General features: G+C 46.8%; 2 protein-coding genes across 4 annotated transcripts; one reads left to right on the top strand and one right to left on the bottom strand.

Annotated features, from left to right (window-relative positions):
• Nucleotides 1-30,326: 30,326 nt before the first annotated feature.
• Nucleotides 30,327-70,572, bottom strand: WIPI2 (WD repeat domain, phosphoinositide interacting 2). Of its 3 annotated transcripts, none has more exons than XM_005289079.5 (12): nucleotides 70,262-70,572; nucleotides 58,178-58,260; nucleotides 52,343-52,512; nucleotides 51,092-51,188; nucleotides 50,276-50,373; nucleotides 48,824-48,916; nucleotides 47,916-47,986; nucleotides 41,690-41,797; nucleotides 39,892-40,056; nucleotides 38,605-38,712; nucleotides 37,288-37,418; nucleotides 30,327-35,835 (listed from the first exon to the last, which is right to left on the bottom strand). In XM_005289079.5, the coding sequence occupies exons 1-12, from the start codon at nucleotides 70,333-70,335 to the stop codon at nucleotides 35,723-35,725; spliced, it is 1,311 nt and encodes a 436-aa protein (XP_005289136.1). In that variant the 5' UTR covers nucleotides 70,336-70,572; the 3' UTR covers nucleotides 30,327-35,722. The 3 variants fall into 3 exon arrangements, 2 of the variants coding, with proteins under 2 accessions (XP_005289136.1, XP_065416223.1); XM_065560151.1 differs by lacking the exon at nucleotides 70,262-70,572 and adding an exon at nucleotides 60,234-60,355; XR_006175133.2 differs by lacking the exon at nucleotides 30,327-35,835 and adding an exon at nucleotides 38,226-38,403 and having other exon boundaries at nucleotides 70,262-70,483.
• Nucleotides 70,573-79,832: 9,260 nt separating this feature from the next.
• Nucleotides 79,833-129,295, top strand: MMD2 (monocyte to macrophage differentiation associated 2). The gene is made up of 7 exons (XM_005289082.5): nucleotides 79,833-80,501; nucleotides 107,549-107,630; nucleotides 112,818-112,978; nucleotides 114,456-114,530; nucleotides 115,748-115,849; nucleotides 118,680-118,749; nucleotides 119,850-129,295. Exons 1-7 carry the CDS (start codon nucleotides 80,455-80,457, stop codon nucleotides 120,051-120,053), a joined length of 741 nt encoding a protein of 246 aa, XP_005289139.1. The 5' UTR covers nucleotides 79,833-80,454; the 3' UTR covers nucleotides 120,054-129,295.
• Nucleotides 129,296-130,323: the final 1,028 nt, after the last annotated feature.

Genomic DNA, 130,323 nt, shown 5'->3' with positions numbered 1-130,323 from the left:
CCCCCCCCCAACCATTCTGTAACAACAGGCCAAGGTAACTTGCGGCCAGCCCCAACAATGGTCCCCCATCCAGGGGCGGCGCTATGTTTTTTGCCGCCCCAAGCATGGCAGTCAGGCGGCCTTTGGCGGCACGCCTGCGGGCGGTCCGCTGGTCACGCGGATTCGGCGGCGTTTCTGCGGGCGATCTGCCAGTCCTGCGCCTTTGGCGTACCTGCCGCCGAATTGCTGCCGAAGCCATGGGACTGGCGGACCTCCCGTAGGCATGCCGCCGAAGGCTGCCTGACTGCCACCCTCACGGCAACCGGCACGCTGCCCAGGGCCAGCGCAACCCATTAGGTGACCTAGGCGGTCGCCTAGGGCACTGCGATTTGGGGTGCACCGACCGCGGCAGTATTTCGGTAGCAGGACCTTCCACCGCCTCTGTGGGGGGGGCGGCATTTCGGGGCGGGACCTTCCGCCGCCTTAGCTGGCGGCGCTCCTGATGCCACCTCCCATGGCTTGCCGCCCCAGGCACGTGCTTGCTGCGCTGGTACCTGGAGCTGCCCCTGCCCCCATCAAACCAGGAGAGAAGGGCCTGGGGATGGACCCTTGTCTGAAGTGCAAGCAGCGTTCTGTACAAAGACTCCAGCAGTCGCTGTGACACCTGAAGCAGCTCAAGTCACCTGTGCGTCATTCCCACTCAGCCCCTCTGTGCCTGACATTGCTCAGCCCTCCCACAGTCTCCCTTGCGGCTTTGTCTGGAGGGCAAAAAAAAAATGGACACTTTGGCTTGTCCAGATGGCACTTTGCCTTGCCCCAGACTTTCCAGGCAATTTGTTTGTCCGCAGCCTGCTCTCCATCAGGCTCCCAGCATTGCCGGGTCCTCTCCCTCAGCCGGGATTAAAGAAGTGCTGCTTACAAGGGATACGGAGAGCAGAGATCGCTTTTGAAAGAGACAATATCTCCCTCATGCTCACATCAGAACGCACCGTGCATGCCCAGGGGGATGAGAGAGAGGATAGTCTCCAAGGAGCCCATTGAGGGGGTCCACATAAGCCCTACTGCCACATATTCTGGGGTCACATCTCTCTGGCAGTCTTGAATGGTTGCCATGAATTCCTCACCCATCAGGAGGTGCGTCAGGGCAAGGGGGTTCGGGTAAGACTCTGAGTGTGTGGGCGTCGCTCTTCCTAAGGAAAGGAGATGCCCCCAACGAATTACCCCTGGTTTAGGTCCAGCCTGGTGCAACCTAGCCTCCACACAGCACCGATTTGGAGAGAACAGCAGCTTTATCAGCACTGATTGTGGGTGACCCCACGCTCCTTTCTCCTCGCTCCACTGCTTTCACACGGAGCTGCCAAAGGATGGGACAGGGCTCGTCAGGAGGGGACACTAGTGATTCGAACAATGGACTCATTGTTTCGGAACCAGTGGTCTGTGGAGCTGCGTCCGCTGCAAATGGTAAAGCTCCTGTCAGTCCTTCAGAGAGCGGGGATCCAGGTCTCTGTTAGCACACTCAAAACCACAGAGCCCCTCTCTGGGCCCTGTGGAGCTCTTCACATCTTTCTATCTTGGGCACTTCTTTGGTAAATTCAGCTGTGATCCAATTCTTGGGCAGCACCAGAAGCGGACGAGTGGCAAACACACAGAAGGACAGGGCCAAACTACACCAGAACCTAGAGAAGTTAGAGCAGTGAGGCCTGGAGCCTACAAGAGGAGCTCAGGGGTTCCAATACAGGTGAAGTCCTGAACCTAGAGAGAGGAACTGAATGGCCCAGAAACAGAAAGTGGGGATGTAAGCAAGAAGCAGCACCCAATGCTGCAGTAGAGTGGAATTACTTTCATCTTGCCCCTTTAATAATGTCCTTCTAACATGTCATGTTACTGAGCATAAGCAAGGTCCCCACGCACTCTGGGGTGAGAGGAGCCAAAATTCTCCAGCTAGGACCTTGGATTCTGCAGAAGCTTTGGGTCATTTTTTAAATTGAGGATTTTATTGAGTTAAAGACAAAAATGAATAATACAGTCAGCACTGCAGTCCCCGTGCTATTTCTGTTACTGTTACATTCAATTTGTTTGATGTCCCTACAGTTTTAGTTTTCAATATTCCCCAGAGTGTAATCATTAGGTTTCAGAATTAACGAGCACTTGATATCAATGGGTTGATTCACACCTCTCAGAGCCACCGTTTCAGGCTGTCTGTAGACTTAGATGGACATTGCTGCCTCAGTTACACTCTGTTCATGTTTATCTTTGCAACCAGGACGGCTGGAAACCATTTCTTTCAAAATGAGAGCTGAGACGTTCTGAGCTGCGGAATCTAGAACGCATTGAGCCCTGGCTCTAATGGCCACAGGGAAGGTGCAGGATCAGGGTGGGAAGGAAGACTGACCTGAAGTAATGGTGCATGTTAAAAAAATGTTGGAAAAATCACTGCAATCATCAGAAAACAAAAGGAACTGCAGAGGATGCTGGGTAACATTATGCAAATTACCATGGCAGTTGCCAGGCTGATTTCTTAAAAATCCCCAGCTCCATTAGCTCCATTAATGGGAAAATCTGCTTTTCTGCCTCTCTGACAATTTGCAAAGCAGTCCCCAGCCTACCCTGCGATTCCAGTTTTCCTTATTAACGTATTCAGGCATCTTTCAGGGAGGGGCAGTGAGTCCCCACAACTAATGTGTCAGTCAGCTCTGTCACCAAGGAGTGCACCTGGAGGACAGGATTTTTACCCTCTGATTTCTCCATTGGGCTCTTGACAGATCGCAAACAAGCTAGTGCAGGATTTTTTTGTTCTCCTTGCTGCCACTGCACATAGTCTGTCTGTCTGCCCCTTTTGCTCATGCTCTCTCTTGGACGAGAAATCCTCCCATACATTTTAATGCTGACGAGCATTAATGCATCTAACTGCCCCCTTGAGCTCCTCCAAGAGCTGAGTGACACGCCAGGAAATAGACCCAGACAGGACTGGCCTCAGTTCCCTATTCAAATTCCTTCATATATCAGTAAGATTACAGTGCAAAGAGAAGCAGCATTTTCATCAAAAGAAATACAGCAACAAGACAGGGGGAGATTTAATCAGCAGCTCCACCGGCGAAGCCAACTCAAAGGAAGCGGCGAGTGCTGAATGGAAGCCTTCCCTTTCCAAGATCTGGCCCCGTTCCCCAATCTTAATCAGCCAGGGCGTGCATGAAGTACGAGGCTTTATTGGAGATGTCAGCGCTATTGACACGCGCAGCGCATTAAACGCCTTACTGAGGATTTGCATAAATCGGGGAGGAAGGGAGAGCATTGAGAAAAGGATCAACAATGACAAACTGAATGTGCTAAAGTGCTTAAAAAAAAACTGATAAGGGAATAAACCAGTTAAGAGAATACATTACTCGCACACCAGTTTATTCAAATCCTGTTTTACTGGAAATCCTCTTAAATGATCACCTGATCATGTGTTAAATTCCTAATTGAATAATCTGTTCATTACATATTCCTACAGACGCAGCCACCTGGCAAGTGGAGGAGGCAGATAAAGTAAAGATCTGGGGAGCTCCGCTCTGATGGGACAATTATACGAATTGCTTTGGTGAAATTATCACTAAACTGACCAAATGTCCTGGCTGGTGGGCGGCCCTCTGAAAAGCTTAGCCACGCGGAAAAGAAAAGGGACACGATAATATCATGCAGAGATGGGCCAAACTTGCTGAGTTTGGATCTGGATCCCGATTCTACTCTAATCCGCCCAGTGTTTGGGAGTGTTTGGATTTGAGCCATGCTATTAGAGAGACAGGCTCAGCCTAGGACATTCAGGATGCAACGCTGCTGTTGAGTTTGGAGCCATCCCCAAGACAGTGCTCCCGTCCCATCTTTAAGCCTATGAATTTTGTGGCACTGCCTTGCTACTCAGCAGCCTGTCCTCACGTAAGAATCCCACAGAGGCTTTGGAAGGGAACATGCCCGGCTCTAGTGAGAGCTTCAGGGCCCCCCTTGGGAGAACCTGCTCTGCTTTCATGGGAAGAAGCAAGGTCACACTCCGGCTACAAATGGCCTTTAAGAAAAAACATGTCTGCCCACCCACCCCTCCATCCCAGCAGGCTTGTGTGTTCCAGCCGACATCCGTCCCCAGGAAGCCCTATCAAAGGCTTTTGTAGAAATTAAACCCATTACGCACCAACTTCCGCTACCGAAACACCGGCACCTGCACATAGAAACTCAGTGGAAAGACAACAGCACTTAGCAAAAGAGAAAAACTATTCTTGAGCAAAAAGCCGCAACACGGTTTTTACAGCCATTAGGTAGCAATCGCTCCAACTCTGCCAGCTGCTCAATCTAAATAAACCCCACTGTCAGGCAGCCAAACCAACACAAAGCAGGCTGCCAGTAGCAAGATGAAACACTGACCACAGACGGCAGCTGGAGACAGCATGTAACATGAGCACCTTGGGTTACAGCAGAGGAAGTATATGCAGAGATCCATACTCTCTGTACGAAGGGAGAGTCTCTCACATTCAGGAGGCCTCTGCAGGCACCAACACTCATGTTTTTGCACCAGATCCTATGAGATGCTGAGTTCCTCCCACATGGTGGAGCGCCCCTCCCCCCCCAAACTCCATTGAGGGGCCTATGTCCTCCTCGTATAAACCCCTTCAACGTGTCCTTGAGCAAAGTCTCTTTTTCCTTTTGAAAGCCTTGTTTAGAGAAGAGAAAATCAGCATTTGCTGACTGAAATGCAAATCCTCCTCCACCCTGGCATAGCATGAAAAGCGTTTCCCAGACACGCATCCAGATTTCGTTCCCCCTTGTCGTTACCCTCTGCTGCTCTACTCTGTATCTGATACTTGCACATGGCAACGCTGATAAATTCGATGAAGCCGTTCTGGAAAGTGACTGAAAACGCCCAGGCTCGTCAGCAAACTCTTGAATACCAGGCAGGAATTGATGACCCAAAAGCAGACGGGTGACACCGCTGGATCTTGTTCAAGAACTTGGAATCCCACTGCCATGCGCCATCGTGCTGAGGTTTTCTGCTTCAAGGAAGGACTGGCTGGGACACAGGCCAAGATGCTAATCTGTTGTCCCAGTGGACGGGCAACAGCATCATTCGACTAATGGGATCTCCAACTTTCCAATGGCACATGATGTTTGTCTGCAGCCCTGGCGTTTGGCAATGGCATAAGAGGAAGGACCGTCTTCTGTTTAAGGTACTTACATTGGACTCAGGGGAGTGGGGTTCTATTCCTGGCCATATTTGGGCTTCCTGTGGGACCTTAACCTCTTGGTGGTTCAGTTTCCCTAGCTCACAGGGCAGTCATGAGACTTAGTTCACATTTGCAAGGTGCTTAGGCAGCGTGCTGAGGAGAGCCATATAAAAGCTTATCCGTGAAATGGTTCCTTGGGTCAGGTAAAAATACAGGCCATTTACCAGGCAGATCAGGCTGCTTCCAGCATTCTGGGCCAGTCAGCCCCGAGCAGCTCGGCAAACAGGGCCGGCTCCAGGCACCAGCAAAGGAAGCAGGTGCTTGGGGTGGCCAATGGAAAGGGGCGGCACGTCCGGGTCTTCGGCGGCGGGTCCCTCAGTCCCTGTCGGAGGGAAAGACCCACCGCCGAATTGCCGCCGAAGAACGAAGCGGCGCGGTAGAGCTGCCGCCGAAGTGCCGCCGATCGCGGCTTTATCTTTTTTTATTTCCGCTTCGCCGCTTGGGGCGGCAAAAAAGCTGGAACGGCCCTGTCAGCAAAGCAAGCTGACACCCCCACCTCTGCTCTCTAACACAGTGGTTCTCAGACTAGGGCCGCCGCTGGTTCAGGGAAAGCCCCTGGCGGGCCGGGCCGGTTTGTTTACCTCCCGCGTCCGCAGGTTCGGCCGATCGCGGCTCCCACTGCAGGTAAACAAACCGGCCCAGCCCGCCAGGGGCTTTCCCTGAACCAGCGGCGGCCCTAGTTTGAGAACCACTGCCTAGCACACACCACCACTTACCCTGGCTGCAATAATAATTGCCATGCACCCACTCACGGGCATCGCCCTGCCAGAGATGGCTGGTTCTTACTTCTGAAGAACTGGAATAAGACCCAGTGCCATTGAATCAACATAATATTCTGCACCAGTGACGAAGACCTTCCTGATCTTAGAAACAAACCCCAGATGAAAGCTTCCCTGGGCTTGATATCCATTCCCAGAGTGCCTCCTGGACACGGTGTTACTTTCATTTCATAGTGTGTCTAGCATACATACTGTCTCCCCAGGAGCTTTACTGAGTTACATGATACAGTTACAGAGAAGCAGGGGGAAGAGAGGAATCCAGAGGTACAGACCTGGGAGAAGAACTGCACGTATTTCTTTGACTAGTGGGGCTGACCAGCACCCCTGGAAGAATCAGGGCTGCTCAGCTATGAGCCATTGCCTTGTAGTACTAACATCTAACTGAGAGCGGGGAGGTAGGGCAGGGGCTTGGGCTGCCTGGAGCAGCAGGATCTGCGTTCTAGCCCCGCGGCTCAGCATGGCTGAAGTGTGCAGTGTAATAACCAGTGTGATGTTCCAAGGTGGACACAGGTTTGTTACCCGGTGAGATTTGTAAATAATAGAGATGGCCGAAGCAGTCAGCGCAAAGGCCTCTGGGAGAGGAGAGAGGGAAGGAAATGAAAAGGTATTTCAGATCAGGGCAGATTAACATGGGATCCCTAGGATCTGGCCCCACATTCAGAGGGGGCGTCTGGGAGGCGCAGTAGCAGACAGCAGCAGAACCAGTGGCTGAGGGCCTGCCGGAGTGGTCTGGGCTGCCCCTCTTGGGAGAAAGATCAAAGACTGGACTGGAAGGAAGGGTCGGGGGGAGCGTCTTGGATGGGGGCAAAACAGAGAGACATCAGCTCCTTCTAGTCCGGATTATGGTAGGGTGCAGAAAAGAGTTTCAGCATCCCTTGAGTTTGCATAAAATGCACGTCTGTGCTTCAGTGCTCCCACCCCAGTCTTCAACATCCATCAGCCCTGCCCTGGACGGACTGGGACCCGGGAAAAGGGAAGGAGGGGAAGTGCAGTACATTTAAAGGCCAGTCTGTTAAACAATTCCTTTTCCCAGCTCCTTCTTTATCCCCACAGCTGCCAGGTACAGACGTCACCCGGGCCAGCTACCAATACGACAATGGATTGGGGAGGAGAACTTGCTGTAGCGTTATATTAGTGAGCTGCAACACCAGCTATTTTTCGCCCAAGTGAGAAGGCGCTCTCCGGAGATTCATGACTCTGCTCCTGGGAGGCCTTTCTCAAAGCATGTGTTTAAGTGAATAATAAATGATATAAAGGGTTTTTATTGATCCTGCCATACTGCCTCAGAGGCAGCAGCGCAGAGGGACAGCTGCTGTATGGGGACCGCCTCCTCCTTCCACAAATCAGGTAGCACAGAGCTGGGAGCAGTCCCACCCATTTTGTCTGGTCTCCAGGAGCCATTCTATGTTAGTTATTTATCATGAGGATTACAGCAGTGTCTCAGGGCCAACCGAGAATGAGGCCCCGCAGCTGACGCGCAGCAAAGATTAGGGGAAAGGAACCCATCCTACAAGCAGATGAGTGCTCCCTAGTCCCTTTGATTAGGACAATAGCAAGTACAAAACCTTTTTATTGCTCAGGATTTCCAGTATCTACTTAGTCTTGTTGCGGGCACCTTCCCTTTCTCTTCCTTCCCATTTTAGGTCTTTCCAAAACCTGCCACAACCCAGGAGCGGGGGAAAGGTCACCCTCACCTTCCATCCCTCGCTCCTTCCACCAGCAATTTCTCAATGCTCAGAGGGAATCTTAACTCTTGAGTCCCCTTGGGGAAAGGCTTCGATCGACCGAGCACTGGGACCTCCCTTCCATCAGTAGTGGCACCTCCACAGGTGCTGCGGATCAGAGCGTGGCTAAAGGCACCCCGTATTCACGCCCTGCACACTACGGTCATCATCCTTGTACAAGATATGCCTTGTGTGGCATCATTTGAAAAATAATAACTTACTGGTCAATCCTATCATGATGAAATGTGTGTAGCAACATTATATATGACGTTATTAATTCCCTCTAACTGATGTTGATAGCTCATGTTCAAACCCACGTAGCCCTGATTAAGCAGGACTGGTCAAGCGGGTCTTAAACAAAGGAGCCTCAGTTTATATATAAGTTGTAAACTGGGTCCTCAGACAGCGAGAGGGGGAAAACAGGAGACAAGGACAATCTGTATTTCAGCAAACAGAGGTGAGAAGAAACAGCAGGCATCCTTTTTCACTGCCAGATGCCATATTGCCTTCTTCGCTGTTTGAATAAACTTTGTTTTGTAACCTTCAGGAAAAGGCATCTCAAAGGGGAACTGGACTATACAAGTGAGGGGCAAAACCACCCCAAGTTCTCGCTCCCTCTCCATCACTTTCTTTTTGCCTAACAAGACAAAAGAATCAGCTGTTGGACTTTGGGAGCAGATCTTAACCTGAGAGTTTGGTCAGCGATGATACTGGAAACGTGGTAAGGGACTTCACCAGGAACCAAAGTCCAGTTTGTTACGTTTAAGAAGCGTTTTCTCTTTATTTCTTTTGTAACAATTTCTGACTTTCATGCCCTCACTTCAAATCTATCTCCTTGTAGTTAAATAAACGTGTTTATTCCATAATTGAAACTAATCCACTGTTGTGAATTGTTTGGGTAACTTCATTTGTTGATCCCCTTAGAGGGGCAAAGGACCAAATATATCTGCACTGTCCAGGAGAGGGTTGGACTGGGCAGATCACACATTGGGGGGGGGGGGGGGGGGAGAAATCTGGGACTGGAAGTGTGCTGGGGTCACCCTGCAAGTAGTAAGCCTGGCTGATTGAAGCCAGAGAGTGTGGCTGGTAGGCTGCAGCTAAGTTCCCTGCAAGCTGCGCGGCTGTGTAGCAGCCTTCTTAGCACTGCGCAGGTGCTCAGGGAACCCACCCAGGGACCTGCCGTGGGAGAGGTGCCTCTCCCCCCCAGCCCAGGTGCTTCTGCGGGGAGCGAGAGCTGGGGGGCGGGGGGGAGTCCTCTCTCCCTGCCGTAGCCCTAGAGCACCCTACTGCACCCCACACCCCAAGCCCCACCCCAGAGCCCACACCCCCAGCCAGAATCCTCAGACCCCTGCACCCGAGCCCTCTGCCCCTGCTCTGAGCCCCCTCCTACACTCCGAACCCCTCGCCCCCCCCTCCACATGACTTTTGTTATGTGCACCAATATGGAGGTGATGTGTCACATTGGTGCATGGAACAGAATTCATTCCGCACCTGGGTGGGAAAAATTAGAGGGAACCCCGATACACAGACACGCTGGGTTTTACCTGCATGCTGTGTGTGAGCAGCCCAGGTGGGAGCGACAGCAGCAAAGCATGGTGAGAAAAACAAGGTTGCAGGGCAGGTGATGACACAGCCCCTCACTGGAGTGGATTGCACCCCAGACTGTCATACTGAGATGGATTGTGATGCTGCTGAATGGATTAGGCCAGAGGAGGGGAGCCCCTTAGGAAAAAGACAGATCTCTTTAGCTACAGTCTCTCATCAGATGCAGGGAGTGGAAAACAAAGTGGGAACGCAGGATTTTGGTGCAAGTGTCTCTTACAGAATTGCCTGAGTGCAACAGAAGGCTCCTTAAAGAGCAACAGGGCCCGAGTCTGCTCTCAGGCTGGTGTAAAGCAGGAGTAGCACCTCTGCAGTGACTAGCTATGTTGAGGAGGGGAGGGGCAGGCCTGCAGCGTGTTGCCAAATTGAGTTACATCATTTCCAGCCTAGTCCTCACTCCATGGACTTGTTCAAGGCCTCTTTTCCCTTTCCTTATCTCTTGTCTTTTTTCTGCCTGTCTTCCTGCCCCTGCTGCCCTGTTCCCAGTGAGGGCTGGCTCTGTTACATGCCTATGTCCTCCTTCCTTCCCTCCCTGACCCCCTTGCTATAAATAAAAGCATCACTTGGAAGGCAGAAGGTGAGTGGGGGGAGAAAGGCTGGCACTTGCCAAAACAGTCAAACCACTGCTGTATTTTAAAGAAACAAGAAGAGCTAAAATTAGCCACAGGCTTTTTCCCGGAGATCAATTTTCTACCAGGCAGTCTGGTTTCATAAACAGGATTTTCTCTCTCTCTTTTTTTTTTTTTTTTTTGCACAGCGTCACAGAAAGCTGATGATCTGCCCCTCACCGCCGCCATGCATGTGTTTTAAAGCAACTAAACCAGCTTCATCCCTCTAGAAACACTTTGCATTTCTATGGTGCTTTGCGTGTCAAATATCCCAGAGTGCATCTGCTAATGTGACCTCTGATATCCCTCCTAGCCAGTGGTGAGCATGAGAAGGGTACGTGTCTGCAGCCGGCTTCGCTCTCCAGTGCAATCACCAATCCTTCTCCAGCCAGAAGAGGTAAGCTGGCAGAAGAGGAAACAAACCCTGGCAATGAAAGGTTTGTGTCTCCCTCCTTCGGAGCAGAGGTGCTGCTGCGGGCTCTTTATCAGACACAATTCGATTGTTAGGGCCAGAAAGGCATCTCTCTCCTCACTCAATGAGGCAGCTAGGGATGATCAGAGGGGAAAGTTCTCTGATGATTAGTCAAAGTCCTTTTCTCTGCAACACCCTTTCCTTCCCCAGACAGCAGGTTTTGGCTCGCGAAACGTTCCAGCCAGGGTGGAGGAACAGGCTGTGTAGCTGAGGTTATTCCTAAGCAGAGGCAGGACGGGCTCGCTACCGTCAGGCCCAGAGAGGTCTTACGCCATATCTTCTTCCCTCCTTGTGGGAGCCATGATGTTTGGCTACCCCCACTGACTAGTTATACACAAGCTAGAGGGCAGGCGCTGGTTTCTGAACATGCTTTACCATTAGGTGCCATTTCTGCAGAGAGCAGTTTAGGTTTGACACCTACCTGACACTTGATGTCATATGCTGGTGAAGTGCCTACGGATAAATTCATTTCCCTCTTAGGAAAGCAGGTTCCCCAACGGCCTAAGGCCAAAGTATGCCTGCTGAGGTTTCCTCTTTATCGTTTGCTGGAGTACTGGCAGTCTCCTCAAACTTCTTGGAATGGCCAGGGAATCAGAGAGAGGGAGACAGGAGCTGTTTAAAAAAAAAAAGCCACAGAATGAAATTAATATATATAGAAGTTAGTAACATTTAAAATGGGGACAAAATGAAAGAAGTAGTTACACTCTGACCTCTTGAAATGCAAATTGCCTTTCACCCTGGGACACATGAAAGGCTGTTTCAAATATGAAAATGTACAAAGTCTTGCTATTCCCTCGCCCCTTTATTTTTAAATTGTTTTCAGTAGAAAAGGGAACAGAAGCTCAGTGTGATGTTCCTTTATTTGCTGTCTGCGCAGAGGAACCGTTTGCTTTGTTCCCCCGCCGCACAGAACTCTTCAAAGGCAGACCTGTAGCTGACAGCAAGGGCTCGGTGCACAAGGCTGAACCGTTCCTAGGGGCTCCAGTTTCGTTGCATAACGCTGCCAAGCCACGGCAGCACTCAGCCGAGCGAGCTCAGCAAACTGGCAGGTGCCGTAGGATTTGGTCCTGAAGAGGCAACGAAGGCCAGCAGCAGCACAGATGGAAAGATGAACTGGGGTAGGATCCTCTTAATCCCACACAGGGACGCTTTGCAGCAGGATGGTGAAACCTGGAGGACACAAAGACACTGGTGTTGCTGAGGAAGAAGTGTCACGTGGACAACATGGGAATACATTAATTTATACAATGGCTCTTCCCCACAGTATCCGAGCACCTTCCATCCATGACATGAAGCGTGCAATAAATTAATAAATGCCGGCAGAGCAGGCGTTATCTCCATTTTACAGATGGGTGAAACAGGGCAGAGAGGCAATGCCACTGGCTCGCTCTCATACAGCTAGTCAGAGGCGACCGGGGGACAGAACAAGGATTATTAGTAAATACTTTCATTGCCATCGCACCCAGAGGCCCCAATCCACTTGGGGCCCCATGGTATTGTATGCTGTAAACACACAAGAGGACACAATCTGAGGCCTGTGCTTTTGCCATGAGAACATGCTCCTCCCTGCCTCCACTCCTTGGGAAAAAGACCCTAGTTGTATAGGGCAGATCAGATGAGTTATCCCTCATTCTTTAAAAAAGGCACAGAATCTTTATCTCCGGCCAGAGGTGCTAAATTAACACCCCGTCTCAGCAGCTGCTGGTATGAAGTTTTATCCTCTATATGGAGCAGTAATGTTTAATCGCTACTATGGAAGGGCGAGGATATGTAGTGACAGCAAGTGTGAAAAATCGGGACGGGGTGGGGGGTAATAGGAGTCTATATAAGAAAGAGACCCAAAAATGGGGACTGTCCCTATAAAATCGGAACATCTGGTCACCCTAAGCAGCACCCTCCACTGGCAGACACCATAAACTCAGTGTCCTTGTCAATCATGAATACTTCCAGCTCTGACAAAGGAGGCCCTCTCCAGGGCAGTCCTGGCACTACATATCCTCGCCCTTCCATAGCAGCGATTAAACATTACTGCTCCATATAGAGGATAACGCTTCATACCAATATTCAACCTATAACATACATATCACAGTGAGAGACTATACGCCTATATTCATCCTTTTCAGAAATCCATGATACATTTTGTACAAAGTATGCCTTCTGAGGTTTCCTCTGAAAACTTAATCTGCTGAACATTATTATTCCTGATAAAATATGTGTATCATCATGGTATGTAAAGTTATAAGATTCTACGGTATAACATGCTCCAAGTTTAGAAAAATAGGCAAACACCAGTACCTCAGAAACAAAAGACAAACCAACACCTTAGCCAGGTGTCAACAAAATCAATTGGACCATCAGCTAGGTAAGTGGCCATTCAAGAAGGGTGTGAGCAAGAATTTTACAGATTGACAATAGAACATGGGGGTTTCCATGTCAACAGACTGGCTGTCACCTGACCCCCAGCTGGAAATAATCCTCAAAGAGGGGAGAATAGTATAAGAAAAGAGAAATTACCACACACAAGACAAATTACCACTCTCCTCCACACCTCTCTGCTCCACTCCTTTCTGCTCATGGCAGCAACACCACCTGAAGAAACACTGACCTGGGGGAGGAGTCCTGGTCTGGAGGCTTCCAGCCAGTAGATAGTTTGCATTTTATCTTTTCTTTGTAACTAATTCTGACATCTCTGGCCCTATACTTATAATCACTTAAAATCTATCTTTCTGTAGTTAATAAACTTGTTTTATTGTTTTATCTAAAGCAGTGTGTTTGGACTGAAGTGTTGGGAACGCCACTTGAGACAACAGGATTGATGCATATCATTTTCCATCGATGATATGATGGACTTTCTATGACCTAGTATTGTCCAGGAGGGTGCTGGGCAGTATGAGACACACATTCTGGGAGAAGGTCTGGGGCTGGGAAGTTGCTGGTGTCTCCCTGTATGTAATTCATGAGGCCATAGCAATCATGTAATTCAGGTGGGAGAGATTTTACATGTGAGAGGCTGTGCACAAGCAGGACCAAGAGTGATTGCTCTTACAGTGAAGCAGTATAAAGGACCCCCCCAGGTTGGAGATTTGAGGGGACCCAGCTGTCCATCTGTCCAGATTGTACTATGGGGAATGTCACACATTAAGTCATACTACATCGCTGGTATTTCCTGTAGCTCATCAGAGTGAGGCTACAAGTGACTTCATTCACACCTAGGGGCAAGGGCACTAGTCTGCAATGCATGAGACTTGGGTTTTATTCCTGGCTCTGGCCTGCTGGTTGACCCTGGGCAAGTCACGCCCCCTCTCTGTGCCTCAGTTTCCCCATTTGTAAACTGGGGGTTACCAAACTGACCTCCTTGGTGAAGCACTTTGAGATCTATGAATGAAGAGTGCTAGGCAGGTATTATCTACGCTGCCTCAGGCAGGAAGCCAGCATTCAACTGCTTGTCTACACTGGCATTTTACAGCGCTACAACTTTCTCGCTCAGGGATGTGAACCCCCCCCCCCCCCGGGCGCGGCAGGTTTCAGTGCTGTAAAGCACCAGCGCTGGTAGCTGCACCCCTCGTGGAGGTGGGTTTTTTAGAGCACTGGGAGAGCTCTCTCCCAGCGCTCTGCCGCGACTACACAAGCCATGTTAAAATGCTGCTGCGGGAGCGCTTTAACGTTGCCAGTGAAGATGTGCCGTAATACTCAAAGGTTGGGATAGAAGCTGTAAGCGTGGAGGGATATGGCTGTATCCCTCAAACAGCAAAGGAAACTGCACCTAATGCTACCTGGCCTGCAGAAACAAACAGGAAATGCTGCCTTGCATTGACAGGATAAAATCCTGGCCTTGCTGAAGCCAATGGCACAGCCAGGGGTGAAAGTAACTTAAGGGACTTACTGGTAGGCAGGGCTGGGGTCCTGAGCAGGTTGGGGAGGGGGTCCCTTGGGTAGAAGGGGCAGGGCCTCAGGTGGAAGGGGCAGGGCCTTTAAATCCCCAGGCCCTTAAAATTGCTGCTGCTACCCCAGGGCTCCAGCAGCAATTTAAAGGGCCCACCTGAGGAAGCTGCCCCCTGCTGGTATGGTTGGCTGTATACTGGCTCTTGCCAGTACACTGGGCCAGATCAGCTTACTTTCACCTCTGGGCACAGCTCCTGTGACAAAGTTCCTCCCCTATCTTGGTGGGTCTTGCGCTTATTGGCGGATTTTTTTGCCTCAGAGATTCACCATGTGGGTTGGGGAACAGCCCAGAGACCTTCCCTTCTGGTTTCAGAGTAGCAGCCGTGTTAGTCTGTATCCGCAAAAAGAAGAACAGGAGTACTTGTGGCACCTTAGAGACTAACAAATTTATTAGAGCATAAGCTTTCGTGGACTACAGCCCACTTCTTCGATATGCATCCGAAGAAGTGGGCTGTAGTCCACGAAAGCTTATGCTCTAATAAATTTGTTAGTCTCTAAGGTGCCACAAGTACTCCTGTTCTTCTTCTTCCCCTCTGGGAGGGCCCACAGTCCAGGTCAATTGGGAGGTTTGGGGGGAACCCAGGCCCACCCTCTACTCTGGGTTCCAGCCCAGGGCCCTGTGGACTGCAGCTGTCTATAGTGCCTCCTGTAACAGCTGCATGACAGCTACAACTCCCTGGGCTACTTCCCCATGGCCTCCTCCAAACACCTTCCTTATTCTCACCACAGGGCCTTCCTCCTGGCGTCTGATAACGCTTGTGCTCCTCAGTCCTCCTCCAGCAGCACACCCACACCCACACCCACACCCTCTCAGCTCCTTGCGCCTCTTGCTCTCAGCTCCTCACACTCACACCACAAACTGAAGTGAGCTCCTTTTAAAACCCAGGTGCCTTGATTAGCCTGCCTTAATTGATTCTAGCAGCTTCTTCTTAATTGGCTCCAGGTGTCCTAATTAGCCTGTCTGCCTTAACTGGTTCTAGCAGGTTCCTGATTACTCTAGTGCAGCCCCTGCTCTGGTCACTCAGGGAACAGAAAACTACTCATCCAGTGACCAGTATATTTGCCCTCTACCAGACTCCTGTACCCCACTGGTCTGGGTCTGTCACATTCCCTTTTACTACAATATGGACAGGATTTCACCCCACACTCCCTTTATGCATATCAGAGCACCCTGTTGCAGGGGGTATTATTTCAGTTTTGGAAACAGGCACAGTGAGATGAGCAGGTAACGTAGGTTAGCAAGAAAGAGGGTCAAAATCTTTGCTGGCAGGGCTCCATGGAGGGCTGTGGAGTTATGCCAGCAGAAAGCAGGGTCCTCAGTGCTTGCCCTAATGCACTCTTCCATATCTTCTAACACAGACAGCAGCAGGTTTCAGGGTGAGGTTCCTTGCTGACAAGAGAAAGTGAGACATTTTCCTCCTGCGGTGCTAGGAATAGCACTTATATTCCTTATAGCTGAGTTCTCTCTCAGCATTACCCTTGGCTTGGGCAAAGCTTGTCTTTGCTCTGATGGAGCGGCCACTCCCTTCCCTCGCCTTCTCTCACAGGCCTCAGTGGGAGAGCCCTTCCCAGTGAAGGCCCTTTTGCCAGGCTGCAGTCGTTTTTGATCAGGAGTGTTGTACCACCTACTGGCTGGACAGCGAATTGCTAGCCAGAAGTCAGAAGATCCAATTAATAGCTCATTAACAAGTTGTCATGAAGGCCTCTAAGGCCTGGTCTACACTACGACTTTAATTCAGTTTTATCAGCGTTAATTCGAATTTACCCTGCAACCGTCCACACAACGACGCCATTTATTTCGAAATAAAGGGCCCTTTAAATCGATTTCTGTACTCCACCCCGACGAGCGGAGTAGCGCCAAAATTGATTTTAACATTTCGAATTAGGGATAGTGTGGCCGCAATTCGATGGTATTGGCCTCCGGGAGCTATCCCACAGTGCATCATTGTGACCGCTCTGGACAGCAATCTAAACTCGGATGCACTGGCCAGGTAGACAGGAAAAGCCCCGCGAACATTTGAATTTCATTTCCTGTTTGCCCAGCGTGGAGAGCACAGGTGACCACAGATAGCTCATCAGCACAGGTAACCATGCAGGCCGATAATCGAAAAAGAGCACCAGCATGGACCGTGAGGGAGGTACTGGATCTGATCGCTATATGGGGAGAGGATTCAGTGCTAGCAGAACTTCGTTCTAAAAGACGAAATGCCAAAACTTTTGAAAAAATCTCCAAGGGCATGATGGAGAGAGGCCACAATAGGGACTCAGATCAGTGCCGCGTGAAAGTCAAGGAGCTCAGACAAGCCTATCAAAAAACAAAGGAGGCAAACGGTCGCTCTGGGTCAGAGCCGCGGACATGCCGCTTCTACGCCGAGCTGCATGCAATTCTAGGGGGGGGCCACCACCACTACCCCACCTGTGATCGTGGATTCCGGGTCGGGGATAGTCTCATCAGCTACACCTGAGGATTCTGCCGATGGGGGAGAGGAGGAGGAGGAGGAGGATGAGCTTGCAGAGAGCACACAGCACTCCGTTCTCCCCAACAGCCAGGATCTTTTTCTCAGCCTGACTGAAGTACCCTCCCAACCCTCCCAAGCCAGTATCCAAGACCCTGACCCCATGGAAGGGACCTCAGGTGAGTTTACCTTTTAAAATATAAAACTTGTTTTAAAAGCAAACGGTTTTTAATTATTACTTTTCCCTGAGGACTTGGGATGCATTCGCGGTCAGTTCAGCTACTGGAAAAGTCTGTTAACGTGTCTGGGGATGGAGCGGAAATCCTCCAGGGACATCTCCATGAAGCTCTCCTGGAGGTACTCCAAAAGCCTTGCCACAAGGTTTCTGGGCAGCGCATCCTTATTCCGTCCTCCATGGTAGGACACTTGACCACGCCATGCTTGCAGCAAATAATCTGGTATCATTGCCTGACAAAGCCTGGCAGCGTATGGTCCCGGTATTTGCTGGCATTCAAGCAACATCCGTTCTTTATCTTGTTGTGTAATCCTCAGGAGAGTGATATCATTCATGGTAACCTGGTTGAAATACGGGAACTTAATTAAGGGGACAGAGGTGGCCGTTCCTACTGGGCTGTTTGCCTGTGGCTGAAAATAAATCCTTCCCTGCAGTTAGCCAAGCGCAGATGGGAAATTGGCCCTGAGCTTTTCACGTTTGGCTAGCAGGGATCTTCCCTGTTACCAGCCACACGGTGGGGGGAGGGGTACTGTGATCATCCCAGAGAATTTATGGCGGAAGGGGGGCGGCGGGGGGGGGGGGGGGTTAGTTTGGTTCCTTCAGGGATCTTCCCTGATACCAGCCACACGGTGGGGGGAGGGGTACAGCGATCATCCCAGAGAATTCATGGCGGGGGGGGGGTTAGTTTGTTTTCTGCTGCTGCTGAATGTTAACAGAAAAACCGCAGCACTCTACGGGCTTTGCTTGGTATGTGGGAAAGGAGGGCGGAGAAGTCATAAGACAATGGCTTACCATGGCCGCATGCAAGCCGAATTCTGTTGCCCGGACCTGTGATCTCTAGCAGCAAAGCCACAGGCACTCAGTATTAAGAGGCAAAATGCGACCTTGCACAGAAATCACATGTGCTATGTAATGTGAATAGTGTTGGTCACCGTGAAAGAGTATAAGCATTGTTCTGCAAAATGTATCTTTTTAAACAATTCTCTCTTTTTTCCCCTCCCTACAGCAGCTGCAAATTCCTCAAGCCTCCCTCCTCCATCCCGAAGGCTATCACAGATAAGGCGTCGTAAGAAGAAGACGCGAGACGAGATGTTTGCAGAAATTATGGAATCCAGCCGCAGTGACAGAGCTCATCTGAATGAGTGGAAGGAAATGGTTTCAAAGTATAGGAAAGAAGCCAGTGAACGTGAGGACAGGAGGGACCAACGTGAGGACATGAGGGACCAACGTGAGGACAGGAGAGACGCTCAAGATGAGAGGTGGCGGCAGGAAGATCAGAGGAGGCAGGATGCAACGCTGGGGCTGCTGCGTGAGCAAACAGACATGCTCCGGCGTCTGGTGGAGCTTCAGGAATGGCCGCAGGAAAACAGACTGCCGCTACAGCCCCTGTACCCCCCTCCCTCCTCCCCATGTTCCATATCCTCCTCACCCAGACGTGTAAGAACGCGGGGGGGGGAGGCTCCGTACACCTTCCCATTCCACCCCAGTGGACAGCCCAAGCCAAAGGCTGTCATTTTTTTAACCTTTTTTTAGTGGCCTTTTCCTTCCCACCGATCCTCCTCCCAAATCCCACCCGGGTTCCCTCCCTCTTTTTCTAATCTATTAATAAAGAATAAATGATTTTTAAATGATAGTGACTTTATTTGGTTTGAAAGCAAGCTGGGGGAAGGGGGAGGGTGGGTTCCTTACAGAAAATGAGTCAATAAAGGGGGCAGGTTTTCATGAAGGAGAAACAAACAGATATTTCACACTGTAGCCTGGCCAGTCATGAAACTGGTTTTCAAAGCTTCTCTGATGCACAGCGCTTCCTGGTGTGCTCTTCTACTCGCCCTGGTGTCTGGCTGCGCGTAATCAGCAGCCAGGCGATTTGCCTCAGCCTCCCACCCCGCCATAAAGGTCTCCCCCTTACTTTCACAGAGATTGTGGAGCACGCAGCAAGCAGAAATAACAATGGGGAGATTTCTTTGGCTGAGGTCAGAGCGAGTCAATAATGAACGCCAGCGACCTTTTAAACGGCCAAATGCACATTCTACCACCATTCTGCACTTGCTCAGCCTGTAGTTGAACAGCTCCTGACTCCTGTCCAGGCTGCCTGTGTATGGCTTCATGAGCCATGGCATTAAGGGGTAGGCTGGGTCCCCAAGAATAACTATTGGCATTTCAACATCCCCAACGGTTATTTTCTGGTCCGGAAAGTAAGTCCCTTGCTGCAGCCCTTTAAACAGAGTAGTGTTCCTGAAGACGCGAGCATCATGAACCCTTCCCGCCCAGCCCGCGTTGATGTTGGTGAAACGTCCCTTGTGATCCACAAGTGCTTGCAGCACCATTGAAAAGTACCCCTTGCGGTTTATGTACTCGGTGGCTTGGTGCTCCGGTGCCAAGATAGGGATATGGGTTCCATCTATCGCCCCACCACAGTTAGGGAATCCCATTGCAGCAAAGCCATCCACTATGGCCTGCACATTTCCCAGAGTCACTAACTTTCGTAGCAGCACCTGAGTGATTGCTTTGGCTACTTGCATCACAGCAGCCCCCACCGTAGATTTGCCCACTCCAAATTGATTCCCGACTGACCGGTAGCTGTCTGGCGTTGCAAGCTTCCACAGGGCTATCGCCACACGCTTCTCAAGTGTGAGGGCTGCTCTCATCTTGGTATTCTGGCGTTTCAGGGCAAGGGACAGCAAGTCACAAAGTTCCATGAAAGTGCCCTTACGCATGCGAAAGTTCCGCAGCCACTGGGAATCGTCCCAGACCTGCAACACTATGCGGTCCCACCAGTCTGTGCTTGTTTCCCTTGCCCAGAATCGGCGTTCCATGGATAGAACCTGCCCCATTAACAACATGATCTCCAAAGCACCGGGGCCTGTGGTTTCACAGAATTCTGTATCCGTGTCCATGTCCTCATCATGCTTGTCGCTGCGCTGCCGCCGCCGCTGCCTCCTCGCCTCGTTTTTCTGGTCCTGGCTCAGCATAAACTCTACGAGAACGCGCGAGGTGTTTACAATGTTCATGACTGCTGTCTTGAGCTGAGCGGGCTCCATGCTTGCCGTGGTATGGAGTCTGCAGTGTTCACCCAGGAAAAAAGGCGCGAAATGGTTGTCTGCCGTCCATTGCTTTCATGCAGGGAGGGAGGGAGGGAGGGAGGGAGGAGGTGAGGTTGTACCCAGAACCACCTGCGACGATGTTTTTTGTCCCATCAGGCACTGGGATCTCAACCCAGAATTCCAATGGGCGCGGGAGACTGCGGGAACTATGGGATAGCTATGGGATAGCTACCCAGAGTGCAACGCTGCAGAAATCGACGCTAGCCCCGGTACTTGGACGCACACCGCCGAATTAATGTGCTTAGTGTGGCCGCATACATTTCGACTTTATACAATCTGTTTCCCAAATTCGAATTATATAAATTCGGATTAATCCCGTAGTGTAGACATACCCTAACTATCAGCACTATCTTATTCAGGATCTAGATGTGCACAGGGGCTTCTCTTCTGTGGCTAAATTATATGAGGTTGTTGAAGGCAGTGTTGTAGCCATATCAGTCCCAGGATATTAGAGATAAGATGGGTGAGGTCATATCTTTTACTGGACCAACTGCTGTTGGTGAGAGAGACACGCTTTTGCGCTTACACAGACCTGAAGAAGAGCTTTGTGCAGGCTCAGAAGTGTGTCTCTCTCACTAACAGAAGTTGGTCCAATAAAAGATGTTGCCTCACCCACCTTGTCTCTCAAGTCATATTAGGCTCATTTATTTTTCCTATTCGGTGCAGGTTAGTAACTAAATAATGAAATGAAAGGCGGGTTTTTGCACCCTCCTACCCCAACCCCTGGTCAGTAGAGAGCTCCTCCTAACCCCAAACCAAGGTAAATCTAACTAACTCTCTGATTGGTAAACTCAGCCTGGTTGGCCTTATTTAAGCCCTACAAATTCTTCCAGATCAGGTTAAGGCAGGGCCGGCTCTAACGTTTTTGCCGCCCCAAGCACCGCCCCGCTGTAACACCCCCCCGAGTGCCATGCCACCGAAACACACCCCCCCCAGCGCCGCGCCATCGAAACACGCCCCCAGCGCCGCGCCGCTCTGCCGAAATGCCCCACCCCGAGTGCCACGCCAAAACATCCCCCCCGAGGGCCGCGCCGCACCGCCCCGCCGATACACACCACCCGAGCGCCGCCTCGCCGAAACACCCCCCCCCCCAGCGCTGCCCAGCTGAAACAAAAACAACAACAAAAAAAACCCTCGAGCGCTGTCCCGCCGAACCAAAAACAAAAACAAAAAAACAACCCCCTGAGCGCCCCCCGCCACCTTAAGATTGGCCGCCCCTTACAAGGTGCCGCCCCAAGCACGTGCTTGGTCGGCTGGTGCCTGGAGCCGGCCCTGGGTTAAGGGGAGAGCCTCCATGGTCTAAGGTCCCAGTCTATGAAACTCCCTTTTTATCTACGTCCACCCTTCTTCCCCTCTTCAAGACCCCATTAAAGTATTTTGAATCATGTTATATTGTCTTTCATCATCATTTTTTTTAATGCATCACCACCATGGCTCTGGGCACATAATATGCGCAACGATTATTAAAGACAACTACTGCCTGGTAGCTGTCTTCACACAATTGAGATAGCCAGCCCTACAAGAACAGATAGCTTGTCCTCCATTTAGGGGCTACTGGGTTTTTTTTTAGTCTTTCTTTAATCAAAGTGGCTACTTCTCTATTATACTCATAGCAATCGCATCTATGTAGAGCGTCAAGTGTCTTAATCACTCAATATCTGGGGGAAGGGCAGCGTGCAAGTCCCTGAGGCAACCAGGCAGGCCTTGCCGATGGGTGCAGCCTGCAAGTATGTGGCCTACATCAACCGGGTCACAGCATCAAAGAGGGAAGTCACGAAGGCCCCTCTTAAAATCATTAGCAGCGCATCTGATCACTCCACAGCTGAAGCAATTGAGTTTTACCCAAAGATGGTGTGGAAGGTGAAAACCAGGGGGCTGGACTGCTGGATCTGTCATGAGATAGCCAATGCTGATGTTTGTAGCTTGTTCTTGTCACCTAGTACACCGCCTGGAAGTCATATTTGGGAGGTTTCTCAGGGGAATGGTCCAAATAGGGTGCTTTGAGCTGATGCGGCAGCTCACTGGATCAAACACATCTTTAAACTAGAGTCGATGTTGCATATGTCCTGTACCTTTAGGAGCAGATTCTGCAAGGTGTTTTGTCGCCCGATGTCAGGAGGGGTGACGTTGGACAGGACTTGTGGCCAGACCAGGTCGGTTGGTCTCATGGTATCTGTTATAACACACATGGTTTCATTCAGCTGACTATCTACTAGTCTTGTGTGAAAAGAGCTGAACCACACTAATCTGTTGCAGAATAGCACAAGGCAAGCCCAGAGCTTCTTAGTGTCTGCGCATTGGCTCCCCAGGTAAAACCAGGTAGTTTGCTGATAAGGTGGTTTATTCTCTTTGTTTTCAGCAAGGTCTTGGCAAGGAGTTCTTTGAAAATCAAGGTGCAGTCCAGCGTAACAGCTAGCTACACAAGCTTTGGGTCATGGTCCAGCCTGCGTCCATTCAGGAAGATGTTGAGCTAGTTGTTGGCCTTTGTACGATATAGATGGAAGCAGCTGGAAACTGTCTTTTTGGTACTAGGGTGCAAATCTCCATCTTTTGCAATAGTGGGCCATCTCTTCCACGTCAGCTTCCAAGACTTCTAGGTGACTGAAATCCTGGCCCTGTATTGCCAGGCAGATGATGTCTGCAGAGATAAGATGCCTGGCAGTGGTGTTGGGAAAGTCATTTGTCAAGAGGTTGAAAATTGTTGGTGCTCAAAATGGGAGTGTGACACTACGCCCCATATTCTTCATGGTCATATTGTTATGATATGATTATAGCATATCTAAGATGTATTTTATGCCAGATGGGTCACGTGAGATATCATTGGAGAGGTTGTGAGTTGCTGAATAGGATTGTCATATTTGTATGTGTGTATCATTTTTGTATCTGAAGTTGGGAATATTGTCTATGCACCTATTACAAATGTGTTTACACCTGGGGAATGCCCACTAGCCAGAAGGCAATCAGTCTAGATTGCTGGCTGGAAAGGGCCATTAGGAAAAACGATAGGTCTTTGAAGATATTAATCTCTCACCTTCCTGTGGATGCTGCAAACAGACTTTGAGTTGTGGCTGCAGGGTCATGTGATCAAGTCACCTGCTCCTGGACTCCATGATAAAATTAATACTTTTTCACTGACCGGGGTGGGAATCACACTGGAAGACAAAGGATTCTCGCCATATGTAAAACCTTTTTAAGGCAGGGGAGTGACATAATCAGGGGTTGTTCTTCACTGAATCCCTGCCCAGGAGGACTGCTAAAAAGATCTAATAAAGAAAGACAAGCGGGTGGGGAGAAGGAGTGAGCCCAGGCTAGAAGGGTGTCTAGCCTGTGAATGAAATATCTGAAGTTTTAAGCTGCAGGCCAGTGCAGCTGGCCTTCAAGTAGCTCTGCAATCTGCCTCAAACAACATTTAGGGTGAGAATGTCCTACTTGTAACCAGTTTCTTTAGTATCTTAAGCTTAGATTCCAGTTTGTTTTATTTGCTACGTAATCTGCTTTGATCAGTTGGCTCTCCCTTATAATCACTTAAAGTCTATCTTTTGTATTCAATCAACTTGTTTTTGTTTTCTCTAAAACCAGTTTGTGGAATTGATAACGGGGGGAGGAGTAAAAAACTGTGTATATCTTTCTCCACATAGCAGGAGGAGGCACATTTCAATGGGCTTACACTGTCTAGTTCTCTGTGCAGCGCAAGAGGATACAATTTGGGGTTCACACTCCAGAGGGAGGGTGTGCACTTGAGTGCTGGGCTATTCCTTGGCTGAGCGTTCCCATGCAGAGCTGATCTCAGCAGCTGTATGACACTGCAGCTGGGCGTGCGTACGTGTGTGTGTGTGTTGGTAAACTGCAGTCTGAAGCCTGAGGGAGGGCTTGTCTCAGCAGTACAGTGTCAAGGGAACCCAGGCTGGTGGGACAGGCGGGCTCAGTGGTACCCCACTTTCAAGTGGCACCCTGAGGGAAATCAGTCACAGGGATCCTTGGGGTAGATCCTTTGGGACCTCCAGGAGCTGTTTTTTCGGTCCAAGTGAAACTTGGAATAGGCAGCCTGTCAGCAACAGCTCCATAACCATGACAACCCCACTTCTGTGGACCAATGACAGTTTTTACAGTAGACCTGTATACCACATTGTATCATATGCAACAGTAAGATCTAGAAATATTGAGCCTGGCTTCTGCCTGGGCTGGAAGCCATGCTGAGGTAGGCGGTGACTGCCAGCACTTGACTGCAGGCACTGCGGCGGTTTGGTCTGAAACCTGCTTGATCTACACCCAAGTTATCAACTATAGGGACAATTCTTTGAAGGATAAGCCTTTGAAGTCATTTGTAAATGCAGCCTATCAACGAGATGGGGAGTTGTTGCAAGTCAGCAGTCTCTCAGGTTTTGTCAAGGCTTTACTTTTGCTCTGTGCCAGCTCTTAGGTATTTTATTCTCTTGTATGACTCTAGCTAGAAAGACAAGGTGGCTGAGTCATTTACTGGACTCACCTTGGCTGTCTAATACCTGGGCCCAACACGGCTACAACACTGCAAACAAGAAATCTAGATCGAAGATGGCTAGCCCTTGTCTGCTAGTTTTTCCCAGGTTCTTCAGAAATCCAGAGGACATAAGTCCACAAACTGTTTTCAAGGTTTTGATTTCCCTTTCTGTTTCATCTGCAGTGAAAGGCTGTTCCTAGGTTTCAGGTATGGACTGTTTGCTTTGCTGCCATTTCTTCGTCATATCTCTTTCAAACTTTTTGTCCTAATGCAGCGATGTTCCCAGCATATGCCCCATAAAGCACCCTGCTCCGCTAGGGAAAACCAAAGCTGCACGTAGCAGGCTAAATCTTTCAGATCCTGGCCAGCACAGACTCAAGCGATCTCCAGCGCATTCGGCCCAGCTTTGTTTTAATAATTTGTAGGACTGTCAAGTGATTAAAAAATTAATCACAATTACTCGCACTGTTAAACAAGAATAGAATACCGTTTATTTAAATATTTTTGGATTTTTCTACATTTTCAAATATGTTGATTTCAATTGCAGCACAGAATAAAAAAGTGTACAGTGCTCCCTTTCTATTTTTGATTACAACTATTTGCACTGTAAAAAACAAAAGAAATAGTATTTTCAATCCACCTAATACAAGTACTGTAGTGCAATCTCTTTATCATGGAAGTTGAACTTACAAATGTCAAATTATGTATAAAAAATAACTGCATTCAAAAATAAAACAATGTAAAACTTTGGAACCTACAAGTCCACTCAGTCCTATTTCAGCCAATTGCTCAGACAAACAAGTTTGGTTACATTTGCGGGAGATAATGCTGCCCACTTCTTGTTTACAATGTCACCTGAAAGTGAGAACAGGCATTCGCATGGCACTGTTGTAACCGGTGTTGAGAGCTATTTACATACCAGATGCGCTAAAGATTCATATGTCCCTTCATGCTTCAACCACCATTCCAGAGGACATGCGTCCATACTGATGACGGGTTCTGCTCGATAACAATCCAAAGCAGTGCAGACTGACGCATGTTCATTTTCATCATCTGAGTCAGATGCTGCCAGCAGAAGGTTGATTTTCTTTTCTGGTGGTTCGGGTTCTGTAGTTTCTGCATCGGAGTATTGCTCTTTTAAGACTTCTGAAAGCATGCTCCGCACCTCGTCCCTCTCAGATTTTAGACAGCACTTCAGATTCTTAAACCTTGGGTTGAGTGGTGTAGCTATTTTTAGAAATCTCACATTGGTACCTTCTTTGCATTTTGTCAAATCTGCAGCGACGGTGTTTGTAAATCAAACGACATGTGCTGGGTCATCATCCGAGACTGCTATAACATGAAATATATGGCAGAATGCAAGTAAAACAGAGCAGGGGACATACAATTGTCTCCCAAGCAGTTCAGTCACACATTAAATTAATGTACTATTTTTTTTAAATGAACATCATCAGCATGGAAGCATGTCCTCCAAAGTGGTGGCTGAAGCATGAAGGGGCATATGAATGTTTAGCATGTCTCCGGCACATAAATACTTTGCAACACCGGCTACAAAAGTGCCATGTGAATGCCTGTTCTCGCTTTCAGGTGACATTGTAAATAAGAAGCAGGAAGCATTATCTCCTGTAAATGTAAAGAAACTTGTTTGTCTTAGCGATTGGCTGAACAAGAAGTAGGACTGAGTGGACTCGTAGACTCTAAAGTTTTACGTTGTTTTGTTTTTGACTGCAGTTATGTAACAAACAAACAAAAAATCTACATTTGTAAGTTACACTTTCATGATAGAGATTGCACTACTGTACTTGTATGAGGAACTGAAAAATACTATTTCTTTTATAATTTTTACAGTGCAAATATTTGTAATAAAAATAATAAGTGAGTACTATACCCTTTGTATTCAGTGTTGTAATAGAAATCAATATATTTGAAAATGTAGAAAAACATCCACAAATATTTAATAAATTTCAATTGGTATTCTATTGTTTAACAGTGCGATTAATCACGATTAATTTTTTTTAAATCACAATTAATTTGAGCTAATTGCATGAGTTAACTGCAATTAATTGACAGCACTAATTATTTTTAACATTTAGACAACAGTCAACTCCACAGTGTTAAACTACGTGAAGAAACCCTATGCTGGTTTGTATCGCGCTGATGGAAGGGTTAGCCATTGATAGGACAGAGAGAAGGAACCAGAAACTACAGCGTAGCAGCCCAACCGTGCAACTTTTACTTATGTGATACCATTGACATCAGGGGAATTCTTCACATGAGGAAGGATTACAGAATCAGGACCCAAGTTTACAATCTCACTGCTGATCTCACTCTAGGCCTTAGTAGATGGTATCCTATCCGTAACACAATCACTGGTGAAATTCTATGGCCTGCGTTATGCGGGAGGTCAGACTAGATGACCTCCTGGTCTTAAAAAATCTATTAATATAACCCTTCTAGGCAACTTGATATTCTTAAAAACTTGCCAGTAAAACATAAAAAGATGCTAAAACAGCCAGTGAGATATATCTGTGTGTGTGTGTGGTGTGTGTATTTAAATAAACTAAGGAATGGTGAGCCTAGAATCCCATTTAACTCATATTGCTCCAAGCTGAAGGAAGTTGTGCCTCATGCCTGGCAGAACTCTGCCCAAAATCTGGCCATGGAACTGTCTGTGCAGAGGGTCCCAGCCCTAAGAGATGCCAGGGGTTGCTAGTTTGGCACATGGTATGGAGATGACAAGCACTACACCAGAGGTCGTCAATTATTTTTTGTCAAGGTCCAAATTTCTTGGTCAAGGTATAGTTACGGTCCAGATTCCAGAAAAAATACAAAAACAACAGTGATAAGTAAATAAAAGATTTCAGTCTGTTCAGAAGTATCTGGGGTTGCTGGATTTGGCCCATGGCCTTATTGGCTACCCCTGAGCTACACTATACTAGTGCTCAGAACAACATTCAGCAAAAGTTATCTATATAGATTAGGGGAGGGCAAACTACGGCTTGGAGCTGGCCTGTGAGCCATTTTAATCTGGCCCTCGAGCTCCTGCTAGGGAGTGGGGTCTGGGGCTTGTCCTGCTCTGGTGCTCCAGCCAGGGAGCAGGGTCAGGGACTGCTCCACGCAGCTCCCAGAAGCAGCAGCATGGCCCCCCTCTGGATCCGACATGTAGAGGCAGCCAGGGGGCTCTGCTCTGCATGCTGCCCCCACCCAAAGCGCCGCCCCTACAGCTCCCGTTGGCCGGGAACAGCAGCCAATGGGAGCTGCAGGGGTGGTGCCTGTGGACAGGGCAGCATGCAGAGCCGCCTGGCCATGCCTCCGTGTAGAAGGTGGAGAAAGGACATGCCGCTGCTTCTGGAAGCCACTTGAAGTAAGCACCGCCTGAAGCCTGCACCTCTGAGCCTTCCCCCCCCGTGCCCCAATCCCCTGCCTGAGCCCTCACCCCCTCCTGCTCCCCAATCCCAATTTTGTGAGCATCCATGGTCCACCATACAATTTCTATTCCCAGATGTGGCCCTCAGGCCAAAAACTTTGCCCACCCCTGATTAGATAGATGGGAGAAAGCCCAATACCAATGTGTGCTTTGAACCTCAGCACCATCATCTGAAGAGAAGAGGAGGCACAATTCTTGCCTGTGCCTAAAGTTCATACAACACCCGCCCTTTTTATTACCACCGGATCGCTGTGAAACAGTTATGCTGCATTAGAAGAGGTTTCCTAAGTCAGAGCATTTGCAAGAATAAGACAGCTACTGTCTTCCAGGACTTTTCCCAATCTATATTCTACCTTTGTTTAATACGCACCTCACTGTTACTGCACATTCCCTAATTCCCCAAGAACAGCCCTTTCCCAGTATGTACAATTGGACTAATTTACAGCCTCAGCAGTTGCATTGCCCTGAACAGATTTCATCCTGGCCTCAAGAGTCCTAGGGCTCAGGCAAGTGCAAAAGCAGGCATTAAGGAACAGAATCAGAAGCTCAGAACTACAATGGGCGGCAAAACCCTCCAAGTTTTACTTCTCTCCTGAAAGTCACAAGTCTGCCTAGAGACCGTTCAAGGTGAGAGAGAATTAAAGACTGATTGGCAGCATGCAGCAAATAAAATGTACTTACAAAGACGACGGGTTGGAAGTTTGCGCACTGTGATAAAGTAAACCTGAGACAGAAATATTCTCATCTTCTTCCCTGGGAATTCAGATTTAATAGGTCGGAGTCCGTAATGTCGTAAACAGGTACAAAGCCAAGGACTTCAATGGAATTGCTTAATTCAAGGGCTGCATTTATTTAAAGTAATCCTCCCCTGACTGCCGAATATGCTGCTGCACAAGAATAGAGCTAATATTGTGTGTGTGTGTGTGTGTGTGCACGCACGCACACACACGTTGTTTTGCTTTCTTGTGATTTTGTTTTTTCTTTGGGGGGGGGGGGGAGCAGGAGGGAAGAAAGTGGTGGTAGAGGTTGCATGAGAAAGCGGAAAAGCGGCTTGTAAAAACAATGCACTTTAAGAGCCCTGGTTAGGCTGTAGTTAAAAATGGATAGCTTTGTGCTGTTAAGGCTTCTGCAGACTTCCCACAAGCCTCCTGGATGCATTTGTAGTGTGAAAACATTTTTACACACTGCCCTGGAGTTTGATCCTTGAAAGACAACATCCTGTGTTTCTCTTAGCGCATCGCGCCCCTGGCGAAAGCACAGAGTTTGCTCCATTGAACCCAAGAAATACTGCAGACAAGAAAAACAAAGTAGCATACCCCAGTCCACCCAGACAGAATGCCTTAGAGAAGCCACCCTTTTAATGCTATTGTAGCCAGTGTTCTTATTTCTAGCTTCCCCGCAGGATAGGACGAGGCAGAGAATTTTGGTGGGGGTGGAAGAGGATTACACCTAATTAGGACTCTAAAAAGGAACAGCGTATGTGTAGTGAAATGCACAGTTCCTTACTGCAGATTGTTAAAACAAAGTAACAGAAAGCTCCTGTTTCCTGGTTTCTCTGGCTTTGTGCTTTGGACAGTGCTCGCTATATAGTCCGTTTCCCTCCCTAGTCTCATGTAGCAACATAGCATCAGCATTGGAACAGATTCCTCTAGAAGCCCCAGCGCCTGCTTTTCTCCAGGCTCAGTCTGTTTAGTGTTTAACTGTCCAACGGTGGCACTGCAGCTGTTGCCGTTTGGCTGGAGGCCACCATGTAACCGTTTCTCCTTCAGCAAATGAAGCCAGTTATGAATTTCTCAATATAAATTGAAATGTGTAGGGTCCAAGGTTGGAGTGGAAGAGCAGCCAGAACTGCCTCTTCCCCTTACACACAAAGGTCCCTGTGTGAAACCAGCAAGGGGAGCAGAAAATTGGTTCCGAGGATGTTTCACCATCACAAACCCTTGCACTAAGCTGGCAGTGACTGTCAGGCAGGTTCTGTTTCCCTTCCCCTCCATCCGTGCCAGATTCTTCTTGCTGAGGGCAGCTAGGGGAGAAGAAAAGTGTTTAGAAAACTGCCAGGAGATCAAAGTTGCCATGTGTCCTTGCATTGTTTCACAATGATCTTTGCAATGTTTTGTAAGATTGACGGTGTCCCCTGACAGCAAATGCATGGCAGTGTTGGCTGTAGCTGATAAAGCTATCCGAACTAGCGCTCTTCTCTTTTGTACAAAGTCATCTACAGCTAACAGACCCCATTTTCATGTAGCAAATGAATCAAGACAACACAAAATACGTATCACAACACAGGTTTAATTTCTTATGCAATTATAAAAGTTGAACAGCAATGGGCTAGCAGTAAGAGCTGGACACTTGGTAGTGTGGAATGTTATTTGTGAACAGATGTTGCCATTTTTTTATACAGACATTGAGCAGAAGCGTATTAGCACTGCAGGATACACCTTCTTCCAGATAAGGAAGTAAATCTGAAAGGGAAAGATTTGACTGGGTTGAGAGGGTTGAGAAAGACGCTGACTCAATTAAATTCAGGAGCTGGGGATTGGACTCCTCACACTAGTTACTACCCAAATCCCCACCCACTTACAAATTAATCAAATTATGTACAAAGGAAGTAAGGACTAATGTGCAATTTCTGCAGCCATATGAACAGTATAGAGCCAAGACACCCACAATGCACATGGAAAAGTAGCTACTTGCAAGACAGAGTGAAGACCTGTTGTCCGCTATTTTACAGAGATGGATTGTGCCCGTTAAGTATTAAAGATGCATAAATGAAAATTTGCTAAGTGCCTTCAATTGTGAAATTGCTATTTGAAGTGAGTTATTCACACACCAGGAGCCAGACTCTCTTGCTTGTGAGCACTTTCCTGAGCCGCATTAGCATTTTAAGGGTCTAATCTCCTTTCAGCATATGGCGTAACTCCCAGAAACATGAAGAATTATGCTTGCACAGAGAAGACACTTAAGCCTTGACCTCAAGTGCTAATAGGTTAAATCAAAACTTTACTGTGCTCCTTGCAGTTGGGCTTTAACTATCAGGGGTAAAACTTTCAAAGCAGGGCAGGAGTTTTGAGCTGTGCAAGTACAGTGAGTAGGACCACAGACAATGCTTTGGGGGGTGGGAGGACATGATTATTCCCCCCAACAGCCGCAACTGGTCTGCATATAAGAGAAAAATATGCTGAGTAGCTGGGGTGACCCACTAGGAAAGAAATTCTAAAACCTTATTACACGTTATCTTTTGTGCAGATGCCATTATTAGAACCAAGGAAGCAGTGTGAGATTCCCAGTAGAAAAAAGTTCTGCTGATCAGATTCACAACCCTAGGTCTCTGGCTGAATTATTAAGTGCTGGTAGTTCTCCCATTGGTCTCCCTTTTTTAAAAATTATTAGCTGTAAACAACTTCCTTTCAGTTTGAAACTCCTGTTACTATACTTAAGGAAACAGCTTCAGGTTCGTACTCCAACTGATGTTTATTTGCAATCTGAGACAGTTAAAAAAAAAAAAAAAAACTCGATAGCTTTTCCCTACTCCTTTAGGGAAATTTAGTCCTAGGGTATTAGTCCTAAGAAATTCCTCAGCTGAGCCCCAATTCAGCAAGGTGCTTAACTTTGAGCCTAACTGATTTCACTGGGACCACTCACGTGCTTCAGTGCCTGGCTGAATTGGGACTTTAGGAAAAAAGCAGCAGCCTTTAGGAACCTCCTGCCACTTCCTCACATGATTCTACAATGCTCTGTTCTCCTCTCTGCCATGCCCAGTTACTTTTTAACTGCTAGATTTACCTACGGTTATATTGCGGGAACAATCTCTAGGGAGAGTCCAAAGCAGGCAACATCTCCTGGTTCATAACTCAAGAAAAAAAAATAAGAGAAAAATTACAAGAACTGACCGATCTCAAAGCAGCCACAGAACAAGCACACTTGCTAGCTATGTACACATTAACAGAAAGTATCTGAAGCGCAGCCCCTCCTCTATCTATGGTACTCAATGGGAACTAGTAACCCTAGAACCTAGCAACACCTGAGTTTAGAATTCCAAGACTACACACATTTCCCCCCCGCAGCATGCCATCTTTGGTTATACATTTCACCACATACTGACACTTTTCCCAAAAAGCTTTATTGTTAAAAATAAGCCTTTGATAAGTGCAGTATTTAAAGAAAATGTAGGTGGAGTTATGGCTGAGAATATATTGCCCGCTAGAGCGTTAATAGAATATGAACCCTACACACACACACACTAGAAACTCAGGAAATTCACAGTTAAAGGTTTTAACACCACCTGCAGTGTGGAGCACAGGACTTCCAATAGTACGCTCCTTAGTCATATGAGGATACATGACGGAAGAGTGGGTTGTCACCATAAGGCAGCCCCTTGTATATCTGGGATTAAGCCCTATGCTAAAGAGAACTCCTATATTTGTCAGCAGCCAGTTCCCACTTCTGCTGAGGCAATGTTTAAGATCCAGGCTGAACGGGGAAGGGATGAGGAGATGCAGTGAGTTTCTCTCAACCCCTGAATTGTTTACATCACAACTGGTGACAGACCTAAGAGATAGGGCCAGGTGGGAGATATGGCAGCCACATTTTACCTGACAGAAAGGCGGTTGCCAAGCAGGGCCTACATGCAAGCCAGCTCCTTCCCCTGGGGACAGAAGCCGACGAAAGATCACCCCCATAGTCAGGGATACATATTCTAGGATCTGTGACCAGCTGGTGTGTTGAGTGGTTTGGATAAAGACAGATCTCTTGAAAGTGGCTTCTTTGACCTCCATTGGACAGGTAGGTACAGCAATGCTGGCGAGTGAGGTAGGTTGGGCTCTCTGGCCCATAGGGGTATGCTGGCCGAGCAAGGATAATCTCTGGACCGCACAGGAAGGTCAAGATACTAGAAATTATCGCCTTCAGCCTGGAGCAGAAGGGTGACTTGGATGAGTATTGAGTCTCTAGTAAACTATTCATCTGTCCGTATGTAGAATATGGGTGGAGATGGTAGTCTATGGCATTTATGGGAAATATAGCTAGCGTGTGAGGGGTCTCAAGCTTACAGGTAGACAATGAGCAGAGAGGCAGAGCTAAGGTTGGTGCTGGAACCTTAAACTATGAATATCCTGACAGGTGTGTAGTATTTTGTGAGCGTTGCACACTAGCACTAGCTTTTTATTTATTTATTTATTTATTTATTAAAGGGCAACACTGTCAGGAAATTCCCTTAGTTTACATTGAAATGAAGGAAAGTATTTTTTGGTGCCATTATAACTCAGAAGTTGTAAAGCTTGTACCTTTACCAGACCTATGTTACATCAGGGGTGCTCATGACTGTTTATTACAAGCCCTTCTGATGGAGTTTAGAATTTATGCCAAGCCTTCGAATGGGTTATCAAAACGGACGTGACCAGAACCACATCTGAAGTCTCTTGGTAGTTATTCGGCTACCAACAAAACCTGCTGAGCTTGTATTTGCTGTAAGACTTGCATTTCAGGCCTCACTAAAGTTACAAGTTCCACAGCAAAGCCCACAGTGGTTCACAAATGGTCCCAAATTCTATTTATGGGGCTTAGTTTTCTGACAGAGCTTGAAGTTCAGAGACTTAATGAGATTTCAACATGTTTCAGAACATAATACACTCAGAGGAGACCACTGAAGAGGCCCAAACTAGTTGCTCCATTCAACGTATCCAGAACAGTGGAGAGCTCAGAAAGTGGGTAAAGGCAAATCTGACACCTCCCCACCCCATGAGAAGGATCTGGGAGAGAACGGTGAAGATTCTCTTTCAGGAAACTGATTTGACTAACAGTGGTTCATTTTATAATGACAGCATGACTACAGGTAAGTTTGTACATAAGACAAGACTCTTTGGCAGGGCCTACCACCATCCTCTGCTCCCTTAAAGGAAACAGAAGCTCAGCTACCTGCGCTGAGCTCTGGGGACAAATTGCCACTGCCGGCCCCTATTCAACAACATGCATAGTAACAAATCCTAAATCTAAGCAGCACCATCGTTGTGTGCGATTGGTAGGAAAGTTAAATTTGTGAAAGCACTCAAGGAAATCCTGGTTCTGTTCTCTCTCAAGATTTATGACTTTCCCTTTTGTTCCAATCTGTTTGGGGTTGTTTGTTTGTTTGAAAGATGTGCCAGAGTGAGAGATGGGTAATCAGTTTCACTATCTGAAAGGTAAAGGAGGCTTACAGTCCAAGGAAAGCAACACTCACACCCAAAGGCTGTGGTAATCATTTTGCTCACCTAATATATCCAAAAGGCACATTATAAATAGATGGCAGCATTGCCCAACTTTGTTCACTCCTAGCCAGGGTCACAGCAGTTCAAGAACTGTCATTCCAGAGCTGCCTAATGGACAACCATCCCTTTCAAGTGCATCAGAAGTGCTCCTCAAGCCGGTGGAAATGGAGGCAACGCACAATGTAGTTTAGTTTTCCAAGGAACCCTTGAGAGAAGATTAATAACTCTCAGAAGCTGGAACTCAAATGGATAGTCATTTATATTTACATCAGCATTCCATAATTCCTCAACCTTCATTACTGAGGCAGCATGCTCAGATCCAAATTGGACAGAGACAAGGAAAGGAGAGGGGAGCGTTGTATCTTCCCAATGCAAAACCTTAAGGCCATTTAAGAAGTAGGGCTGACAGACTCTGAAGCGATCTCCATCCAGTCCTTGGCAGGAAGGATGCTGGCCTTGCTCTGAGGGATTAAAGCAGGTATAAAATGAGAGATTATTGCTGCTCTGACAGGGACATAACTGATCTAACAGAGGGAGGGAGGAAGAAAGTGCTTTCCAAGTTATTAACCTGAAACACTTCTTCTAAGTCAGCATATTGGCTAACTTGGCTTGAAGACAGACAGCTCCAAATAGCAAGGATAGATGAACACACATCTAAAAACAGTAAATGTCTACCCCTTCCTAGTTTTCCTGTACAGGCACTTTCTAGATTACGTATTCTTGGGGACAGAAGAAATTCCAGTCAGGAAACAGGCCTTCCATCCCAACAAATAGAACACTCCCACAAATAAGCAACATTCAGAAGGAATTTTAATTAACCAAATGGTTCAGGGAAGGGGAGGGGGAACCCAAGAAACAGGATATTGCATCTGAAAGGTTGCATGTCAGTCATGAGGCATGCCTGCAAGCCAATGAAAGGGAACCATTTGGACCTTTGTCAGTGCAGAACCAGCCTCAGCATCCAGAACCACTTTTCCACTCCTTCCTTATATATGCTAAGTATTATATACATATATAAAAAAATACAAACTTTAGTTTGTTATCAAGTGGCTTCTCTCTCCCATGCTTGCTTGGCACATGAATGCATGCAAAGCTAGTAGGTTCTGAGGACTGCACAAACAGCAGGTTTTGGCAACAACAGCAAACAAAACAACCCCCCCCCCCCCCAAAAAAAAAAAAAAAAAAAAAGCAAAACCACACACAGCTAAAATAGATAAGCAAGATTAAAAGCCACTGAATTGAAACCATATATTTTCCCAATGGTATAGAATTAGGACTACAGCTACAACGTTTAAAACTGTTTTTGGAGTCTGTCATCCTCTCTCCCAATTCATGCCAAAGTTCATAGCAGCATAACACGAGATTCCTCAAGAAACATCAGGCCAGTGTTCTCTGCTTTAGGAGTGAGTTCACAGGTCAAAGTTCAGTCAGTCCGAAGAATCATGGGAGGATGCTCACTGTCTTCATCCAATCGCAGTGCATTGGTTTCATCTTCCAGGCAAGCTCCACCCACTGCACCCAGATCCTCTGGATAGGCTGCAGAAACAATGACAGTGTTTGGAGTTCAGCAGCAAAAATTGGAGCTTGGATGCAAGAAAACTCCTGATTCAAGTTTATAAGCTGAAGTATAAGACACTACGCCAGCGGTGGGCAAACTTTTTGGCCGGAGGGCCACATCGGGGTTGCAAAACTGTATGGAGGTCCGGGTAGGGAAGGCTGTGCCTCCCCAAACAGCCTGGCCCCCCACCCCTTATCTGCCCCTCCCACTTCACACCTCCTGACTGCCCCCCTCAGAACTCCTGACCCATCCAACCCCCCGTCCCTCCCCCGGCTCCTTGTCCCCTGACCGCCCCCAACTGTTCCCCCGGGACCCCACCCCCTATCAAATCCCCCCGCTCCCTGTCCCCTGACTGCCCCCTGGGATCCCCTGCCCCTTATCTGATCCCGGACTCCTTACCATGTCGCTCAGAGCAACATGTCTGGCAGCTGCACCGTTCGGCCGCACCCAGATATGCTGCCCTTCAGGAGCTCCCAGCCTCGCCACCCGGCGTGGCTGCGGGGAGGGGCCGGAGGCTAGCCTCCCCAGCCGGAGCTCAAGGGCCAGGCAGGATGGTCCCGCAGGCTGGATGTGGCCCACGGGTTGTAGTTTGCCCACCTCTCCGCTACGCGCAATAGCACCATTGCCATTCTATATCTGCTTCATCACAAGTTGGTGTTTTTTAAAACCAAGATTTGCTGATGAGGTCATCATCAGGCTTCCAAATTTAAGCAGAGCTCACTCCCTTGTTCTGAGCAGGTGGGCTGACAATTTTGACCCCCTCCCCGACACTGCTGTTGTCATCACAGCATTCACCCTGGGACGGTGAAATGTGTGATCTCCATGGCCAAATCTTCTGCCAGTGTGCCACCCACAAAGGAGTTGAGGGTACTCATACTGGTTATATTAACTATATACCTGGTCTCCACTTACTTAGGGAACGCTAACATACTCAAATTCTGGTCTCCACCAAGCCAGTACAGATTTAATCTGTGTGTCAGAGACTGGTGGGACAGTGGCAAACCTCACCATGACAGCAACAGAAATATTGGGGTACCCTGTGCAACTCTTACAAAACAAGGACTGCCATCCAGATGCTGTGCAGAAGCCAGTACCAAGAGTCTGTCCCAACACTACGTAAAGGTTAATAAAACCTCATAATCTAAGGCACATGTTACTATGGTATCCAAGTACAGTTTAATATTCAGTTCTGTCCAGACTGCCCAGAAAGTAGCAAAGACAAACGATCTGTCCAGTGAAGCTTCCAAAGTGGCTCTCACAGTCACTAACAGCTAACCTCTTTTCCCACTATGACTAACAGAACAAATGCTTCATAACAGGTTTACAGAGTCATAAAGATAAAGGCCAAAACTTGGAAGAGCACAAGAAGCCATCTGGGATAGAGTCATCTTTAGAATAATTTTCTCCCGATTTTCCAGCATTATCCTTACCATGTCTTGTGGGTGATGAAGGCACATAAGTACCTTTTGTCACAGCAGCACTATATGTTTGTGCTACTAGTGGCCGGTCATGTGATGCAGACTCTAAAATTTCATTGGCTGGCTCCATACTGCCATCTAGCCTAGTGGGTAGAGAAAGAGATTAGATGTGCAGAAGTGGTTCAAGTAACAATCACCAATACAACTGCTGTCAATTCTCCTACAGGCCAATTATGCAAAACCTCCACATTAGGCATGCAAAAGATCATACATGTGTAATATTGAAGATTTTATTAATGCCTTTGGTCACTGTAATCAGTTTCTCAATCTTCAATGCCACACATTACTTGCATTGTGACCAAGAGGTGTCAGCCTTCCAGAGAATTGTAGGGAAAGCATTTGGTGCACTGCACTTCTCATCACAAACACTGAAGACAAATCATCTAAATGATGCCAAAGGCATACAAAGATCTAAGTGGCTGGAAGCTGAGGCTAGATACATTCAGACTAGAAATAGGGTGCAAATTTTTATTAATTTTTTAAACAATGAGGATTACCCAGTAGAACAATTCACCACAGTAATGTGGATTACCCATGACTTGAAATCTTTAAATCAAGATTAGATTTTTTTGTAGAAGATATGCTCTTGCCCAAAAAGACGTTATAGCCCTGATGCAGGAATTACTGGGTGAAATTCTATGACCTGCATTATACAGGTGGTCAGATTAGGTGATCATAATGGTGCCCTTCTAGCCTTACAAATCTATGAATCCTTGCCATACTATCAGCCCTGATCTCTCCTACACCATTCTACAGACCTGCTACTAAATAGACCATGTGGCTAGCCTACAGACAAGGTAGCTTACAAGTAAGCCTGTCCCATGACATTAGATATTAGTGCAGGAGCCAGTTTCTATATTTGTAAAATGGGGATAATGATGCTTCCCCACCTTTGGAAAGTTCTCTCATCCATGGATGAAGTCACATGTTTCATATTCTTGTTAAAGTAACTGAATTACCAGCTGCGTGGCAAGAGACAGAAGTATAGACTGACAGCAGATTGATTCTTGACTCCAATCAGACAGCATTAAGTTTCTGATACGAAAGTGATGCTTACTGTAACAGTTACTAAGAAGGAAGAAGCAAGGAGATTCTAAAGGTTACTCACCTCCTGCCACTGCTCTTAAAAGTATCAATACAAAAATGAGCTTTAAGAGTTGAGTTCAGCAGGAGGAAATGAGTTTTGGAACAACAGAGATTTTTGTCAGTCCAGTTGTATTAGAAAATCAAATGTGACAAGTATACAGGTAGGACCAAGTCTGGACTTACTTGTGCTGTTTCATTAGCGTGCACTCTCCTCCTTCCTGGGGGTCCAGGTTGTACATATAGAGGTATCCATCAGAAGCTCCCACCAGTAAACGGGGAATCTTCTGGATTCTAGAAGAGATTAGGAGAGGACACAGAAAACCAAGTTTTAGGAATATGATAGAAACCACAATGTTCTGCTGGCATAAAACTAAGTGATCACTTTCCACTCACTTGCTCCCTCTCTACAGCTCGTAAGAAATCTGGTTCTATGGCTACATATGCAGGGCTCCCATGACAAAAAGGAACATGCAGGGGAATCCGGCACAAAACTACCATTGGCATTAAAAGGAGCCATTTGTGTAGGTCTTGTGCATGCCAATTAACTCACATGTGGAGGTAGTGTTGTCGAATGGCTAAAGGAGACAAGGAGTCAGAAGACTCTGGTTCGCACACTAGCTCTGCTACTCACTTGCTGTGGCATTGTATGGCACTCAGTTTCACCATCTAACACGGCGATATACTTCCCTACCACACAGGCATGAGGTGAGGCTTATTTAATGTCTGCAGACAGCTCTGAGACCAGATGAAATGTTATTAATTGTAACATGAAACCTGTAAGTCTAAGTAGATCAGCACACATTTATTAATTCCCCACAAAACACATTTAATACTGCACCGTTTATTGCTTTGATAGCTATGCCAAATGCTCCACTTTTGGTTCAGACAGAATGCAGACTAAAATAGGTCTAGTCGGTTAAAAAAGACTCACGAATGCGATACTTTTACCCAAATTTAAGAGCTTGTCTTAGGAAGGTGCCAAATCTGGGGCCCGCAATTACCTTTAAAGTCTTCTATATTGGATAGTCACGACTGTCTAACGCAACAACTTAATACCAAATGCACTAACATTTCATTCAGCACTAATGGGGAATGAATATTCTAGGTCTGAGTCTGTTTTTAAAACACTCTTCCTTCCCCATGAAGGATTTCTGGAAGCTCACAAAATCCTCTTTAAAAAGCAATTAATTCCACAATCATCCTTGAAGAAACATTATGCCTTCTGTTTCAGTCGGGCTATGAGCAATTAGTTTTCACACACTGTTCCTGGGCATGAGGAAGCTTTGAAATGGTTACCAAATGACAATTCAACCCCGGATATGTTCTATACATTAGCCATTTAGCTACAGATGAGATGTGGGACCTGACAAGCCAGAAAACCTTGGAACATTATCTGCTCTGTCAATGCTTCCTTTACTTGATACTGGCAGTCCACCGGGTGGTGGGAAAAAACTTCATCTCCTTACTCACGTGGCAAGAGCACAGATGTTTTTGTGTCCACAGAATGGCAGACGGACTGTAGCAAAGGCTCTACCCTGGTTAAACATTTCTGTGACTTGAGAGGGCAGATAGCTTGTGGAGGATAACAGCATTTTTCCGAAGTAACCTGTCCAGGTAGTGGGCTCTTCCTGAGGTCTAAAGTTCAGGAGGAAGAAAAAGGAAAGTTGAATTCTATTGCATACTTTGACATTAAAAACAACCTGCAATGGGAGAAGGATGGCTGGTGGTCTTTTTACTTTATGATGTATAAAGGTTCTTTTCCTTGTTTGCCCCCTCCCCCTTCAAAATAACACTACTGATAAGTCTGGTACCCCCTATTTTTGTTGGGCTTCTCACGGTAAGTCTCAGGTACTACGAGCACTCTTAGCCCTTTAGTGAATGGATAGGATATTAAATTGCTAACTTTTTTCCTACTTATAAAATTGCATTACAAAGTGTTAAAAACAAAATTTTAAGCAACCTGACTATAAAAAAGAATCACTTCCATTCTCAATCAAGTTTCACTCTCGTTTATCTAGTGTCATAATCCAACCATTATCCAGAATCTCTCAGAGAGAACAGTAAACAACATCTGAATTTCTAATACAACGATCATGCAGGAAAATTGAAAAACTTTCTAGAACTCCTTTATGCATCGTGAAGCAGCAGAAAGGGCACAAATCCAAATTCCCTTTGCAGGTCACCTTTGAAATGATAATGTAGAGAGTCAATATGCTCCATGCTCTCACTCGCACAAATGTAAGTGTTTTTAGTTGCAGCCTTATGGCACTCCATGCATGTCAGTGCTATGATATATGCAGGTGGGGAAGAGGACTGACTTTGGACAGTAAAATACCTTTCCTATTTACAGAGACATGTGCATCTCAGCTGCTGAATTCAGCCAACTGATCCACAATTGTCTTGCTATGCTCTTAACAGTAAGGGGTTTTCAAAAGAAGGAAGTATCCAAGTCAGGGGTGGGCAAACTTTTTGGCCCAGGGGCCACATCTGGGTGGGGAAATTGCATGCAGGGTCATGGATGTAGGGCTGGGGCAGGGGGCTGAGGTGCGGGAGGGAGTTTGGGGTGCAGGAAGGTGCTCAGGGCAAGGGGTTGGGGTGCAGGAGGGGTTTGGAGTGTGGGCTCCAGCCCGGTGCCGCTTACCTTGAGTAGCTCCGGGGTGGCAGTGGCGCGCAGCAGGGCTAAGGCAGGCTCCCTGCCTGTCCTAGCCCTACGCCGCTCCCGTAAGCGGCCGGCACCATGTCCCTGCGGCCCCTGGAGGGGGCAGGGGGCGCCACACGCTGCCCTCGCCTGCGGGTACCTCCCCCGAAGCTCCCATTGGCCACAGTTCCCCGTTCCCGGCCAATGGGAGCTGCGGAGAGCAATGCCCTCTTCCCCCTGGGGCCGCAGGGACACCCAAAACATATTGCTGGGGCGAGTCGCAAGACTGCTCTTGTGGCTTCCCTGTCAGAAAGTCATTTTTCAGTGGGGAAGCAAAGAAATCTGCGGGGAACATACATTCTGTGCAATCGCACTGGCACAGAATTTCCCCAGGAGTAGAAGATGAGTCATGCAAGTGGCCACTTCTGGGAGAGGTGCGGGGCCAGGGCAGGCAGGGAGCCTGCCTTAGCCCGGTGGCGCCACAGGGGTGGCAATCCCGCGGACTGGATCCAAAGCCCTGATGGGCCGGATCTGGCCCACGGGCCGTAATTTGCCCACCCCGGTCCAAACTCCTGAGAATTCATTCAGATTGTCAAACAAGTCTGTTTCTTGAGCATTTCTGAAACTTACTTTTCTTTCACAGTCTCGAGTTTGAAGATGTGCACTGTCTCTGTGTTACTGGATGCAGAGAGGAACATGCCATCCATGCTGAAGGCCAATGAGCAGATGCTTACACACCTAGAAGAGAGAGTAACCGCATAAATGTCTACATACTAGCGCTATGCCAAACAGGAAATGGAGAAAAGGTATTAATTCATATTGAGCTCACGAGTCTTAGTTAAAATGGGAATATTAGTTCCACACACTAGCATATAGGAGTCTTTGTCACTGAATATTTCCAGCCTCTTCAGTTATTAATCCAGCTGCATAGTGCAGGCCAGGAAAAATTCTGGAAACGTTGCAGAAAGGTGGAAAAAGACAGCTTTCCTTGTTCAGTCTCATATCAGAGATTTACAGACCACTCAGTTAAACCAAGATCTCCAAAGGACTTAGAGCCTGTGTCCACTGCCCTCTGTGAATCAGAAAAGGGAAAACATTTCTAGAGAGAACATTCTGAACTCTTTTAATTGACATTTCCTGATTTGCTTACAGAGACAGAATCTCAGGCTTCTGAGTTGGACTGAGCTGAGACCCCAGCTAGGGAACCAGTGGGCATCAAAGTCCAAATTCAGTCTACCCTTCTCTATATAAAGCCCAACGCAACTACATGGCGAAGTATCACAGAAACTGGAGTATTATACCAGTGACTTATTGGAATCAAAATGGTTAAAGAGATTTGAAGAAGTGTGAAAACAAGCTATCCACTATTTACACGTTATTTTTCTGTCATGAAATCTGAGCATGCCCCAAATGTGAACTTGAAGACCTTCGTGAAATGAGTTTGTTAGTCTCGAGAGAGGCCAAGGACTGAATGAATCAGAGACCAAACGCTTGAATCCGTTCTTTTCAATACCTATTCTAGTGTTTTATACTGTAGATTAGTGCAGCCACACATAGTACCATAATCATACCAGATACTTTACAGTAGTGACCTGTGTCAAACAAGTACCTGCACCAATAAATTTCTAATCTAAAAGCAAGAGCAAGTACAATACTGCATGGCAAACTTTGGAAGGGAAGGAGGTTAGCATTCATTCATTTGGAAGTTGTTCCAGGAACACGGATAGTGGGAAAGCAAGAGTGGGTGAAGGCTACTGTGATGCTGGCAGACCAGATGCCAGCTCATGCCAAGGTCCCCATGTCTCAACTGAGCAATGATAAATACATAGCTGGAATCACTCTGGCTCACCTGTGTGTTAGTCCTGTTAAAATAGGTATTATAAGAATGTGGTCAGCATTTGTTGCTTCTCTCTCCCACCCCGCCCCAGCGAGGAGTCTTACTCCCGAGGGCATTCTGCGCCAAAACATTAAAAAATTCTGCAAATTTTATCTGTCAAATAAATGTGGAGGCTCCAGCATGGCATTGGGGAGCACAGGCCACAGGCTGCACAGAGGTGGGAGATCACTGTGCAGCTCTCCCCGGGACACGGACTCAACAGTGAAGCTGCACCCAACCCTGACACAGCATAAAGGACCTGGCCTGTCCCAGAAGCACCCCAAGGCCCTGCCCCGCTGTGTGGGCAAGCCGTCTCAGCAAGCCAGGATCCAAGTGTGGAGGGGGTTAATGTGGAGGGATCCAGATGTGGGTTGAGAGAGTTCTATGTGGGGAAATCTGGTTGTGGGCAAATCCGGGTGCGAGGGGGGAAAAAAAATCATGATGCACAGGGGCTTGTTGGGGGGTTCTGGGTGCAATGGTAATGGAAGCCTGCAGGGGGGTGAATGTGGTTGGGGCTCAGTGAGGGGGGCTGGGTGTGGGGGGATAGAGCTCAGCAGTGGGGTCTGGGTGTGGGGAGGCTCAGTGGTGGGGTTCAGATGCTGGGGGACTGGGGCTCAGTGGGGTGGGGATCCAGGTGCAGTTGGCTGGGGTGGGGATCTGAGGGCATGTGGTCCAGGTGTCGGGGGAGTAAGGCTCATCGAGGGGGTTCTGAGTGCGGGGGGTGACGCTTGGCAGGAAGGTCTGGGTATGAGGGGGTCTGGATGCACGAGGGTTGGGCGGATGGGGGAGCAGCTCCCTGTACAGGAATCCCTTCCCCTGCAGCTGAGCAGCAATGGGTGCAGGAAGGGTGGGGGTATGTGGGGGGTGTTTGCAGAGCTTCCTGCATCTGGGAGAGAAATCTGGGGGTGGGTCTGACCCGGCCCCGGATACCATGCAGGGGAAGAAGTAGTTCCATCCTCCCCAGCCAAGCCAGGACTAGCAGCTGAGCCCAGCGCAGGGTAGGAGCCACCAGCCGGGTCTTCTCCAATCCCGCCTCCTGCCCCACAGTGATTTATCTTTCTGCCGGCTGCCCTGGGCACCCAAAACATATTGCTGGGGCGAGTCGCATGACTGCTCTTGTGGCTTCCCTGTCAGAAAGTCATTTTTCGGCGGGGAAGCAAAGAAATCTGCGGGGAACATACATTCTGTGCAATCGCACTGGCACAGAATTTCCCCAGGAGTAGAAGATGAGTCATGCAAGTGGATTCCGCCGATAAAAATGAGTTTGTACATAGCAGAAGAGGGATAGAAGCCCCCAAATAAAAGGAACTAGGTATCCCTATGCAGCTTGGACTCTGGGAGGCAAGGTTTTTCTTGGCATAGGCAAGAGATCTTCAGCTGCTTAGCCTGGGTTAGCCCTAAAGGACATACAGAGCTTGCTGATTATAGAAGCTTCTATTAGCTTTTGAAACTTATTTGTGTGTATATTTACCTGCTTTAACCTTGTAAAATAACTCTGGTTTCTTTTTTCTATTTAATAAGTCTTCATATAGTTTATTATAGGATTGGCTACAAGTGTTGTCTTTGGTGTGAGATCTAAAGTGCAACTGACCTTGGGTAAGTGAGTGGTCCTTTGGGACTAGAAGTAACCTGAATATTGAAGTGATTCTACCATCTATCACAAAGGTACGCTCACCTGTGTGACAAGATAGGTTGGAGTAAGGAAGGAGACTATATGTGACTCCATGTTAAAGCTGTTTTAGTGCCTGAAGAGTTCACACTTGATAACTGGTTGGTGAAATCTAAATATAGAACTCGCAACTAATTTGGGATTTGTGCCCTGCTTCCTAGCAGTCTGCCCTGAGATTGGTACTCATGCTCTCGAGTCACTGTAGGCAGTGTTACACATAATGATGCAGAATTCAGGAGACACGCTTGAGTAGTCTCTAGGGAGGTGCTTTTGGAGCAGATGAGTAAAGAGATGTAGGCAGAAGTGGATTAGTTAGTTCTTTGCAGAGATGCTTGGACTTAAATGTGGAAGGGAGATGTCTGTTCAGAGATCTGGGGTTGGAAAGAGATAGTAAGATCAGAAAGAAAGAAAACAATCTTCCCATTTGAATATACAGAGACAGAGAAAGAGCAGAGTATAGGAAGGTGAAGGCTAGAGGAGAAGATTGCAATTGTCAAGAAGGAAAGTTACCAGAGTATGGACAAGTATCTTAATACTGACAAAGGGACAAATTTTGGAAATGTTGATCTGAAAGGCAGAGTGTGTGAAAGGGAAGGAAAGAAGAGTTGAAGAGGTCACCAAGATTGAGCCTGGGTGATTGAAAGAGTGGTGTCATCTTAACTGGGTTTTTATCGGTTTACACTGCCACACAGAATTCAGTTGCCATCTATCCCTATGGATATTCTCAGTTTAGAAAGACAAGAAAGCAAAAACATAAGTTTATGAAAAATGCAAAAATGCCCATTAAAACTATTAGAATCTAAGGGACCCTCTGACACATCCATAGTGAACGTTTTTAATGTTTACACTCAGTTTCACAAAAAAAGTGTACTTCTAACGTTGAGAGGTAAGAGTAATCAAAATGTATTCTGAAGGTTTTGGAAGTATATTAGAACCTTCAATGAATGCCAATATGGCCAAAGGTTAAGTACAAGACCTTGCTTGTCATTGCTGGAAAAGACAGACTATATATACATACATAACTGATAAGCTCTCTTTAGTTAGAAGCTTCTGGTGACACTGGCAAACAAATAAACTGCTTGAATAACTTTGAGCTAGTGACATATGAATACATTATTATAATGTACATTTGTTACGTAGGTGGGAAAGTCTGAGAAAGGGATTGTTCCTTAATGCTGCCTGCTTCTGATCTCCTGATGAAACTGCACAAAGCAGACTATCACCTGTTCATAATTAACGGTAACTGGAAATTGAGATTTAAGTACAATGTAAAAATGTCATTCCATCACAAGTATCACCAATCAAAGCTATAAAATTAAGATTCTGCAGTTTATGAAAACATGTATAAATCTCAAAATTTAGACTTTCATAAGTGATCCATTCCCTGTCTCCCATTCCCAGCTTCTGGCAAAGAGAGGTTAGGGACACCATCCCTGCCCATCCTGTTTAATAGCCATTGATGGACCTATCCTCCATGAATTTATCTAGTTCTTTTTTGAACCCTGTTATAGTTTTGGACTTTACAACATTCTCTGGCAAAGAGTGCCACAGGTTGACTATGTGTTGTATGAAGAAATACTTTTTTGTTTGTTTTAAACCTGCTGCCTATTAATTTCATTTGGTGACCCTTAGTTCTTGTGTTATGAGGAGTAAATAACACTTCCTTATTTACTTTCTCCACACCAGTCATGATTTTATAGACCTATCATAACCCCCCCTTAGTCGTCTCTTTTTCAATTCAAGCCAGATTCCAGTATGACTTCCATCATTGTTCACTTATGTTAACCCCAGAATGGCTAGCAAGTAGATCTGAAAAGAGTTCATCTCAACCCTTAAAATATTCTAATAATCATAAAAGGTACATTGCATAAAAACCACCACCCTCATTCTTCAAAATAAAAAATTCCCACGTGGTTAATTTACACTTCCTCTGAAAGAATGTTCAGATGACAGCAAATATGTAGTAGAAGTGAGGTATACTTAAAGTTTAGTGTGGTTACTCTCCACACTCTAAGATTTAGCTCACTTTGTTATTTGTTAGTATTAACATTCAGCAAGATCTCTTCATAATACGGAGTAGTTGCATAAACAATTCTAGTAACAAATTATTGTGAGGTGAAAGAGTACTGTTTTTCATAAAGGCAGTAATGCACCACCACACTGAAAGGAGGTCACCGGGTGCATTGTATTGAGCATCCACAAATGTTTAACTTTTTAAAAACTAGATTTTAAAAGGAAAAACTTAAATCAGCTCTTCATCAGCTATGTATTGCATGTGTACATTGCAGAAAAGAGTTAGGTGAAAAGCCAGTAAGTTTTCCCTAAATGGCAAAACAGTTTTGGATGCTTGATAATGAAGTAAATAGAACAGTATGTATGGCATTTTTTCAAAAGTACTTCAAGATTTGTGTTTTGCTCCCTTGCGCTTTCTCTATTGCAAGTCTGTCTCATATGTTCTCTTCTGCCTCAAGCTTTTAAAATAAGCGTTTCTACTTTAGAAGTCAGGCCTTCACTTCCTTTTCTTGTTGCAAGGCTTTTGGAGGACTTGATATATCATGGAAAACTGTAAGAACAAGCATTTTTTGTTCCCCATTTCCATCATTCAATAGGAAAACACCTGGCCTAATTTGAGCTTCCTGTATGCTCTATTCTGATTGAGACAGTGGGGAGCCAGGGAAAGGGGTTGGTTAGAAATCATCCTAAAAATCAGGACAGCATTCTTCCTCCTTACAACTACAATTTTTAGGCTAACTCTAGCATTTCTTGACATACTAGTCAATAATCAGCAAAACTGTCAGTGTTTAATACTGATATAGCTTTCTAAATAATGTGGTTCAGCAGTCCAATGAACAAACCCAGTTTTGGACACAAACATCAGTGTTAAATCTCTAAAGCCCTTCAGTAGTTCAGACATCAGAAATAAACCTCACAAATCTTGAGCAGGAAAGATATCTTTCCTAACACCAGCATCTTTACCACACCACAAGCAGCAGTGCTCTAGCTGGCATGGCTTGATGTGTATTGATACAGTCTGTCAGTGTGCTGGAGCGTCTTATGGTGGAAATATATCAGAGGTCTGCAAAGTGGGCAGGCTGTTGGTCAAGTCAAAAAGAGCTGTAGAGGGCCATGTTCTCTCTTGCTCTCTCACAAACCTGGTCTGTAACTTTAAGGGATCCAGGATCAATTGTAGTGAAGTATAAACTTTACTTCAGTTACTATGACTCATGGCTATACAAAAGGTCAGCTACAGAATATATTGGAAATCTACCGCAAGGAACAGGCTTCAGAGAATGAGCTTTTTTGAACTTCACCTCTTCACTCCCCTTCGGAATTCAAAGAGTTTCTGTCCCTCTGGAATGGAAAATACTCGGATCACTGTCCCCTATGAAGAAAAAAACCAAGCCTCATTCCTCAATTTAAATACCTGCTTTGTGGTTCTCACTCTAGTCAGCGTGCACAAAGATCAGAGTACCATCATAACCAGTTCATACTGTGCAATTCTTGTCACAGTTGCTGCACACCAGATAAAGAGTCACTCAACATAAGCCAGTCACATATCCCCTTCCGGTTTATTTTTAGAGGGTGGGAAAAGCAGAAAGAGGATGGGCTTAATAGCTGACCTACAAAGTTAAAGAGAAGGAGTTATGCATCAAGGAGGAGCCTTTTCCCTTTCTGAGCATACTTATAACAGTATTTCTTTTCCTTGTGGAAAGGAAATGCGACTAGCGCTACTTCCTAGGCATGGTACCATGTGATAAAAGTAAAGAAAATAGTATGCACTTCAGTTCGGTTCTGAGAGAGAGTGTAATATTCCAGTCTAATACAGAATGAGATGAGCCTGTGCTGATTTGCGCAATTCAGACAGAAGTTGTCAGTCTGTGCCAGGTATAGGCTAGTCATTTCTCTCTATTCCACTTCGACTTTTACTGTCTTGTTTCTGTTTTATGATTCTACCTTCCTAATAATACACAAGATAGCTAACTTTCAATAAATATACTTAATCACTGACGGGGGGGATGTCCTGACTACAGACAATCAGATGTAATGTAGTTATTTAAAAGCCTTGTTACCACTAATATCAGTAGCTCGTAATACAGAGAATTTTAATTATATCAGCCAACCACTCTTTTTAGTACTTATGAAACATTTAGGATACTTTGAAACACTACAAAGTAAGCTTCACTCTGATCCATACAGTCACCACCAAATCAAAACCTACCTTTTCTGATGCTGTGGCAAGTTTAGTGCCATTTGCATCAAAGGCCAATGCAGCCAAGGGACTATCATGAGCTGGGATCATATTAGCAGCTCTCTGCAAGAATAAACCAATAAAATATAGAACTTAGTATAGTGCAGATAAAAAAAAGTAAAATCAGAACAAAAAATGCAAGGCTGGATGTTTAAGAGAACCCAAACAAATGTACATTATCTTGTTTTAGACCTGGTAATATACTGGAATGTACAACTTCACTAAAACATTAACATCACCATTCAGAAAAATGATTGACAGCACAAAAGATATCTTAAGGAAAAAACTAGGGTTGTCATATTATTAAAAAAAAAATCACAATCACGAGATTAATAAAATAGTCATGATGAATCAGTTTTAATCGCACTGTTAAACAATAATAGAATTCCAATTATAAATATTTTTGGATGTTTTTCTACATTTTCAAACACATTGATTTCAATTATAACACAGAATACAAAGTGTACGGTGCTTACTTTATATTTTGATTACAAATATTTGCACTGTAGAAAAAGATAAGCAAAATAAATAGCATTTTTCAATTCACCTCATACAAGTACTGTAGTGCAATCCCTATCATGAAAGTGCAACTTACAAATGCAGATTTTTTTTTTTTTTTTTTTTTTTTAAAACATAACTGCACTTAAAAACAAAACAATGTAAAACTTTAGAGCCTACAAATCAAAGCTTGAAGGAGCATACGAATGATTAGCACATCTGGCATGTAAATACCTTGCAATGCCAGCTACAACAGTGCCATGCAAACGCCTATTCTCACTTTCAGGTGACATTATAAATAATGTTTTTTCATTTATGGGAAATAATGCTACCTGCTTCTTGTTTGTCTTAGTGATTGGCTGAACAAAAGTAGGACTGAGTGGACTTCTAAGAGGTGAATAGAAAAAACACTTTCTTTTGCTTCTCTTTTTTACAGTGCAAATATTTAATAAAAAAATATAAAGTGAGCACTGTACACTTTGTATTGTGTGTTGTAATTAAAATCAACATATTTGAAAATTTAGAAAAGCATCCAAAAATATTTATAAATAAATGTAAATTGGTATTCTATTTTTGTTTAACAGTGTGATTAATCATAACTATTTTTTTTATCTAGTTAATGCATGTGCTTAACGCAAAACAAATTGTGATTGACAGCCCTAGGAAAAACTATTTCAATCCTGTTTATTTTGTATCTATAATGCTCAACACTACCCATTAATCAAATGTAGTATTGCCCCTTTACTGTGTTCCACTGTCTTCTGCCCAGTTTCAGTAACAGACCAACTACAGTAGAGACCTCCTTCCACAATAATGATCTCAAGTTATTTGATTTCCATTAACTCCTCTTTGAGCTTATTAAGCCAAGTCTCAAAAAAAAAAGTACATCTTTAAAGTGCCAGTAGTACTGACAAGGACTCTCACCAGATTGATGGTGTCAAAGACTTGCACCTCTCCGATGGCCGCACTTCCTGGGTAGGCCAGATAGCAATTGTCATTGTTTATTGACAAGGCGCACAAGCCTATGAAGGATAAGCAAAAAAGGATTAGAGAGGCAGAGGCCAAAACTTACCCATCAGAGGTTTAGTTCTATATTCAGATCAAGTTACAAAATATCAAAATTTAACTCAAAGCTGGTGTTCTCAGAAGGAACTTAAATGGGATGGGGGCTGGACAATCTTGAGGCCAACAGCCACCAATTTAAAAAACTGATCTATCATTTTAAGACTGAAATAGTAATTCGAAAGGGATAGAAACTGATGAAGAGCCAATAATTTCCTGGGTTCACAGTTAGCAATACCTAAAACATTATCCCTACAGATGCATTTTGCAGTGTTGCAATGCAAATTCCGGTGACATCCTGCTCATTATGGTTTTTTCACTGTTCAATTATGATCAGGTCTGACTAATATCCCTAGGAAATTTTTCACCTGATCAGGAAAATAAGGTACTGAAAAAAAAAGTTTCACATAGGATGGCAGAGATTTTTTTTTTAATTTGTGATGGTATGAATTCAAAGAAATTCTCAAAAATTCCCTTCGTGTCATGGTGCAAGTTCAGCACCCATTGAATCTGAATATACTTCAGGGTTTAGCAGCTAACTCCCACTGTCAAGTGGGAATAAAGATTCTATTGAGAGCTCTACACAATTTCCTATAAGAAACAGAGTCGCACACAATGAAAGAGACTTTACATTCCTTGCATTTCTTAAATTAACTGAGCCCCTAGATAGATATTCACCAGCAGGGTTGGGGGGCGTCTCCCTGATTGTATGCAGCACCTTCATGTCTCGTATGTTATGTATGTACAGAGACTCTTCTAGGCATACTATCAGCCTCTAGAGAAAGGGGAGAGGAAAATAAAGACAAAATTAAATATATTAAAAGGAATTTGTACAATTTCTTACAGATTACCACAAGCTGTGTCCAAAACATATTAGGCAATTTTCAAACACAAAGGCAGAAAGTCCTTGCCCAATTCAGTGCTAGTCATTTCTGAGTTGATGGGAAGAATTAACATTAAGCTGAGACAATCTACACCTCTTTATAAGACTGTCCTATACTGAAAACTTATAGGGGCATAGCTCCATCAGCTAAGGGTGTAAAAACCCCATACCCTAACTGACTTAACTATAGCAACATAACCCCTAGCATAGATGCAGCTATGTTGACAGAAGGCGGCTTCCTTCTGATATAGGTACCTAAGGGCTAGTCTACACTACCCACCCGGATCGGCGGGTAGAAATCGCTCTCTCAGGGATCAATTTATTGCATCTCATCTAGACGGATAAAATCGTTCCCCGAATTGACGCGCGTACTCCCACCTTGTCAGGAGGAGTAAGCGCTGTCGACGGGGGAGCCGCTGCGGTCAATTTGCCGCCGTCCTCACAGCAGGGTAAGTCAAATAGGATACGTCGAATTCAGCTACGCTATTTGCGTATCTTAAATCAATTTCTCCCCTCCCCCCCAGTGTAGACCTAGCCTAAATTCAGGGAGTTGGTTGTTCCTACACAGACATAACCCCGCCCCCCGTTGGTGTAGTATGCATCTACACTATGATCTATGCCGGTAGAGTCTCTGTAGCGTAGATATATGCTTATTCTCAGCAATACCCAACAACTGGGTTACTTGCACACCCTGGGATTTAAGGTATATTGTCTAACTAATACAGCCCTCAACCCTACAAAAAGACTCAACAACTTCCACAGTATTTCCCATATAGAAAGCATTAAGTTTAAGGAACTCTTATGTAGTTCTTGAATCAGTTATTGAAAACTGATGTTCTGGGGGATGTTTTATGACAACGTTCATACTCAACAGACTTTCACACAAATGAAGAGGTTAATTGCCTATACCCTTCCAGGGTAGACGCAGGAAAGTTAACATTAGCAGTTTCAAACTATTTTTTGGCACCAGAGGGAAATAGTACTTGGCAGGAGCCATACCCCCAGCCTGTCAAGAGACATTTCTAAATCCAAATATTACTACTTACCTGTCTATTTAGTTTGACAGCCAGGATTGTATTGGAATAGCTGTAGTTGCAAATCTCAGTCCCCTTCTTAAAGTGGCAGACTTTCAGCTTGCGTGGGGCTTTAAGGCTAACTATGGCCACCAAGCTACTGGAGAACAGCCTCTCCACGATGCACACATCTTCTGTGTCGGCTAAGGAGTTACAAAAGGGAAAGGGAAGTAAGAAATTCCATGTTAGAGAAAAAGTACCCTACAGACCACAAAAAGTCTGAAGCCAATCCACAAGAAGTGAGAACAGACTATAATCTTAATTTGCGAACAGAACCCTACACACTGAATTCTGATTTACAAAGCCCCTTCTTCAGATGCCATAGTATTTTACATGTTTGTAAAATGTGAGGGTATTTTTAAAATGGGTTTACTTGTTATTTGTGTAGACATTATTAATAGGATACTGAATGGTTGCATCAAAACCTCATAAAAGGAAAGAATCTTACATTGTGTGATGTATAGTGAAATGAACAGGTGACTGCCAAGATAAATACTAGATAAATTAAGTACCCCTGTGTGTGTGTGAAAAGCTTTATGATGCCAAGTAACCTGGAATTTATGCACACATCTGCATGCAGACAGAAAAACTATCGTACACAAGGCAATTGGTAAATTGGTTGTTCTGAAACTATAAGGGCCACCGGCTCTTCCCATGCCACTTTCATTTTTCTGAGGTCTCACATCTGAAAACTGACCAGGCATGATCTCAAATAGCTGTAAAAACTGACATGAGGACTGAGCATCTGGATAATCCACTGAGCCACAAAGAGCAGTGACTCCTTCTCCCTGCTGGATCAATAGTGGCATTTTCTAGGACAGTTGGCTGTATATATGCATTTAATATTGAAGTGGAAAGAAGAAATGAATCTGTTAAGCACTCTCCTGTTCAGATACTTATCAGATGCCTACAGGAGTTCTAGAGCTGTAAATAAATATCTGCTAAAAGCCTGGTGTTCCATTATAGACTCAGTCAAGATAAGCTCCTTGAGTCTTCCTGCCTTGATCCATTATTGTAAATCTACCATTTCAAAATCAATATTTGGATTAGTGCAATGCTGATGCTTGCCAAACAGGAAAACTGCCTGAGAGAACTATTTCTGAGGGCTTCAGAGGCATCCGTTGGTACAGTCAAGCAATTGATACTCTTCTCATCAGCAAAGCCAAAAGTTGCCTGAAAGACTACCAGTATATTTATCCGTCCAATCTGTCTAGCATATGAACACATCCAATACCCTACACACCTGTTCAGTATGAGTGAGTTTTTAGCTAATTCATCTAGCAATTTTTTTTCAATTTTTACCTGAAATATTTAAAGAGGTCCCGGAGTAAGATGTGCATGCACTCCCTACTACAAGAAAAAGTCTCAATACCAAAGCTGCTGAAGGAAGAGTTTATACCAAGTACTTTTCATTATTAAATGCAACCTTAATAGATGAAGGATCCTTCAGTTTTAATCAAAATTTCAGATTAACAAGAGCATCAGGAGTGGTATTTAACTTGTTAATGGCCTTGTAACAGTTCAAACATGTTTACACAGAAATAAGCTTCCATCCAAAGTATGAGAGAAACATCAAAATAGTTTGTTTAAAGCAGCCTTGTAAAATTCTATTCACCCCCTTTTCTGAGCCAAAGTAGTGGTGTCTGTTTTTTTTTATTAATTATTATTATTATTATTAAAACAGAGGAACAGGTGATTAATTTTTCAACACATGAAGAATTAGCACTTAGTTTTTGTGCCTGGGCTAGTAAGTTTTCACAGTCATGGTTTAAAGCAGTGGATCTCAACCTTCTTGATGTGGTTGACATGGGCAACTTTTGAAAAGAAAAAAAAGTCAGACCAATCATTTATTAATATATAATTTTAATATGTCAGTTTATCACAATTTCAAAAATGATTAAATCTAGAGAGGTAATGATGCATTTAGACTTTAAAATACAGAGGTCACTGCTTAATGTGATCAGTTTGGTGCAAGTAGTAACTGACAGTACAAGTTACAGTCTTCAGATGTACTGCCATGCATTCAGAATGCTTCATAGCAAATACACCATTTTTACAAGAGGAAAGAGGAGGAACAGAAAGAACCTAGCTGCTCAGGATGACTGTTCCCTCCTCCCCTCTCGTGAAAAATGAATCAGCTCCTCCTTCCCCCGCCCTCCCCTGGCAACCCAAGACCTGGAATGAGGGGGGCTGAGAGGTTCCCACCAGACCTGCCACTCCCCCAGGCCTGGAAGCGGGGTTGAAGAACTTTTAGAACACCAGAAGTGTTGTCAGGGGCCAGGATACATGTGGAAGTGTCATCCTGCAGAACTGATGTGGGGCTTAACGGAAAGAGTACAAGTGATCGCGGTCAAGAAGGAAATGACCGGAACTTCTGGCAGACGGCAGATGCAACAACCATTAAGGGGACCACTTCACACATTACCCCACTCTGTGTGCTCTCAAATGGTCAAAAAAACATTAAGAGCTAGGGCAATTCCTTCAGTCTCACAGTAAAGAGCTAAGAGACTGGAGTGAGAATCCTGAACAGATGGTTATCTATATAGAAAGAAAGATTTTGTGATTGGCTTTAATGTAGGTAAGCACTTCAAATACCCAGGGTGAACCTCAGTTCCTAGTCTATATTCCTTTGCACTTCTTCTCACAAGTGATATAATCCCTTCAATGATGCCAAGTCACACAGGCGTGCTACTGAACCTCTAGTCAAATAACTGTCAGGCTATACAGTACAAGATATGTCTGGCTGAACTAGATTAGCAGTATTTTAGATGCACTAGGTTGACGGCTCAGTACTGAAGCAGTTAATCCCATCCACCCTTTTAACCTTTTCTAGTCCTTGTTACTTTCTCTTACCTTAAAAAAATTACAGGCCCAGAACACAAATCAGATACAAAGCACTTTAGCATGATGTTCAAAATTTTTACAAGAAATACAAACTTTGAATCAAATACTGTAAAAACAAATTAGCTAATTACTTTGGGTCACAAAATCTGTTTGATAACATAGGAACAACAGGCAGAACAGTATGTAAATGGCGAAGGGGAGGGGGAGAAGTGTGATGAAAAAAGGCATCCGTAGTAGGATTACAGCATCATCACTACAGTATGTAACATCTAAGACAAGAGTTGGTTAGAACCATCTAGGATTTTAATCATCTGTATTTCTATCGCGTCTTTCATCCAAGAACATCAAAGCACATTACAAGCATTCACGAAGCCTAACATCTCTGGTATTTGGAGGGGTGAACAGAGCTACAGAGGTTGTGACTTACATAAAGTCACAGCACAAGTCTGTGGTGGGAGCCAGACTCCCAGTTCCCCTCCTCTAACCACCAGATGCACTACTCAAGAGGCGAAGTATGTACTTCATTTAGGCTATGTCTACACTATCACTTTTGTTGGTCAGGAGTATGAAAACCCCCCCACACCCCTGTCATAAGTTATAACAACAGAAGCGCTGGTGTGGGCAGCGCTATGTTGGCAGGAGATGCTCTCCTACCGACATAGCTACTGCTGCTCATTGGGGGTGGTTTAATTATGCTGACGAGAGAGCTCTCTCCAGTTGGCAGAGCGGCTACTCGGGAGACCTACAGCTGTGCTAATGAAAGGTCTCTAGTGTAGACATAGCTTTAGTGATCTACTTAAGAGTTTGCACAGTTTAATTCTACAGTAGAAAAATACAAGAGGTACCAATAGAGGATATGAATAGTACAGCATGGACACAACCATTTAGGACCAGAGTCAAAACTGGCTCTAACTTCTACACCAGAGAAACCCTAAAATGCATTTCTGCAGGGTTAAGCTACCCTGTGCATAGGGTGTCACTATGTATAAGTAAAATTAACATTTTGTTAAATCTGTTGCCAAGTCATTAATTATTTTCCCTCCAGTTATTTAGCAAGTAATTATACATACACAATGAAAATATCCTGATTTATTCTTTACTTCTCTATTGCAGGAATTGCATGCTCCGTGGGTGGAGGTCAAGGCAGGCTAGCTCACAGCAGCTCACCAAGCTATCATTTTTTATTTTAAAAAAAGCTGCTAAAGCATGGAGTGCAAGGTAGATCTTTATACTCACAAAGAAAGCTTTCAAAATGTGAACAGAGAATCAACTAATGTAGACAGTCTAAAACAATCCCAAAATGTGCTGAGAAGCACTGTGGTCCACTGAGTAGGCCAGTGTGCTAGGAGTCAGGAGATCTAGTTGCACTGGTTGCCGACTTTGTGATTTCCCCAAGGGTGCTGGAGCTCTGCTCCACCCCAGGCCCTGCACTCACTCCTCCCCTTCCCCCAAACCGCCTCTTCCTGCTCCTGCTCCGCCTCTCCCTCCCCCGCCAGCACCTCCTGCACACCGCTGAACAGCTGATCGTGGCGGGCGGGTGGCACTGGGAGGGAGGGGGACGAGCTGATTGTGGCCCCACCAGCAGGCGGGAGGGCTGGGAAGGAGGGGGAGAAGCTGATCCAGGGGGCTGCCAGTGAGTGTTGAGCACCCACTATGTTTTTTTTCCATGGGTGCTCCATCCCCAGAGCCTATGGATCTAGGTTCTGTGGGAGTTCTGCCAGGGATCGACTATGTGACCTGAGGCATATCTCTGTGCCTCTGTTTCCTGCATCCTTGGTCTGTCTTGTCTATTCAGATTGTGAACTTTTGGGGGAAGTGACTATCTTATTACGCATTTGTACAGAGCCCACCTGTCAAGGCTGGATCCCCACTTTGAACTTTAGGGTACAAATGTAGGGGCCTGCATGAAAACTTCTAAGCTTAACTACCAGCTTAGCTCTGGTTCCGCTGCCACCATTTCCCAATTCTAGATTCCCACCCTGGGAAGCCCTGAGAAAACCTTTCACCAATTCCCTGGTGAACACAGATCCAAACCCCTTGGATCTTAAAACAAGGAGAAATTAACCATCCCCCCTCCTTCCTCCCACCAACTCCTGGTGAACACAGATCCAATCCCCTGGTGAACACGGATCCAATCCAGAACCCATCTCCACTGATGTCTCTAGGTGATACGGGAATAAAAATGAATAAGTATTAACTTTTTGTCTTAATGGTATGTTAACTCTGAACTCTATTGCTAATTTAGATGTTAACATTATCAGCTGACGTCACTGCCTACAGTGCAAGAATGTTCGTGTTATGAAAATCTCTGTCTATAGTCGAGCATGAGTGGTATCTCAAATGAGTCGAGCTTAGAAATGTACCCTTTATTAAAATAGTCAATTCAGCTTCAGTCTGTTGGAATAGGATGGGGGTGAAGAGAAGGGGACAGGAAGGCTGCAGACATTTCATTGGTTTTGGTGAGGAAAGCAGAAGCTATTAAGCAGCAAGACCTTGAAGTATTCTCTTTTTACAACTTGTCCCTGTAACAAAGCAACTGGGATGCAAAACAATGCCATAATTAGCCTTTTTTTTTTTTAATTAAATAGAGTAAAGGCTATGCTAACTGTGGTCACCTGTCCTAATGGCCAGGAAAAATTAAGACCCCATGAGATCTTTTCCACATAAGTCACATCACTTTATGCAGTAACAGATTATGGTGGCCAGAAAACACCCCTTCCTTTGGTGACTTACCAGATTTCACAGTATGCCACCTATGTCTGCAAATATATATATATAAAACCTCTTAGCAGTCCAACTGTTTCTTTCATGTGCATGTGATATTTCACGATAAAATTAACTAAAGCCCCAGCCACGACTTTCAGTCAGCCTTTAGAAAAACAGTGAGACCTGGCTTAATCTGCCAACCACTCTAAAAAAGTCCCCCCCGCGCCCCTCCCCCCAAAAATAGAAAAGGACACTTACTGCATTCATAGATCTGTTCCAGTTTGTCCACAGATGAAAGGGAGAAGAATTTGTAACCTGACTTACTGCCAACAGCTAGGGACCTGCAAAGAGACATCAGATTAGTTCATTAGGAACAGAAACTGAATAGACTGTCAATAGACTAGAAAATAGCACGTTTCAAAACTCTCATTTTGTGATCAGCTCAACAGGAACGATAGTTAAAAAGCTTGACAGAAAAATTAACAGGAGGCACTGAATACTCAGGTTCTCTCAACAAAGAGAAAACCAGATCGTTTCAGCATTTGCCCCAAATGGGAAATCATGTTTCACATTTTTAACAGGGCACACAGCAGCCTAATTTAAGCCTGCAACCTGAAGCAATCACACTAGTGATTTCTTCACCCCATTCTGTACCCCAAACAAAAAGCTTTAATTTAGAGTTAAGGTTGCTTAAGCAATGTAACCCAGTGGAAAAATACATAATTACAACACCACCATTAAAGAGGGCCTGCAAAGGGTTTTTTTTAAAATAAAGCTTGGGCTCATTTTTTGCTTCTTGACAACATACAAGATCTTTTCCTACAAAGTTTCTGCCAGTTTTTCACCTGAGAAGTTATGGAATGTCAATTCTGGTTTGGCTAAAGGACTCTTTGAGAGTCTCCGAGTTGTTAGCTTTCAATATTTCAACATCCGTACCATTCTGTATCTTTAAATACTGGGTTTCTTTCTCCAAAATGCTAGCCACTGATGTTAAACAGATGTTAAGAACGGAACAAAAAGTTTTAAACAATTTGACTTAAGCCCTTCTCCCTCCCTCCGCTCAGTTTGCACTCTTAGCTCATAATGCCATTGCATTAATTTTCCCGAGTCTTCAAGAATAGGACTTGAATTTTTAATATAAAGAAGCCACAGCAGAAAAACCTTTAACGGCTCATCTTTCAGATCTTCTTATACATCATAAAACAGCAAAAGATGACATGCACAATTTGTCTCCCTTTTCAGATCAGTTTTTAAATCACCATTTTACATAAATATCCTACTACTCTTATAGTTCATACATTTCATTAACAATGTGAACATGTGGAAATTCAGTTTGTACATTCCAGCAACCTGAACTCTGACCCACAAGCCATACAAACTCTTTCAACAGATTTATCACCAAGGCTTGAAAAAGTCACTCAACTATAAACCCGAAGACTAAAGCCTATTAGCCAAGGTGAACAATACCTGTGTCACCATCACTCTAAGCTTGCAGGCCCTTGAAATTTAAATGAATACAGTACACTATATTTAATTGTAAAACATTAACAATTAACTTTCTCATTGATATTCTTTTAAAGGCAACTTACTATGTCTCTTGGGGCTTGTCTACACTGCCCGCCGGATTGGCGGGCACCGATGGATACAGCGGGGGTCGATTTATTGCGTCTAGCATAGACACCGCGGTAAGTAGATCTAAGTACATCAACTTCAGCTATGCTATTCACGTAGCTGAAGTTGCGTATCTTAGATCGACCCCAGGCGGTAGTGTAGACAAGCCCTTGCTCTCGTTATGCTTTCCTTTCCTGACTTCAAAAGTGAGCTGTATTTAAGTTACAAGGGTTCCAAAAAAAGTTAGACTTCAGCCCTGAAGTTTCAATAGGAGCCATTTTTAATTCCTCTGAGCTCTCAAACTATTAAACAAATTTAAATCCATCTTCCTAGAAATTTAAACTTGCAGTGTAAGTGATGTAATTTCAGTTAAGAAAACATGCTTTCCTACTTTAAAGGATTTTAACAAAACCAAAAAAATGCAACTGCCAAAAAACTGTCACTACCAACACCTTTAACAGTTTTGTATTTAAGATGTCTGGGAGAGGCAGCAATAGTAACTCTCTTCAGAATCAATAACATTCTTATTAAGTGAGATACCTTTAATACAGATACGAGGAGAGTATAAAAAGTTTAATTTCTTTTTGTTGCTATTGTTCTATGAAAACACCCACAAAACACACTAAATTTACTTTTGACAACATTGAAAACATGTTGGCCAAAGAGCAGATTGCATCCAATAAATGTATGGGATTTCTTTAACCTTTATAAGGATGGGTCCAGTGAATGTTTATCTGGATTCCATGAAAGCATCTAAGATTGTAAATCAGGAATGCAATGAGTTCAATTCTTCAGCTGTGTCAGACACCAAGAATTTCCCTTAAACTAGAGAGACAGGATACAGTCATTTGATATAGAAAGGCAATACAAATCTCACTTCATGAAAGCACACAAACATGTAACTGGCTTCAAATAAATGGAGTCACGAAGCAGAGTTACAAGGACCCAGTATGATTTCCCTCATGGGCAGTTTGTTGCTTCCTAGTAACAAGTTTATAGAGAAGTATCTCATATTTCGTATGCAACACCTCATAACTTTCTGTATTATATTTATACATCTTAAATGGGCACTATAGCAGATGGTTGTATCACCATTCCATTGACAGGTCCACACACACCAGAAAAGGTAGTTCTAGTTTGTTGTCATCTGGATTACCTGTCGCTCCTGCTCCCTTTAAAAAAAAAAAGGCTTTAAATGCTAAGGAAGCAGGATGGATAAAAATCAATGATTTAAAAAAAAAAAAATGGATTTTTTTGATAAAATGCTTTTTGAAGAAAAAACCCATCTAAAGATAAAGATACATTATAGCTCAGATATCTCGTCATGGAATAGGGATTATAAATTCTAATTCTATAGTATGAGGCAATATATTCATGTAATGTTTAAGAAAAAAGTTTTGTAAATGAGGCCTGGTCTACACTTGGGGCGGGGGGGGAGGGGGGGGTTTCGATGTAAGATATACAACTTCAGCTACGGAAATACCATAGCTGAAGTCGAGGTATCTTATTCCGATTTACCTCCCGTCCTCACGGCGCAGGATCAATGGCCGCGGTTCCCCCATCGACTCCGCTTCCATCGTTCACTCCGGTGGAGTTCCGAAGTCAACGGGGAGCGTGTTCAGGGATCGATATATCGATCCCCCGATAAATCGATTGCTACCCGCCGATACAGTGGGTTGTCTGGATGTACCCTGAGTTTCAATAGTTCATGGATTAGCGACCCAATTTTATGGGGTTCCAGGGGCTTCTGTATAGATTATTTAGGTTAATCTTTCTATCTAACAAATATGACTCAGTGCTCAGTCTAGAAGATTCCATCAGAAATGCTTAGTTTTGCAGTTCACAAACTGTGGGTTTGTGTCTCCAGAGATAACATGCTTGTTAACAGCAATTTTTTTAAAATAAATAAATATAGAGGCAAGAAATAACAGACCTCAACCCTATTGTCCCTCTGCAAATTTGTGTACACAGTCAATCCCTTACCTCTCTCTAAAAGTGCAAAGTTTCAAAAAGTTCAATGAATAGAAGGTTGTTGGGGGTGGAATAGATCTGGACAAGGAGAAGTCTGGAGATAAATGTGAGACGGGAGGGACAGACAGTAGAAACAAAAGTGAAACTGAGAAGCATATTCCAGAAGTCTTTCTGAGTGTAGCCTTCATTGATTTGAGATCTACCAGACCACCCTCTCACTAGCAGGGAAAACCTATAACGGCAGCAGGCCGTAAAAGAGACCCAGTTTGGGAATAAGAACCATTCAAGAAATATATGTTTGCTAATGATGTTTTAAAGAAAGTCACAACAGTGAACTGGTGGAAGTCACTTAAGCACTTGGATTCAGAGACTGTTGAAGTGATAATCTCACTTTTAACAGCAGTAGCTTCTTCTGCCTGTGTAGAAATAATATTTTCTTCCTTTAGACTAATTCATTCCAAATTGAGAAATTATTTGGGGACCCGAAACAGCAGGAAAGCTTGTTTTTCTTTTCCAGATTATCAACAAACAGGAAAATGAATGAAGACGACTGAGTTAGCTGCAGAAGCCGATATTTTAAATTTCTCATGTTGACCTCACTGAAATAGTCAATTTAATTTTTTTTTAATATTTCATTTAACTATTTTAGTTAAACAATTTTAACAAAAACAAACCTGATTTTAAAAACTTGAATATTCAACTAAATTCAAAAATTCATATGCTTGTTTTGTTAAAATATTATGTTTGCTGTTGAAGAAAAAAATCCAGAATATAACACATTGTTGTTTTAGTTAAATAAAACAATTTAAATGGCTATCTGGTGATGTTCTCCTCCTAGCATGGCAAGAAAATCCTCCAAATACTATTGATTAACCTGTTGAATTGGAGATAGTTCACCTCCCAATGACTTCATAAATATCTGCTTCAATTACTTTTGGTAAATGAAATAACCAAACAATCATTCATTTTCTGATATAGCTGTAAAACTAATCTGAAAAGTTTTCAAAATAAATCACTTTACACACTATACATTTTACTTTCTAAAAAAAAGAAACCTATCTCTGAGTTGTGAAGAATATGTATTAAGATTATAACGACCAACAAGAATACACTTTTATGTAGAAATCCATGATTAAATCAAGTCTTCCGGAGTAGTGATTTAAATCAAATCCACCCTGTAAGGAAGTAGACCAAAAAAAAAAAAAAAAAAAAACAATGACCCACCTTCCCAAACTGACACATTTCAAGGACGTCATGGTTAAGGGAGCTCAACTGAAATTTGTGGGTAGGCAACATACTGAGTGGTAAAATTGTTAGAACAAAAAACAAACAAAAACAAAAGTCAGAGCCAGAAGAAGGAAACCATAGAGCTGTCCTCCCATCACCAGGTGGGGGCCTGGAGCAGAAAACTGTCTTATTGTATCTTTCTGGGTCCACAGTTTGCAGGAAAAGTCACTAAAGGCTTGTCTACATGGGAAAGTTTCACGAGTAAGTCTGGTATAACTCCCTGTGTGGATGCTCTGGGTACATCTACACAGCAAAAAACCACTCAAGGCAGCGAGTCTCGGAGCCTGGGTCAACTGACTCAGGCTCAAGCTACGGGGCTAAACATAGCAGTGTAGCTGTCTGGGCTTGGGCTGGAGACTGAGCTCTAAATCCTGGTAAAGGAAGAAGGATCTTCGAACCTGGTCTCCAACCTGAATTTCTGCACTGCTATTTTTATCCCCACAGTGCAAGCCAAATCAGCTGACCTGGACTCTGAGACTCGCTGCCACAGGGGATGTGTTGTTTTTTTGCAATGTAGGCATACCCTCTTATTCAGGAATATGAATGACTTTTTCAGCTTAGCTTAAACCACTTCCAAAGTGATGAAACAAAGAATAAGGCGCTCGTGTACTGGAATAAGAATGTCTGCACAAGGAATTTCAGTGGTATAATTCTACTGGTTTAAATTCACACCCTGCCTCATACTGGTATAACTTCCCCAGGTAGACAAGCCCTCAAACACCAGAAATCTCTGTCTAAATGATCCCATCCCATGGTGAAGACTAATCATTTTGCCAAGCAAAGAGTAGGATTCCCCCAATTTCCGAATAAAATAATGTAACTATGTGGAAGGGTATAGGATCAATAATCCATTATGCTGGTGCTCACATGAGCAGCAGCTGCCAAAAAGAGGGTACAGGAGAGCGGGAATTTAGTTTATGGTTTAAGCGTTATGTCCCTTCATTATTGCCAATATTCCCAAGTTAGTGTGAAATTGAGAGGTTTTTTAAAGCAGTTATTGATTTTAATATGTTAAAATTCTCTTACACATTATGCTTCATGTTGTAGGTGTTTTTCATATATCCTAACTTGGTATAAGTGTCCTCCATTAGAATTTCTTCACATATATTCTATTTTTTCAAGTTATTAATAATAAATTATGTACATACTGTACACTAGTCTACTCCGTAATTTGCACACATACAGCACTCTCTCCTCACTTCTCAAAGACAATTGTATAGTATGAGCAAAGAGTTCATTACTTTTACAAAATGCAGCTTTTTTACTAGTGTACTATGTATGCTCATAAATTACTACAATTACATTTGTCAAAGGAACAGAGTACATTTTGTGATGCAGCATCCTTTCCTTCCTCATTTTCTCGCTAATTTCAAGATTGTCATTCACAACAGGTGCCCCATCCTCAGTGATAATTACTTTTAATTATTTCTGGGTGTATATATATTGTATAGGTCAGTGGTTTTCAAACTAGGGCCGCCGCTTGTTCAGGGAAAGCCCCTGGCAGGCCGGGCCAGTTTGTTTATCTGTCATGTGCACAGGTTCGGCCAATCGTGGCTCCCACTGGCTGCGGTTTGTCGCTCGAGGCCAATGGGGGCTGCAGGAAGTGGTGTGGGCCGAGGGACATGCTGGCCACCCTTCCTGCAGCCCCCATTGGCCTGGAGCGGCGAACAGTGGGAGCCATGATCGGCCGGACCTGTGGACGTGGCAGGTAAACAAACCGGCCCGGCCCACCAGGGGCTTTCCCTGAACAAGCGGCAGCCCTAGTTTGAGAACTACTGTCATAGGTGATCAGCAAAGGGCTAAGCAATTGACTTGTGTCCTCTCTTGCTTCTACACTACAAATAAGGAAGGCCTTAAAGAGTTCTCTTTGGGCTCTTTTTTTTATAAATATGTTCTCTTCCTTGCTTTTTTACATTAGAAATTCAGGTCCTGTCTAGCTCAGAAGACATTATCCCAGGGTAAATTTTCCCCCAAAGTCTAACCAGTTGCAGCATAGAAAAGGTTCCAGCAGCCAGAACTATATGTTAATAACTTGTTTAGTTAAATACTACTAAATACTTGTTTCCTAATACTACAGCCTGATCTACACTAGTGCCCCGATCAGTTTTAAAACCAGTTTGAATTTCTGGAAGAGAATTCCTTAATATAGACAAGGCTTATGATGAAAGAAGAACTAGTGAAATGACATCCAAAGAAAGAGTCAAGAAATGAAAGTTTGTCAATTGAGGAAAGATTTTTAGTCATAACTGTTTTAAAACAAATTAACACCAGTTTAGCTTTAGTGACCAATAAGCATTTTACAGAGATATCTGATAAATAGTCAAGACCATCACCCTTTAATTAAGATGAGAGTTTATGATACACGGACTCCAAGACATTTGATAGATCCTGCAGCAAAACCATGGAAGACCAGAATAGACATTCTTGATATTCGTAATGTTTTTAAAAAATCCTTTCAGGCTCTCTTTATACATCATAAAGCAGCAAAATAAGGACAAAGTTATTTAAATGTGCAGATTACCTTTAATATGCAATGGCAAGTTTGTATACTGAAATGTGTTTGTATAGTTAAATGTGTGATTGTAACAGCAATTGATGTTTGCTTAGACAGTGAGTATAAAAGATCAAATACTTTCAGAAAGGCTGGATTTGGGTTTCAAATCAAATTATTCACTTCCCTATTGTAATTCCGTAGCGTTATACTGAGCAGTAGAATGGAGGAAGTTGAGACAGATCAAAAATTGAATTCTGAACACAAAGCAGAGGACCAGCTCTTCTAATTAGAATTTCAGACGATCAAGAGTACCCCTTTTAATTGCCTACTCTCCCAGGACAGCAGAATCAGGAAGTGTTCGACATGTGACTTCCTCTCTCATGTCTGCTCCTGATGACATTAAGGAGATACCAATGGGGTCTGAAGAAAATACCTCTACCCCACCACCCCCCAATTTTCCTTCTGGCCTTCAACCCTCTTTGACCAGAAGGAAAGTTACTATAATGTGTGATCCCGCAAGACAGAAAAGAGAGCTCAAACAGAGGGAAATAGAGGACAAAGAGGTGAATGCACAGTGTTCCCTGCAAGTATACAGGCAGGAATGCAAGTGTTCTGAAAGCCGAGGGAGGAGATTCCCAACAAGTATGGAGAAGCAAATATATTATAGGACAACTTTTGTTTACCTAGAGCATCAGCAAATTGGAGCATGCTATAATTTCAAAAGTGTAAGCTTTTGCTACGAATATAGAATTAAGGGAGGTTAAGGCAAAAAGAGAGAGCTAACAAGACACCAGGATAGATTAAATTTATAGACTGATAATTGGTTAACGTGATTCAGTGTATAGTAATGAGATTAGGGATGAAAAATATTTTGATGGTGCCTGTCAGTACCACTATAATTAAAAAAAAAAAAAAACAGGAGTACTTGTGGCACCTTAGAGACTAACAAATTTATTTAAGCATAAGCTTTCGTGGGCTGCAGCTTACTTCTTCAGATGCATAGAGTGAAAAACTATAATTAAAGTTATGTCAACATTTTCATTATAAATCCTTCCTCAGGACTTTATTTCTTACCTGGAAATTTTTTTTCCCCCAAACCTAGATAAATGTTGGCATAATTGTTTGTCCAAATGGAGGAATTTATTTTAAAAACAAGAATTACAATTAAGCGCAACAATTTTAGAAAAAAAATTGGCATTATTATTCAGCTAGTTTTAAAAAAAACAACAAATTTCACAGGCAGTCTAATGTGAAGTCTTGGCTTTCTAGTACAGATTTGAAATAGCAGAGGCCTCAAATTAAGCTACTGCAAAGCATCATTTCCAGACAGTTTCACCAAATTTTGTCACTGCATGTAAATTACACTTTAATTACAAGATTACACACTGTAACTAACCTTAAATTTTCATGTAAAAATTCATACCCTGTGGAAATTCATATAAAAAACTTAAAACCACAAAAGGAATGTATTAATCTGTTCAAAAACAAGCACAAACACTCCCTTCTGAACCTACATATTTAAGATTTTATATTTTGGGATAGGTTATGTTATACAGCACTCAGATTGCCTGCAAGCTTCCATTACGTAGCAGTGCTAATGCACCAGAATCCTGATATACAGCCCCCTCCAACCTGTGCCAGTCTTTCCTAATCAGAGAATACCAAGTCATGCTGATTTATGCAATAGTAGATCTAAAAGGGAAATTGACACATTCAGTGAAAACTATCCCAAAAGGAAGCAGGAGAAAGAATTCTTCTCATTAGAGCATCAAAGGTGTGCATGGGTAGTTTTTAGGCAAAAATCCCAAATTCCAGCACCAAAACATTCCCAATCCAAGACAGACTTTGGGTGTTGAATAAAACTAAAGCCATGTGCTCATTTTCTGATAAAAAGGCAAGTAAAATCTTTGTGAATTGTGCCTAAATCACTAGAAGGTACTGTGTCACTACACAAGGCACCTGTGAAAGTACTTTTAAAATGCTATTTTCTAAGAAAGACAATGAAAAGCAGGATACCTACCTGCTTGATTACATCCTGGAACTATGTTTCCTTAAACTGAAAAACCCTATGTAACACTACAGCAACTTGTGTATTGGCAGTATTCTTTGAAGTTCCAACATTCCAACTTCAGTAAGTATGTACCAAGTGCACCTACAGTAAGGTATGCTTGTATTTGCCGCCTACATAATGAAACAATTAATTGTCCCCCTAAGGACAGCTCTTTCCCATCTTCTTCTACCTGTCAGATCATTCTTTTCCACAGAAATTTGGAACTGTATTAAATTCAAAATCTTAACTTCTGGATTTTATATGCAAACACTAAAATACAAGTTAACTGAGTGTTGCAGTAAATTTCCAATACCTTCATTCAATTTTAAACAAATCTATTTACTTAATATTTATAACTTTAGACTTAAAACACATCCTGGCTACTAGATCTCTTATGACACACTGGATCAACATTTCATAAGGGAATTGCTTTTTCAACAGAAGCCTTTAAGATCTGCTGTTTTATATACTGAGGATGTTTATTTTTATATATCCACTTCAAGTTGGGCCAGCTATCAATAGATCTGCTTCCTAATTAAAGAGTAAAGTTTTTAGGCTTGTCAACTTGGACAGCATATTTTAACTTCAAAAAAGTTAGATACTAGTCCTTTAAAATGGTGATAGAAAGAGGTGAAGAAATCATTTCTAGTTTATTATCCTTTGACTTGATTTACCTAGTGACTGGTAGAAAAAGTTGTGTACTTAGTATCAAACAAAAAATGTGCATACTCTGTACACTCAAGTGCATGCCGAGCTGAATAAGGTACACAATATGATGTCCCAAAAGAAGCTGCAGAAACACATTTAGTTTGAAACAACATACAACAGAAAGTTTATGATTTACTTACAACATGCTCGAGGCTATTTTTCCTTCATATTATTAGATACCCTCCCCATAAATCCCTTGTTCCAAGTCTATTTGTATTGTTTCCCTGCACTATTCTCAATGCAAGTACAACAACCAAGTTCACAGTATATCCTACTCTTTCAGAGGATATGGATGTAGTAGTATTTCCATTCATTTTATAAAGCCACCACAGAGAATCGCCACTGCTTTCACAATCTCAGTGGGTTTTCTACACTTAGCAATACGTGCTGAAAAGGGATCAAGAGACTTGAGGCTGCTGCAAGGAAAAAAGAGATTTGATTTCTTACTGTTCATTTGTAGATCTACCAAAGAACAAGTCATTAAAAAAATAGCTTCTCATACTCCCAACCCCAGATCCTTTCCTCTTACTTCCCAAGATGAACTCCCCTCAATGCCAGATTTCCCTTTGGTTATTCCCCCATAAATCTAATCTCTTAACCATTTACAACAGCGCAATCCTCCTTTACATAATTCATATCACCTCTACTTTCTCTTGTTACCCATATTTAAATGGAAAGTATTAAACTTCTGTCAGACTTTCCAATGTTATTCTTTGATATGTATGGATTTTTTCTCCCCACCACATCAACCACCACTTTCTGTGGATTTATATTATGCATCCAAAACAGTATTTCACAGCTAAGGAGACTGAGACGCATACACAAAGCTAAAACATTATGTTACAATGGACATATAATTCGGGAGATAAGTGTGATGTGGAGTGTATTACCACCCGCTAGAAGCCAAAACACAAGAGAAATAAGTGACATTTTTAAGGAGCATGTTGTTCTTTACGAAAGGAGGGTGCCCATGCACTTTGAGAAAAACAAGACACTGAAGGGAGCATCTGCTAATGAAGTATCTCTGAAAGTTATTGTACATTATTTCAACACCACAGAGACAGGGTTAAGAGAAAGTTACCTGAAAATACAACCACAATGAGTTGCAAACCTAAGCCTCACTAACTCCTTAGGGTCCCATCCCACAGTCTACCCAAAACACTACCTTCTCCTAGAGAATGGGCACCAGAAAGTGAACAAGGGAGATATCCAAGGGAGACCCAAAGGGAGGAGCACATCTCAAGGATAACAACTAAAAGAAGTATCAGAGGGGTAGCCGTTTTAGTCTGGATCTGTAAAAAGCAACAGAGTCTCCTGTGGCACCTTTAAGACTAACAGATGTATTGGCGCATAAGTTTTCGCGGGTGAATGCCCACTTCGTCGGATGCACGTGAGGGTAACCACATCACAGACCTGGCAAACTTTGTGGCGTTAAGAGGGAGAGCTTGCTAAACATCCCTACTTGTATGTTACCCTTCAAGATTGCATATGACAAACTGGGTCTTATGCCTGCACCTGCCACAGATTTACTGCATAACCACAACAAAGTCATTTAACCTCTCCGTGCCTCAGTTTCCTCAGCTATAAAATGAAAATGATACTGACCCAGCTCTGACAAGCACTGCAGTCTATGGACCAAAAGCACTTACAGAAGCATTATCTTAAGAGCGGGGGAACTGAAAACAGAAGTGCATCCTTCTTGATCCGAACTGGGGGAGTGAGTGAGGGGCTCAAAAAAAGGCAAGTATCCTATCCAATGGGGCAGAAGAGTTGGATGGGGAGCGAGCTGGGTGCTGGAACACTTTGTACAGTGGAGGTGCTGAGAGCCATTGAACCAAACTGTAAACCCAGTATAAGATGGAAACCACTTCACCCCCCGCACTCCTAGCTCCAGCACCGCTGGGAGTGAGGGCTGTGGAGGGGGCGTCCTCCAGCAATAGCCTGGGGGGGGCGGGGAGCAAGGGCTGACGAGGAAGAGGGCACACTCCAGCAACAGCCTCCCAACGGGTGAGGTGCTGGGGGGGGGGCGGGGAAGCACACCCCCGCGGGCAGCGGAGCAAGGCGGGCTACGCCCCCCCCGGGGACGAGAAACAGGCTGCACCGCCCCCTTACCCAGCCCAGGCTCCCGCCGCGGCCGCCCTCCCCAGGTCACGGCCGCTGCCAGCTACACCCCGAGCTGCTCCCCGCCCCCCAGCCCGCTCCGTCACCCCCCCCCCCTTACGTGTTGTCCTGGTTGAAGTTGGCGAAGAGCAGCTGGCCGGAGCCGGCCTCCCCGCTCTGACTGGCCAGGTTCATGGCGCCTCCCTGAGCGGCGGGACCCCCGGCCGGCGGGGAGCTTGGGGGTGCGGGCTCAGCCTCAGCGGCTCCGGGCCTCGCTCGACTCCGACCGCCCCCTCATCCCTTCCAGCGCCTTGTTTACGCTCCGGTGGCCGGAGTCTGAGCGCGCCTGCGCCATCCCGCCCCCATTCCCCAGAACCTCTCAATCCACACAGGCGCTGTCGGCTCTCCGCTACCGCCCGGCCACCGTACCTTGGTGCGCAGGCGTTTGTGCGGGCGGCTCGCGGTTACGTTTGAAAACTGCGCATGCGCTCGCGGGGCACGTTGCTAGAGGGCGGCTCGCAGCTGTCCCAAGCTAAGTGGGCTCTGGCTGGGTCAGCGGATGGATGGGAGACGTGGTGCGCTGGGGTTCGCAGGAGCGGGTTTGCTTCCCGCAGACCCTAACGAGGCTGTCAGTTATGGGGGCACCATACCTCTGTTTCCCTGCCTGCTTCTTAAGGCTGGGATGGGTGTGTTAATCGCTGCATGATGCTCTGCCCTTAGTGGGGCCCCTGATAACACCTGCTCAGGTGGGTATCATGGTGGCTGGGATCCCATGACTAATACCCACTGAACAGGTGCCCTGGGTTCTATTTCTGGCTCTGCTACTCACCTGCTTTAGGCAAGTCACTTTGCCTAGGGTCACTATCCACCTTTTATTTGAAGGGACCCTTATTTCATTGGCCCCACGCTGGGCCTCCGTTTTCCCTCCCACTCTCTTATATAGTTTTTATGCTCCTCAGGGCGGGGGCTGTCTCTTCCTGTGTTTGTACTGTGCCTGGCACAATCCGGCTCCAATCTCCGGGGCATGGGAAGGGGTTCTAGGCACCACCAGAATACAAGTAATAGAAGCCCATCTGGGTTTCTAACATGCCAGTGAAGAACATCCAGGTGTGTACGCACTGGTTTATTGAACTGTGGGATCAGGAATTCATGTTTACAACCCCCCCCCAGTTTTCTAGATATCTTCCTAGACCTTGCTAAAATTGTGGGAGGAGCAGTTTCCCTCAGTGTTAACAGCAGCATTAATAACCAGAGTTAGCTCTTTTATAGCCATTGTCATTTGTAGGTCTCAAAGTGCTATACAAAGGACAATAAACATTACTCCCTTTTGCAGATGGGGAAATAAAGGCACAGAAACTTGCCCAAAGTCCCATGATAGTTCAGTTGCAAAGCTAAGGATAGAATTTAGGTATATCAACTTCCATGCTAGCACCTGGTCGATTAGACCACAGTGATCATCTATCAGTAAGATGTGGCTTCATTTTCTTGCCATAATAGTATTCACCCGCTCAGCTGCAGCTCTGGAGTCTGTCATATTCCTTTGCTTTTTCAGTGGCTTCTACTATGGGCTCGTTTCAGGGCCTGCACACTGGTATGTTGGCAACCTCTAACGTTAAAAAATCATGAGTTAACTCACCAAAAGTCATGATTGAAAATAATAATATTTTAGTTCTTTTTCTTTGTCTTCTGGTTTTTGAGGCTCCAGAGGGGGCAGGGCCCAACCCCTGCTGGCAGCCCCAGCAACCAACACCAAGGTGATGCACCAGGGAGGGAGAGGAGTGGCTACTTTGCCACCTGACACACACTCCCCTCTCCACCCCACCCCACCCATCACAACCCAGGAGGCTGTGGCCACAAGAAGAGCCCTTGGTGGCTGCATTTGAGAAACGCTGGCTTAGAGGAAGCTTCTGAGTTTCCAGCGAGGTGCTTGCTTTTGACCCAGTGTTTTCAGCTGGGTTAACTAGAGCACAAGGAAGTCATATGACTTGTCTGAGATCACAAAGTGAGTAAATCACCCAGCTGGGCTTAGAAAATAGGGCTGGGATGTTCAGAAGAAGGAGACCACAACTGGGGCCAGGTTTTCAAGAGTGCAGCATGTCAGATGCATGTTAGTTACTGAGCCCTTTCAAAAATATGTCCATTAGTGTCAGCGTATTTGGTCACAGGAAGAGGCAAAGCTTTAATTTGATGTCCAGGCCTACCTGGTTACATTCCCCTCCCCCACATTCTGTATCCCTGCTGTATCCTTTCCCAGGGTGCAAGGCTTTGGACTGGTCAGGGAACTCCCCCCTTTTTCACTGCTGGCCCTGTTGCTCTTCTGTCTCCAGATCACTTTGCAGTTGGTGCAGTTCATCTGTGTGTTTGGTTCCCCCCTTCCTGTTTTGGTGCCATCGTCAAACTTGAATTAACACCTGAAGAAGCTGTGCACAGGGCTTGCTTTTCTGAGGGCAGGTGGTCAGTGGAGTCTCTGGAAACACAAGGAGAGTCCTGGACTGGGCCAGTATTGGCAGGTGTAAGGCCCAGTGTGTCTGGTTGCCAGGCAGCGAACACCTCCACCCAGCAGTAGCTGTAAGCAGCTTGCAATCCCCTATTCACACTCCACCACAGACCCAGGCCACAGGAAGTCCTGCCTCAAAGGGTTTGATAGACTGCAGCCTCATGATGCCCGATTGGCTCCCCGCTCTATATAAACCCAAGGGGTGTTCCAGGGAGTGTCCAGGTAATGGTGTGGATTGCTAGCTAGCTATCTGCCATGTCCACACAAACTCCCAAAGTTGACCTTGGCTCTGACTTGGACCTTGATTCCTGCTTGAATGCTGGAATACCCATGTGGACCCTGGTACCCGGTATTGACCCTTGACCTGTCTCTGGCTCTGCCCCTTGGCCTAATTATTGGCTCTGCTATTGACTCTGAACCCTAGTGATTGTTCCTGCCCACTGAGCTCCCGCCACTAGCCCTGCCTACCTTCATCCGTGAGCCTGACAACAGGAGGTATCAGTGACTGAAAAATGTAGGAGGCTCCAATATCATGGCTAGCTCCATGGACCACCTGGAATTGTGGTGTGGAATACCAGGGGGCCCACGGTTTGAGAACCATTGCTCCATTATTAGCAATAATCATTATTTATATTACAAATAACCAAGGACGAGGCCCCCACTGTGCTAGGCCCTGAACAGCCACATCAGAAAAAGACACTCCCTGCCCCAAAGAGCTTACAGTCTAAGGAATTGCTCTACTAGCTTAAGGATCCGTGTGGCATCTTTCATTAAACCAGCTTTAGCCGGGCAGACTTAAAGCAGTATTAAAGACCTTACAGGTCCGGTTTATCGCTCACTGACCTGCTATCTGTTCTCCGAAGATGGTTTCCTTCCTGCCCCTGCCAAGGTGATTGATTTTACGCCGCAAGTCCCCACCACCCCTCTGGCATGCGTTCTGATCCACTAAATTCTGCACGCAAGTGCTGGCAGTGTGTTTAAATGTGCCGGTAACCTGTAGAGCTCTCTTTCTCTATGGCAGCTTTGGGTCCTTGCTTGCTTCTGTAGTATGTATTATTTATCAGCAGTAGCTCTTTGAGATCTCTCAGCTGATCAAACCTGTCACCTTGCTTGTTCTTAGGCTATGAGAGCAGTGAGACAAAGCGGAGCAGCTCTGACCTTCTGGGACGTGCACGATAACACTCCTGACAAGCAAGACATGTGGCAGGGAAACCGCTGAGCGAGCTATTGTCTTTTTCAGTTAGGATTAGTGAGTCAGAGGCAAGGAAATGTCTCCTTTTAAACACAGCCTCAGGACAATGAGTGTCATTTGGATGGGATGGTTTTAAAATATTTATAGCTTGTATTTTAATACTCTGCCCTTCTATTCCACCTTCCATCCAGGGGTTTTGAGTCACTTCACAAGTACTAATTAGATAAGCCTCACAGCACTTGTATGAGGTGGGTAATTAGCATTACCCCCATTTTACGGATAGGGAGAACTGAGGCACAGATTGGTTAAATGACTTGCTTGAGGTCACAGAGTGAGCCAGTGGCAGAGATTCAGTCTCCTAACACCTAGCCTTATACTTTATGCACTATTATTATTGTGTATATTACTGTAGCGCCTAGAGACATCAGGACTTGATTGTACATAGGGCACTGAATACATAGTAAGAAGCAGTCCCTGCTCTGCGAGACTGACAGTCTAAATAGATAAGGGTTGGAGGGAAACAGAGGTACAGAGATTTTCCCCAAGCTCACACAGCAGTCTGCAGCAGATAAAGGAATAGAACCCAGGTCTCCTGACCCACCGTCTCTTATCCTAGTCACCAGGCCTCTCATGCAGCAGACCACCTTGCCTACATATGGCTTTCAAACCCACCAATGAGTATGAATGTGCATAGGGAGGGTGATCTGTGTTTGGTTGGAGGGAAAAAAGTTTCACAAAAGGGTTAATTTCCCCATGTCGTTTTTCTTTATTGTATGGCTCAGACATACAGAAGAAATGGGATAAATAGGCATGTTTGTATGGATGTACAGACTGAAGTGTGTCTATATGTGTGATTGATTTGCAAGTATATATACAGCAGGTGTCTTTGCAGTTCTGCTTTATACCACGGGAGGTCACTCAGGCATAGCAGATTGGACAGCAAGTGACAAGGCAGGTGAGGTAATATCTTTATTTGGACCAACTTCTGTTGGTGAGAGAGACAAGCTTTCAAGCGAGTGACAGTCTGCAACACGCTGTGCTTTGAATCCTCACAATCCATGAGTCGCGGTGTACAGACTCACGATCAGATCGCTGCTGGGTGTAGGCAGGCGTATGCTATGTATGCCAGACAGTATAATAATGTCTCAAGGTCAGAGTTACTCATGACAACTGACAGATTTTTTCCCAGCTGGGCTTTTGTTAACATTACTACAGATCTGTGTCTAACTGTGCATACTTGGTTGTTATCATTATTTAGTGTATGTGTTACACTAGCACCCAGAGGCTCCAGTCAGGACTGGAACCCTGTTGTGCCGGGTGCTGTACAAACATAAAATAAAAGGCAGTACCTGCCCCAAGGAGCCTACCATCTAAATATAGTTACCCGTGGTCCTATTGTGAGTAATGGCGTGCCTGCCTGGGGAATTATGGGTATGCTACAGGTGAGGTAATGGCTATGGATGGTCAGTGAGGGCACAAATTTCAATTTACTAGCGATTCCCCCTAACTACAAGGAAGAATAACAGCCTAGAAGAGTCAGGCACAAGCTTTTTCAATTCTCAATTAAAAAAAAAAGTCTGGTGAGGCAGGCTGGAAAAATCACAATTAAAGCAAAGAGTGGGATTTACACTTCAATGATCGTTGTCAGGAAAGCAAATGTCCAGGACCGTACATTTTCAGGTGCACCAATACTAGGGCCAGAAATAGCCACAGACATGCAGATGACCCAGGACCATAAATACTCAAGCGCACAGGTGGACAAGACAACAAATAGCTTGTTTTCAGGTTCATCAATGCCCAAGATCACAGATACCCATCTCCCCCTTTGCACTGGCACAATGGCTGAGAGCAGTGGAGATGGATTTGCTCACATTCCATAGCTGGTCACAATTTAGGACTGAGGATGGGATGGGATTCAGGAGACTGTTCCCCATTGTAGCTCACATTCCCTCTTGTGGTCCAAGTTTGTTAGCATTCCGAACACTTCTGGACACTCACCTTTTTTCCAAACCTTTGATGGATGGTTCTAAACTGCAGCACAGTCTCTTCCTCCTTGCTTTTCTGATTTATAAATTGATGGTGATTCTCTGCAGCATCCAGAAACCAGCAGTTATTGAAATTAGATGCCATCATGATAGGCACACATTCGAAACAAGGAAAGGTTAAAAAAACTGGACATGTTCTTCTTGAGAGAAGACGACTGAGGGGGGCCTGATAGTCTTCAAATATGTTAAGGGCTGTTAGAAAGAGGATGGGGATCAATTGTACCCCATGTCTACTGAAGGTAGGACAAGAAGTAACGGGCTTAATCTGCAACAAGGAAGATTTAGGTTAGATATTAAGGAAAACTTTTAAATTCTAAAGGTAGTTTAGCTCTGGAAGAGGCTTCCAAGAGAGGTGGTGGAATCCCCATCACTGGAAGTTTTTAACAATAGGTTGGCCAAATACCTGTCAGGGATGGTCTAGACTCAGTTGATCCTGCCTCAGCACAGGGGGCTGGACTGGAGAACTTCTCAAGGTCCCTTCCAGCCTTACAATTCTTTGATTAGAGGATTCTATGAAATAAAAGAGAGAGACCACCTTGTTCCTTCTGCTTGTGCGTTATACCTCTTCCCCCACCCTGTATCTGTCTTGTCTGCTTCTAATCTAAACAGGGCATGGACCTTCTCTTTGTTCTGTACCTATATAGTGCTAGAACAATGAGGCCTGGTCCCGGACTAGGGCTCTTAGGCACTACGGTAATACAAATAATAATAGACATAACTAAATAAACACCCAGGGGTACAATTCTCCTGTTCCGGGATATTAGTAACTTTCCATAACTTTAGTGGGAGTTACTCATATCTCAGGGGAAGTGAGACCCAGGCCCTAGAGCACAAATACTCTGGGGAAGGTATCTGAACATAGGGCATGGCAGGGGAAGGCGGGTCCATGTGGGCTGGTCTGCCCAGCTCATTTGATCGCTTGGCTGGGATGTGGGTGAATTTCTCCATTTCCCGCCCTTGAGATGATATTCAGTTCAATGCAATTATCTGTCCACCAAGAGTCAGATGAAGCTCTAGCTCTGGAGTTATTCCGCAGCTTGATTTGTGAGATTTTAGTTGCTATAACAACTGAATTCATGCCTCAAAAATAGGAACTTATTTTTCCTTCAATTTGCCTTTTGCCCTCAGAACCCAGTCTATTTTGGTCCTGACAGTTCATTTCAGGTGTCCCTTGCCAATGAATTCTGCAGCCCCACAGGCTGCTCCACTGGGGATGGGCTCCCACAGGGACCGCACTTTCAGTTCATTAAGCATTACTTGCCGACGTTTTTCCTTCTCCCAAAATGCCTGTATTATGTCTGATGAAAGGTAAAGGAGCAAATAGACATCACTAACGAGCCCTGGCAAAAGCTTCTCCACAGTCATGAAAGCTGGAGAAGCAATTTGAAATAAATCTCTCAGTGTGAGCAGCAGGCATCTAGGAGCAGTTCTCAGAAATGATCTTAAGGCGAGGGTCAGTTTTGGATCTGGGGTCTGGATACTGTGGTGCTGACTGCTAATGGTAGGAGAAGGAGATCAGAAAGATGCTATGGATTTACCCCTTTTCCTTGCCCTCTGACTTGTTCCATCTCAGGGCAAGCTGTAATAAATTTGTCCACTCCATCCCCTTTGGGCTGTGCAGGGTACAGCTCCAAATGTAGCAAACTGACAACACTTCAAGTATACCCAGGAGTGCTTTGGGCACTATATCAGAGAGCCCTCGGGAAGCCACGCCACTGAGTCAAATTTTAAAAAGTCCCAAACAAGCAAAGAAATGTTGTGCAGAATCATCTGCGTATCCCTTTGCTTTATTTTTCTTGATCACTGGCTGTTGTCCATTGGTTCATGCTGCCCCAATCCTTGACCAATAGGGAAATACATTCTGGCACAGAAATGAACTCCTCCCAGAAGCTGTCCTTCTCACATAACTGGATTCTCAAGAAACCTGGCTACACTTCCAAACAACTGAGATGAGTTTTGGATTTTAGTTAGAGGGAGCTAGGTGACACGGTGGGTCAGTGGAAGCCAAGGTTTAAATCTTCCTGATGTCAACAGTTAAATCAATTTGAAAGTCTTAGCGTAGTACTTAGCCCTTAACCTAGTACTGCATCACAAAATCACATAGGATTGACTCTCATTAGCAGACTTCTAAGAGAAGTTTAGGAATAGAATATCAGGGAATTCTGCATGTCAAGACTAAAGCTATGTCTATACATGGAAGCTAGGAGTGCAATTCCCAACTTGCATAGACATACTCATGCTAGTTCCTATCAAGGTAGTGCGCCAAAATTTGTAGTGTAACCACAGGAGCATGGGCTAACCGCCCTGAGTACGTACCCACATGGTCCATGTAGGAGGCTGTACCACTTTAATGATACCATTTTCAAACCAATGTAGTTAAAGCAATGCAAAAGCTGTGTGTAGACAAGCCCTTCTATCATTTTAAAGCTGGTCATATCCATTTAGATGCCACCTCTACATTTTCAGATGCAAGCTAAGCCAATATAAACCAGGTTTCAATCAATTTTAGAATGTCCAGGCACAAAGCTGCACTGGTTTAACTAGACTGGTTTAAAATCACACCTTATACTAAGCTTCCTTTTTTGGCCAAATATCACAAGATGGCCTGGTCTACACACCGTATTGCACCCCTTTGACTAAAACTGCTCTACACATTGATTCAGTTAAACAGCGTACATCAAGTTTATATACAACTGGTTTATATCAACTTGCATTCATACATAAGAGCACCTGGTGCCAAATTCTGCTTTGGGGACATCCATGTACAGGGGGGAACTCCACTGGAGGCAATGGAGTTGGGTATAAAAGAGGCACAAAAGGGGAATCTAACCCGTTAACTGTTTTCCTGGAACTTCCCTCCGGCATCAGAGCAAAACCAGGTCATGTTTCTCCTGATGGGGAGGGTGTGCGCCTTTAAGACCCTGTGCGCCAGCAAAAAGGACCTCTTTTGTTGAATGGAAACACACAGGGCTACTCCCCCCTAACTCTGCTCAGCCTGGCTCCTTCTGTTTGTGGCAGTTTTCAGCATCTAAGATTTTTCGGGGAAGGGGGAAGGAAAGAGACATAGCTAAGGAGAGGGCCGTTGCCCCTACACCCCATGGATCCTTTAGGGAGGAGACTGCCCTATAGCAGAACAAACTCCTTTCTTTTTTCCCCTGACTGTACAGGAAGGGAGCAGAGCGAGTGGCATGCATTTGTGTGGAAGGCAAATCCCCAGTGCATTCAGCCCAAGCACATCCATTAATGCACATTATGTGGACTAGTTAGGGGGGAGGGGTAGAGATCCAGAGGCGGGGCAGGCACAGAGGGAAGGGAGAGGCCTTGCATGAAAGGCAAAGAAAGGGAGTGTGATGGAGGCAGACAGAGAAGGACAGGAGCTGGGGTTCCCAGCTCCCCGGCAGCACCATTCAGTGCAGAGCCCTGCTTCGCTAACTGTTGCATTGCTTCATCCCCCTGCTCCCACGGGCTGTTTAGAAATAGCCCTGGGCTACAGCTGTTGACCTTCGTGCCCTAATAAAAAAGGTGCATTTAGATTGAAAGGGGAGAAACGTCCCTTCACCCCCAGCTGAGGCAGCTCAGGGAGAACAGCACTCCCTAGAAGATGCCCTCCAGGATGCCAGGGCGGAAAGGCACCATCTCACCAGCATCCCAGCTCGAGACAGGGAAAGGGCCCCAGCTTGGTCCTGGGGGAAGCGTGAGCCCTGTGCAGAAAAGAGTCACCTGGTCAAAACACCTGCGAAGGCGAGGATGGCCATGCCCTCGCTGGGAGCAAGCGAAGCCGACTAAGGGCTCTAGGTCTGGGGAAGCACTGAGTGATTCTGCCCATCAACAGCTGCTCACGCCCCCTTTCTCCCCCCCGCACTCTGTCTGTCTCTGTCCATCTGTCTGCAGCTCCGCCCTCGGCATGCTTTAATTACATTTTAAATTCAAATCTGCTGCTATTTGATCCGCTGGGTGTATTTATAGCTCCGCTCAAGCTGGCTGTGTGGATAAGGCAGGTTGGGCAGGTTGCTGTGACATGTGGGGCAGGATGGGATTGCTCACTCGCTTTCCTTCTTTTCCTCCTCCTCATCGGATTATTTTGCAGCAGGTCCCATGTACCCTCCCTCCCTCCCTCACACACACACTGGCTCTCTCTTAGGTTGCTTTTGTTTTTATTGTATTATTCTCTTGTGCAACAGGGGGCAGGAGAAACTAAGGGTGGCCTTGATTTTTCTCTTTAGCATTTTAAACACACACACACAGTGTTTGGGGTAGAGAGAGAGAGAGAGAGAGAGAGAGAGATCTGGTCCTTGGTCCTGTGAGTTGCTACCTCTACATGCCTGAGCCAGCAGACAAAGCAAGCACGGATGAAGTTGGTACGGTTACCCCGGGGCTTGCTGTTTCCTCCTTGGGTCAGACGAATCTCAGAGACTCCCCTGCCCCCTGTCCGCTACTGAGCTGAAAATCCACCTCTGGGATTTAACCTGCTGCTCTTGAATTTCCTCCTCTCCTGCCTGTCTCACTCTGCTTCTTCCACCCACCTTCCCCCCTCTTCAACACTCCCTGGACCAGAGCTGGATTCTGATGGAACTGTCAAGATGTTCATGTCCAGAATCCTGGATTTTCAGAAGACAAGATATGCCAGGTAAAGCCAAGTGGCTGTGTTCTTAATTCCTGTAGCTGAACCATTTTGCATTGTGTTTTGAAACCCTCCCAACCTCTGCCCTTCCCTAGAGGAAGCCGGGAGTGAATTCCAGGGTGGTGCTTGCAGGACAGAGTGAATAAAGCTGACAGTGGGGTTTGAAAGATGTGGAGCTCCTCCGAGCACAGGGCACCTGCAGGGCTGATATTCTTGCTTTGTTTTCCTGGTATAACAACAATCCTTTGCACTTTCATAGCACCTCTGCAGACCTGAATGAATTCAGGCTCACAATGCCCCTGGGAGATAAGTATTACTAGCCCCATTTCATTAATGGAAAAACTCAGGCAAATGTGGCCACTGATTTTGGGCTGTTTCAATATTTGGGTGTCCTTCTTGGGACACTTTGACACAGGGTCATCCTTTGGAGTTGTGGGTGCTCAGCACCTCTGAAAAATCAGCCCCCTACAAGGGGTAGTAACTTGTTTTAATGGCTCAGGTGTGTTGGGATCCATTATAGTGGCACCTGCTTAAGAGGATACCTGATGAATGGATAGTCCTGGTCAAGGGATGCATATTCTATGCATCCAACCACTATACAATGAAACTTAGGGTATCACGCATGTTCAAGAAAGATGAATTCAGACTGGACTAGGTGCAGAGAAGGGGGACTAGGATGATCAGGGAACGAGAGAATCTATCTTTCAAGAGGCGGCAAAGAACTTGGCTTGTTGAGCCTACCAAAACAAAGGCTGGTTCTCTCAGAATACATTCAGGAGGAAAACACCAGGCAGCGAGAAGAGCTATTTAAGTTAAAGGACAATGTTGGCATAAGAACAAATGGGTACAAACTGGCCATGAATACTCCAAGATTGGAAATGAGAAGGTTTCTAACCATCAGAGTGAGATCCTTGAACAGCCTTCCACTAGGAGAGGTGAGGGCAAGGAACCTGACTACTTTTAAGGTGGAGCATGATACCTTTTTAAACAGGACAATATGGCGGGGATGCCTGTGCTAGCAGCGGACGGGACTCAATGACTCAGGAGATCCCTTCCAGTCCCATAATCCTGTGTAAAGTGCAACAGAAAATTATTGTCAGGCATCTTAGACAGAGGAAATGCAATGTACACCTGAATCGTGCATTTCAGGCTTGAAGATAGGCTTAGCGAGTCAAATGGAAAGTATAATAATTTATGTAGTATCATCTGTAGCCAGCCATAACGTGATGTTGCAATGGAAAGGCTCTGTGAGATGGTGTTTGAAAACAGAATTTCTGTAGTGAATTCTGTGCTGGGGAAAGGCGTCAAACAGATCATAGCCCTTTAGACTGAGTCCTTTATGCACAGGACAGGGACCCAGGGGCAAGAGCTGTGCAAGGTTCCCTGAACACCGCTCCTTAGTCTGTATGTCTTAGCCCTGACCTGGATGAAGCACCTAGAGTACAGTTCAGTCTCTGTATCTGTTCAGTCCTTAGCCTCTCTCCCAGCTGCTAATGCCAATTCTTGTGGTGGGAGTGGTTTCTGTGATGTGGAGAAAGAGCTGCTGAGTTGACAGATTCCAAATGGTTATCAGATTTCTATTGAAAAGCAGCTTTCCTAGTCCGTTTGTCTTAGGAACTGAGTTTGAAGCTGATATACACAAATCCTGAATGAAGACTCACTTCTCATTCTTCAGATGCCCATTTAAATACCATGTGTTCCTACTGAAGAACCCTTTTGCAATTGTACTGGTCTCCCTATATACGTGTGGGAAAATGGGTGAGTTACAGGGCAATTGTGGGCAATGCTTTGTAACCTTGTCCAGGACAGATCCTTTTTTAATAACCAAGAGAATGCAGAAGTTTTTTGTTTTGTTTTTACAAAGTGCAATAGGAAAGTGATCAGATCAATTAAATGATGTAGATTTTCTGGGCACCGAACCAAAGTACATTTTGGAAGCCACTGGAGCGAGCCCTCTTTAGAAAGTCCCTCTCTGTCCAGTTAGAGAAACTGATCTGCTAGATGTAACTGAATGCACTTTTTGTGCAACAAGTGTTGCATGTTGAATACGTTGCTAAGAGCCCATTGTTAGGACTGGAATAGTGGGGGATGTGAGTAGAAATGAGGCTTACTCACTGAAAATAGGTGCAAGGCTCCTCTCTGTCTTCTCTTTGTCTTCGCTGGGATGCAGAGACTGGATTTGGGAACTGAGGAATCAGACCAAATGAGCAGCATTGTACTTCTTTGCATGTTAAGATGAAGCTTCTCCCACATGTAACCTAAGGACCAGGCTTTTGTTTTTCAAAGTCTTTTTTGCTGAAGTCTTTTGATAGTTCTTCATGGAGCACAAAGGATAAAAAATATATCACAGCGACTAGCTGAGTGCTCGAACTGGGCAGTGCCGTGCCAAGCAGGAGATCTGAGTTTGATTGCCCGGCTTGGCAAGAGCTGGAAGGGCTGGGGACCAGAAAAGGGAAGCCTTGTACTTCAGGGATTTAAGGGTAGTGACCACTCTCAGTATATTGATTGGTGTTGAAAGGGAGGTCTCCAGCCATTGCTCCTTGGCTGGGAGTTAGAATCTGAGTTGGGGGATTTATGGAGAAGGCGTCTTAAAGTGCAAAAAGGGCCAAATTATACCTCCCCACCATGTGTATCTCAATGGGAGGAGAGTGACCTCACAGAGTTTCCTTGAATTTTTCCCCAGGATGATCGTGGAGGAAGCAAGAGATGCAGCTTCCCAGTCCCAGGGATGGGAATTGCTCTTTCCTCAGAGGGCCAGCCCCTCTGCAGCTCTTTTGTCCCCCAGCCCCTCCTTGCGGCATGGCTCCGGTTGGGGCTATTGTGCCCTCGGACTGGCTACCCACATGTGCAGACCTGGAGGCTGAGTTACCAGTGCTTCAAGCAGCTATCCATTGTTCATGGAAGAAAGATGCCATGGAGAGCGTCTGCTCCCTTGTACATCTCGTTCCTTCTGCTGCGTGGTTGGGGGATGGGAGGAGCATGCTAAGGAATCAGGATCCACCGGGTTCTGCTACCTTGTCCTTGTATAAGCAACGGGCAGCCTGGGGCCCAAAGAGTGACGGGTGCGGATCCTTTGAAAACCCTTGCTATGCCGGACCCACACATTATAAACGAGATTATACCTTCACACACACAGGTAGTTCATAAGCTCCCGCTGCCATATCAAGGTAGCAGGGGACATGCCACGTTTTCCACCATCAACAGGTGTACAGTATACAGCTTCAGGCTGTGTGCCAGAGAGGAGCATTGTGAAACAGGGAGGAAAGTTTCCCAGGAACCTGAGAGTGAAGCCAGCAGGGAAATGCGCTTGCTGTGCATTTGAAAAGGAAGCAGAATCTCCATCCCCTGACAGGTAGCCATCTGCAGGAGCATGCCACCAGCTTCAGCATTTCACTGTCACTTTTGCTTTTGCCACATGGCAAAGGTACGTCCTTATCAAGTCTGATCCTGGGAGGTGCTGAGAGGCATCAACTCCTCTGAAGTCAATGAGAACCGAGGGGACTCAGCCTGCAGGATCGGTCCCTTGACTTGTGAAGTTTATCTACAGCGTAGCAGAGATGAAGCCCCAGGAGGAATGGGGTCAGATGTCCATGACCTAGAAAGTGACACCAGGCTGGTTCCCTTTGTTGGGCTCTTGGACTTCTTCCCCATAATCTTTTCTGCACCAGGCATGACAGCTGTGGTGCCAGGCTTCTCCGGCAGCTTTCCCGTTTCTCCGGCCAAATGCCTTGGCCGTAAGCAGCCAGAGCTTGACACCTTGTGTGATTAGCTGGGAGCTGGGTTTGGAGCAGGCCAAGCACCACTGTAAGATAAAGCATGTACACCCGAATGGGAAGCATGCTGTAGTGGCACACGGAAGCTCAGCACAGGGAATTACCCTTAACGGCCAGATTCTGCCACCCTTAAAGGATTGGAAAACGTGTCTTATAGTGAAAAACTCAAGCAGCTCCATCTGTTTGGCTTAACAAAGAGAGGTTAAGGGGTGACTTGATCCCAGTCGATAAGTAGCTACATGGAGAACGGAAATTTGATAATGGGCTCTTCAGTCGAGCAGACAAAGATCCAATGGCTGGAAGCTAAAGCTAGATCCATTTAGATTAGAAATAAGGTGCCGTTTTTTTAACCGTCTGTGTAATTAACAGTTGGAACAGTTTAGCAAGGGGTGTGGCGGATTCTCCATCACTGGACGTTTTAAACTCAAGATTACATGTTTTTTTTTAAAAGATATGCTCTAGTTCAAACTGGAATTAACTCAGGGAAGTCTGATGGCCTCTGTTGATGATCACAGTGGTCCCTTCAGACTTGATAATCTATTAATCTTGTTCCATATGCAAGCCCATTGATTGCAACGGGACCATTCCTGAAGTAAGACACCACTTACTCAGCACAAGTAACAGGGGCAGAATTGGGTCCTATGGTAGGGAGAAGAAGCCAAGAGTACCAGTCACAGGTCTGTGCCAGGACCAGTACACATGGGAGTGATGGGCAACTCATTGGCGTATCTGACTCAGGAAGGTAGAGAAATATGTGCAGGTATAGCTGGCCTCTCGGGAAGGCATTAGAGGCATCTTGACGCAGCTTGGAGGAGGGTGGGAAACTTTCCCTCTTGTGGAGTTGATTGGCCCCGGAAAATAGCATAAATTCATGATCTCATAAGAGGAATCTGGAACTGATTCTTTTTTGGTTTCTTTTTTTTTTTCTTTTCTGATTCAAGAGACCCAAGGAAGGAAGAGATTAATGTCAGATGGTAATCAATAAATGCACTGGAAAAATAGCCAGATGAAAGACCTAAGCAATGAGAATTAGATGAAAGAAAGCGATCAATGTGGGTGTGTTTTATGAACTGTCAGGGGGCAAGAATGTTGCCCAAGATTCATCCAGGGTTGGCTCACTTCTAAATGTTAAATGACTTCAGAAAGAGGGGGAGGATGGGAAGAAAGAAAGAATTTGAAGAAAGTATATAACAGTGGAGAAGAAACTGAATTTGATTCCATTCCATGAGCAAGAAAGCCCTTTATTTTCAGGTAGTGTCATTCAGCCAGATCATTCGTATAAACAGGCCCCTTAAAAAGCGTCTTCTGCTTTATTCCAATTTTCCACAAGAGCTGCCCCTTTGGCACTAGCATGTCAGGCCCCCGGACAATCTGACTGGAGGGCTCCCAAGGAAGGCTGAGCACTGTAGATTGAAAATGGCTCTCACAATACAATGGAAAACCAGCTTCAGTTTGAGACACTGCTTGTGGCCATGTGTGTGTGAGAGAGAAAGAGAGGGGGAGGGGGACTGCAAAAGCATCTCAACTGTAAAAACTTCCCCTCTGTCATTTGTAACTTGGTGCTGCTCCGTACTGCGTAACATCCATCTTTGAGAACAATCAGCTTCTACGCAAGGGGCCTGATTCAGCCATGACGTAAATGTCAGTGTCAGTTACACCCTAGGTGAAAGCAGATCAGATTCCACCCGCTTCATCTTACCACCTCCGCTGAGTTGCTTTTTCCTGCTACGCCCCCAGTCTGATACCTCGACGTATCAATTACACTTATTTTGCACACTCACTGAATGGCAAATAAGTGCGAGTTGCACTTCTTTGCCATTGACACTTGTTTCCCCAACTCATTTACCCCTCCGGCCACATCACTGCTTCATTTGACCCAGAGGCTGCAGCGGATGTCGCACCCGCTTCTTACACTGAGTTTGAGTGAGGTCCAAAGCCTTTGTTATTATTTATGAATGTTGTTGCCGATTTTCAGTAAAACCTGGATTCTTTTTACACAGCTAGGCCAAGGACAAGTCCTAGCTCCCCTCCCTTTGGGCACACAAAAGCACTTTCTTTACTTTGGTAATCAAGAAACAGAATGTAATGGAAACACGATAAAAAGCAACTTGAGTGCAGACTCTTTCAACAGATCTAGAGCACGGGTGCATGGGGGAACCGCATGCTGCAGATGGGCAGAATCATAGCAATTACCTAACACAGGTTCAAGATTTAATTTATTCAGGTAAAAGGCCCCAGATTTCATTCAGTTTGTCTGTTCTTGCCCTGGGCACGTAAGCACAGAATAACAATGAAAACAGAAGCTGCAATCAAAGATGCCAATTAAATTTCCCAACCAGGAAGCTATATTTGGAGGCAGGAGTGTTGGAACAATTTGTATAGTGGGGGTGCTCAGAGCCATTGAACCAAACTGTAAACCCTGTATATAATGGAAACCACTTCACACCCGGGGGTGCAGCAGCACCCCTATTTCCAGCACCTATGTTTGGAGATGAATCCTTAATATACTTAAGGGCCAAAATCTGCCCTCAGATATCCATTGGTACATGGACTTCACTAGGAATTGTGTAAAATGTATCTGAGCACAGAACTTGAACATATGTAGAATCTGCTGCCTAGCCAGGAAATGCACAGATCCGAGTATAGTGCATAATGACAAAGAGGTACAGGGATGGGTCAGAGAAGTACATGGATTCCATACAATAGGATGAAAAGAGAAAGGATGGGTCAGGCAGCACATGGGTAAATTTCACCTTTAGATTGCTTTGTTCAAATCCAGCCCAGCTCGGTGATGACTGAAAGTCCTTGTCATCCAGTGAAATGAGTTTGATGGGTTTCTGGCTCGTTCTTGCAGGATAGGTGCACATATCACAAACATAACCATTGTAATTGTCACATGTAGCACCAGGATGGGCTCTGAAGAATGAACTACCCTCATACCTCCAGAAGTAATCCCTCTAGGTCAGTGGGGAGGTAGCATGGGAGCTCTCTTTGGGTATCTTGCATTACCTCTGCCCATGTGTAATGGAGGCCTGCAACCTTAGTGCACCCCCTGGAGGCCCAGTGCAGCACCACCATTGCTTCTCAGCCTGTTTCTCTGAGTGAGGATTTTAGTAAGTCCAGTGAGGCTTGTCACTGCACTCCACCAGGGATCTAGTTTTATTCAGTCCGAAAAGGCAGAGCGTCACACACCTAGAACTGCTCCCCAGCATCTCTAGCTGAAGGAAGGAGGGGCTGAGTCAACCCTAATCATGTCCAAGAGGTCCCTTACCAGTGAGGCCTTCATGACCCGGAACCCTTTTCTGGAGTCAGGGGCCTCTTGTCACTAACCGGGGGAGGGTCTTTCTTCCAGGGTCCAGTTCCCCATGGAGGCCAAACCTCAGGACAGAATATAATTCCTCTTTTCCCAGGCCTTCTGCTGTTGCCTGGTGAAGACTTTCATGGGAGCTAGGTTTCTCTGAGATGTAGCATCCAGAGTCCCTTCCTTTCAGAAACTCTCCCCCCAGAAGCATTCTTTCTTGGTTTCCTTTGCCTGTGGGCCCCCCCACCAGCTTCCCCTGAGAAGCCTTCTCTGTATGTTCTGGGAACTGTTCCTCTTCCCAGCAGCCTCTGTTTCTCTAGCATAGGCCTCCCTGTGCATAGCTTCCATTTATCTTGCCTAGGTGCTTCCCTGCCTAATTTCCTGCCTCCCAGCAGCTCAAAGAGTGAGCTAGTCATAGGTGAACCTGAGCTACCTCATTCCTCCTTGTGGAGCCACTCAGAGGTCGGCTGGGCCCCGGGCCCACTCAGAGGACCAGCTATTCTCAGGCTCAATAGGTATGTCTGATCTAGGAAAAACAGAGGCTATCAGTCCCTAGCATATCTATATCACACCTTTTACCAATACTAAAAGAAGAGACCCAAAACTCCATAATTAGCACAGTAAGACCAGAAATGGTTGGGAAATGAAGTATGAGGTTAAGCGAGATCCAAAACGTGGAGAGAACAGTGCTGCCTGTCCTACGTCTGGAGTCTCTTTCTTTGTCGAACCGTGGTGGAACAACTGCTCTGCAGTCAGACTCATTCATTTTGCTTGAACTGCAGGGGGTCTGGCAAGTTTTGTCCCAGGCTGCCTAGCAAATAAATCTTGATATGTCTGAGTATGTGCGGTTGGCTTACACCGGCTCAGACGTGCCCTCCGAGGGACCTTAGATGCCTTGCACAGCTGTTTTCTTTTTTTCCCCTTAACCCGTGTCGGACAAAACTATGCGAATGAAATGCTTTAAAAATTGATGTGGTTCATTGCACCGAGTACAGAGCTGCTCGAAAGATTAATAACACCAAGTGCTTATCGGAGCCACACCTGTGTCTCCGCCTTCCCTTCCCAGGGCGAGATTCTGCCTCTATGTGGACCATAAGCAATCCCACTGAAATCAATGGGGCTACTTGCAGAGTAAGGTGCTGTGAGAGGCTGGGCTGCTCCTTTAAGGACAAGCGGCCAGGGAGCCCTGTTGCATTAACAGATCCAGGTGGGAAAGGATCAGGTGATCCTTACAAAGGGCTCAGCGTGAGAGGGCTCAGTTGGAGGAGAGCGGCAAGAGGGAGGTTGGCTTCTGGGACTAGCCCTGGAGCAGAGAGTGGTGCAGAGTGCAAGGCCTCTGGGCCCCCGCTGCCTGGGTTGGGGACAGGGGTAGCTTTGTTCTGTGTTATTTTGTGAGCTTCCCTTTGAATTAATAAACCATGCCCCGAGGGAAGGCCTGAAAGAGACTTGGATGTGATATTAGCTCATCCCTGGGCTGGGGAGACAGGCTGGCACTCAGCAGCTTCCAGGCAGTAGTTTATGCGAAATGGCCCATAGTAACAAACCCCTGATGAAAGCAAAGAGCAGTCTGGTCTCACTGAGTAAGTAACTCTAGCAGAGTTCATTTGTGCCTCAATTTTGGCTCAAGAGCAAACAAAGTATCATCTTAATATACAATGCATCCTCTCTGGGGAGTATGTCCTGTCCTGGGGAGCTGGACTCAAGCCTCCAAAGGGTCCGTTCTATCTCTAACAGCAGACTTGGACCCATTGGCGCTGCACAGTCCCCATGTAACTCCCCTGCACTGACTGATACAATGCACAAGGAATTACAAAACTGTTGGCCAATGGGGGATGCCCATGAGTGAGGAGACAGAATTTTCCCAGGAGTTGCTAGACTATGAAACGGAGCCCTGCAAGAGATAAGAATGACAGCAGGCCTCACTGAGCTTACAGCTAAATGTAAAACTTGTGTCCCTGACTCGGCTGTCACTCAGTAATTTCAACACGCACACACAAGGAAACAAACTAAAATCTATGAACTAAATACTTCTCCAGACAGGAAAGAGAAAGGGTGTTATTTTTATTTGGAATTCTTGCCAGGTGTTCAGCTCCAACAGCAAAAGGGGTGTCATATAAGGACCCAGATGGCTAGATAAAAAGGCGATCACAATGTGGATCAGAGTCTGAGTGACCACAGGGAACGTGATATAACAAACAAATGGTGCAACCCAGAGTTTGTGTTTCACCAGAGCCAAGTGGAACTTGAACCTTAAGATGTTCACGTTCTGTTCAAAATCTAGAGCCGGCTATTTCTGAATGCGACACAATGTGAGGCCCCCCGATAAAGAAATTGGCATATTCTGCATCAGTTAATTAGCAGAGACGGGCCAGAACCAAACCTCAGATCCAAGCATCCAAATGTCAGGAAAGTTTGGATCCAAAGTTCACTGCTCAGGCTCATCTCTGGAAATTAAAGGATTTTATGCTTGGACTGACAGAGAGGATCAGATGGAGAAATGATAGGATAACGAGTCTTGTAGATAAGGGAGAAGCTGTGGATGTGGTATACCTAGACTTTAGTAAGGCATTTGATACAGTCTCGCATGATATTCTTATGGATAAACTAGGCAAATACAATTTAGATGGGGCTACTATAAGGTGGGTGCATAACTGGCTGGATAACCGTACTCAGAGAGTTGTTATTAATGGTTCCCAATCCTGCTGGAAAGGTATAACAAGTGGGGTTCCGCAGGGGTCTGTTTTGAGACCAGCTCTGTTCAATATCTTCATTAACGACTTAGATATTGGCATAGAAAGTACGCTTATTAAGTTTGCAGATGATACCAAACTGGGAGGGATTGCAACTGCTTTGGAGGACAGGGTCATAATTCAAAATGATCTGGACAAATTGGAGAAATGGTCTGAGGTAAACAGGATGAAGTTTAACAAAGACAAATGCAAAGTGCTCCACTTAAGAAGGAAAAATCAGTTTCACACATACAGAGACTGTCTAGGAAGGAGTACGGCAGAAAGGGATCTAGGGGTTATAGTGGACCACAAGCTAAATATGAGTCAACAGTGTGATGCTGTTGCAAAAAAAGCAAACAAGATTCTGCGATGTATTAACAGGTGTGTTGTGAGCAAGACACGAGAAGTCATTCTTCCGCTCTACTCTGCGCTGATTAGGCCTCAACTGGAGTATTGTGTCCAGTTCTGGGCATCGCATTTCAAGAAAGATGTGGAGAAATTGGAGAGGGTCCAGAGAAGAGCAACAAGAATGATTAAAAGTCTTGAGAACATGACTTATGAAGGAAGGCTGAAAGAATTGGGTTTGTTTAGTTTGGAAAAGAGAAGACTGAGAGGGGACATGATAGCAGTTTTCAGGTATCTAAAAGGGTGTCATAAGGAGGAGGGAGAAAACGTGTTCATCTTAGCCTCTAAGGATAGAACAAGAAGCAATGGGCTTAAACTGCAGCAAGGGAGGTTTAAGTTGGACATTAGGAAAAAGTTCCTAACTGTCAGGGTGGTTAAACACTGGAATAAATTGCCTAGGGAGGTTGTGGAATCTCCATCTCTGGAGATATTTAAGAGTAGGTTAGATAAATGTCTATCAGGGATGATCTAGACAGTATTTGGTCCTGCCATGAGGGCAGGGGACTGGACTCAATTACCTCTCGTGGTCCCTTCCAGTCCTAGAATCTATTAAATTTAAATCATTATCTTCATTCTTGACTGGCTACACTGCACTGCCCATCTCTAGTAAAGAACGTTAGCTGAGAAAACCTAACATTAATGATGGTCAAACTGTTACCAACAACATGCATTAAAAGCACAGCTAGTGAGTAGTCTGCAAACCAGTCATGATCTTCAGATGTTTTGGTTGTTCATAAATATTCACTGAATAATCTGGATAGCTTATTATTATTATTATTTATATTGCAGTAGCATCTAAAAACCCCAGGGCCCTGTTGCACAAGAAGCTATGCATATGTATAAGGAGAGGCAGTCTCTACTCAAAAAGCTTATTATTTAAACTACAGAGTAGAAGTGACTTGCCCAAGGTCAGATGGTATCTCAGCAGCAGCGCTGGGACTAGAACCAAGGTTACCTGACTGCTAGGCCAAGGCCACTAGACCATACTACCTCCCACAAGGTGTTTGTTTCGACGATACACCAAAGCAGCCTGGAGCGTCTGACAGCTAAAGAGAATGGCATGTGCTTATTTAGGGACTTTGAAATAGATGCTGTGCCTGTGGGTGCTTTGCAGAGTTTTGTGGATCCATTAACAGCCTGGACCGAGAGTGTTAAACAGGGCAAGGTGTCTGTTACACACTTTATTGAGGTGATGGGCCAGATTCTCTGATCCAGAAGAGCTGTGCTCTCTGGGTAAACATGGCAGTGAGGCGTAGATGTATGTTCAGACCATCTTTGTAGTCCCTATATCCTGTGGCTAGCTCAGACTAGTCCCTGATATTAGAGCAGTGCGAAAACTGCTCAAACTTATTCCCAGTACCCCATGACTCCCGGGAGCCATTCCAGCAGCCATTGTTGGTGTTCAGGTTGCTCCAGCCTTATCCCCTTTACTCCTGTCATGTCCTTCATGCCAGAAACTGCAATGAGAGTCGCATAATGCCATTAGGCCGGCACTTTGCCATGTAGGGATTCTCTTTGCATTAGGGTAGCCAGCTCAGATGGCTTTCCGGCTGCCAGAGAGGCACATACTAAACAGAGTAACGGTCAGAATTTCTCACAGTAACTACCTCTATAATACTACCTTCGTTTCTAGTATCTGAGCACGTAGTATTGTATTTGCTCCCTGACTGGTTGACCGAAACATTTTAAACACGCAAATAACAAATAATGCACGTTGGGGGCATTCTTGCTAAAATTTTCAAAACCCTTGGGATTTGCAAGCGTTTTTGTGAATAAGCAACTGTTGTCAGAAAGCTCACAAATAGCGACTGCAATGAGCAGCAATTTAATCTCCAAACATGTTCACTAATCCATTGCTTTAAAAAATGATTTGCTATTATCCCAGTATCGGGAACTGTCATGTAAGAGTTTGAGTTATCATAGAAATAAATGCTATAAAATGTTCTGGAAAAATATATATCTACAGATTTGGCAGGGATCTTCAAAGGCACGTTACTCGGCAGGATAGGTATTAGTTATTGTATTTCAGAGGGGTTAGGGTACCTACCCACTCACTAAATCCCAGCCTTCTATATATAGATTTGTGTGTGTGTGTGTGTACATTGTATGTGTAGGGTTGCCAACTTTCTAGTCGCACAAAAATGAACACCCTAGCCCTGCCTCTTCCCCTTCCCCACCCCTTCTCCAAGCCCGCCCCTCCCCGCTCACTACATTTCCCCTCCCTGGCTGGCTCGCTCTCCCCCACCCTCACTCACTGGGCTGGGGCGGGGGGTTGGGATGAGGTGGGGGAGTGAGGGCTCTTACTAGGGGTGCGGGCTCCAGGGAGGGGCCAGAAATGAGAGGTTCATGGTGCGGGTGGGGGCTCCAGGCTGGGCTAGAGACTTGCGGTGTGGGAGGGGGTGAGGGCTCCTGCTGGGGGTGGGGATGAGGGGTTGGGATGCAGGAGGGGGCTCCAGGCTGCGGGGTGGGTCTGAGGGATTTGGAGTGCGGAAGGGGGCTGTGGGTTGAGGCAGGGGGTTGGGATGTGGGAGGGGGTGAGGGCTCTGGGCTGGGGCTGAGGATGAGGGGTTTGGGGTGAAGGAGGGGGCTCCAGGTTTGGGGGGGGGCTCAGGGCTGGGGCAGGGGGTTGGGGCTCGGGGTTGGGACGGGGGCTTACCTCGGGCTGTTCCCGGTCAGCGGTGCAGCGGGGGGCGGGGCTAAGGCAGGCTGACTGCCTGTCCTGGCACCCAGTGGTGCAGGAACATTTTTAGTAGTGGGGGTGCTGAAAGCCAGCCTCCTTAACCCTGTCTGCCCTCCACCCCCGAGGCTGGGAGCAGGGCTGTGTCTCTGGGAGGGGAGGGGAGAGAACATGTACAGAGGTAAGGGGGCTGAGGCCACAGCTGGGAGTAGGCGTGGGGCGAGGAGCAGAGCCCCAGCCGTGTGGCCAGGCGCGGGGCCCCCGGCATGGGGCAGCAGCCGGGGCCCCAGGAGCAGAGCCCCGGGAACGGAGGCCTGGGAGCGGGGGTAGGGCCAGCTTGGGGTCCCCGGGCCACCGTCTGGGACCCGAGCTCCCCTCCCTCCCCCACAGGTGAAGTGAGGGGTTGGGGAGTGGAGGGCCGGGAGCAGGGCATAGGTGCGGGAAGCACCCCCCGTACCCCTACTTCCCGCGCCTATGCTGGCACCGCGCTGCACACGCCCTAGAAGCAGCAAACAGCCAGCAGGTCCGGGTTCTAGGCTGGGGGGCCAGAGACTCCACTCACTGCTTTTGCTCGCAGGCATCGCTCCCCCACTTCCCGGCTAATGGGAGTGCGGAGTGGTGGCTCGGGGCAGGGGCAGTGCGCGGAGCCCCGTGGCCCCCCTGCATAGGAGCCAGACCTGCTGGCTGCTTCTGGGGTGCAGTGTGGTGCCAGCCAGGACATGTAGGGACTAGACTGCCTTAGCACCACTGACTGGACTTTTAACGGTCTGGTTGGCAGTGCTGACCAGAGCAGCCAGGGTCCCTTTTTGATCAGGTGTTCTGGTCGAAAACCGGACACCTGGTCACCCTATGTATGTGGTTGTGTATATGTGTATATGTATTGTTGCTTCCTGGGCCTGAGCAATTAGCCATTACTCAGGGCCTGGCAGGGTTGTTTCTGTTAGAGAGAAAAATCAGTAATGTGAGTCAGGTATAGTCTTGGTTTATGATTTTGTTTATGTACAAAGAATGTACACAAAGTCCTATTTCCCTGAACACAGTCAAAACAAAGAACAGCAGACAGCTTCCTTGCTCAGAAATCCCCCTGGGTGCCACTCCAGCAAGCTCTGTGCTCAAGAAGTTCTGTCTCTCTGCTTCCTTTCTGGGTCACACTCACGCCACTCCTCCTGCCTTTCTCTCGCTCTGAGAGACACCGCCTAAAACCAATCACATAGGCCCTGAATTTGGAACCAGGGAAACCCCTCAATCCACTCCGTTTAGTCTGACTCGCCATATGGCCTAGTCCTTGGGCAGTAGACCCCTGCTGCTTTTAGTGCTTGAACTGCTCTGGTTGAGCCTGAAAGAGTGTTTGTCTTTGGACCCAAGACTCACCATTCAGTTTCCTAGCATCCTTTTGCATAAATACACATTGTGTGTGTTATTGTGTTATTGTTTAACATTTATATTGTAGTAGCACCCACAGGCCCCAGTCAGGGTTGGGATCCCACTGTGCTAGGCTATGTATAAACACATGAAAATACGCAGCACCAGCCCTGAAACATGTGCCATATAGGAAGATAACGAGCCTTTTGTGTTTCCATTTTTCGGACTCACTCTGCTCCCTCCGGAAAGTTGCCAGTCCCTTTTGTTACACTAAAACAGCACAGAGAGAGAATGCTTTGTTCCCTCACACCCACCTTCCCAACACACCCCCACTCTGCCCTTGTGCGTGATGCTTCCATCTGAAATGCATGCTGGAATCAGTCCAAAAGCTGAAAGAGGAAAGTGGTTAGCAGGTTGAATTCCACCCAGGGGAAACGGATTGTAAAACCAAGAACAGATTTAGTGTCTTTTTTCCTCCCAGCATGGAGGGCAAAGGAGGACGGAAGTTGTATTTAAAGTGTAGGACACACAAGGCTGAACTTTCCGAACCTGGATTGCCATATGTGCGTGTAGGAGCTGGGAAAGGAGCACCCAGATGCAGAGAAGCGGGCACTGAGTACAACACGTACAGATATGTAGGCATGTGTGGGTGTTTCTGCAGATGGCAGAACTGGATGGGGTTAGAATTACAGTTTGCATTTGTAAGTTTCAGTGGGAGAGCTTTCCCCGTAGCCTGGTAAGAAGGTAAACCAGGTATTTTAGAATGTTTATAGTACTGTACAGTCATTTGGTTTGGGCAAAACATGTTATTGTTCCTGCAGAGTTTGGGGTCTTGATCTAGGGGCTACAAACAGGTGTCCAAAGGTTGCACCCACCATGCCCTTCCCCTGTACCCAAATGGGAGACAATCTTTAATTTCATCCCCTGAGCTTTCAGACAGAGCAAACTGGTACTGACTGCCCCTCCCCCGGCCAACACCCAGCAGCCCTCCAGGTTCTTCGGAACTAATAAAGAGGATTATTCTTTAGCCTCTTCCCTGGCAATCATCCGTCACACTCACTCCAGAAATCATCATGGAATTGGCAAATAAATCCAGCCCCGATCAGCTCAGTGACAGCGTCTCATTACGAAGCAAGAGACAGAGAAAGTAATGGCCTCTGACAGATGATATCACCAATGCCAGGAAGTCCCTCTCAGCCCTTATTACAAGGGAGGTCCCTTATTGTTTCATCTCTGTACAACAAGATTGGGAGTTGCTGAGTGCTGCAAAAAGCAGCAAGAAATACCTCGGGGTATGTAGGGTAGGTGAGTACTGCTTAGTATTATTATTAATAAGAATGATGATAATAATAATACTGGCAGCAGGATGGGGCGGGGGTGCTAAGAAAACAGTCCCTTATTTTTGAAATATGTTGGCAACCCTATGTCTCTGCCCCTCCTGGCTTCCCAATCTCCCCTATCTACAGCAAGTCATCCCCTCTTCCCCAGCTCTCGCCTAAGCAATGATCAAGACCACGCGTCCTGTGCTAACACATGGGAGTCCCAGGAACAAAATCCCAGGCTTGAGCACTGTTTGTGTGTATTCGAGCCACTGTGCCTGTCCGCTGGGTGAATTCCTGTAAGCTGGGCCCTGGGTCATGCTACGCTTTTGACCTGTCATCTTCTAATGATCCAGCTACAGGACCTACTAATAGGATTCGGTCCTCGTTCTCCTCCCTAGCTTATAATTAGGCTGCTTCCTGCGAGTTTAGCACATCATTACAAAGCAACACAGCCAGTGCCCAACGTGCATGATGATTTGGCTGGCCAAACCCACTGAGGTAGATGCCCTCCATGGGTGAGCAACTTCAGACCTTGGCAGCTAGTGTCTTCTACAGAGAGAAGACTCTATAGCAATGGTTCTCGACCCTTTTCCATACTAAACAGATATAGAGAGCACTGTATATGTGCATAGAACTTGAGGGAACAATGCAATGACCGGTCCCTGCTTCTAAGACGTGACAACCATGCTGTTACTTTCCAGGGTTTTCGCTTACCATTGGTGCAGCTTAATGCCTGACCACAAGGGGTCAGGATTTCTCAACAGGACGCATTCGTCCTCCTGGCAAGTGCCCTGGTCCCATCGCTTGCCAAGAGATTTTTCTAGCCACCTGCAGCCTGGAAGACCGTGTGCGAGGGAGGTTTTAGGAGCGCTTTGCGGGGAAGCGGTGGGGACTGGTTAACTCTCACATGACTTCCCCACAGGTGTATAATGTGAGCATCTCAAGCTTTATATCACACTAATCACCTCTTAAGAGGAATATACCTAGCTCTCATATAACACTTTTCATCGGTAGACCTCAAAGCATGTTACAAAGAAGGTCAGCATCATTACCCTCCTTTTCAGATTGGGAAACCGAGGTACAGAAATGTGAAGGGACTTGGCCACAGTCACTCAGGAGGTCAGTGCCAAGCAGTCCCCTGAGTCCCTGTCCAGTGCCCTGGCCACTGAACCACACTCCCTCACACTGTTTGCTCTTGCTCCGCCTCATGTGTATATATTTAAATGGAGGTTTTGTCGGCATAAATCTGAGATGGACACACTATACACTAGTGGGGAAGCCATGTCTGAGTGGTGCAGCTCCTCCCACGCAAGTGCATATAAACCTTTACCCCACATGCCATGATGTGTTCCGTATATGAGTATGTGAAATCTCAGTGCTTCAGATCCATGAGCCTCAGATCATTCACCTGAGTCTTCAAGCTCCCAGAGGCTCTCACACCCCACGTAACATCTACAATCTGGTTTTAACCCACTTTCCTCTCTACCCTGAACAAAGCGAGAGCCAGAAAGCAGCTCACAGGACTGCATGATGCTCAGAGCATCCTCATTCTTGGATGACAGGGAGTAAAAACACAGTGGGAGAGGGGGGATGAATATGGGAAGTCAGCTTTGGATTGTCCTTTGATTCTGCAGGACAAGAGCCTCTTTGTGCTGGAGTCCAGAGTTGTGAGCATGGGGTTTTTTGTAGCTTGCTCTCTGGGAAATGGGGCCAGGATCAGACAGGCCTGAAGGAGAGCAGTGGGAAACCCTCTGGCAGCAGTTAACAACCTGTGCATATTAATTCTGGCAAAGGCTGCCATCCTCCCATTTAGGATTGACAGCTCCACAAACCTCAGCTAGCTGTCTGCCAGAAGCAGCCACTGGAGAGAAAAAGGGGCTGGAAGCCCTCTTGTTCAGTTGCCGATGGCTATCGTCTGTAATGGGATGCAGCACGGGAGGAAACAGATTCTTCCTGGTGACCCTGCTAACTCCCTTGCTGGGGTCCCACTGAGCCCGCCTGTCCCACCAGCCTGGATTTCCCTTACTCTGTGCTGCTGTGACAGGCTCTCAAGCCCCTTTACAGCACACACAGAGGTAGGGACACACCCAGCTGTAGAATCACAGAGTCTGCGATCAGCTCTCTGTGGGAGGACTCAGCTAGGGGAATGGCCAGCACTCCTGTGCACACACCCTCTGGAGTGTAAACGCAAAATTATACTGTCTTGCGCTGTATAGAAATCTATACAGTGTAGGTCATAAAAATCGCCCCCTCCCTCAATGTGGAGGAAGATATGCACAGCACTTTGTCCCCCGGTTATGAGTTGCCTAAACTGGGTTTTGTAATATACAAAAAATAAGTTTATTAACTACAAAAGATAAATGTTAAGTAATTATAAGGGACAGCAAACAGAACAAAGCAGATTACTGAGCAAATAAAACAAAACACACAAACTAAGCTTAATACGCTAAAGAAACAGGTCACAAATAGTAATTTCTCTTCCTAAATGTTTTAAGCAGGATGCAGAGTTTCTGCAGCTCAGAGTTCCAGTTATTTCTCGTCACAGGCTAGACCCCTGTCTCAGCCTGGACTCAGCCCTTGCCTTTCCCCAGCTTAGTTCCTTTGTTTGTTCAGGTGTTTTCAGCAGTCTTCCTTCTTGGGCGGGAAGGCAATGGAGAAGAGCCTGATTGACTCACTTTCCAGCCTTAAATAGGATTGACATAAGGCAGGAATCCTTCGTTTCCAGTGGAAAAATACCAGCAGTGTCCAAAGTGGTACTCCGTACCAGGTGACAGCATCACATGATCTTGCAGTGTTAAAGCCACCATGAGACAAGGTTTACTTGTAACATCCACAGGAAGGAACTCCAGGAAGATGAGAGATCAGCATCTTCAAAGACCCATTGTTTTTCCTAATGGCCCATCCAGGCTGATTGCATACTGTCTGGTGGGCGTTCCCCAGGTGTAACCACAGTTGTAATTGTTACAAAGTCAATATTCCTAACTTCAGATACCGAAATGATAGAGGTATACAAATAGGATACTCATATTCAGTAAAACATAACCTTTCCAAAGATACCTCACACGACCCACCTTGCATAAAACATACCTTAGTTATGCCATTTTCATATCATAACGATATTTCATATCATAACGATATATTGAAGAATATAGGGTGTAGCATCACACCTATTTCACAGAACTCATTTCAAACAAAGGGCAATATATATTCTCTTCCTAAATGAACCAGTCCCACAGCCAAGAGTCTGGTCCTCAGCTCCCGGCAGGGAGAAATTTTCCTCTTCTTGAGATATACTGATGCTGAAAAACTCCAAGCTCCATTTGCCCGCAGGCAGTTCATCCCATCAGCCGTTTGTTCCGTGCTCAGGCTGAGAAACATGCAGCAGAGTCTCTGTGGGTTTTTGGCTGATCTGAGCTCTCCTCAAGTGTAATTAGAGTCTCAGGTGCCCTCTCCAAATGGGACTGTCCGAAGACAGGTATTTAATCCAGAAAGCAGCTCAGGTGTAAGGTTCCGATGGCTGTACTTCCACTGGAGTGGGCAGTGCTCCAACAGGGCAGCCCTGCAAAGAATGTACTGTAGGAAATAGTAGAGGGAGGGTGTAGTGTGGCGCTCACAGAGCTGATGGTAGAAATCCTGCTGGAAGCTCATTCAGCTCGCCAGACTCCAGGCAAGTTATTGTGGGTGAGGTGGGGAGATAGGGTGGAATCAGGCTTAGATGATGGATTTGGCCCATTTGGCAGCAGGGTCCATGAGGGAAAGACTGGAGAAGGGAGAGCACTGGGACTGTAAGCTCTTCGGGGCAGGGATTGTCTCTCTGTTGTGTACAGTGCCTAGCGCAGTACGGTTATGGTCCATGACTAGGTTGCTAGGCACTACTGCAATGCAACAAATAATGATGGGATCAAAGGCAACAGCTGGGAGATGGAGGAGACAGGACTCTTTCATTTTGTTTTCACCCGGGCAGCTAGACTGGAGGATAAAGCACGTGAATGTCTGCAGGCCCCGGCAATGGAAAGCCCATGGGGGAGGCTGCAGTGGGGGAGAGTATCAGCAATCTCCCTAATTGCAGGACTCCAGGGCAGACCAAAACATGGCTGGTGCTGGCTGGGGTCCAGCTGTGGCTATTGTGGCTGGGAGAAGCACCCAGCTATCACAGCCTCTCACCATCCTTGAGCAGCCGGGCTCCCATTTTGCCCCTGGTGGAAATTAAAGCTGTTCCCCCCAGTGAGCCATCTCACCACTCGCCCTCCTCCGTACCACAGCAGGCCCGGCCGTCGCAGGGGTGTGTGTGTTATCAGCAAGTGCCAAGGGCGTCATGCACTTTGCAGGATCAAGCTCGCAGTACAAAGAGGAGCTGGGTAGGAGGATAGGGTTTGTGAGCAGTATGGAGCCTGAGGAGGACACAGTGCAGTCAGAACAGCCTATTTTCATTTGAACAGGCACATTCAGGTGCTGTATGTTCTGATCAGCTAGATATCACTAATTGCACCTGGTCAGAAGGCCCTTCGCTTTGTCCGATCAATGCAACCAGCCCAGCTGCTGCTAGGAAGTCCATTCAGAATGCCCCATGGAGCATGCACTGGAAGGCACTTGGGGCGTGGCTACTTGATTTGCTGCTGCAGAGCCCAGGAGACATCCTCTCCATTCCCTGGGGCTTCTGGCAAGGAAACTGCAGGCATTGGTTTGCATGGGGCCTGTAAGGGGAGACAGACCTTTCTGATTTGTCGGGGCTGAGGAGAGAGACCCTGTGGGATGAGGAGAATAACCCAGGAGAGAGAGGGACCATGACAGTGCACGGTTACTTTGAAACTGCAGTGAAACCAAAGCCGCCCTGGATTAGAGCGGATGAATCCCCAGGGGTTGAAAGCTTAGTCTGTGGGCACTCCAATGTGCATCAACATGTAGGCAGAGCAAATGGGAAATCATTTACATGATCCAAACTCCAGCCTTGCAGCTCGCTAACTTTAAGCTGCGAAGAAGCTCACCGCAGGGTCAGTCTTTCAAAGGCACAATTTTGTGCCTGCTCAGCTCCCAAAGAACTTTAAAATCTCTCTGTCTCCTCAATTCTCCTTTGAACACAACCTTGCAAAAGGGCAAAATCTATTGCCTCTCCCTTCCCAGGATGCTAATGGGGTCTTATTTATAGGTTTGCCTGGGGTGTTACAGACAAGTCCTTGGCCCAAAGCATTCAGTCTACAACATTCTAATTTAAATGTACCACAGCGAGGGATGACAGTGAACAAAGGGAGTGTGAGGGGATGAAAGCGGGAAAATCTAATTGTAAGTCAAAAAAGGCTATCCCAGGCAAATGAATATGTAGAATTTTATAAGGCTATGTAAGCCTCCAATCAAATACAGGCCTACTAGACGGAGCACACGGTGGTCGGATTCTGCTCTCAGTTACATTGGTATATAAGTCCAGAACAACTTGACTGACTTTGACGGAGTTACTTTCCATTCCCATTGGTGTCCCTGAAAGCAGTGACAGGCAATCTGACTGACTGGGAAGTTAGGTACCTGTGTTGTATTCCTTGTGGAGTTTTTGACAGGTCTTAGTCAGTAAATCTAGTTTCCCCATAGGGCCGTGGGCCTCTCCAGCCAAGTCAGCTGTTTGGCAGCATTTAGGACTTTCCAGGAGGGAGGGGGGAGGAGCAGGGATGCGGCGCGCTCAGGGGAGGAGGCGGAGAAGAGGTGGGGCAGGGGCGGGGACTTGGGGGAAGGGGGTGGAATGGGGGCAGGGACTTTGGGAAAGGGGTGGAATGGGGGCGGGGCAAGGGCAGTGCAGGGGCAGGGCCAGGGGCGGGGGTGGGGTCAAACACCCGCCGGGAACAGTGGAAGTCGGCGCCTATGGTGGTGGGAGGTATTATCCCATTGCTGTAGTTAATCCACCTCCCCGAGAGGTGATAGCTAGGTCAATGGAAGAATTCTGCTGGGGGTCAGGTCGGCATAGCGACATCTCTCAGGGGGATGGATTTTTCACACCCCTGAGAGACACAGCTATGCCAATGTAGGTTTTCAGTGTAGACCAGCCCCTAGAGATCCCGCAGACCCAACCGCCTCTCTGACAGGTGGATTCCCTATGCCGATGGGAGAACCTCTCCTCTGGGTGTCGATAATGTCTATGCTGAAGCGCTACAGAGGCCCAAGTGAAGCCCTGCTGCTGAGCCGCTGTAGTGGTTTAAGTGTAGACGTACCCTAAGGGAGGAGGAAACAAAGGCTTTGTCTACACTAGCACTTTTGTTGGCAAAACTTTTGTCGGTTGGGATGTGGAAAAAAACCCACACCCCTGATCGACATAAGTTTCACTGACAGAAGCGCCGGTGTGGACAGCGCTATGTTGGCAGGAGACGCTCTCCCACCGACATAGCTACTGACGCTCGTTGGGGCTGGTTTAATTATGCCAGTGGGAGAGCTCTCTCCGCCGGCACAGAGCCGCTACACAGGAGACCTTAGTGGTACAGCTGTGCTGCTGTAAGGTCCGTAGTCTAGACACAGTCAAAAATGGGAAGGCAAGAAGGAAAAGAGAGAGAGAGAGAGAAGTAGAAGAGATGGGAGAGGGAAATAAATACACAAAACCATAGCCCTGGCTACCTCAGGGGAGGAAGGCGGCAAAATTAAGCCATTGGCCTATTGTGAAGTTACATCTGATCTCTTGGGAGCCACTCAGATAATACAATGAGGGGTGCTTTTATAAGAACCTAGATAGACTGACCAGAGTTGGATTTCCAACAAATCCCAGCTCCCACTCCCAGGCCCTTAACCCATCCAGTCCCCTTGCCTAACTACACTGTTTGTGTGTGTGTGTGTGTGAGGATATCCTTACATGCTGGTATTCAGTTCTGCCATTCCCAGACATTTACTTCCCTGCCCAAGTTCAAAAGGCGCTCTCCCACCCGTGCCAAGGGGCTGTGGGAATCGGCGTGACACGTGCCCCCGAGGTCAGCCTCGCTTTTATTATTATTAATAATAATAATTAATGATCAGTAGAGTCGGCATGGGCAAGAGACAAAGTGAGGTTTTGGGGTTTTTTTAAATTTTCTCGTGCATGTTTCCATGGAAACTGTGACATCACCGCAGAATCCTAAACGTCTGGGCCATGCAGAAAGGATTTAAAAAAAAAAAAAAAGAAAGAAAGGAAGAAATAAAAGCACCCAGATGGGGTTTCAGTGAGGCTCTGGACAGTTACCTAGCAACGGTACAGTAAAATAATGTCCTGTTGTTGGAGCGAGATTGTTACAGGATGTTGGGAAGGAATGTGAACAAAATCCGGGCTCAGGCGGGGAATTAACAGAGCCAAAGTCTCTTTGTTTGCTGGGGCCTGGCTCGGGGGGCTTATTAAAGCCTATTAGTGAGACTAATAAACAGGGCCAGGGAAACTGAGTAGTAAATGCACCCATGTGTGTCCCACAAGAGTGGCCCCGACTGAACAGAACAGGCCTAAGTCTCAGTGACAGGTTAGATCCAGGTTGGTCAGTTCAGCATTGTTTTATTTTTATACAAACCAGGCCTAACCATGGCAGTGAGGCCAGGCTGTGAGCCAGCTGTGTTAGACCCTGGGATTTCTTGCCTGGGTGTGAAGGGTGTCGTCTTCCTCCGGGTTTGTTCAGCACCTAGGAACTAGAATCGTAGAATCATAGGGTTAGAAGAGACCGCTAGGGTCATCTAGTCTAACCCCCTGCCAAGAAGCAGGGGGGCCTTTCAGTCCTACCATTGGGCCTGCACTGGGTGATGCAGAACTGAGCTATTCCAGGAGGCAAGCTCCCAGGCAAGCCAGGGGAACATACCAGCAGCTACACCCCTTAGGCAAGTGCAGTGTCCCCCCATAGCTGGCCCACTCTGCTAGCCAGTGGAGGGGGAAAGCATAGGTCTTGGCTCCACCTCCTTCCCACCTGAGAGCACCTACAGGAGCACTGCTCGGGTGCTGCTATCGCACTCAAGTGAACATGCAACTGAGCACTTAGTGTGGCGGTGTGTTCCTATAGTGACTGGCCCCAGCAAAGATAAATCCTGCTACTAGGTGACCCGAAGAGTTAGATTCCTTCGGCTCAAGTGGCATGGGCTGAAGTGCTGGTTTTGAATGCTGAAGGTTCAGCTCCCGCTGACGACCATGATATCCCTACCATGTTACATCTCGGTGCTCTAACGCATGCTGCCGTGCAATGGAGCCTCAGTGCTGGAGCTTCTTTGCTGCTATGTTTCAGCACAGCATCCTTGAGAGTCAGGTTCCTAGGCATAGGATCCTGGGGCATGACACTGCCCTAGCAGGAGACAAGGAACTCCCATTGGCTTCAACAGGGCTTACTCGTACACAGCTAGGGAAGAATAGGTACCTTAGATGCTGTTCTGTAGGTCTCTGTGTGCTGACCTGTAATATACCAGAAATAACATAGTCATGTCTCTCTGCTGGAGATTCCCAGATACAGTGATCTAATATTGTAGAGATAATACAATTGTGTCTCAATATCTAATAAGTGTTGCTGCAAAGGACAAACAGCTGTTTCTTCCTCAAAAAGCCCTTAAAACGGTGCTGTATTTGCCAGGGAAGAGTAGCCGGCTAGTTCGCCTAAACCCCAATAGATTACTTTGCTCTAGATATGCTTAGCAGGTCAAATTCCACGCTCAGTTTCACCTGTGCAGTCCTCATTGACCTTATTGGCAGTGGCACAGGTATAACAGCACACGTTGACCTTTCTACTTCTGGTTTTCTGTGGACTATGATAGTTCTTAATAGGGCATTGCCCTGACATGGTGTAACATCCCACAGTCGTGCCATGGACGAAGGAGACGACTGTGACACTAGAGGTGCATTTTAGACACCATTAGCACTTGCGCACTTATTCTGAAGATAACAGTAACCAAGTGCTCCACTCTTTAGCTCAATCCCTTTGATTAGGGCATATGGCCTTGATTAGGCCATGCCCAAGTATGAACCCTACACTTTGTCCAACCTTCATTGTCTTGGATATGTTTTTCACTCTGGATACACATCTAGTTTGTCTACTCTTGTATGTTGAAGTTCAGCATGATACACCTAGCAACTGACAAGCCCCAATGCTATTTCTTTATCTGGGTTTAGATCTGGTGAGGTAAATCGTTATGTTTCTTCAAACATGGAGAGCAATCCGATACTTCAGGTTAAGAGAGAGCAAATCAAAACTAAAATGTCCGTGAGAGCATGGTTTGTGTCGTTCTTCAGCAGCAGTTTGCACTGAGATGGGCTGCTTGTCTCTTGAGGCGGGAGAATCCTTAGAAAGAAACAGAGGTAGAGCACAGAAAACAAAGGCATATTAGTGCAATACCCCATCTAAATGAATAGAGCGGAATGTAAAGTGTGACATTTTCCCTCTTATTCAGGACTACACACACAGACATGCACCACAACACAGAATCAGAGACACACACCTGTGAAATTGTGGTGTGAGGGCAAGCTAGGCCTTGGGACTGTTCTTCTCTTGGCCAAACATGGAGGCAGGTCCTATGATAACTGGTTTCCCTCATCCCTTCTTTTGGCTGCCACCATTATGCCCCGCCCCCAGCTGTCCTTTCTTTTCCATCCACGTGCCATGAAAGGGGTGTGCCACGCCCTGCAACAGGCAGCACTGAAAGCGGGCAGTGCAGCTGGCTTCCCCATCTGTCTTTAGAGGAAAGGCCTCATGTAAAGGCTGACAACTCAAGGCAGAGTGTCAGAGGTGAGGCCAAATTTGCTTTTCCCACAGGTTCGCCCCACCCCCACCCCCCGGCATCAATGGAACTGCACTGGAATAGCTGAGAGAAGAATATGGCGCATGGTGTTTAACCGTTGAGAGGCAGAATGGCCTATGTGTAGCGCATGGGACTCACAGGATCAGAGCTGTCATCTTGTCTCTGTGGTTAATTTGCTGAGAGTCATCCACCAAGTAACATCACTGCTCAGTGCCTCAGTTTCTCCACATGTAAAATGAAGATCATAACACCAAGCCTACCTCGTTGGAGTGCTGTCAGGCTTAACTGTTCCATGGTTACTTATTAAGTGCTTTGGATGGAAGGTGATATAGACAGGAAAAGGATTGTTATTCCCCCTCACCAGTTCAGTGCCTCCTCCCCCCAATTTCCCCTATCGCCATCTCTGTGTCAGGCCCTCCCCTCCCCTGAGCCATGGTGAAAATGCAGGGCAAAGTAGTGGTTTTGAGAAGTGGATCTATCTCCTTGCTATTAGGACCCTGTAACCCTGTTTTTTGTGCCTGGCTGAGAGTACCCTGTGCCTACAGAGGAAAGCTGTGCAGTTCCAAGACAGGCCTGTGGAAGGCGCTAGCACACAGAAATAGGCCCTGGCCCAGCGAATCCAAGTGGGATGCGAAGATCCAGAACGCGCTCTTTCTTATGTGCACAAGCAGTTTTCTCTCTCTCTTCCCCTGGTTGCCTCATTCCAACCCTGAGCTCAGACAGTTGGCAGTATTGCTCACGTGTCCCCGTGGTGCCACGCGATGCCTCTTTATTTTAGTCTTTCAGTGCTCGGCCTTCCTTCCTGACAGCTGGGTGATGACTCATAAAATAACAAGTGCATCTTCTCAGGGGTTTGAGTGCGAATATTTGAGCTGTGCTCAGTTTCCCTAGGTGGCAAGATGTCACTAGGGTAGGGGAAAGACAGCCGCTGTCAACAGGGCCAGAGGAATTCTAGGGGACACCTCTTCTGATCTTCCCGCTTTAGGAGCATTAGCACATGCCATTTCTCTACATCTCAGTGTCAGCATCCCTTGGAGTGGCCTCTTGCTGGCTGAGTTTGAGTCTTGCATAGCAGCAGCCTGTTGGCCCAGGATCCTCCCATACGTGGCATCTCGTGGGCACATGTAGCCGTGGGAAGGGAGTCCAGCTTGGAGGTGGTCGTCCGGCATAGGGAACGTGTCCACCCAAGAAACTGCTTGCCTGACACACTAAAGAGTCCTCAGCCAGCCATGGGGGGAGTGTGCACTGCATCAGAGATCAGCTCAGGGGTGATCCTGCAACTCCTGCTTCCCTGGCCAGTGGGGGCTGTTGCAACATGGCTGCATGGGGTGAAGGGTGCAGGATGAATAGAAAGGTGAGTGCAGCGGTGTGTGAGCAGAGAGGGTGCAGTCATCAGCCCCTTCACACACTGCTGGGACCAGTCCTGGACTTAGGGCAACAATAGGCAACAATAGTTAGCCTGGCAGATGTACTTAGGGGCCCCGTGGGATCTGGGGGTGCAGGAACATACACTCAGCTGCTCCCAATGAGCTCAAGGCCTGCACATGAATGCCGCTCTGCAGAACCCATCACAGAGCATTGGCAGAACTAGAATTGGAGCAGCAACTCTTCCACCCCATGCTCCCAGAGCTGGGATTGGGTTACCTGGAGGGCGCCAGCGCGCAGCACCCACCAGAACCCAATCCCAAGTGTAACTGATCCGACATTATCAATAAATGATTTGTGGCCCTGCCCCAGGACTCCACCCTCTGACCCTGCTTCTCTCCCGGTTTCTCGTTCAAGGTTTATGAATCACAGGGTCCCGTCCAACCGGAGATACCAGCCAACGGAGTATGAGCACGCAGCGAACTGTGCCACGCACGCCGTGAGTCGCCTTCGCATTGCCTTGGGGTGTGGGGAGCACGTCGGGCAGGAAGACAGAGGTGTATGGGTCTCGGCTCCCATTGTGTTCCGAGAATGGAAGACAACGCTGGGGCTTGCTCCACTCCCTGTTCCCTTCCACGTGCGTTCAGGAGCCATCACAGGTTGAATGTAAATTACATTTAGGGTTGCATCTTCTGACTGGAGCTCAAGGGCTGGGATGTGCCCAGCTGACACCTGGAGTCTGACACCCAGTCACTGCACATGCACATGGCCAGGAGCTTGTTTGCAGGAGCTCGCCACGTCTCCTTTGGTCTCTGGTGGCTTTTAAGGAACAGTCAGGGCTCATTGTAAGTGACTCAGCTAATCTTGGGTGGCAGTTTGGGTGAAAGTGATCATGAAATGATCAATTGCCCCATTCTAAGGAAAGGAAGGTGTTAGAGCAGCGGAGTGGGACAATGGACTCCAAAAAAAGCAGACTTTAAGGCTGAGGTGTTTAATGCCTATTTTACTTCAGCTTTCACCAAAAAGGTTAATGGTGACCAGATACTCAATACAATTACTATTAACAAGGGGGAAGGAACTCAAGCCAACATAGGGAAAGAACAGGTTAAAGAATATTTAGATATGTTAGAAGTATTCAAGTCGTCAGGGCCTGATTAAATTCATCCTAAGAACTAGGGAACTAGCTGATGCAATCTCAGAACCATTACCAATTATCTTCAAGAACTGATGGAGGACGGGTGAGCTCCCAGAGGGCTAGGGAAGGGGGAACATAATATCTATCTTTAAAAAGGGGAGCAAAGAGGAACCCCGGAATTACAGAGCAGTCAGGATACTAGAACAAATTATTAAACAATCAGTTTGTAAGCCCCTAGAGGATACAATGATTACAAGGAATAGCCAGCATGAATTTGTCAAGGATAAATCATGCCAAACCAACCTGTTTTCCTTCTTTGACAGGGTTACTGGCCTAGTGGTTGGGGGAAACAGTAGACATGATATATCTTGATTTTGGATAAGGGTTTTGACACATCACAATCTCATAAGCAAATGAGGGAAATGCGATCTAGATGAATTTACTATAAGGTGGGTGGACAACTGGTTGAAAGACCATATTCAAAGAGTAGTTATCAATAAGGCTACGATTTAATCAAGGGTATTTTTAGTAAAAGTCATGGACGAGTCACGGACAAGAAACAAAAAATCACGGCCAATGATCTGTCCATGATTTATACCATAAATACCCCTGATTGAATCTTAGGGGGGAGATGCTGGGGGGGGGGAGCCCACAGCACCAGTGGCAGGGGGGGAAACCCCTGGGGGGCCAGCAACTGCTCCGGCCACCGCCGAGAGTGGAACCCCGGGGGGCCAGCGGCTGCTCCGGCCACCGCTGAGAGTGGAACCCCGGGGGGCCAGCGGCTGCTCCGGCCACGGCCGAGAGTAGAACCCCGGAGGGCCAGCGGCTGCTCCGGCCACCGCCAATGGGGATCCCCAGGGCCAGCCACTGCTCTGGCTGCCCCCAGGACCACTGCTCAGGTGGTTCCCGGGGCCAGATGCATTGGCCATTGCTCGGGCGGTCCCCGGAACCAGCTGCCCGGGGCCACCAGAGCAGAGGCCGGTGCGGCTGGCTGCAGGGCTGCTCAAGTGGCTGCGGAGCTGCTCCAGCAGCAGCTGGTGTGGCTGTCCCCAGGGCTGCCTGAGCAGCTATCCCCGGGACCAGCTGCTTGGGCGGCCCGAGGGTTAGCCACACCGGCTGCTGAAGAAGTCACGGAGGTCGCAGGAAGTCACAGAATCTGTGACCTCCATGACAAACGCGGAGCTCTAGTCATCAATGGTTTGCTGTTGAACTTAAAGGGTGAATATAGGGGGGCCCTCAGGGGTCAGTCTAGGTCTGGTACTCTTCAATATTTTCATTAATGACTTAGATAACGGAACGGAGAGCATGCTTATCAAATTTGCAGGTGGCACCAAACTGGGAGAGATAGCAAGCACTTTGGAAGACAAGATTAGAATTCAAAAGGACCTTGACAAATTGGAAAATTGGTCTGAATTCAACAAGATGAAATTCAATTAAGATTAGTGCAAAGTACTACACTTAGGAAAGAAAACTCAAATGCATAACCACAAAATGGGCAATAACTGGTTGCCAGATGGTAGATGGCTAGATGGTAGTATGCTGAGGGGTTACAGTGGGTCACAAATTGAATATGAGTCAACACGGTGATGCAGTTGCAAAAAAGGCTAATCTCATTCTGGGGTGTATGAACAGAAGCGTTGTACGTAAGACACAGGAGGTAACTGTCTTGCTCTACTTGGCCTTGGTGAGGCCCCAGCTGGAGCACTGTGACCAATTCTGGGCACCACACTTTGGGAAAGATTTGGACAAATTGGAGAGAGTCCAGAGGAGAGCAACAAAAATGATAAAAGGTTTAAAACCCTGACCTATTAGGAAAAGTAAAAAAAACAAAAACGGGCGTGTTTAGTCTTGAGAAAAGAAGACTGAGGGGGGACCTGATAACGGTCAAATATGTTAAGGGCTGTTAGAAAGAGGACTGTGATCAATTGTTTTCCTTGTCCACTGAAGAAGTAATGGGTTTAATCTGCAGCAAGGGAGATTTAGGTTAGATATTAGGAAAAACTTTCTAATCCTAAGGGTAGCTAAACTCTGGAATAGGCTTCCAAGGGAGGTTGTGGAATCCCCATTGTTGGAAGTTTTTAAGAACAGGTTGGACATACACCTATCAGGGATGGTCTAGATTTACTTGGTCCTGCCTCAGTGCAGGGATCTGGACTTGATGACTTCTTGAGGTCCCTTCCAGCCCTATGCTTCTAGGATTCTAAGAAAGCAGTTTGAATGAGCGGACGGCAAGCAGGAGCTGTGACTCCGATGCTGACATAATGGGGGATCTGAGACACTTTTATAACTGGGCTTTATACATCCCTGCATCCAAGTCGATTGGAACAGGATGGGGAGCTCTCATCCCGCCAGCCAAGGAGGAGGGGAAGCTGTGGGGCAAACCCACTCCCCTGTCCACCCCCTTGCTTTGACCCCTGCTTGCATCAAGGTGTTTTTTTTTCTCCCCCACCCATTTTGCTTCATGTGGTGAAGTTATTTGGTTAGAAAACCAAAGTGTTTTGCTAAGAACTGCTCACACTGGACACCCCTACGGTCTCCGTGAAAATGGAACATTCCTTTTTCACAGCAGGAGATGGCCGTTGTGGCAAGATAAGAGGGCCTGGCATTGTTGGGGAATGGAAGGATCTGATTGGCTGAGAGTGAGGTAAGTAAGGCAATAACATGTGGCAGGGCGTGGCATGTAACATGAGGCTATCTCACCTCTGGTGCATGGGGAGGCACGAGGCTTCGCGTCCCCAGCACCGGAGGGATGGGGTGTGACCTTATAACCCACACCCGGGTGGCTGAGTGTCTTTATTTTTCTAAGCCTGGAAGTCTGTTTTTAAGCCACGCCTGCTTTATGGGTCCAATCCCACAGCCCTGAGTCAAGAAAATCTCCCACTGGCTGCAGGAGAATTCTGGAGGTGCTAGGATCAGGCAGGGCTGGACTCAATTGCAGCATCTGATATTAGGAAGGTTTTTAGAGCGCACGTTCTCGTGAAGAAGCCCTTGCCTTTTGGGAATGCTTCCCCACGACTTTGAAAATACATTCGGAGATTAGAGCCTGATCCAAAGTCAGTTGAAGCCAATGGGAAGACTCCCATTGGCTTCAATGGCCATTGGATAGGGCCTTAAATAAGGTGTAGAAAAGGGCCTACAGATTGCAGGTGGCATCAGAATAAGAAACCTAAAGACACCTGTTCCAGGTATCTTCTCCCACGCAGCTATTCTCTGGGGCTCTCTCAGGAGCTAAATGAAGGAGACAGAGCCTTGCTTTGGGCAGTTTCCATTCGAATGGCTGGCTGTGTTGTGTCTGACAGACGGTGCATTCAGTAGCAACTATCAGATGCTAAATATCAGGAAGGACTCCTTGAGATTGAGCTCTATGGAGTCATCTCTCCAAGAGAAGTGGTGGCAGCTCCATTGCATGGGATTGTTAAAACTCTACCGGGCGCAGTACCAGGAAATGTAAGGAACTGCTCTCCATTGATGGGGAGATAGGGTGGGTGCCCTGAGAAGCTTTCTCCAAATTTGAGTTCTGTGACTGAGTAGCAGAGTAACAGGAGCTGAACACATCCCTGCAACTTCTGGGCTTTAGCCACTTGGCCATGCTCTGTCCCCTGGAAGCAGTATGTGAACAGCTTAGGGAAGCTTTGGGCCCTAGGCAGGTATATCAATTGGTCTTGTTTTTTCTAAATCATTGTGAGAAGCCCTTTCTTAGTCAGCAGTTAGGCCCATGGATACCAGCCAATTGACTAGGCCATGGAGGACCAAATGGTGTGGTTATCATGTGATAACGCCATAGCTAGGAGCCAATCAGATTGCTTCATTTTTCCAACACCCATTTTGAAAGCCCTAGATGACACCTTAGACGCTCATGCATTTTGTATGGCTATGGGTGACCTGGTGGTTGTGCTGTTCCTCCAGGGGCACTCACTAAGGTACAGACTGTTCAGCAGTTTTGACTAAGCAAACTCTGTTATTTATCCCCCTTCCCAGACCCCCGGGGTAAATTGGGCAGGAAGCCGCTTTTCTTAGATTTACAACAGGATCCTCTTCTTCCTGCTTGGTGGGAATGAGGCAAATGAAAAATAAAAGGAATGAAGGGAAATCTGTGATCTCTAAGCACAGAGTAGAGAGAAGGGGTAGCAGGAGGGGGCTATCTCTGACATGTAATGCCCCAAGCCCTTTCTGGGAGGGGCTGTCTCTGATCTCTACCCTGCTGTGCCTCCTCTGTCCCATATGGGGAGGGGACTTCCTGCACAACTCTAATCTCAAAAGTTTCCTGAGCCCCACCCATGGAGGGGGCTCTGCTCACAGTCTTCTCTGGCGGCGATGTTGGGGACTGGTGTACCTGTTGTGGCAAGCGGGGTCTGAAATCATGTAAATAATACAGAGCAGTGCCTGTCCCAGCCTCTGTCCCTCAGCTGGGCTGGACAGATTCATCCATAGATGAGGAACCATCTGAAAGGAAATCAGGGATAATAGTTATGACATAGAACAGTTATTCTATAAAAGCCTTCTCTAAATGAATGAGCCAGAGACAGCCAATGGAGTTCTTCTCCCTTCCAGTTCTGGATTATCCCCAGCATCCTGGGCAGCTCCATCCTCTACATCCTCTCAGATGACCATTGGGAGACCATCTCAGCCTGGATATATGGGTTTGGCTTGTCTGGCCTCTTCACTGTCTCCACCATCTTTCACACCATCTCCTGGAAGAAGAGACACCTCAGGTAGCAAAGCCATTTGTCACTACAGGCCCTGTTCTCTGGGGGCAAATAGAGAAGGGCTGTGAAGGCAGAGATAGAAACAGCCAGGTGATTAGGACTTCCATGGGCAGGACAAAGAGCTAAAAATGACACACACACACATCCTCAGCATTTTTCTGATCAGTTTGTGTGGGCTTCTACCTCCCCATTAATCACGCCAGCACTTGTGCGCCTTCTTCTTCCCACACTCTCTTGCTGATCACACAGTTATTAGGGCTAGTTGAAAATGATCCCGTCAAACTGTTTATTAGCTCTGCTACCCACTAGCTAGTGTGGGTGCAAGCCACTGCCGTCTGTTGGACAATTGGGAAATTGGGGTTTCAACTAAATGAAATAGTTCACAAAAAGTATCTTCTTTCTGTAGAAAATTTAGTTTTTTCATTGAAAAATCTGATGCCCCCAAACCGAAATATTTTGGCCAAAAATAAAAAAAATTGAATTCAGAAATGCTGCTATGGTGCCTTATGGGAGTTGCAGATCAGTTGCCTGATGTCCCCATTCTCCTCTATGGGCTAAGCTCTCATGATGCACTGTGGCTAGCAGTTCCTATGATGTACTGTCTCTCCTTTCCAAGAGGAAACACCTTGGTGCATCATGGGAGATATAGTCTGACTGGGGAACCTGACCTGTAGAGAAGGATGGGAGCAAGAGACACCCAAATCACAATCCCCATGTCGCATCTCAGCAGAATTTCTACATCAAAGTATTTTGATTTTCAGACAAAATATTTGTATATTTGAATTTTTACTGAAAAAAATCAGTTTTCCACATTAAAAAAAATCTACCAATTTTAATATTCATTGTAAACTGGGGAAGGGATTAGATACTGAGATGATTCACGAACCTCTGGAGACCTAAGTGCTAGCCCAGTTTAGGACGTCAGTTATAATAAATCCTTAGCTATTTGAGAATTCTGTTTGCCTCTGTTCTGCACCATGTGGCCTCTCAGAGATGGCCTGATATCAGATCCTCATCGTCCACAGGCCCCTACTTCTCAAGAACTGTTAGTGGTTAACCACCTAGGGCCTCTGACACACAGCTGAGCAGTTCTGATTCTTTTCAGTAGAGGGCAGTGGCTCGACCACAGTACTGTATCTACTTGATAGCCGAGTCAATTCAACCGGATCCCCTATGACCACTTAAAATATCCAGAGAATTGGGCTCGATTGGCGATCTCTGGTGATAGGAGACGCCTGCTAGCAGCAGAACAGGGATACTGCAGGTCAGCATCAAAGTGCAGAGAGGCAGAAGAAGCTTTGCACAGCACCATATCTAGTGCCCATCCATGCTATCAAGTCTTTAAGAATCATTATATTCATCTCATTGATCAACACGTTGCATCTTAGAATTTATTTAGTTCCCCGAGTAAATCCATTTGCTCCCCTCTGGCTGGCTCAGCATGCTATAACTCCCTGCATGTGTTTGTCTGTCCCCGCTCTAGAACAGTGGAGCACTGCCTGCATATGTTTGACCGGATGGTGATCTACTTCTTCATAGCAGCATCGTATGCCCCCTGGTGAGTTCACTGTGTAATAGCAGGCTGGTTTCTATTGGGGTGGAGGAGAAGGAATTCAGAAAATAGTCTCACACTTTACATCCCGATGAAAAGTTTTAAAAAATTCAAAATCCATCTTGAAGCAAAAGTCCCACTCCTGCATTTTAGCCCTGGCTAAACTCTGTCCGAAGTCCATGGCTGTACATACTCAATGCCTCTAAAAGCCAGGCCACTGATTTAGGTGCCTAGGTTTGGATTGCGGGAGCTAAATGGACACCCAGATTTGAAAAGTCTAGCCCCTTTGCCTTGCCTGAGGCTGGATAGCAAGCATTTGGCCCAGAACTCAGGAATTCCTGGTGTCTCGGCATTGCCAACCCAAGAATCGTGAATCAGGACCTGAAGAATCCTGAGATTTAAAAAAATAATAAATGTGAGGCCTTTTGAGCCTTTAGGGTTCATGGTTTTCAAGCTTCATCCACAACCAGAGTGCCAGAAAGTTACTTATTTTTTTAAATGAAAGCTGAGATTCTCACATAATCACGTGGCGTCAGGAGCTGGGGCGTTAAGAAGAACACGAAATATTATAGATTCAGGAATAAAACCACAAGAGTTGGCAACAATGCTGGTCCCATGCTCAGTCTATTAGACCACACTTTCCTAGATCACAGCACTCTCCACCCACTGCTCACACAGTACCCCAAGATTGGCCATCAACCTTAGACTCACTCAGAACTCTGCCATAGAAAGTCTGGGGACATTTGCTTCCCAGCTCACCTCCGGCACAAGCAGGCCATCTCAGACTGATTTTATCCAGAATAAGGTGAGGAAAGCTGTTCCTTCAGCAGCACTGGTGATTATTCCGAAACTGGGCATCATATTTATCCTCAAATAGTCCTTTATTTGTAAGACAGGCTGGCAGGGCTTTGGCTTTGCTGGGTCTTTGCTGCCTTCTAGAATTTTAGAAATAGAAGGATGAGAGAGCTTCCTGGGGTGCCAGCAATGTGAGCTTCCTCACAGCAGTGCCCTATGGTGTCAGCAATGTGAACTTCCTGTATGTTTCAATTTCCTTTCTTTTTTGGAGGCTTCCTCTCCTCCCTGCACGCCCACATCCATCAGTGACTTCCTCTCAGCCTAGATTTCAAACCCGCTGCTTCCCCGGTTGGTTTCTCATGGCCAGCTGCTGTTCTCTGCTGCGTGATGGCTCTTTCATCTTTCGGTCTCTATGGGTTTTTTTTCAGGTTGAACCTACGGGAGTTGGGTCCCTGGGCCTCCCACATGCGCTGGATCATCTGGATCATGGCATCTATCGGAACCATCTATGTTTTCTTCTTCCATGAGCGGTGAGCTTGTGCCAGTCTGTCTGTCTGTCTGCCTGCCCAGCCTCCCCTTCCGAGTCCCCCTGCCCTGTTTTCAACGTGAGTGGGCAGCAAGAAGGGGGCAAGTATGCCCTGAAGCTGTCCCCGGTGCATTCCCTGAGCCACAGACCCTCCCCACATTCCCCCTTGGGTGGTGAGTGTCTGCACCACCAGGGGCTCAGGCCAGTCACCAGATGCCATCGTTTGGCTTTCAATCAGCAATGGAACTTGATCAAGATGTGTGCGGCAGTTACACAATTCTTCCACTGGGTGGCAGCAGACAGCAAAAAGTGGCATACTGCTTCTAAGCTCACAGCCAGAGTGAGCTCTTAATAGAGCCAGGGCCGTTTTCTGGCCAAGGAGCATGTACCTGCAGAACACTATACAAAACCCTAGGCAGTGCGTCAGTGCCCTGGCCGGGCCCCCAACACAGTCAGGACGAAGCGCCAGGAAGGGAACTGCTCTATTACACTTAGAATATTCCTGACCCTTTGCGTTGCTACCGGGCCTCCATCCACCCCTCCCGATGCACTCTGTAAACCAGTGGTTCTCAAACTTATTTGATCGGGCCCCCGTTCTCAGGGCTACCCGGGGGCGGGGGGCAAGTGGGGCAATTTGCCCCAGGCCCCGGGCCCCACAGGGGCCCCCATGAGAATATAGTATTCTATAGTATTGCAACTTTTTTTATGGAAGGGGCCCCCAAAATTGCTTTGCCCCAGGCCCCCCTGAATCCTCTGGGCGGCCCTGCCCCTTCTTTGTGTCTGTAGTCATTTACGCCCTTCCCTCCAGCACACACAAGTACATAGCTGCCACCCAGCTCTGAAGGCAGAGCGGAGAGCAGTGACCTGCCGGACTCCCGGCTCTGAAGGTAGAGTGGAGAGCAGTAGCGGCTGCCTGCCGGACTCCCAGCTCTGAAGGCAGAGCGGAGAGCAGTGACCTGCCGGACTCCCGGCTCTGAAGGTAGAGTGGAGAGCAGTAGCGGCTGCCTGCCGGACTCCCGGCTCTGAAGGCAGAGCGGAGAGCAGTGACCTGCCGGACTCCCGGCTCTGAAGGCAGAGCGGAGAGCAGTGGCCTGCCGGACTCCCGGCTCTGAAGGCAGAGCGGAGAGCAGTGACCTGCCGGACTCCCGGCTCTGAAGGCAGTGCCATGCCAGCAGCAGTGCAGAAGTAAGGGAGGCAATGTGAAGAGTGATATTTGTCAACATGATCTTAGCCTGACAACCCTCTGTGAGGTAGAACTTGACATCTGCATTTTGGAGGGTGGTTTTGCAGAAAAGGCGACTGTGGCCCGGAAGAGTTAAATGACCTGGTTAAGGTCATACAGTGAGTCAGTGGTAGGGACTGATTTAGTACCCAGGTGTCCTGGCTCCCAGACCTGGGTTTTAATCACAACATCATTCTTCTTCCCTGTCACAGAGCGAGCTCAGGCACTCGGCTCCTGGAGGCAGGGCTGGGCAATGCATAGCCTTCCCCTGAAATAACCATTATCCAGCGAACCCCCCGGATCATTATCCTGTACCTGCCTGGCAAAAAGTTACCCCATGGAATGTACTTTGCATATGTAACTTTTTATGATACGTATGGTAAGATACTAGACACTGATCCTCCACCCAGCTTTAATGGGACTTTGCAGGAGTGCAGGGCTTTGCTCGCATGGGGTCAGTTCAGGCTCGGGGCCCTGCTTTGTGAGTTCTTTGGGGCAGGGACTGGGCCTTCTCCTGGCTAGCACATAGTAGGCTGTACCATCAGGGCTGGCGCAACCCATTAGGCGACATAGGCGGTCGCCTAGGGCGCTAACATTTGGGGGATGGCGACCGCGGCGGCTGGATCTTCGGCCGCCCCAGTCGGCGGCGGCATTTCGGGGGCGGGACCTTCCGCCGCCTCTGTCGGGGGCAGCATTTCGGGGGCGGGACCTTCCGCCACCTCTGTTGGGGGCGGCATTTCGGGGGCGGGAGCTTCCGCTGCCTCTGTTGGGGGCGGCATTTCAGGGGCAGGACCTTCCGCTGCCTAGGGCAGCAAAAAAGCTGGCGGCGCTCCTGTGTACCATAACACAAAAATGGCGTCTCTGAATCAATACAAATACACAGACGTTGTCAGGATACTCCCACAAGTACGTACTCTGCACGCAGGCAGGCATCAACCCGGACTCACTGCGCCTGCTCAGGCAGACGCACCTCTAACAATGGTTCAATGCACCCGCTTAGTTGTCTGGGAACTCTGAGGGGAAAAGCCCCTCCTTGGGGGACAGGTAATGGGGCTCAGTCTCATTTAACCTGGCCTATCATCATGACGGGGGCCGAGGATCCTCCTCAAGCTCTCAGATCCAATTCCAACAGTGCCTAGAAGGCGGTTCCAGCAAGGGGAGGGGGAGGACCATTACAGATGAGCGGGAAAGGGGAATACAGGACTGGGAGGGGGGGGGAGGTAACATGGGAAAATGCCAGTTCACCTTCACTAGAATGCTTACAGGGAGACCTGCAGGGAACCCTGGCTTGTTCCTTAGGGATTTCCTCTCCAGATCCCTCTTCAAAACACAGCTTCAAGCACTACCCCCAGTCTTCTCCTGATCAGTCATCCCCTCACCTGGCCTCTCCTGAGATCTGTCCTGGGTCTTCCTTGTCTGTGTGGATGGCCGGCGCTGTGGGGCAGGGCCTGATCTGCAAAACGCACTGGACGTGTGTGGTGCGATAGAAATGATTCATTGCACTAAGAGTGGCGCCTCCTCCCCGGAGCAGGGAAGCTGTGGTTTTAAAGCATTTGATTAAACCTTTCCCTCGGTGCCCTGCCACCACTGAGCCTGTCTTTCTCCCTCACAGGTACAAGCTGGTGGAGCTGGTGTGCTACGTTATCATGGGATTCTTCCCCGCCCTGGTGATCTTTTCAATGGTAAGTGACTCGGCTCAATGCGCTGCTCCCTGTCCTCTGAAGCGCCTGGGCCACACCTGGAAGGATTTCTCTAGTGCAGAGGTGGGCAAACTATGGCCCCGGGGGCCACCTCTGGCCCTCCAGACATTTTAATCCGGCCCTCAAGCTCCCACCGGGGAGCGGGGTCAGGGTATTGCCCCACTCTGCACGGCTCCCAGAAGCAGCAGCACATCCCCACTCCGGCTCCTAAGCGTAGGGGCAGCCAGGGAGCTCTGCATGCTACCCCCACCCCAAGCGCCAGCCCCACAGCTCCTATTGGCTGGGAACCACAGCCAATGAGAGCTTCAGGGGCGGTGCCTGCGCACAGGGCAGCGCGCAGAGCAGCCTGGCCGCGCCTCCACATAGGAGCCAGAGTGGGGACATGCCACTGTTTCTGGGAGCGGCTTGAGGTAAGCACCACTTGGAGCCTGCCCCCCCTGCCCCCGTCCCATGCCCCAACCCCCTGCCCCAGCCCCGATCCCCCTCCCACCCTCTGAACCCCTCGGTCTCAGCCCGGAGCACCCTCCTGCACCCCCAACTCCTCATTCCCAGCCCCACCCCAGAACCCGCATCCCCAGCCAGAGCCCTCACGCCCTCCTGCACCCCAACTCCCAATTTCGTGAGCACTCATGGCCTGCCATACAATTTCCATACCCAGATGTGGCCCTCGGGCCAAAAAGTTTCCCCACCCCAGTCTAGTGTGACTCCCTGCCATTAAATGCCTGCCGTGTACTGTACGGGGCGCCCACTTCTCAAACTTGCATGGCTCCATCGGGGCATTTGGACTCTCAAAGTGGCCCTTGGCCATCCCAGCATCCCTTTTGAGTGGAATTAGGCTCCCTAATCTGGGCTCAGAGCGTAGGCTCCTTTTGGGGGGAGCGGTCCCATATAAAGGTGAAATACTGGGCCGAATCCCTGATGGCTGATGTGGGAGTGACACGCCGGTGGGGCTGTTTGCCCTCTCACTCCAGCCATTGGTGCCGCTATTCCGTCTCAGCTGTGCCCGAAGGAGAGGGCACTGCAATAGGGTCAGTGCAGCATCCCCACCGCTGACCCTTATCTTTCCTTGTGTTTGCGAACAGCCGAACCGAGATGGCCTCTTGGAGCTGATGGCTGGTGGGCTTTTTTACTGCCTGGGCACGGTGTTCTTCAAGAGCGACGGGCGCATCCCCTTTGCCCATGCCATCTGGCACCTCTTCGTGGCAACCGGAGCGGGCATCCACTACTATGCCATTTGGCGGTACCTCTACCGGCCCAACGCGCTGGAGGCCAAGACGTCCAGATAAGAGCCCCAAACGACACGGGACACGCAAATCGGCACTTGGGGGCAGATTTCCCAAGGAGCTTGGCTCTGATTCCTGACGGAAAGCCATTCCCAGGGCCCGCTCCCCTGATGGGAGGGAGTCTCTGGTGTCCGTTTCCAGACAATCTCACGCAGACGGAAGAGCCCGAAAGGTTTATTTTAAACTGATTTTAACCTTGTATAGTGTTCGGTTGTTAGGCAAATGTTTCGTAACAAAATGAACAGCTAATGGGGTTGCTGGCGGAGCGGACTGACCCGACCAGGGCAATGGTCTTTGTACTAAGGCCTTGTTCACATGGTCCCGAACAACCTTGAAACTTGCAAAACCCTCGTCCAGATGGGAGCCCCGAACCAGCAGGAGCCCAGTCTCTGCAGTTCTGGCTGCTGGACCCTCTGGCGGCTTTCAAGGGGAGAGGCTACCCTTAGATAGAAGCCATTAGCTCCAGGAGGGACACTGGAGGCTGGTGATGCATGAAGGTGGATAGGCAGAATGGACACTTAACACCAGAGAACACCACCGGGATAAGAGCATAAGGTACCAGGTTTGTTTCCCACTCTAACGAGCTTCCACTGGCAGATAGTTAAGGGGACAACTTCTTAAACAAGGCTCCTTGATTCTGCCCAGAAAGGAGAGCAGGCAGGAGATGTCAGACCTCACATGTCTGTCATCTGACGGGGCTCTTTTTTAGGGTTTTTTTTCCTTAAAGGGCTAGTCCCCCGCTCCCTCCGCCCCCATTGTACAACTAACTTCGGGGAAAGCAGGTTCTTGTAGCAGCAGACGAGCAAGGTGAACCTGAGCTTGGTTTAACCAGGGGCAGTTAAGATCACGTTTCCCCGGCCCACAGCATTCTGAAGGCAGAGAGCGGGGCTGGAAAAGAGGTTCTGAGTTTGGCCAGTCTGTAGCAGCAGGATAAAATCTTAGTGTGGGGTCTGATTGGGATCCCAAGTGTGGAGGTGGGATGCAAAGGGAGTCAGGGAGCCTGCCTCACCCTAGGATGAGTTACTACTCATAGGACCAAGTTTAACTCTGGCCTGGGGACCGACTGGCCCTGGGGCTGAATTCCCTTTTTGAATACAGCTGCCAGTGTCGCAGTCTGCCAGAGAAGGAGCAGGGCGGGCCGTTCCTAGGTTTCCGTAGGGAGAGTTGTTTCCATTGACGTTTTAAATCTCGTCTCTGTAGCGTGGGGAGGATTCGCACGCTGTATCCCTGGGCACAGCTCTTTAGCTGTATCCAGAGGAAACCGCTCCCATTCTAGGGCTTTCATCACTCCTGTTTCCACGCAGAGATTTCGGTGCGTACGTCTATGCAGTGCAAAGAGACCCATGCCAGCAAGTCTCAGAGCCTGGGTCGACTGACTCCGGCTCGCGCTGCAGGGCTAAACATAGCAGTGTGGACATTCAAGTGCGGGCTGGAGCCTGGGCTCTGAGACCCTCCCCCCTTGCAGGGTTTCAGAGCCCAGGCCCTGCTCAAACAGCTGCCTCCCCAGCCCCCATCGGTTGACTCTGGCTCTGAGACTTGCTGCTGTGGGGTTTTTAGCTGTTTAGATGTATCCTTAGCGATCTCACTCCTTCTGTATCCTTTTGAAAGGCTCTGTACATGCAAAGGTGTCTATTCTTCTCTGCTCTCCTCCTGCTGCTGGGTGAGGATCCCTTATATTGCCACAGACCCTCTAGTTACTAAGGGGGTGTCAAAATGCGCATGGTTAGCATGCCAGAACAATGGGCTAAGCACCAGCAGTTTCTGTTGACTTCTACTAAGGTTGCAGGTGCGCAGCACTTTGGAAAATCTGTGTTGTCCAAGGCTTCGGTATGCAGCAAATAGGGCAGGGGTGAAAGTGAGCCGGTACGGGCCGGTACGGTGTACCGGTAAGAAGCCAGTACCAGCCCGTATGCAGCCCACGTTAACGTCATTGCCCTTTTTGCCCACCCCGGGCCGCCGACAGGGCGGGGCAAAAGGACAGCTGCCCCGGGGCCGGCGATTTAAAAGGGTCCGGAGCTCCCGGCCACCTCCGCTGCTACCGCGGCAGTGGCCGGAGCCCTGGGCCCTTTTAAATCGCAGCTGGAGCCCCAGGTGGCAGGGGCCAGGCAGAGCAGATTGGCTGGCTGGGGGAGGCTGACCCCCCCAACCCTGCCCCTTCCACCTGAGGCCCCGCCCCTTCTGGGGGCCGGAGCTGACCCCCGTACCGGTAAGAATTTATTATGCTTTCACCCCAGAAATAGGGTCTGGTGAAGGGATAACCTGGGGGTAGGGGTCCTGGGGAATCAGTTCAGTGGGAACCCCAAATTCCAAGGGTGTCTCTTGGCTGGGGTAGGGATTTGGCCTCCATGCCCTGGGATTCAATTTTTACCCTAGTTCCCAGGCCTTAGTTACAGAAGGGAGATAGGAGAGAGTTTCACTGACAGAGCCAGGGCAGGCCCGGGACCCTGCACTTTCTCCCCAGGATTTGAGGTTTGTTTTAAGTGTTTAATCAGATCACAGAAAATTCCTAACATCCCCTGTCCCCAAATGCTGCTGAATGCTAACGTCTTAGTTTATGTAACAAAGCAAACAAGCCATCGCCCCTGCTAGCCTCAGAGTGACTCCCCGGCTATGGAATGGAGATGGTTATTCCAGCAGCGCACCTGCCCTCACCAGCGCTCTGCAATCCAAAGACCAGCTGAACTGATAAGCTTCCGGCTGGAGCCATCTATTTTATCTGCAGCTGCAATACCTCAACTGGCCACATGTGGATGAGGGGGCAGCACTGAGTTGGGACCCCAGTGCTTGAAATGAACACTGCCCAGGTTTGCTCGCGAACGATATGATCTATAAAAGCACTTTGTGATTGGAGGGTCCAGGGTCAACAAAGCCTTACATGTGACTGAAACTTGAATCCATTCCAGGACTCCCTAGAGTCCCTGAGCACTGGAAAACCTTGCGTCTAAGCCAGTATTAAGCGTACAACTCTGTACATTCCTTATAGATGGGCGTTCAGACATTTCGTACATGATGCACTTTGCTTTCCTACCCATCTTCAGTCCCAGCTGTGGTTCAAAAGCGAGATCCCCGTTCAAAGCGTTTGCCAGTTGTGTGCCTTTGCCCGGCAGAGGGAAGAGAGTGAATCTGGATCAACCCCTCCATCTGGCTGGATCACGATTCACTCGATATCGTTTTTTGCAAACTAGAAATGTAAACCTGCTAGAATAATCTAGAAAATGTGGATCGGGATTCAGGAGTTTTGTGTTGCTGCATGCATTTAGTAGGCTACACGGGTTAGCGCCGTTCTCTTGATAGTTGTCAGCAGTCTAAATTTGTAGCTACTCTTAGGAGAATCTTTGTAGCTCCAAAACCCATGTGTGATGGACTCTTCCATTTAGCATGCAGTGGGTGTGTTGAGAGGGGAGATGGATCATTATGATGCTATAATTTTGGGAAGATAATTGAACAGGATTATACTATCTCTGCTACTTGAAGTCTCTAAACCACAGGATTTGGGGACTTCAACAGCAGAGTCAAGGGAAAGGGGTTGGGACGGCTTTGTGGCCTGCGTCGTGCGGGAGGTCGGACTGGGTGATCATAATGGTCCCTTCTGACCTTGAAGTCTATGAGTCTAAAGAAGTTCCATGTCAGGGTGGGAAACTCTGTTGTATGACTAGAGCGCCACCCATTGCAATATCTTGGTGCTGGCCCCTTATAAAACACACGCATGGTAGTGGGAATGGATGTCAGGGAGAGGCAGTTGTCAGCCAGGAATGAGGGGCCTATTGGGGCTAAGGATCTCCCTCAGGGTGAATGTTGATACTCTGCAGACAATCGGATGCCTTTGTGTCTGCGCTGGATTCAGATGAGCTTGCCAGATTCTTTACCCAGTTCTTTGGACCACCCTGAATGCGCAGAACGTACATTCTGTTTCCTGTCTCTCTGGTCAGTGTCTGCAAATTGCTGCTGTTTGTTCAGGGTCCCAGCAGGATTGGGACCCCAAGTCATTAACCTGACTTCCAGCAGGTACAACCGAATGATCATCAATGGGAGCTATCAGAACTTTTATGGTTCAAATGCCCTCAATCGCTATTATTCCCAGCAACGGTGCAGGGAGTTTTTAAATGAACGGCCATCGACTTGGATTGGGTTTTTTAATACAGGATCATTAGGAATTGAAAGCTGTTTTATTCCTGTATTCTGGCTTCCTGAACTGTTATGAGTGAGATTATGGCCTTGATTTACACATGCAATATAAGGTAATTGCACATGTCAATATCTGACTGCAATTGCACCCTCATTATGGGACAGGTGAGTGGGTGGGCCCCTGCTTTATCCAATGGACATGATCTCCATTTCCTTGATCTGTTGCTGGGACACTCTGGAGTGGAAACAATCTCTCGATCTAGAAAGGAAGGGTCAGGGTGAAAGTCATGCGCTGATTTTTGATTATTAATATTGAGGGTGGCATTGAGCTGGCGCTGTCTGCAGATCTCAGACCATCACTCCACAGCTCCCTACCTGCTGACCTCACAGCTGAATTTCCAAAACCCTCAGGCCAGGCTCCACCTGAGAGTCTGGAACCTGGGGCAGAGATTTCCATCTCTGGCCATTAACTCCTCTTTGCTGGTCCCTTCGGAAGGGAGACGATGGGCCAAATTAATGGCTAGTGCATCTCCATTGGCTTGAGATACATACACCAGGGATGGGCTTGGCCCAGTAACTCTATAACAGAGTTGAACATCATCGGCCTCTCATGTGAAGTGCACAGCCTGGTTTTAACCCTGCAGAGAGAGCGCTCTGCATCTCTGTGGGTAAGTCTACAGTGTGGCTGGGAGAGGCACCCCTTGCCCAGGTAGACTGACTTGTGCTAGCTCTGCTGGTGCTAAAAATAGCAGGGTGGAGGTTGCAGCACACTCCGTGGCTTGGACTAGCCACCTGACTCCAAGCCTGCCCGCCCCCTGAGCTCCAAGCATACTTTTAGCGGCTAGAACAGGGCTAGTGCGAGTCTGTCTTCCCTGGGCTGGGAAGCCCACTCCTAGCTGCAGTGTAGACATACCCTGTGGGTCTGGAGCTTGCAGATCAGTGACACTGGTAACAGCCTAAAACCTTCCTTCTCCAACCTAAAGGAGCAGCAGATCTCCTTCCTCAGTTTACTTGTGCTGCCAGCAGCTCAGAGTCCAATCCAGATCCCCATGAGCCGTCTCTGTCAGGCCTTTGCTGGAGACAGGCCTCCAGTCGGGTCTGCTTGACCCAAGTGTCTCTGCATCCAAGCTGATCCTACTGCCAGGGTCAGGGTATTTTTCTCCATAGGAGATAAATTTAGTACATTCAGAACAGAGGCACTGTTGTCTTGTAGTTACCAAAGGGACTGTGAGTCAGGACTCCTGGGTTCTACACACATCGCTGTCATTGACACACAGTATGATCTTGGGCAAGTCACTTCATCTCTTTGTGCCTCAGTTTGTCCATCTGTATAACTGGGATGATATTTACCTGCCATGCAGGGTTGTTGGAAAGCACTGTGAGATCCTTGGATGCAGGCACTATAGACGTGCACCGTATGATTATGTTACGGAAGAAGCATTGCAACTCAGCAACGCTCAGAAAAATCAAACGTGACCCCTCTTCCAAAGGACGATGCAATCCTTATTGTTACTGTGGGCCAAGCTGGCATGGAGAATTTGTATGCCCACCCAGTAGAGGGTGCAAAACTGTCTTAAGCGCACAGTTACCCTATTTGCAAGTGCCAATTTGCATGTGCACAAGAAGGGGACCAACGTGTGGCCTTGTGTATTAACACGTCACTCTTTCCCCATAAGGGATATTGCCTGAAAGAATTCCTCCCTTTTTAGCCCTACCCTCAAATTCAAAGGCAGAGCTGGAAAGCCTCTGAACTGACTGATTTCCCTGCTAATCCCCCGGGTTAATCGGAACTGCAGCATCATTTGTTTGACAAGATTTGGGATGTTTTGTAGGAGTGCAGCCACTGTTTTCCATCCCACACACTTTCAAGGGCCTGACGCTGTGGGTGCTGAGTGCCCTCAACTCTCATTGACCTGGATGGGAGCTGAGGACACTTGCAGGATTGGGCCCTAATGGACAAGCCCTGCTGTGTATTGTCATTCCACAAAGAGAGGTCTAGAAAGTGCCTGGTTAAATTTGCCCCCTCTTGAAATGCTGAGGGGTTTCACTTGTAAGTTTCTGGTTCAAGAGGTTTATGCTTTGATAAGGAAAATATGGAAGTGTCATTGCTGGATAAACATGTCCCGACCAGGAGCTCCCCTGCATGTATTCACACATCCATTGGTTAGGGCACCAGTGCTCTCTTTCCCCTGTTGCTTGTGTGAGCGCCTACATATTTGTGCGTGTGGCTTTCCTCTGTCATTTGTACAGCCTCTTAGCTAAGCTGCCTGGAGTCTGCAAGTGCAGAAGGTCTATCCTGTCACATGTCCAGAGGGGAGAAGCCCTGTGTTCCTAGCAAGGCCTATGTGGCTGCCCAAGTCCCTGTCCTCTTCACAGAGCAATCGGGCTGGGTGGAGTTGGAGTCAGGCAGATGCAGGGCAGGCAGTGAGCATGTGACTCCCCAGTGCAGAGGTGGGTCCAGGGGTACTGGAACAATTTGTATAGTGGGGGTGCTGAGAGCCATTGAACCAAACTGTAAACCCTGTATAAGCTGGAAACCACTTCAAGCCAGGGGGTGTGGCAGCAACACCACTAATTCCAGCACCTATGGGTGGGTTCTGCTGCAGCCCAGCAGGGGAGAGCTGAGGTTCTCCCACACTGAGGTTGGACTGGGAATGCAAGGGACAGGGGATGTTATTAGGGGAGGGAATCCGGTAACACTTAAAGTATCTTAGTAGCCATATCTTAGTAGCCACAGACAGATTCCAACGACCCAAGAAACCTGAGCGAATCCAAGTGCCTTACCCACTAGGGGAAAGAGATCACTTCAAGGAAACCATGAGCCAAAGGTGGCCCCCAGTCGCACTGTTGAAATCAACAGGACTGCACTGGGGGAAAGAGAGCAGAATTTGCCCCCTTACCGTCAAGGAGCTATTCCACTGCCAACCTCCTACGTGTTTAGGAACTGAAGGAAACCTCAGGCAGAGAAATTGGTTCCACCATGCATCGCCCCCAGGGAGCTGGAGAGGCAGCTGGGTGGGCTGTTGGTCATGGGACCATCTCACTGGAGAAAGGGGATGTTTCCAGTGGAGTAGCTCCAGTTACTATCCCCTCTGCCTGAACTCTCCTTAGCAGCTCTCTCTGGCAATGCTCCATGTACAAGTGGGACCCCCCCCTTTCCAAAACTGAGATCTAGATGTCCAATAGCCTCAGTAGAAGAGAGGGGCCCAATCCAGAGTCCCAGACCCAGACTTTGGGGGCTGAACTGCCCTGGGTTGAGCCCATGAAATAGGAATCTGTATGGCTGTTTCCTCCCTGCGCCTTTCTATGCCCCTTCCCCTGCTTCCGTGGTTCTTACCCTGTGGCTGCTCTTAATCCTTACCAGCTGGTAAGGAAAATAAACCTGTGTAAAGTGAACAGGTAGTTGTTTGGGACCATTTCCTGGTTATGATAGAAGGAGGTGTGGCCTGAGCACAGAAGTGGGAGGCAGGACTTCCTGGGTTCTATCTCCACCTCTGCCACTGTCTTGCTGGTTGACCTTGGGCAAGTCACTTAAACATTTTGTGCCTCAATTTCCCTAGCTGTCAAATGGGGATAATGATACTGACCTACCTCACGGGGCTGATGAACTGATGTTTGTAAAGCACTTTGAGATTGTCCAGCGCTGCATAAGTGCTACGTACTTGATTCTGAAGGAGACCCACTTCACCTTGAACCAGGTGGCTGCTTAACAGATCTAGAGTTGAGTTTCAGAGTCACATCAGAATGAGAGCAGCTCCAGCCTACAGCTACTTTCCTCCTTCACTTTCATTGACTCAGTGTCACAGGGAGAGAGTTCCATAGGACAGATGTGTACGGTAGAGAACCTGAAACGTGATTTCCTCTGCTGGGCAAATATCCCATAGTAACGAAGGCCACAAAGTGACCAATAAGGCACCAAAACTTGAGCAGTAAATAAACAAAGGAAAAGATGACCACAGCTGGGAGCAGCAATTAAGAAATGGTTCTGCCACTTTAGTACCGGCTGTCTTTATTTTTGCACTTCTGGTCTTAATGGTCACACTGCCTATAACACGTGTGCTCAGAAATCCAAGGTCCAAACAGGTGCGGCAGCATTTCCTCCTGCCTAGCCCCCCACCTCCTATGCAAAACACTTCACTTTATCTCCTTGTCCTGGTGGGGCTTCATCCCTATAGGAGGTGGGCAGGTGGAGAGATCTACCCACCTGGCTTTGCTCTCTTCTCACAGCTGTCTCACAGATGCCCTCATGTCCAGAACCATCTCTTCCTCCATCTCACACAGGCCTGGTCTCCTCGCACTTTGGTTATTGTAAGTTAATGACACCAGGAATGCTGAATCATGGGACCGAAGGCACAGAAAATTAGGATATAGAAACTAATCTCATGCTGTTTACAGATTCCTGTGCTATCATATTTCATTTCTTCCATATTATATCCCAGATCTTGGGCCACAGCACGTTGAGAGGTTTGGTTGCAATACACCAGACCAGATGCCATCTCTGCCACCCCTTGACGTTTTGGAGAGGACTTCCCCACAAAGCAAACCCTTGTGGGTTAGAGTGGCCTCGAGACAGCAAACTATTTGATTTGAAGGCGGTCTTTCTAGTCCCCCTTATGCCCATCTTCATTAAGACCACTTTAGCCAGAGCTCCTGCTTAAAGCCAAATCAAGGGGGAGATTTTCAAAGGCAGAAATGAGAGTTGTTTGCCCAGTTCCCATGGCTTGTCAATGGGAGGTGAAAGTTTAACTCCCATTGTGCCTCTGAATATCTGCTCTGGCTTCAGATCTCATTCACACAGTGCAGGATTTGCCGAGCAGAAGGCTTCATTACTGTCAAGTTCCAGATCTTCTTGTGCTTTATAAGTCCTTTCTATTGTATAACCAGGGATTATCTGATTGTCATAACCTTTGATACTAACTTTTAATGACTTGTAACATTTAGGATGTCTGTGAATGAGATTTGTAGAGTGATTTTTTTTTAGTGTCTTGTATTTTATGCCATCCATTCTTGTGAATCAGTATTTTATATTTAACACAGTATTTAATAAAAAATATAATGATAATGCTAGAGAACATCATTTCTTGTGGAGTAGGATTTAAATAAAGACTCAAGATACCTCATTAGTGCCTGCTTTTTCTCCAGTGTGTTTGTTAAGTCAAAATGAGTTTTCTTGGAGGATCTTAAACAAACCAACACCAACAACAAAACCACACTCAGCAATCTGATCTCCTACTCTCCCCAAATAGGATCACCGAGAAATGAGGAGAGGAGAATTGGCAAGCCAAGATGTAACATAGGCAGCCCAATGCACCATCGTTACGGGGCTGACATGAAATCATATTATACCCATTGCATTGTAATCACCAGTCCAATGCAACATTGTTGTCTGGCCAGCATTAAGTCATATTATTTTTCGGTACACAACTGATTATAGAACATAGTCCAAAGCAAATAAAGACTCACCAGAGTGATAGGCAGTGGAAGATACTTAAGAGCTGGTCCTGTGATGAGCTGCACGTGGGGAACTCAGTTATAGTGAAGCTCCATTTGCTGTGAATGGAACAAGAGTGCCAATGGGTCTGAGTAAATGATGGCTTAGAGCAAAGCAGGTCAAGAGGTGGTGGGGTGGGAAATGGCTTCACTATAAGAGGGTCTGATGGGGCAGAGATGCTATTTGGTCTCTGGGAAACAAGGGGTTAATTTAATGTCCGCTTTTACCATGAGAGAAGGACTATAAATTGCCCGTGGGGAATTCTGGTGAGAAGAAGAATGCTGCTGGAGAGCTTGGGGGACTCCGCACCAGGGTTATGGGCCTGGATTGAACTCCAAGATGGGAAGTTTCCCTGGAGGCAAAGAATTTGATGGTTGTTCCTGTCTTTTTTGTGGACTTGTTCCACCGGTTTACAGAGACGCCCACCTACAATGTCTCAATATGCAGCTTTTCCCCAAGAAGCTCTGGGTGAAGGGTATTCAGAGCCTTGGGTGAATCCAGGAGAAAAGGAAGAAAGTCCCCACAGTGGCTTCATTTCCAAACACCTTGTTGGCCTGTTATTTTTAGTCTTCCTCCTTTCACTTGTGTCAAATGTAGTGGGTGGAACTCAGCAGAGGCTGGTGACATGATGAAACAGGAAACCAAGTGTGATCTGTA

This window comes from Chrysemys picta, chromosome 10 (assembly GCF_011386835.1).
Source record: "Chrysemys picta bellii isolate R12L10 chromosome 10, ASM1138683v2, whole genome shotgun sequence".
Classification (NCBI taxonomy): domain Eukaryota; kingdom Metazoa; phylum Chordata; order Testudines; family Emydidae; genus Chrysemys; species Chrysemys picta.
This window is presented reverse-complemented; position numbering and strand designations above follow the sequence as displayed.

What these genes read in the sequence shown, in the direction of transcription:
- WIPI2 (XM_005289079.5), bottom strand. Translation starts at nt 70,335, where the DNA reads ATGAACCTGGCCAGTCAGAGCGGGGAGGCCGGCTCCGGCCAGCTGCTC. An exon ending in GGAACAGATCTATGAATGCA is followed by an intron (nt 52,513 to 58,177) that starts GTAAGTGTCCTT and finishes GTAACTCCTTAG; the next exon opens with CCGACACAGAAGATGTGTGC. An exon ending in TCTTTGACACCATCAATCTG is followed by an intron (nt 48,917 to 50,275) that starts GTGAGAGTCCTT and finishes TTATTCTTGCAG; the next exon opens with AGAGCTGCTAATATGATCCC.
- MMD2 (XM_005289082.5), top strand. Translation starts at nt 80,455, where the DNA reads ATGTTCATGTCCAGAATCCTGGATTTTCAGAAGACAAGATATGCCAG. An exon ending in TGGAAGAAGAGACACCTCAG is followed by an intron (nt 112,979 to 114,455) that starts GTAGCAAAGCCA and finishes TCCCCGCTCTAG; the next exon opens with AACAGTGGAGCACTGCCTGC. An exon ending in GTTTTCTTCTTCCATGAGCG is followed by an intron (nt 115,850 to 118,679) that starts GTGAGCTTGTGC and finishes TCTCCCTCACAG; the next exon opens with GTACAAGCTGGTGGAGCTGG.